This window comes from Lagopus leucura, unplaced genomic scaffold (genome assembly GCF_019238085.1).
Source record: "Lagopus leucura isolate 7727_CA_CO unplaced genomic scaffold, USGS_WTPT01 Super-Scaffold_100157, whole genome shotgun sequence".
Lineage (NCBI taxonomy): Eukaryota > Metazoa > Chordata > Aves > Galliformes > Phasianidae > Lagopus > Lagopus leucura.
Genome location: NW_024962334.1, coordinates 46,223,447 through 46,354,055, shown reverse-complemented (window position 1 = coordinate 46,354,055; position 130,609 = coordinate 46,223,447). Strand labels below are relative to the sequence as shown.

General features: G+C 45.7%; 3 protein-coding genes across 9 annotated transcripts; 1 reads left to right on the top strand and 2 right to left on the bottom strand.

The window, feature by feature from the left end:
- Positions 1–12,983: 12,983 nt before the first annotated feature.
- DLEC1 (DLEC1 cilia and flagella associated protein) lies at positions 12,984–51,118 on the top strand. 5 transcript variants are annotated; one of them, XM_042888984.1, is made up of 39 exons: positions 12,984–13,042; positions 13,125–13,265; positions 14,542–14,698; positions 15,214–15,324; positions 16,651–16,835; positions 17,510–17,730; positions 17,950–18,031; positions 18,444–18,531; positions 19,325–19,498; positions 20,246–20,382; positions 21,549–21,641; positions 22,833–22,923; positions 23,515–23,677; positions 25,696–25,888; positions 27,205–27,263; positions 27,770–27,944; positions 29,653–29,746; positions 29,983–30,113; positions 30,410–30,568; positions 32,170–32,309; positions 32,562–32,715; positions 34,128–34,238; positions 34,699–34,829; positions 36,214–36,399; positions 37,024–37,091; positions 38,211–38,362; positions 39,044–39,147; positions 39,840–39,910; positions 40,410–40,621; positions 41,613–41,747; positions 42,799–42,921; positions 43,703–43,797; positions 43,888–43,972; positions 44,465–44,665; positions 45,564–45,725; positions 46,568–46,721; positions 47,239–47,359; positions 49,276–49,422; positions 50,227–51,118. In XM_042888984.1, exons 1-38 carry the CDS (start codon positions 13,010–13,012, stop codon positions 49,391–49,393), a joined length of 5,010 nt encoding a protein of 1,669 aa, XP_042744918.1. In that variant the 5' UTR covers positions 12,984–13,009; the 3' UTR covers positions 49,394–49,422; positions 50,227–51,118. The 5 variants fall into 5 exon arrangements, 4 of the variants coding, with proteins under 4 accessions (XP_042744918.1, XP_042744917.1, XP_042744919.1 ...); XM_042888983.1 differs by having other exon boundaries at positions 50,050–51,118; XM_042888985.1 differs by lacking the exon at positions 50,227–51,118 and having other exon boundaries at positions 49,276–49,532.
- On the bottom strand, positions 50,367–58,314 carry ACAA1 (acetyl-CoA acyltransferase 1). Its single transcript, XM_042888991.1, has 12 exons — positions 58,111–58,314; positions 57,880–57,973; positions 57,575–57,632; positions 57,038–57,117; positions 56,453–56,495; positions 55,185–55,283; positions 54,955–55,035; positions 53,763–53,953; positions 53,486–53,665; positions 52,662–52,717; positions 51,742–51,887; positions 50,367–51,512 (listed from the first exon to the last, which is right to left on the bottom strand). The coding sequence occupies exons 1-12, from the start codon at positions 58,297–58,299 to the stop codon at positions 51,437–51,439; spliced, it is 1,293 nt and encodes a 430-aa protein (XP_042744925.1). The 5' UTR covers positions 58,300–58,314; the 3' UTR covers positions 50,367–51,436.
- An 809-nt stretch (positions 58,315–59,123) lies between these two features.
- On the bottom strand, positions 59,124–128,789 carry LOC122189655 (mitogen-activated protein kinase kinase kinase 3-like). 3 transcript variants are annotated; one of them, XM_042888989.1, is made up of 17 exons: positions 127,808–128,789; positions 111,389–111,468; positions 98,582–98,691; positions 89,467–89,510; positions 88,382–88,481; positions 82,317–82,430; positions 80,696–80,807; positions 74,475–74,608; positions 71,463–71,536; positions 69,428–69,495; positions 67,519–67,611; positions 66,383–66,577; positions 65,514–65,662; positions 64,799–64,930; positions 62,275–62,404; positions 61,498–61,675; positions 59,124–61,019 (listed from the first exon to the last, which is right to left on the bottom strand). In XM_042888989.1, exons 2-17 carry the CDS (start codon positions 111,390–111,392, stop codon positions 60,791–60,793), a joined length of 1,866 nt encoding a protein of 621 aa, XP_042744923.1. In that variant the 5' UTR covers positions 111,393–111,468; positions 127,808–128,789; the 3' UTR covers positions 59,124–60,790. The 3 variants fall into 3 exon arrangements, with proteins under 3 accessions (XP_042744923.1, XP_042744922.1, XP_042744924.1); XM_042888988.1 differs by lacking the exon at positions 127,808–128,789 and adding an exon at positions 127,465–127,547; XM_042888990.1 differs by lacking the exon at positions 127,808–128,789 and adding an exon at positions 127,465–127,547 and having other exon boundaries at positions 89,467–89,507.
- Between the last annotated feature and the right edge of the window lie 1,820 nt (positions 128,790–130,609).

Sequence of the window (130,609 nt, the reverse complement as noted above, 5' to 3'; positions counted from 1 at the left end):
GATCCAGGAGGCTCAGGGTGTTAAGGGGGATTGACCTTTTCCCAGTTAAACCTACATTACGGCTGAGAGGCAAGTTTAATATTGGTGATAAAATGCAAAATGTCAGTGTTCATCTGGAAGCCCTAAGAAAACAATTTGCTTTGTAACAAAATGCAAAGATAAGATAGGCGACAGCTGCATGGTCATATCTTTTGGTTTATTTTTTAAAAGCTGTCTGAATTTCTGAATGTTTCTTTCCTATTCTGAATACACCTCCTAAGCTGTGTCCACCGACCAGTTCCATGGCTCTTGATCTTTGAGACCAAACCAGGATTTGAAGGGCAGAGTTCAGTATAACTAAAATTAAACATCACCTCTCTGTGTATGTTGTCTCCACTCACAATCCTGCTGCTAAGGGCCAGAGTTGAATAAACACAATTTATTCTGAGCAGATCCATCATGGCATCTGTAAAGTGGCGCTTCAGTGCCCTTGTTAGGCATGGACCTAACAAGTTTGTCTTCTCAATCTGCTTTAAAAATTAACCTTTACAGTGAAAGTAACAATGAGACTGTAATGTATTTATTTATTGTGGTTGCATACTTTCCTTCTGCCCTATTTCTATATCTCTTCATAAAACTGCTTCCTCCAGGGTTTCACAACAGGTGAGTTAACACGCACGGATTGTTTCACAGGAGGAACGCACCTTTTTCAGCAGTGAAGACAAAACCTAACAGAAAAGCCTGTTTTTCCGAGTTCCTCAAATACATGATAGATTATGAGGGCTGGATTTATTCTCTCCGGACCCCAATGGGCACCACCCATGAGCAGTGATTTCACTGCTGAGCCCAGCTTGGTGTCTCCCAGCTTTCTGCATGCTGCAGTTATTACATTTAATGGCTCTCCAAGTCTTGGAAAGCTGCGTTATTTCTCTGTCTTTGTTGTCATGGATTTTAATCCCTAAATCGTCCTACCAGGCTGGAGAGGAATGTGAAGAATCCCCATCATTGCAGGCTTCTCCTGTCCTCCTTCTTTCTGGCCCTCCTCAGAGCTGGGATCCTGGCTGCCTGTGGCTGCCATATTCCCTTCCCTAAAAGATTAAAAAGAAAAGTGGAATACCAATAGAAATTAAAATGATAGGATAAGGGTAAGTAAATCAAGGAGAGGAGGGGCTCCTCAGCCTGGGTGCACAGAGTATGTTCTCCTTATTCACATGGGTTTGAGCTGTGGATGGGAACCGTATGCAGAATAATGCATTAAAGGGAGTATCTAGAAATCTCATGGGAGAGGGAGAGGATAAGAAAGGACCCAAAGCCTACATTGCACAATTTTATCATCAGTGCAGAAAGAAACCTAGACACAGCAATGACTCAGGAAATAAGAAACCAGCTATTTTTTGTTCCCTACTCCATTTCTCCCTGCCAACAGAAACACTCTCTTGAGACTGTCAGCCAAGAGGGAGAGCTCAGCTTCTGCAACCTCCTCCCCTTGGCCACAGGCGAGGGCTGTCAGGACTGAAAGGAGCACAAAGCCCATTTCTTAGGTCCATCAGAGAGGGGTGCAGAGAGAATGTGTTTCTTGAGAGGGAATCTCTGAGCAGGAAGAGACCAGAGCTGCTGCGAGATCCTCAGTGGGATTTTGGAGATGAGGTTCCTAGGAGGAGGACTGTAGAGGACCCATCTCAGTACAAGCACCGTCTCCCTAGACTATCAAGAAGAGCTTCTTCTAACCCCTGAAGTTCAAAGACTTGCACCGCTGACAATGCTGGTATCCCACAGCTCCTGATTGCAGGAGGCACAAAGGCTTTATGAAGCCCATTTTCCTCCACAGCACCTCTAATTTGATTCTACCACAGCCCAGACAGGCTGAAGGTCCAGAAAAGACAGCTGAACTGTGCCACGCTCAGCTCTCAGCTGAGGATGTTTAAGGCAGGCATTTCTTCACACTCCTCTTCCAGCCAAAAAGACTTAACGCCAAAGCGAAGAGCAACAGACAAAAGCAATTCCATCTCAAATGAATAGGAAAACCATCTGTGAGTACCCTGCTCTCCTTGTCCATCATTTGCTGAACTCACCAAGAGGCAGTCAGGGCTTTTCAAGGCCTTTCCCAAAGTAGAACTGCCAGTTTTTAAGGAGAGCGAAGTTGAGGCCGTAATATTTTTAATGAGGGCCAAGTCCTAAACCCAGGGCACACCTTTATGTAACCACTTGATCTGTTGTTGTGAGTGTGGAAGAGTTCAATGTCAGCAGGAATGTGAGCTGGAGGAATGGGCCTCCATGTCCAACCCACCTCCAATGCGTTCACACACAGCTGTGCTAAAATGGCCAACCGAAGTGGGGCTCTGCACGGCCAAAGAGAGCTCCTTTCCTCGCACACACCTACACCCTTTTTACTCTTTGTGCACACAGCCCAGTCCAGGCAGCTAAGAGCATCTGCAGAGTTCGAAGCCAAAAATGTTCACGAGGTTTGATTCAACAGTGAACTGTAAACTACAGCAAACCCAAAACAAGGCAGAACTTCACCTGACTCCGCTCTGAAAGCATGACTCAAGTGTTTGCTGTACACAGTGGAAAGAGTAGTTCATAATCTCAGAGGAATGCTCACCACCCGGTCACCAAGTATTTCCTACAGAGAAGATACCTCCTGGCTCCCTCTGCCTTGCAGATCTCACACACACCCTTCACATCTCAGAAATGTTCCCAGCTGCCTCTCCCAAAGATAAAAGCTTTGTTTGCTTTGCAAGAAGGATTCCAGATTTCTGCCACCACAAGAAGTCAGGACTGTAAGAACCACTTGGGGTCGTATGTCCAGCAGTGAGCTTCGGGTGCAAGGTGGGGTTTTTCTGTCACTAGAATTACTGACACCAGCACAAAAGAAAATGTCATATTAGACAGAGGTCATGTTAACGCCAAAGTGGGACCTGGATTTCTCAGACACTTCCGTTACGGTCTGGTGTTCATTGAACTGTTTGTTGCCATCTCTTCCTGATCTGCTTACTGGTTGAGGCCATCACTGAAGCTTATATGGCGTGTCATACCAACCTCTCTGCATCCAACCATCATGTCACATGTCAAGACAATAACAGATGAACAGAAAAATGTAAAATTTTCAAATGCCTTTTACATTGCAAGAGCTGCTCAGGGCTCTTATTACATAGTCTATGTGTCAATTAGGGTGGCCAACCCCAGTCACTCTGATGACTCACATTTTGTCATGGTATTCTTTTGTTATCACTACTGTTTTTCTTTTGGTGTTACATGCTGATAATATGTCGCATTCCCTGCCTGTGCAGGATTCTGGGATTCAAAAGACTGGTCCTGCTGCTCCATTGGCTCCACCAAACATTTACTCTTAGGCCTTCTCTCAACACTGCCAGATCTCTGGCAACTGCTGGTCTTTCTCCTTGTGAGAAGCACACTGCAGTGTGGGGAAGAACAGCCACACATCTCCACAGGAGCTGGCAGAGCTCAGCCCCTTTGGAAATCAGCTTCCTGTAGGAGATGAACTGGAAAAAAATCAGAAATGGGATTTATGACACTGAAAGAACAGTGAGATTATTGGGTTTGTGAAGGACTTACTGGACAAAGTAAACCACTGCAATTTATAAATAAGACTGAAACGTAATTAACACAATGCAGTATCATGAAGTTCAGAGAATGGGTAGGGCAGCCAGGTTCCTTGTTTATCACCACAAGCAGCAGTGCCAAAATAGCTTCAGACTGAAGGAGGTTGATGCATTTGAACCATTTATTGCAGCAGAATAGTACATGGCCACAAGAAAATGAAGCTACAGATGCTGGGATGTGTCAAGTTGAATCTGCTCTGGCATAATTCCATACAAGTCCCATTAAAATTAATGAGGTACTTCTGCTTGAGCAGAAGTTTTACTTTCTAAGCCAGAAACATGTCTATCAAACTGCATATCTTAAGTGTTTGGTAGGTTTCCAACACCCTTTGCCCATTTCGTACAAGTTATCAGAACCAGCTCTAACCACCAAATAAAGCAATGAATGAAATAATGAAAGGATTTGTCTATTAATCTGTTGGTCACAGTTAAAGACTTTTAAGAGTTACCGAGAGTTACGACGTCTTACACTGATTTCAGACTGGAAAATGATATGAAAATGGAGGACTAAATAAAAATGTATATGAAATTTGGGGATTACAACTTGGGTTTCTCTCTGGTTACTCCAGAATAGATTTGTGAATGTCGGAGGGTCACTACTCTGCATTTCTATGCTTTAACACATTTAGGTTTAAGTGAGCCCCCTAATCTTGAATTCTCTTAAACTTCAAATATTTTTATTCTATAATCACAGAATCATAAAGATTGGAAAGACCACTAAGATCCCCAAGTCCAACCCCCAACCCACTCCCACCATGCCCACTGACCGTGTCCCTGAGTGCCACATCTTTATGGTTCTTGAACACCTTTGGAGATGGTGACCCTACCATTCCCTAGACAGCCTGTGCCACTGCATCAACACTCTTCCTGAGAAGAAATTGTTCCTAGTATCTAACCTGAACCTCCCTTGGCCCAACTTAAGGCCATCACCTCCCGTCCTATTGCTGTTACCTGGAAGAAGAGGCCAATCCCCACCTTGCCACCTTTCAGGCAGTTGTGGATGTAATGAAGTTGTAGTTATAATGAAAACATCTTTATTGCAGAGCTGTACAGAGAAGCAAATTTAGTCCTAACCCTTTTTTAGTGAGATTTCTTTTTTAAAACCTCATTTATGAACCATGAATGAGATGCTCAAAGAAAATGTCGTGTATACATTTCATCAGCTTCTCAGTTCAGTGCATCAGTAAACAGCACAGATCACACAATGCTTGAGTTATAGTGTACCTGTCTGAATCATTTAGTGAGTCTGACCATTCACATGAAGCTAACGTTGCATGAGTGAGGAACAATAACATAACTGGAGAACCTGGTAACGTACTGGTTGTACTGGTATGAAAATGTTACTTGGCATGACGATCACTGCTAGAAAAAGAACAGTGGGGTGCTGTTCCCAGGGTCCTGCCACTTTCATCCATTAATGGCCCCCTCAAACACATCCCAGATTACAACAGGGCTTCAGAGCCACTAACATCCAGGTCACAAAGTACATTTCTACATTTAAATACCACAGTCATTAGGCCAAGTCACATGCTGCCAGGAATGCTTGACGCAAGTCTTTTCTTCCTTGCACCGTTGCCTCTTCTCAACCAATAGCATCAGGGTATGCAAGTTAGGTACAGAGGAGGGTTGATGATTACTGTCATAATGATCCCTTTTAATGCAGTTCAGCCATCAGCTTAATCCTCTGTATCTGAGATAATCACAATAACTAGATGCAATTGTTCGCATCATTAACTAATTACTGATCTTGTCAGTGTAGCCAGGTCATATGAATTTCAACTGCATGGAAAATATGGAAAGTCTGAGTTACACCTACAGTTCAGAAAATCTCATTGTGTAAAAGATTTCCCCACAGGTTTAAATCTCACACGAGGACCTTGTGATTCCAAAGTGTGTAACACAGATAACTGGTGGTGTTACGAGTAAGGCGCTTTGATCCTCATCCCAAAGAGTTAAAGCTGCAGTTCATGCAGGCTCAGTGACATCAGATTTCCCCCCACCTCCGTCTGAAACATTCGTACAGAGTTTGAAAACGTTCTTGAATATGAATCGCTAATATCTCTAGAGCAGATGTTTATACAGAAGGTATAAAAGGAATTCCGGTGTCTCTTGGGGTCCTAATGAATAGCCAACATTGCTGCTGCTAATTTATAGTCAGCTTTGTTTTTTTCCAAAAGCCAGACATGAGATGAAGAGAAAGACACATTCTGGAATCTCTGGGGGGAGAGGATGGGGGGAGTAGATCAGCCTAAGTGACAATTTATTTCTAGATTAATTTTCATATTAACTTACCTCCCAAACAAACAAAAGGATGAACTTGTAAAACCTTACTGAGTTAATTCAGAAAGAGCATTCACAACTTCTCATTTAGCTACTTTTAATCTCTCGTTTCAGTAAGATGAAAGCGAGGAGCACAGTTCAATAAACTGTTAGGGAAGAGAGAGAAGAGCCTTTGAAAAGGATGAAGAGGAGCAAATTAAGATGCTGGAGTATCTCAAAACAGGTGGGGTAAATACCCATCAGGGACATAGTGTTGTAAGCCTAAGATCACATGCTGTGTCTTTATTGCAACAGGAATAACGAACCTTTGCTTTATGTGCCACCTCAAGTTTATACATAAAGGTGCAGCTGCTGTTTCCAAAATCATGTATTTACATCCCTGACAGAATCAAATGCAGCCAAGTTCCTCTGGCTGGTGGTGTTATTTGGATTTTTGAGGAGCAAACACCAAGAGGGCACACGAAGAACTATAAAAGCTGCCCTCTGAGGAAGTATTTTATTGGGTTTTTGGTGCCTCCTCATCAGTTCTGCAAGCCTGGTGCAGCCAAAGCAGAGCCTGAATGACTCATTTCCTTCCTGCTCCTGCTGTAGGGCACCCAAAGCAGAAAAGCCTTTTGCAGACACGTGTTCCCTCCAACTGCAGGAGACCTGGTTTGTGCAAATGCACGCAGACATGCCTGTGGCAACAATACACGGAAGTCAGAACACGGAGCTATCAGATTGCTATTAATACTCACACTAGTGAGATCCAAGCTAAGAGTTCATGGTCCACATTAAATCTGGAGAAGAAAAACCTGAAGCTCACTCTGGACTTTGCTTTTAGGTGAAGTCTCCAAAATATAAGCGTTAGGAAATTGAGTGCTTTCAGATCAAAATTAGCACTTTAATTCCACACGAAGACATAGAGCCAGCCCGTATTTTGGTTGGTAACAGTTTGCTGGGTATTCTAATGGTGTTTCTGGGGGGAAAATCGGTGCTTCTTGAAACATACAATTTTAAAAGCACTATTTGGCTGCCTAAAAACTGAAGACTCAGTGTCATTTCAGGTCCAGTGGGATTTCCATTTTGCTTCTGCTCCAGCAATTTGTCAGTTCCAGTGGATCCTGTGTCAGTGTCTGCCAGTCCCTGGCAGATGGATCATGTATCATTGGGCATCTTACGTGGGAGGCACTTAAACCAGTCCTGCTAGCCTGGGCAGAAAAGAAGGTACTGAATTTGTAGGCAGGTAACAGTTCTTCTGGCTGCTGGAGCCAGCTGCCTCCTCATTTTCTTTGATCCACTGCAGGGCTCACATATGGAAAAGCATATGCAAGCCTGCTGGTTTGGCTGGGCTGGTCCTATCTTCCCCTACAAGGAAAAATGAGATAATATGCCGAGAAAGTAAGGTGATAACACAGCTGTACATTCTTCTGATGATGGGCTCTTCGTGCCTTTGGGACACCACCACCTCTCACACTTTCCTGTCCCACTGAGACTGATTTTCTGGCTTTGATCATGCGTTCCCCTGACTGTACTCTAACAGACTCTATTTCCAGTGAGATTCCTCCCAGTCTGCAGGAGTCAAGGCACAGTCTGAAGCTAACTTGGGAAGCAAGAACAGAAAATGAGGCCAGAAATCCAAGCCACTTCCCTTGTATTTCTGCTGCCAGGGCTGGCCTGCAGCAGCCATGAGCCCTCAGGCTGTTTCTCCAGAGGACAGTGGCCAGACTTCCTTTGAAGAGCTTAGCCTATGTCCTCTGCTTGCACTCCAGCTCGTTGAAGCAGTAGCCTTTGTGTTGCCCATCTTCAGTTCACTTGCACCCCATCCAGCCCTTGGAGATAGCTTTAGTGCTTCTGTACTCATACTGTCCCAAAGTGAATGTCTTCTTGACAAGATCTTCTGGGACGCAGGCAAGATGTTCCTGCTCAGCTACACAGCCCAAACTCAGCTGGCCTTCTGGGCCATTTGTGTATGTCTGAGTTCCAAAGGATAAATGGATAGAAATATATTTAAGCCCACTTCATTCACCACCCTGAAGCACCGCAGCCAGGAGAGACTGTTTGGGGTTTGGTCTAAATTAATAGTCTTCTGGGAGATTAAAATAACTCATAATAAGATGATATTTTAAAAGTTTCACCTTAGAAATTTCCCTCTCACTTGGCCTGACATCTCCATAAGCTGTTTCTAGCCCCCAGTGTGTCTACTAAGAGGGAAAACTGCATTCATCGGTTTACACTATACGTGTTTGAATGGGCCTGTCTGGATTAGCATCTGCTTCAAACACAAGTTCACTTACACTACTATTACAGAACCAAGAGCTGAGGACAAATTCAGACGAAAAATTCTTAAAGTAGGGCTGTTTGGGCTTCTTCTCTTTCTAAATCAGGCAGCAGTTCCTCATTGTACCTTAACATACTGGAGGTGTATGGTGGGTCTTTTTCATCTTCTGCCCCAAAAGATTCAGACCTCATTCCATCTCGACCAGGGTGAAGTTCCAAGATCCTAGGACACCAAGAGACAGGCCTAAGCCGTGGCTTTCTGACAACCAATGCAGTCCCAGAATCTGCAGTGTAATGTGGGGTACAGACAGAGTGATGCCCCTGAAGGGTGGAAGAACACAATGAAGCATCAGTTATATCTTGTTGTTACTGCAAAGTCTTTAAGATCTGGAGGGAGAAACTCTGGTCCGTCAACTTGTAGATGCTGTGCCAAGAAATGGATTTATTTACCAAAACTGGCACTGTGAAACTGGGCAAAGTGTTTGAGGTTAAATGTAAAAACTTGTGACAAAAGGGAGTAATCCTGTAGTCGATAATCCACTCAGATCCCAGAAGCATGAGAATGTGTTGGTGAACATGGAGTACGAGCCCCTTGTTCTGGGTCCAGTGCCAGAGCAGCCCTGCACACTCCAGCTTAATTACACAGTGACGTGGCTGCCCAGACACTGTCAGAAAGGAATGACTCCTTTGTGGATGCATTTTCCACATGCTTCTCCTACATGCTGGGTGTGTCTGTTTGTAGGATCCCGTGTGGCTTGAGTGAAATTACAGCTTAAGCATTGCAGCAGAAGTACAGCAGTACTTCACCAACGTGTTTTAGTGAAGGACAGACGTGTAGATACAGGAGAGAAGTGTGGGAAACAGAGTGAGGCTTAAAGTCAAGGAAGGTGTAAACAGGAAACGAGTGAAAGGGCTGACTCACATCGGGAGACAGCCACAAAATAACAGCACACAAGATGTTCTGGGAGAAAATGGTGGATAGAACATCCAGGTGGAACTGCCAGTCACAGGTTAATTTTAACTGCCTGACAGAGAATTGGAGATGACCTCAGTAATGGTAAGCAAGGCAAGATCAGTAAGAAATGAAACTTTAAACTAACTAGAACATTGGAAGAAAAAGAAAAAAAAAAAAAGCCAAAAGCAAAACCAGAACTTTGGCAGGACAAGAAATGCAATGGAAGAAAGTGAGCTGTTCAGCATTTTTCACCTGGGAGGTTAGCTTCCCATCTTCCACATCTCCAACTTGACTGTTCAAGGCAGGCTGTTGGTTCTAGTTTCAGTTCCAGATGTGCACTGTAGCATCCAATGGAGACCTGCATTCCAGTGATGCCTCTTTGATTGCATCTGGTTCCGCAGTAATTATGGGATAAAGCATAGTTTTGCCAGTGTGGAGAACACACACACCTTACCCAATGTACAGATAAGAGAATATGTCAGACTGAGATGACAGAAGTATTTTTGCCTGCTCCTTGCTCTGATCAGGACAAAGATTTAGTACAACGTTTTTGAAAGCTTTCCTGGATATGTAGAAGCCTTAACGAGACCGCTGGAGGGCAGCAATGTCAAAGGAAATAATTCATCAAAGAGATGGTTGGAATTTTTTTTGTGAAGACCCAAACCCCAAAATGAGGCTTAATGACAAAGTAGAAATAATTGGAAATAGTTTTTTGCTACCTGGGTGATAAATGTGCAAAACAGGGCAGTCCTTCCTGTGCAGAAGATATCATTCCACTGTTATTAGTCCAGCAATATTTAGATATTTAATGAATACCTGTCGGCAACGAGTTAAGATTATAGTTGGTCAAGCACTGCTGCTCATTGCTTTAAAGCAGACAAAAAATATACTGGCTGATATACAGGCTTGGGTCATAACATCTGTTATATTGATAAAAATATGAGCAAGGCAAATAAAACTGTTGGAACTTGTTAAAAGAAGTGTGAGATAGAGTTCCACTCTGCAGTATGGGTATGTACACATCATCACTTATTAAGTACTTGAGCTGCTTGATTGCATTCAAGTCACATTCAGCTATTATATAGACAGATATGCTTTCTTACTCTCAGTCTTGCAAAGCTTACAAGCAGAAAGAACAAGCTTTGCTTGTCTTGTCCATAGTGTGACCTGGACACCTGACCAAATCACCACAAGTCTGTGAGGTGATTCTGTTAGGTCACATCAGGAAGGAGCCTTTGACAACACATTACTACCAGAAGATAGCATGGACAACAGCTGATCATCTAAAGGTTCTGGTGGGATGGACCTTGATATCCCACCAGGAGAGTCTGAAAAAAAAAAACAAATATAGGAAGGTAATATGAACGTGGCAAGATATGGAAAGAGTGGGAAAATCCAGACTTCAGCAGTACTTCAGTTCCTCCAATTGAAATGTTGGGCAGAAGTCATGCATTGCAGTTAGAGAAAGGTCTCTATTTGGACAGATTACACGTGTAAATGCAAAGTTTCTGTTTGGGGTTTTACCATTTCTTACACACACAAGACCCTCTTCAGACTTTTGAAGTAATGGTTGTAAAGTGGGTGATGTATATGCAAATTGTTCTTTATTTTTATAGTATTCATATGGTCTAGTATCAGATGTGGAGGTTGGCAGCCCAGCCTGTGGCAGGGGGCTTGGACCTTGATGATTCTTGAGGTCCCTTCTAACCAAAGCCATTCTATGACTCTGTGATTCTATGATATGGAAAAGCGAATATATAAGTGAATTAAATAGCTTTACAAAGGAACAGTGGCATGTAATTTTAAATTTTATATGAATAAGAGATGACAGCATAAAAGCAGAGATCTAACCAAAAGTAAACCAGTGTCATATGGGAAATGACTGTACAGTCCTTAACAGATCTTGAGGATCTCCCAAGCATTTGACAGAAGGACCTCATCTCCATTTCCAGATTCAATGGTGGGTTTCTGGATTGCAATTGGAAAAAAAGGCATCCAGCTTCAAAACTGAGATGATTTGCTTGGCAGTTTTACTGAAAGACAGTGAAGGTGAAAGTACAGAAAGCTTTTGCCGTAGTCAGATTTCATGTCCATCTATATACTATTTAAACCAAAAACATCTGCCGCTGCTCTGTGGCTTTCTGAAAAGCTGGGAATTAGTTCTTTAAAAAATGCTGGATTTTATTAACAGCTAGCAAACAGATGTTGCGATTAATTATAACAGCACGTGATGAGAAAAGTTGGAATTCTGATATGGAAACAAGTCAAAATAGGGATGTTCCAACCTACTTAGGAAGTCAAGGTTATACCTACGAGCCAGAAATAAACAGTGAAGCTTTCCCATTTGAAAACACATGAACATGGCCCTATCATTGTCAGATGACAGCAATTGCTCTGACTTGCTGTAACCTTTGGAACAGGACATTGCAGACTTGCTGAGCTTTCCCTTGGGAAAGTTTCAGTTTTCGCAGGGAACTGAAAACACAGCATTCCTCAGAGTCAAATCTGGTGTTGTATTTGAATGGTGAAACACAGCTTTTGTTGCACTGAGGAACTAAGGTTTGCGATAAGGTGCAGGCACAAAGCCACGTGTGACATGCCTGCAAACACCATTCTGGGGCTTGCACCCGAGGCCTCATGCAGATCTGTTCTTGGATGAACAAATGCTGGCAAATTGTTTTCGTGATGGCCACTTGCAGGTTAAGGCCATCAGAGGGCAATAGCACACCAGCACACTGCCTATCACACTGCCACCATTAAAACTCTGCAAATTCCCTTTGCAGGAATCAGAGTCCTAGAATCATTAAGGTTGAAGAAGACCACTGAGACCACCAAGTCCAACTGTCAACCCACCCCAATGCCCACTGACCATGTCCCTCAGTGCCACATCTGCATGATTCTTGAATACCTCTGGAAACGGTGGTCACCACCTCCCTGGGCAGCTGTGCCAATGCATTACTGGTCTTTCAGACAAGAAAATGTTCCTAATATCCAACCTGAACCTCCCCTGGTGCAACTTCAGGCCATCACCTCTTGTCATATCACTGTTACCTGGGGGCAGAGGCCGACCCCCACCCAGCACAGTCTCCTCTCAGTTGTAAACAGCACTGAGGTCTCCCTGAGCCTCTTCTCCACACTGAACAACCCCGGCTCCCTCAGCCGCTCCCATCACACTTGTGCTCCAGATCCCTCACAGCTCCTGCTGTCACAACCAGGATGCCGCTGACTTTCTCGGCCACCTGGGCACACTGCTGGCTCAGCTAACACCCACAGGTCTTCCACCTCCACGCAGCTTTCTGCCTCTCTGCCCCAAGCTTGCAGCGATGCACGGGGTTGTTATGACCAAAATGCAGGACCTGGCATTTAGCTGTGCTGAACCTCACATGGCTGCCCCCAGCCCAGCAATCCAGCGCATCCAACTCCCAGCTGCTCTGTCAGCGAGGAAGAAGCCCCAGCAATATTGGCCTCTTTCACTCCCAGCACGACGCTGGGAAGGAAAAACAACAACAGAGAGAGGAGGCAGGGCAAACGCGAGGCTGCAAGGCCGGTTTCTAAGGAAATATCAACCACTCAAGTGGCTGTTGTTAGCAACCAGCGTACACAGCCATGACGTTAGCACGGGCTGAGGGGAAGAGTGATGATATTTCAGGTTGATAATGAAGGAGGCAGAAACAACCCGGAGGGCAGAAAGGCTGTATGAGCGTCTCATGGAGGCTATGATGCTAGATCAACCGCTCTGCTTAAAGTGACAGTTGATAACAACGGAGCTGCTGCAGTGGTGAGAAGGGCATTGGGTGAGCAGTGAGGAACAGCTGGGGGGTTCACCCCTTGTATCTCATTCTGGGCCAGCTCTCGCCGCCCGTGCGGTCGCTCAGCAACGGGCACCAGTGGTCTCTGGGCAGCGGAGGCCGCCATGGAGCAGCGCAGCCCCTCCACCCGCTCACAGGTAACGTCTGGCGGGCACACGGAGCTCTTCTTCCATACACATAGGGGCTTTAAACATTCATCTCCTCACGTTCTCTCCTCAGGACATCTCCCACTTGCTGAGCAGCACCTTTAAGGACCTGTACACTGGAGATGTTATAGGGGCGGACATAGAGGCGAACTGGCTCAAGTCCCGAGGAGGAGATGATGCTTATCATGAGGCCTTTACAGAGGAGCTGCAGAAGGTACAAGGCAACATCCAGGCAGAGTTTGGAGCTCTGTTCGGGTTACTTTTTGTTACTCTATGCTGGCTTCAGCCTCACCTATATTAAAATAGGGGCAATACAGTGCAATGATGACACGCAAATTCATGATGGATTAATGGGCTGAGGGCAGTTGTATGAGGTTCAACAAGACCGAGTGCCAGGTCCTGCACTATAGAACAAGCCCATGCATGGCTACAGGCTTGCAGCAGAGTGGCTGGAAGGCTGCATGGAGGCAAAGGATCTGGGGGTGTTAGCTAACAGCCAGCTGGACATGAGCCAGCAGTGTGCTCAGGTGGCCAGGATGTCCTTAAGTTGTGCCAGGGAAGGTTCAGGTTGGATACGAGGAAGAATTTCTCAGAAGGACTGGTAACACTTTGGCACAGGCTGCCCAGGGAGGTGGTGGGTCACCATCCCTGGAGGTGTCCAAGGAACATGGAGATGTGGCACTGAGGGATGTGGTCAGTGGGCATGGTGGGGCTGGGGTGATGGTTGGACTTGGTGATTGTAGATGACTTTTCCTTAACCCTAATGATTCTGAGACTCTGTTATTAATTTTAAGGTCTTTTATAAAAATGAGAGAGCAAATCTGAATGCATCAATAAATGAATGCATGAGTGCTCACAGCGTGTTTTCAGTAATAGATGTGAATACTGATTTCTGATGCTGTGTGCCTGACCAAGATTTATTTCAGCTGACAGTACATGTCTCCCACTCCTGTGTGAGAGCTGAACCTGTCACCCAAGGCTCACTTATGTTGTCAGAAAATAAAAAAAAATAGGGCCCTTATGGGGCACAGTCTGTCTGATCCATTGGATTCATTGACAGTGGAGGGAACTCACAGTAAGCAGGACAGGAAGAAGCATGCAATTTTAGCTGAACGGATCCTGCTCTATTAAAAATAAGTAAATCACAGTCAAATGGTTAAATCTTCTGACATAAAAGCTCAGTGGAAAACTCAAATAGGCTACAAGTGCTCTGACACCAACTGAGGTAAATGACAGACATTTCTCCTCATCTTTCACGTATTCTTGTTGATACATGGGCAGTTGGATACTGCTGCTTAAACCAGCTCGAGCTAAATAAAAGTAATGAAGGTGTTTTAGCATGACAATTTGTTCTTGTGAATTAATGATATTTTACCAAGCTCTGTCTACCACTCAGACAAATAGAAAACATTTCTCTGTAAGGACATATTTAATATTTGTGACGGGTTAAATTACAGTTATTTCTCTGTGCTGACCCTTGCCTATGACAGCTTGTAGCAGAGTATAACCGCCGACTGACAGAAGCTGATATAGTAGAAGAGAACATCATTCAAGCACAGGCTCGAGCAAAAGCTGAAGAAGAAAGGGCCCTAAATGTGCTTAAGGGAGATGCTGGGAAAGACTTCCACAAAATGGGATTACCACCAGGTGAGGATTCTGGAAATGCTGTCTCTCCCCATTATATGTGCCTGTAGTACCAGGAGATGAACACAACATTGGTCTGAAATCAGTGGTGGGATTGTCACGAGGCTCATGTGCTTCTAGTTTAGCTTTACATCAACAGAGCAACTTTGATTTTGTGCAGATATTCAAGGAAGGTAACATCTGCTTAACACTGTTAGAAATTAAGTGACCAGGTTGTTTTCAGGGTATTAAACTTGCTGTCAATGGCTTACCCACTTAACTCACAACAAACATACACACCTTGCTATATATCAACAAGTAACAAAAATCATATGTTTCCCTGTTGGCTGAACAGCTGAGTTTGAACTGAATTTAAAGTTGTGGAGATGCATGTCCATATCCTGGGATTAAAATAATAGATTGTTTATCTATCCAAAGATATTGCCTGATAGTGAGTTAAAAAGAGAGCAGAATTTCGGGTTGACTTTCAGAGGCTAAGCTTCAGTGCTTATCTTTGTTTTCATCTTTTGCTGTTGCAGTGGCATCTTCTTTTAGGTGGATTGTGGATAATGAACTTCTCAGAAAAAACCATTTAACCTGTCCTGATGATTACATCACTGATAAATTACCTGTTACTAGAGCACCAAAAGGTAACTTTTACAGAAGAGAATAATTGGGACTTTTTAGCACAACCTGCAAGAACTGAAGCATTGGAGGACACAGAAGATCTGAGTATATTTTTATAGAGCAATATATTCCAATATAAAAATTCCTTCTGCTTTAAAAGAGTGTAAAACAGCCTAAGGGGTATTAAAGGGACAGTGTCAAAACAGAATTGGAAAATTAAAATTATTGTCCTCTGGAATTAATGGGTTTATGAGTTTAAATTTAATGGTGGTCACACATTTGCTTGCAGTTCGGTATTAATTGTAACTTCTCTGCCTCTATTCAATTTCATTTGCATATTGATGTAACTGCATGTTGAATATGAAGTAGAGAAGTGGTTATACCAAGGCAAAAAACATTTTCAACGAGATAAAACCGTATTCTGTAGGTTGAGATTAAAATTTTCTGATTAGTCAATATTTCAGTTTAATTTTCAAGTTAAGACTGTATAATCAATGCATATCAAGATGTTACAATCACAATATAATCAAGAGAGTTAGGCAAAGTGGACAATGATAACAAAAGAGAATAACATGGAAGGCTTACCATTCGGCTGGGCTCACCACAAAACACCAGAAGGAGGGATCTCCAGACGAGATCCTTCCCCACTGGTAGCCAGCTCTTAAATAGGTCTAGGAGGGGTGCAGCCAGGCTCCAGCCCTTCCGGCAGCACAGGTGAATTGCCTTCAGCTGTGCTCCTCTGGCTGACTCATGGCTCGCCTCAGGTGATCAATCAGAGGTTCAGGCCGTGACTCAGCAGCTCCCATACATAAGACTATTATGGAAATCTTTGGAACAATGTCAAGACTTCTTCATAGACCTTTCAAACTAAACTGTAGAATCAGAAATTCCAAGATTTGGGTTGTTTACCCACTGTAATTCAAAACAAAGTCAATAATCTAAACAGGTAGCCTCAATTTCACTGTTGAAGAATAAGAGCATGGATTGAAACGATCCATCTTGTTTATGTCAATTTTCTGACTATCATTCAATCATCATATAGAATTTACTGTAAACCCAAGAGGATGCTCCTTTAAGTCCCACTTGTAAGATTAAAACAGCTTTCTGACAGTAATAGAGCTTTCTTTCTATGTAGCTTGTTTATCTGATACTTATAAAAGTTTTGTTATTAAATTACTTTGTTTCATTTGTGCAAAATAAGCAATAAAAACAAATGAAATTTGAGAGGATTCGCTGGGTATCATTTTACCATTGACAAGACCAAAATAAATTCCTATGCCTGTGCTTAGAATAAATGCTTATCATTCATGTTCTTCTCTTTCAAAACTACATTTTCCTGTGAATTACAGGAAAACCAGAACCTGGCTATGTCAAGGAGACATTCAGTTTTAAGCAGCGCATTTCCTCACATTCATGTGAACGGATGTCTGCGCACCTCCAGAAAATAACTGGTCATCTACCAAGTGTTTCTTTATCCACATTAACTCTACCTTCAACTCCAGACTCTTACCACCAGACCAAAAAGACCAGTAAGGTACATTTAATTAACTTTAATTGGTTTTAGTCTGTCAGAATTGTAGGGACTATTGCTAATCCTGGAACAAAAAGTGAATGTCTTGCATTACTGATTTGGCTCCAGAATTTTTTCTCTTTGGTCTGCTAAGAACTGGTCTGGAGCACCTCTCCTATGAAGAAAGGTTGAGGGAACTGGACTTGTTCAGTTTGGAGAAGAGAAGGCTCTGGGAAGACCTCATTGTGGCCTTCCAATACTCAAAGGGAGCATATAAACAGGAGGGCTGTTTACGAGGGTGGATGGTGATAGGACAAGGGGGAATGGTTTTAAACTGAAACAGGGGAGGTTTAGGTTGGATATTAGGAGGAAGTTTTTCACCCAGAGGGTGGTGAGGCACTGGAACAGATTGCCCAAGGAGGCTGTGGATGCCCCATCCCTGCAGGCATTCAAGGCCAGGCTGGATGTGGCTCTGGGCAGCCTGGTCTGCTGGTTGGTGACCTGCACACAGCAGGGGGTTGGAACTGGATGAGCATCGTGGTCCTCTTCAACCCAGGCCATTCCATAATTCTATGAAAAGATAAATATATTTTTCTTTCAAGTTTTGATGCTTTCATAAGCCATGTACAGTTATCTTTTCCATTATCCTCAGAGTTTCGGTGTTAAATTTTGCATCACGATCTCTTTGTTTTTTGAAGAAATGCAGTGCCTGGCAGAAGGCAGACTGGAAAGGCAGTCAGTGCAAAGCAGAGAGAGAAGAAGAGCGTGCTTACCTTGCCAAGCTTGAGAAAAGACAGAATTTTCTGAAGAATCCCCGCTTTTTCCCACCGAATGCTCTTCATGGAGGCAAATCTCTTGTCATGTCTCAAGGACAGGTGGAACAGATCATAAGCAGCAGAGAAGCAGAATGTAACACAGGGTAAGCAGTGTATACATTTTATTGCTTCTGAACAGGAACTCACGGAGTTCCATATAGAATTACTTGGGATTTACACATGTGTTTTTTAAGCTAAAATATCTGGCCTCTTACATTTTTTTTTTCTAAAGTATACACTTTGAAAATGTTCATTTTGTCAATGTTCAAAGAACCAGCAGTAAAATAATGTCATTTTCTTTCTTTCTTTTTTTCCTTTTTCAGTGATACCTCATTTGTTCCTGTGTTTCTTGCCAATCCACCCACTGTTTTGTTCTCTGATTATAAAGTTGGCCAGGTTTATGAGGTAAGAACTTCTTTGTAGGGAATTTGTTTGGTCACTGGGAAGCATTTTGCCCTGCCACGATCTACGTATTTCACCCAATCTTTTGGCATCCCTCAGTTCAACAGAAATCTGAGCTTCTTCTTTATATTGATTTAATGAGCCTTTATCTTCTTCAAGATATCCCTTCACACATGCAACTAACACTAACTAAAGAGAATCTTTTCCAATCTCTACTTGGTTTTGGTAGTGTTTGATAGAGACTTCATTGAATAAATTGAGAAAAATGATCCGTTTCAGCTTTTGCAGTATTCCTGATTTCAAGGCCTGTCCTGATGATAAATGAGGTACTACTTGCAAAGCAATAGGGATTTGCAACCCTTATAATGAGTGACAATAAACACAATGTAGTATTGTATTTTCTTTTTAAATGAAGATAACTGTAGAGCTGCAGAACATCACTTCAACATGTCACCGTGTAAGAGTCATTCCTCCCTCTACTTCAGTGTTTGCCATTGGGCCAGGTGAGTGTTCTTTTTACTGCCTTTAAGATCATAAAACTTACTTAAAAGATCTAATGTATCTGCTTCAACAAAGGGTTTTCAGAGACTGTGTTTTTGTACTGCTCTGGATAGTACAGTGATCTGCTCAGCTCTTTAGAAACTTAATGTTGTTTTGCATTTCTGGGACCATTCACATGCAACTCAAAAGCAGATTCAAAAGGCCTAATGAATTATTTGAGAAGATTAACATTAAAATCTTTGAAATCAGATGCATCTGATGGAATATCTAGACTGAAGCTTAGCCAAAACTCATCTAGGAACAGACTCAGCGTCCATTGAAATTAGTGTGAAGAAAGGTCAAGAAACAGCATAAATTGCAGCAAGAAAGATTCGGTTGAGGAAGAGCAATTAAAATATCCTTCCTACATGAGAGGCATGAGATTAGACTATCTAAGGGGATTGTGCTATCGTGGTCAAAGCATTGTAGGAATGTTTGAAAGTTAAATGCACACCTGTAAATTTTGTTTTGTGGCAGAGGGAAACTGGGTAATAACATGTCCGTGCTTCTCCCCATTTTATTTCTGTACTTATGAGAAGCATATTTCAGACCAAAAAAAATTCTTCTGAGTTCAGTGGAAGATTGACATATGCACAGATTGCACTGGCAGTCCTTTTGTGGTTTTCATCAGCTTGACCTAGGCAATACATGGGGAGAGCTTACAGGCACCTTTCCAGAGAGACTCGTGATCAGGAAAACCTGCGCCAACTTTGGGAGGTTGTGATTTTTTACTTCTTTGCATTTTTTTTTTCCAAGGAAAATTTCCAGGAAAGGGAGGAATGATTGCTCCTGGGATGACCTGCCAGTATACAGTCCAATTTGTTCCTGACAGTCTAGCAGATTATGAAGATCATATATTAGTGGAGACTCAAGTAGCGGAACCTCTCCTGATCCCAGTTCAAGCTAAAAGACCACCTCCAGTGCTAACACGTCAGTAATGTCCAATTCTTAAGTTTCTCTTATTTTAAATGGATTTTTTTATTATTATTTGACTGTTTCCATTTTATGTTGCAAAACAAATGTGGATAAATGTGGCAATGCTTTTTCTACGTTTTGCCATCCATCTCATTTTCACTCCGAATAGATTTCTTCGCTATTAAAATGCAATCCTGTCAATTTTTTCATCAATTATTTGTACGTGCCACGTGGAGCTCATTTCTTTCACTGTACTAGAGAAAGGAACTCTTCTGTGATCATATCGTGTCAATCCTAAACTTCTAACTGTAAGCACTAAGGAATTACTTTTTAGTTATAAATATTTACTGTTATTCATTAATATTCACTCTGTGTTGCATTCAGTATATATTGATATGGCAGACCTGTTGAATTCGTCTCCCAAATATTTAACCTCAGCTGCAACAACCAAGGCAACTGTTCCACAACACTGCTTTTGTTTAAATACAGCCATCCTGTTACACTGATCTTTTTGAAAGATCACCTTACTGCCATCATGCAATGGAGTTTTTTAGTACGGAGCACCATTCAAATGTAAGGTGAATGCAGAAATACACAACTCATACCATTTAACTTTCAAATGGAAAGAGCGTAAGACTTTTTAGGATGACATGCTCATATGTAGCAGCATTGTCTTTAAAAAGTTGTTTAAGAACTAACTGGCTTTGCCATCTGCTACCTTTCACTATCTGTATAAATGATTTTCTGTGTTCCTCATTGCAGTGCCTCGTATTATAGACTGTGGTTTCTGCCTTGTTGGAGGAATAAAAGCAATAATGTTTGCATGCAAAAATGAGGGATTTAGCACTGGGAAGTTCTGCATAATGCCACAGGAAGCCTGGCCACCTCCTAATTTCAGGGTGAGTGATGAGAAGGAAAATCAAAGAATCATAGAATTGCTCAGGTTGGAAAAGACCTTAAAGATCATCAAGTCTAACCACAACCTAAGCATACTACTGTAACTCTAACAACCCTCTGCTAAATCATGTCCCTGAGCACCATATCCAAACAGTTTTTCAACACATGCATGGATGGTGACTCAACCACCTCCCTGGGGAGCCTATTCCTCAACAACCCCTTCTGTAAAGAAGTTTTTCCCTGATGTCCAACCTAAATCTCCCGTGGCGCAACTTGAGGCCATTGTCCCTGGACATGGTATGGCATTGGTGCCCTGCTGTGAAGGCTTTTGAGATAATGATGGTATACTAGCACCAAAGACTTGAGGCCTTGCTGGATACATCTGTAATGTCGCATTCCTTCAGGGATTCACATTTATTCTCCAGCCTAGTCTCCCTGTCTGTCCTCCTGCTTGCGCTCTGACTCACGTCTGGGAGGAGTGGTCAGTTTGTTACTCATAAAGGGAACAGAAATGCAGTCAGTTCTAGCATTGCTTGAGCTGTTTCCCTGCCCATCAAAAATATCACTTACTGACCTGGCTGCACCTCCAGGCCCTAGCAGTCCTCTCCAGTACTGGTTTTTGTTTAGCTTGCCATCACAAAGCAGCGTCTAATGGTGTGGACAAAGATAAAATGTGACCGGTGAATTGGCTTTTCATGTGTTGGAAGTAAATGCTGTTGGAATACCTGATGTGCCAGGCTATCCCTCCTGAAATACTGCAGATCCAGCTCACAGTCATATGCACACAGAAACAGATACAGCTCCTGTGCTCAGGTATAATTGTTCCATAGAATGGCTTAGGGTGGAAGGGATCTTAAAGATCATCAAGCTCCACTCTCCAAAGCTATAGGTTTCTTCTGTGATGAAGTGTGTTAGAGCTCCTGACGTGAACATTTGTCTCTGGAGACAGCACCTTTCTTCCTTTTGCTTTCATCAAGGTAATTAGAAAACATGGAGTGTTTATTCTAGCTAAGTCCTATACTTAAGCCACATACTTTAGAGATGTGTGAAATGGGAAGGGGTAGAACAGTGATGTATACCTCCTATTTTAGGTAACCCTTTATTGTGAATACAACAAGCTGATTTAATTTTATCTTTTTTCTTATTTTTCTCCCCCTGAAACTCTTAGGCTGTTGCCACTCTTGGTTCTGTGATACAGGATCCATTTGGGATCTATCCTGCTGTTTTTGAGCTAGCTCCAGGTCAGAGTACAATAGTGAAGGTTAGTATATACTGCGATGGAAAGTATTTGTACTTTATAATATGTTAGGAAAACAGCATAATTTTATGAGGTCTGGACCCTGCAAATTTGAGTTTGTACGAACAAAAAGTGTTTAAGACCTTTTGTGGAATTCTTCTGGAAGAATTGCAGCTGTGAGCCCTACAGAAGGGTCTTTCATGATAGCTTCTAAGTCTTACCTATGCAGAGATCAGCCAGGTTTTCCCCATCCAAAGAATCCCGTTAGAGAAAACAGGTATCAAAGAACACAGGAGTCCTTATTTTACTCCAGCTGGAACATTAAGTTGAAGAAACTTTTCCTTTTGAGAGTTTTCTTGGAAAGATATTTTGGAAAATAAATTATTTCAGCATAGCAGCAGGTACAAGTCTTTCATTTCTGCTCTGCTGTTTACTGAAAAAGATCCTGCAGCAGTTGTGCAGGCTGCCACATCTGCTTTCACCAACAGCCACGTTTCATCATTGCATCACTGTAGGGAGAGGATGAATGGTACAGGGAGCACAGCCAGCCTCCAGCCCTGCCTTTCTCCAGTCCTAGCTGCTGCTAAAAGCATTGTGTCATGCAGGTGTGGGTAAAGGAGATGAGCTATTTCCTCTTCTCACTTCCCAGCTGCATTGCTTCAGGAGGGCCACACATGTGGAAGAGGAGGTGGATTTAACACAACAGACTTGTAGGCAGTAATGGATAACAGAAGAAGACATGGCACGTGGTACCAGAGCCAAAGGTTGTGTAGTTTGGGACCTGAATCTTTTTTCTTAAGTGAATCTCAGGAAGAGCACACAGCAGCTGGCCCTGCTCACACTGCTGGAGCTTTACAGGCAGCATTGGCTTTGCTCAAGGAGGAAGAACTAATTGTGAGGGTGCAGTTTGTATGACTAATGTAATAAACTGCCTCCAACTACAGGGACTATGAAGGCAGCCTGTGGTGACCGACCAGATACACATATGTAGGTGTAGTTGCCCAGAAGGCAACTATTTCTTTTGGGCCTGTGTTAAGGGAACTTGGCTCTGTCTGCTTCTTGTAAATGTAGGATTATTTATTATTATTGCAAATGTAGGATTATGAAGTCATTAATCACAAGGACTGTCTGTTACTGAGCACTTATAAATTTAAGTTTATGACTTCCCGGAGAAAAGTCAGATATGGACGTCACTATTGCCCTTTTCTCTTTCAGGTAGTGTTTTTCCCTTCTTTGCCAGAAGTCTCACAACGAACATACACCATTGTTTGTGACAACTGCCAGGTCAATAATATTACAGTCACAGGTTTGTTCCTAATGTCCTTCTAACACTGCAGATCCTCATAATGTGAGTGGTGATCAATGGACATATGGGTGTGAAGCAAATTTGGGGCATATCTTGGGTTAAGGAGAGATGGACAGTCTTTGGTTGACAAATGAAACCAGTTTAAATTATTGCAAATGGTGAGTGCTTGTCCTCTGATGTACTTGTGAGTACTGTGACGTTAGGCTTAACTTCAGATCCATACAATCACCACAGGTATTTCATTCAGTAAACTTTAATAATGCTTTTGCTGCTTATTCTTGTTATACTGGGAGCCACATGATCAACCATTACAAATGCTGTGCTGTCTTCAATGAAACAATGCTGATGTAAATGAGCTGTGGCCATGAAATCCCAATCTGTTAAGATCATAAAGTGAGGACCTCAACTGGTAGATGGCAATAATCAAAACAACTCCAGGAAAACACTGTACTGAGCTCTGAAAGTTGAGGAAACACCATACACAATCAGGATATAACCAGTAATGGCCACTGCTGACATTTGGTGTTCATGAGTAACATAGCAAAGTTAGTAGCCGGATGGTAAACAATAATACCTATTTATTTCTTCAAGGGGTTGGACAGCTGATAGCTCTGGAGCTTCTGCATGTTACAGGCGGAGAAAGCAGCCCTGAACCTGGTGAAGTCACTGATGTAACAGCTCAGCACCTCATACGATTTGACCCCCAGAACCCACACACCACCACACAGAAGAACTTGGTTATAAGAAACTCTACGTATGTAACCACTACTAATAGCATAATGTTCTGCAGTTGGAACGTACTGGTAGGGATCTCATTTGTGATGCCATACTCTCTCAGACTGCAGAAGTCTTCATGTGCTTGTTGAACTTCGTGTGGAAGCTTTTTGCTTTGTTGTCTAGTAATTAAGGTTCAAGGATATGGTTCTAAGACAAGGATGATTGCAGAAGTATTTAAGAGGGTCGTCTAGGTTTTACCCCATCTAACTTTGCGTGCCTACAATGTGTATTTGTACAGTGGAATGAAGCACTCTGTCCCTAGAGGTGTTCAAGGCCAGGTTGGATGGAGCCCTGGGCAGCCTGGTCTGGTATTAAATGGGGAGGTTGGTGGCCCTGCCTGTGGCAGGGGGGTTGTAGATTCCTGATCCTTGAGGTCCCTTCCAACCCTGGCCATTCTGTGATACACGCCTGTCTAGCTAAGCAGCTATATACCTGTCCTTTCATAGAGCAGGGGAACAGGATGCAAATCTGGACTGAATGTAGGCACCTCCCATAGAATGAGACAGTGCATCCTGGACTGCACCAGATCTCCTGTTTAATAAAGGAACCCAGTGTGATTAGCTCAGGTTAAAATTTTCATGATCCCAACTGTTGTCTCCTAATAGATGTAAATATAAGCTCTATTTGAAGTCAAAGAATATGTCCCTCTGTAATTACATTGTACTGAGCATGGTAGAATACTGACCGTTCTAACAATAATAATGCTCTAATTTGAATGATTCTGATAACAAGAAGCTGCAAGCCAAAAGGGCAGTGAGAAGTTCAGTGCTATTTCTAGATACACTCGTGTAAATCACTACTTGCTACAGTACATTTCTGGGATTTTACCTGGCCTGGAAGCCAAACTGCATAATGCCAGAACACTGCTGTTTGGGCATAAGTATGACTTGGTGAACTAGATGCTGTATCTAAAGAAGGACGTGACTCTGTCAATTTCCATCTCCTAAAGAATTTTCTCTGCTTTAGGATCATGACAGCATGACAGCATTTGCCATGGTGTTAGATTTGTGTTAAACAAAGCTGGACAGTCTCAGACTGAATTCAGTAAAGAGAAAACTTAATGATGCTATAGAAAGTGATACAAGGAGTTGTTCAGTTTTTTGTCATTTTCATTTTGAAACTCCGCTGTCCTTTCTCCACTTTCTAAGGCTAAGTTCTTGAGGTCAAAATGAACGAGGTTTTAAAACTATGAACTCATCCCATGGGATATACTTCTGCTGAAACAACCCAGTTAAGCAACACTTTCTGGATTACTGCTGTAATCTTTGCTGGAGCCCCAGTTTGTTGACACGTTAAAAACCAGACCTTGTGTTTGGATTAAATTCAGAGTGTTATGTAGATCATTAGCAGTGATCCAATGCAAACATACTGATATCAGAAGGAATGGTCCTGTTGATTTCAAATTCTTGAAAAAAGAGTTTTAGTGTTCCTTAAAAGTTGTATTACTTGATGAATTGCATAAATCATAGAATCATAGAATCATCACAGAATGGCCAGGGTTGGAAGGGACTTCAAGGATCATGAATGTCCACCCCCTGCCACACGCAGGGCCACCAACCTCCACATTTAATACCAGGCTGCCCAGGGCCCCATCCAACCTGACGTTGAACACCTCCAGGGATGGATGGGGCATCCACAGCCTCTCCAGGCACTCTCTCTGTGAAGAACTTCCCCTTCACATCTAATCTAAACCTTCCTTCCTTCAGCTTGAAATAAGAAAGCATAAAAATCTCTTGCAAAAATATACGTGCATAACTTCCTTCAATATATTAGCATGTTCTCCTGTGGAATTTAGGTACTCTTCCTGTGCTGTCTTGTCAGCTTGGTAGCTCACAAGGACTGGTAACTGTAATCCCCTGCAATTCTAAAGAGAGGAATTATCTACATGATAAAAAATAAAAAAAAGTAACTAAAAGTTTTCTGCCAAAATTCTCTCAGCATCTAATTTTTTCTTTAATGATAGCTTTATTCTCTTGTTTGTCCATCTCTTTGTAGCCACGTAGAACTTCCTTTTTACTGGCAGATAATAAAGCCCAACCTGCACCCAGTATTGCCAGGAGAAACTGCACACTCCGTGACACTTGAGTACAGCCGAGAGACGGAGCTGGCTTTCTCCCTGAGTCCTGAGCAGGGAGTTCTGCTTCCCCACGCTGATCATGACTTTACCCTCACTTACACTCCACAGGAGGTATGGTTTGTGATTCCTTCCTATCTACAAACTCCAGCTGTGTGTTTTTATGCAAGTCATAAAACCCTTGCTGTGCAGCTTTGTGAATTAAATGCAATTAGCTGGTACTATGCTCTAATAAACAGTATTCAGAACTAAAAGAAAACATATTTTGACTGCTAAGTATGAGGCAGCTTCTGATCTCATGTGATTTTTGGTACTGATTGGACAGCATTAACTTTAGATGAGACTGTGGACACATCCTCTTAGCTGCAGCTGTGCTGGCTGGTAAAGCTGCCATTGGTAGCACTGCCATCCCCTGACCTGATACTTTGGGTCTGCTTTGGGGATCTGCCCTCAACCTACTGCAGCCCAAACTGACTTGGGTAGCAAACTGGTGATCTCAACTCATTCCAGCCACAGGAATTTGGGCTGAGAAGGGTCCAGAGAACAGCTCTGTGGTGAAGTTCTAGCAGTAGCCTTTGTCAGAGGAGTGATGATATGCAGGTAGAGGGTGCAGTGATGTTCGAGTGCAGCTGAACTGATGGATGTCTGTCTTCACGTCTGTTCTCTCATCCTCGTAAATGAGGAGTATGAGCTCACTGCATTTAAAGAAACATGAGCCAAACTAAACCCATGAGTACAAATATCCCATGTTGTGATGATGGACAGACATAGGAATGCCTCAAGTAAGTGTGGAAGAGAAATTAGCTTGTAAGAAAACACTTGAGTGAGTCAATATGAAAATATATTAATGATATTTTCAAGATTTTAGTTTATTAACACAAATATTTGATGTTTACATCTACACTTAGATAAATATCTCTTGGTAAACAAACAAATCCCCTGCAAAGCCCTTCAGATTTAAGGCCTGCCTCTGTGGTTGTGTTTCATTTTGAATACAGGAGGTTTCTTCTTTATCCCATATGGCAAAAACAGTTTTTTTAGTTCAAAATTAAATTGACGGCCAAGTAAGTTGAATGTCCTAAAGTGGCTAAAGCAAATTCTGTTAGCACAGCAATACTAATCTTCATTTGCAGAGTATTTACAGATGTTTGTGTGTAGTATGCAATATACCAGGGAGATAATAACTAGCATGTCAAAAATGAATGTTTTTCTTGGAACCATACGCTATGAGATCAGAATCTTGGCTGAATGTTTTGCAGTCAAACGTGTTTTCTTTTAGTATTTCTAGATTTTGAATATAGTTTATCAGAGTTTAGGATCTCAGCGATGATTGTTCATTATTTAAATGTAAACTCAGTTTTCATCTCAGTTTTTTGAATTCTCAACGTAGCCAATGACTTGAGAGTAACATCCCCTCTTTACCTGTACAGCTGAAGATTTACCACAGTGTGATACAGCTGGTTCTGAGGGACATCCCAGAATCACCTGGGTAAGCTGAGAGTCAGTGCTTTCCAGCCACATTTTAGCTATGCTATTGCATTACACCACTGGGGTTCTCTATTTTTCTACTTACGGTGGACTGGCAGTTATAAAGGATTTTGTAGGCACAGCCAACAGTGGCACAAATAGCTCATCTCAGCCTGTCCTCGTGTCTGAACACGTGCCTTAGCCCTAGCTGAGGCTGCCCCTCTCTTGGAAAGATACTGTCATTTGTCTGTTTGTTTCCTATGCTTTGTGCTGAGCTTTCCATCACCTTTTGTTATTGCTGTTTGTCACAGCAGTCTATGACTTACATATTTAATCCATGAATGTTCTGGACAGAGTATGTTAAAAGACTACTGGAAGTCTTCCTATTGATTACTGCTCCAACCTGGGTTTACTGCACTCCAGCAGTGTGTAGTGGAGAAGCTTTTGCTAATTTGCACTTCTGATCTGGCAATTAAAAGATGGAGCCAAGTTGAACAGTTAATAATTCTGCCACATTTCCTTCTGAAGTTTTGTAAAGGAGAGAATGCTCCAAAACATCCCAGAATACCTAGCAGAGGATGTAATAGTGCTGGATATAGAAGTGAAAGGATCCACGGAGCCATTTCAGCTTCTTCTGGAACCATACGCCATTATCATCCCCGGAGAAAGCTTTCTTGGTGTAAATGTCAGAAGGACATTTAAGGTTTGTTTGCTCTTTACTTCATTTATATCAGTTGCTTTGTGACTCTGGCTGCCATAGGTGCTGTTAGAAGACATCAGATGATCCGTGTGATTTTAATTTTTCTTAAATATTTCTAAAGGAGGCCATGCTGAAATGCCCTCGCAGGCCTCCTCAGCCCTGTGCTCAAGCAGAAGGCTTTGCTCTGTTTTCATCTCTGAGGTTTGATATTGCAGAGTATTACGCTTGTAAATGCTTTTCTGGGTCACAAACCAGTGCTGATCCATCTGCCAGCGCTGCAGTGCAGGATTTTTCCAGCTGGGAGGAATTAACCCATGGATGATTAAATTACTTTGTAACAGAGACACTGTTTGTTTAAAGGACTACAGCAGGAAAGCTACAGAAATCCCTTCTGCTGAAGCTTCTTAGACCTATTTCTGTGGCTGCAGATTCTGTTGATTTCTGCTTGAATATTATGGGATAAGATTCTGCTGCAATCCATTCACTCAGTGTTCATTTCACTATAGGCTAGGATCATTTTGATTCTAGTTATAGCTGGGAAAAATAGGTCTATTAGCAATAGCCAGGCAAGAAGACACTTCCTAGTTAATGATCTTCATATTTTTTCTTAGAGAGGTTCAAATGCAATGATTTTCTGGGGAAGGAAAGGAAACCTGGGTTCAGATTTCCTAAAATACCAAATCCCAGTGCAAAGGTAGCCACTGAATTCATCTGGTTAAATATGGTGCCTTGGGCATAGATCTCCACCTCCGAGCTACCTGCTGTAACTTTCCTTATAGTGCTTGGCCATCCAAGGGGTGTCTCCTAACATCTCCCAGGCTAAAATAATGTGGAGGTATTGCTGCTAGCACTGTCTAATTGGCAATACTGACTACAAAGAGAGCCCTAGAAGATGAGATCAGACAGGCAGCTCCCAGCCACTTTGAAGACATCTGAAATCCAGTCAGGCGAATTCTACTTCTTGACTTGGTTTTACATGACAGAGGGAAGGTGACAGGATGTGGTGAAAATAGAGCACAGCACTGGATTGGTAGTGTTCAAGTCAGAGGTTAGGGGTTCCATGCCTTTCCACTCTGTGTTTGTTCAGTTTGTGTCAAGATTCAGGAGAAGATACAGTATGCTAGAGCTGGATTCAAACTATTTTAGAAGGCACTAACATTTAGAGAGGAGCAGGCTGCAGGGAGACCTCATTGTGGCCTTCCAATACTTGAAGAGAGCATATGAACAGGAGGGGGAATGGCTGTTTATGAGGGTGGATAGTGATAGGATGAGGGGGAATGGTTTTAAACTGAGATAGGGGAGGTTTAGGTTGGATATTAGGAGGAAGTTTTTCACTCAGAGGGTGGTGAGGCACTGGAACAGGTTGCCCAAGGAGGCTGTGGATGCCCCATCCCTGCAGGCATTCAAGGCCAGGCTGGATGTGGCTCTGGGCAGCCTGGTCTGCTGGCTGGTGCCCCTGCACATAGCAGGGGGTTGGAGCTGGATGAGCATTGAGGTCCTTTACAACCCAGGCCATTCTATGATCCTGCAATTCTATGATTCTATGATTTACTGGGGATCAGGACATCATTAAAGTTTGCAATAAAGTTTGTAAGTATGTGATGTGTGACTTGCAATACCTAGTTTGCAGTGCATCACTGCTCTCAGCATATGGACTTGTTGCTGTGCAAGCTTCTGGTATGTTAATTAACTTTAATTTTAATTGTTTCAGATGTGGAATAACAGCAAGTCATTGATCAGGTATACATGGGAGAACATCACAGACTGTGCCATTATGGAAGTTGAACCTCTTACTGGTGTCATAGGTAAAGTTTCTGTGACTTACGAGTATCAGTTAATGATAGAAATATTTAAATTGGTACAAGTGAATGAGAAAAGCTGTAGAACTTTATATTGCAAAGTGTCAGACAGGGCTGATCCGCAGCCTGCTGGACCCAACAGGAGGCTTCATTTGGTTCCAAGAGCTTCAGTTCCAGCCTTACAGCAGCTTATTTCTGTTCAAGAAAGAGAGACTTTGATTCTATATTTTTTTCTTTTCTAGATATGAATAAATGCTGTGAATTTGAACTGATGATTACTGGAATCAGACCTGGGTGTGTCAGCCATAACCTGCGGTGTCAAATTGAACATTCTGCAGAGCCAGTTGTGCTGCACATTGAGGCTGCTTTTAAGGTAAGAGCCAGCCTGGTGTTGCAGGGCCAGGCTGTTGGCTCTCTAAAGCTTTTTGCTACTTGAATGCCTGACAGATCTAGGGCAGTTACAAATACAAAGCATTTTTTGCTGTCTAGTAACAATTGTGTAAATGCTGATATTCCCACAACAGTAAGATGTTTCTCTATTACACAGAAGGCATTTGCTTTCTGCTTTTCTCTGTGAAGTAGAACAATAATCTTAGCCTAGTGTATGCTTTTTAATTAAGGAGTTCTGGCAGAAAAGTCCATTTTGCCATCTGTTTTCTGGTGTTCTAGGGTCCTCGTCTTCATATTGCTGTTCCCTCACTCCGCTTAGGTTTGATTAAGCCAGGTGAGAGTGTGGTAGGAACCTTGGAGATTCAAAATCTGTGCCAGCTGCCAGCACGGTGGAGAATGCAAGAAAGCCAGGTTTGTCTAGCTGAAAGGAATGAAGAGGTAAGTAACTGCTGCAGCTTGCCATGCTTTTTCTTCAGCTATTACTTCCTCAGGCTTAGCAGCTGTGCTGTTCATTCCAGATACGAAAAGTTTTGATTTCTGCAGTTCATTATGCAGCTGGTTCTGCAGTTACTTAAGGCCAGTTTGGATGGAGCTGTGAGCAACCTGATCTAGAGGGAGATGGCCCTGTCTACAGCAGGGTGTTGGAACTGCATGATCTTAAAGGTTCCTTCCAACCCAAACCAATCTATGATTCTACGAAGTGCACAAGTTTTTTTAGAAAATAAATGTATATGAGTTTTTTTTTTTAAAACATTTGTTAATTTCAGCATGATTGAAAGAGCCATGGAGTATTTCCTCTATGTCAGGGATTTGGGCTACTGCTAATGTATGTAAGGGAGTAAGACCTTCTCATTCTGAGGCTGCTCAGCACTCTTCCCACACCACTGACATCAAAAGGAAGTGAGGATATCTGGACTTTAGGATGAGTGCTTTCTCTAGTAATAAAACCCAAACTATGCTTGCTTGTACTCTTTACATCATTCATTCAGGGATTCATCATGACCATTCAGGGAATTGTTTGCTTTTACTGTGGCAAAAATGGTATAAACAGTGCTTGGATATTTTGTTTTCCTGGACAGCTTGTGTCAGTTCTGCACTGAAAGAGGAGTTTTCTGGTGGTTATCTCAGGAGATGGAAGGCTGTGTGAGGCTGCTCTCTAATTTTATGACTCCTTCACCTTTGGATTATTTATTTTTTTTTCTTACACATGATGCAGATGTGTCACCAACTCTGGTTGAAATTTGATGGAAAAAGAGAAGGATTTATGAGGGGTGGCTATGGCAGCCTTGCAAAACAGCTGTGTGTGTGCTTGTCTACCCCTATTTACCAAAACAACTATAATCAGAAGTGCCTGAATCAGGATATGCTCCTCACAGTCCTCAAACCCTTCTTTCTCACATTTGTTATTCCTTTGTTTCCTGCATTCTCAACACTTCCTAGGACCTCAGAGATTGTAGAGACTTAATCTGTTGAATTTATCACCCCAGAGCCCATTTGTATTGCAGTGGAGATGACAGATCAATTTCTTGCTTCCTGCATAAAAGCTGCCACTTTCCTTTTCCTTAATCTCTCCAGCCCCTGTCCCACACTGGTGCTTTTTCAACTTATTTCTGGTCTTCCAACCTTCCTTTTTTGACTCTCTGTCCAAGAATCTCCCCTTGGCATCTTGCATAGCTGCTGTTCAACCTCTTTGGAAGTAGCCACTGCTACTAGTGCTGACTGCTTTGCAGCCCCCCTCGCCACACGCACAGGCATCTCTTTTAAGCCTTTGGCTTTGACAGCCCTTCTCTGAACTCATGGCTGTTTCACTAGCTGTCCCCACAGATGCCAAGTTCCTTCTCCTTGTTTAGCCAGGTTTTCACAAAGCTATCACTGCAGGTAGTAAAATCTACCCAGATGGGACTCCAGGGGCAGAAAAACATGACACGTGTGAGGAGAAATTGGACACACATGAATCTCAATGGGAGCGTATAGGTACAGCATTTTACACTTCCTTAATGGGCATCAAAAGCATTTCTATTCCCTCTCTTCTCTCCCAGGTGTCTCCCTTTACCATTCAGCCATCTGCTGAAGAATTGCCTCCTTTGGGCACATGCAGTGTGTCTGTTCAGTACACATCATTGCTGTGCCAGCGTCTCCATACAGTCTTAGAACTAGAAGTAGAAGATGGAGAAAAGAGGTAAGGGGAAAAAGCCACATTGTGCTTTATTTTTTCCTGACATTCACGTGTGATTTTCAGTATGGGTAGGTTTGTCTCCTAAAACAAAAATACATAGCAAAAACTCAGAATGGGCTCGTGTAGCCTATCAAAGAGCTAGCTAATCACTAATATTGCTAAGTAAACATCATCAGCATTCTTTCCAGCGTGCTGTTGTATGTCTAGCACATCTCATTAACGATAACAATAGGCCATCTGTGTGTTTACTTCCAGTTACCTTCCTGTTTCTGTTGAAGTTCAGACCCCCCAGGCATGCCTGTTATCTAGTCATCTAGTGCTCACTGAAATGTATACTGGAATTCCTGTCAAAGCAACAAGCAAACTTTTCAACCAGACACAGCTGCCAGCAAAATACTCATGGGGAAATGTAAGTGCGTTTCTAATGGATGAAGAATAAAGCAGGGCTGGAATTTGCATCAGAATACAAATAATAATTGAAAGCTTTTCTGATGTGTCCTTTGGCTAGTGATTCCTGTCTTCTGGCTTGTGAGCAGGACTTTGGCTTGAGACCAGACTTTATGAAGAGATTATCTACCCGTTGATGTTAATGTGTAGTTACTGACTATTGATCACTCCTTGGAGGGCGGTGTGGGCAAAGTGGGAGAGGAAAACAGGATGAAAGCTGCACTAAACAAAGTATCGTAGATATTCAGGTTTCTACATTTAGTTCAGTAGAACAAAGCAGCAGCATTGCTTTTGAATTGTGCCTAAACTTGAATTCTATATTCCAGGTGGGTTTGAGCTCACAGATTAGGACTCCTAAATTTAATGTCAGTAGGTGGGCTATTGTCTGAACTTTCTTTTCAGTGATAGAAAGTCTGGGCAGGAGGTCAGTTACTAGAATATAGCTGTTTAGTGTCGCTCTGAGTGCTGCAGAATGTTCTTTGTGACCTCCATTTCACTTAGGAAATGTGGTCTCTTGTAAGTCCTGCTATGCTGGACTGCTCTATGGACCTGTGTTTAGGCAACTGAATCCTAATGTGTTCATATTGTCAGTGGAACCCAGAGAACTATTCAGCTCACTCTGAAATTGACACCTGCTTTAGTATGCAGAATGACCTCTAGAATGTACTGAATGTTGGCTATAGTGGTAGTTTTGACACCCACTACATAGATGCTTAACCTGTAAGCCCTATTATCAGCGCCTTGGTCATTCAGATCCACTCTGACATTTGAGACTTAGCTCAGTAGCCTATGTAAAAGCATTCGGTGCCATCTGAGATGTCCTCACATGCCTGAGGAACTCTACCAGTGCATGCAGATGGTGCAGGACCCACAGGAAAACCCTTTGGAGTAGCTGGAGCCTGGAAGGATACCCAGGCACTGTGCACAGCACCTGGTGTTTGTGTTTGAGCAACTGAGGTGAACCTCTGAGTTCATGTCAGTCAGTCGCACAGGCAAAATTGTCTCTATAGGCCTTCTCTGTAGTTAGCTGGAGAGACCTGAGGCACCTTGAGGAGTTTGTTACAATATCAGGTAAGCTGACCTGGGAAGGCTTGTGACTGGGAAAGGGCCTACAGCAACTCTGCCCCCAGTACAGTTTGCTCAGATGAGCACCTGAAGTCACTTGAAATGATTCTAGGTAAGAGAATCTTAGCAGCCATAGAAGAATTGCAAAGCAAGCCTCATCTCAGCAAGCTCTGTGTATTGCTAAGGAAAAGTGTTCTGAACCTTAGAATAACTGTTTTTATAGCATCTGTAACATCAGAAGAGGAAAATCTGAAAGACTCAAGAGTTACTGAAACAACAGATTAACTGTTTGTCCCATCTGCTCGGCAGCTCATTGGAACTCAGGCAGCTTTCTGCTCTGCCACCATCACTCCAGCCAGTGGCATTTTAACCCCAAATGAAGAAAAAGAATTCTGCATAGAGCTGACAGCTAACATCACAGTAAGTTTGAAAACTGGTGCTTATCAAAAGAGTGGTGCTGTCATCCTCACCTCAACTCCATCTGACAAGGGAAACGTTTTCCATATACTCAATATGATGCTCTTTTTTGCATACAATATATCTGAAATTCCTTTGCTGTAGAGGTAACTATGCTTAGAGCTTCAAAATTTCCAATACAGGAAGCATGTCAGAAATCACTAATGGAGCAGTGTTAGGCTTACAGACTGATATGGATGTAAAGAGATGAAACAGCCATAAAATGGTACCTTGTTTCTTCCTTCTTAGCAAATCTGTTTGCAGGTAGTACTTTAAAGCAATTCAGTAACACTTTGCAGTATTCTATTGTAGATCTGTTCCAGTGAGGTTTAAATGCATTCCCTAATTGGATTTCTTAATGAAGCTGCCTGTCCTCTGTGATCTCTACTCCATTCACAAGCAAATTTGATTCTTCTCCTATCAGGGTGAGCTGAAAGGCCTTGCCCTTTCCTGTAGCATAGAAGACATGACTGAACCCCTCCTTCTGAGCATTTCTGGAGAAGTAAAAGGATTGCATGTCACCTACTCAGTACCCTGTGAAGGTGGAGATGCCAGGTAAATCAAGGCATTATTAAAATCATGGAAGATGAACCATTCTGTGATTCTATTTCTTTTTGTGGAACAATTCTAATAGATACAAAAAGCTAGTCTATTTGTATATTTGTATATACTCTAGTCTATTTCTAGAATACTCAAGTATACCAAAGTGTGTGATGGCATTAAAAACATCTATAGAATGTCATGAGAAGTGCAAAGCTTGATACATTTACCTCTGCAGTTTTACTGTAGCCAGATATAATGTAGTTCAGCTTATACCACCAAAAACAACAGTCATTAAGAGTAGATTGTAGATGTTAAATTCTATAATTTACATACCTCTTGGCAGGGTGCTGTCTTCTCAGAAACTGGATGACATCTCCATAGCACCAAGCCTTAAGGCAGGTCACAGTGACACAGACAAACTCAATTTCCAAATGAAACGTTCCAGCTTGCAAGTGCAGTACGTGGTTTTGCAGTCCCACTCTATAAGACTTAACATCTTTTTATATCTTGGGCTTCCAGATTAACTGGAAAAAAAAAACCAGATAGAACTGCAGAATGGCCCAGACTGGGAGGCACCTCAAGGATCATAAAGCTTCAACCCTCCCACCACAGGCAGGGCTACCAACTTCCACATTCAATATCAGACCAGGCTGCCCAGGACGCCATCCAACCTGGCCTTGAACAATGAGCTGAAACAAATTAAATAACAACTTTGAATGAATGGATGAATAGTGAATTGGTGTGAAATGAACCGCATGCAAGTAAAAGTCACGGTCGTGTTTTGGCTGGTCTCACTTGTGCTCCTGGATCTTGCAGTCTTCCTGTTGTCCTGACTCTTTTGCTGTGTGAAGAGCAGGAAAACTACCTTTGTCACTACTAACCAAAGCATGGGGGCCTGCAGCTCATAATATGTGAGGAACAACTGTGTTCTGTGATGCCAAAAACGTGCACGTTCAGTTCCTACTGAATTACCAAGATCCAGTATGTTGGGCCATTCCATTTTCTTCCTGCACCATTAAACACAGTATCAAAGAAAGGACAGTAGACCTCTCTTTGACTTCGTATATCTGAGTAATTTATTTTTTATATGTTGCATGATTACTCTCTTTTGGAATATGCTCATCTTTATAGGTTTTAATATAAGTAAAAATGGCTTTAATTTGGTAGATTTACACATCATACACAATCAACTTTCTACCCTGAATAAATCCTTACAAGGTTAGAAGTGGAAAAAATGTAAAGCAGTAAGTGCTGATGACAAAAGCTCAACTGCTTGGTCTTTTTACACTGGTTTTTACAACCACGTTGTAGATTGTACATTTTAAATCTCTTGAAGTCATCTGTGGCATAAGAAAACTGGGCTGATGCTGTAATACTTACCTTTTTTTTCTGACAGTGATAAAAGAAAAGTGTTACAAAGCCCACGTGACCTTCTTTTGGACTTTGGATCTGAAGTTGCATTGAAAGACACAGTGAAACGTCAGCTGATCCTTACCAATCACACTGCAATCAGTGCACTGTTCAGACTAGAAGCTGTGTATTTTACTGGCTCTTCACCTACTCCAGAGCAATCTATCTCCCTGTAAGTCTTGCCTTTCTGCCCAGTGCCTCAAATACTAATGGAGATCTTTATTAAAACTGAAATCAGGACAGCGTGCTGTTTCCTCTGCCACAAGATGCACTTTCTGCAATGTTATGGCATTTGGGTTTTTTTGGTTCTTGTTTTTAAGCTCTTTGATTGTGGTGATGAAATTTGCGGAAAAGATTTCCTGCAGAAACTGATAGCTTGGAAAGCAAACACAGAAGTTGGAGAAACGTTTAGATGTGGTACTGAGGGACGTGGTTTAGTGGGAACTATTGCTGATAGATGGACAGTTGGACTGGATCGTCTTGGAGACCTTTTCCAATCTTGGTGATTCTCTCACTTAGGCAGTGCAAGTGGCAGAACTCCACTGTTGTCACTACTGTTGTGGATATAGGCTGGTTTACACCTGCCAAGGCTCTGTTGTGTTGGGTTGTACACAGATCCTTGCAGCTCTGCAGTTAATTCACTCTTAAGGATGTTGCTTTCCAAAAATACTGAGTAGGTAGTCTTTCTTTAAGCTCTAATGGCCACTAATGTAGGAGTCAGCTAGAGATGTTATGTTAACAGAGACATGCTCATTTCGCAGAAGCGTTACGATGTTTTGATGTTTTTCTTTTCAAGCTCATCAGGCTACCTGGTGAAAAGGAGAGGGCCCACCACGAAACATGCAGCCAAAAGAGCACAGTCAGGTACAAGGATAATCCCCGCCCCGTGGAGAGAAGGCAAAAATCAACTGACTTCCATGTGCAGCACTGAAAGTGCCAGTCAGGAACATGATTTTGTTGTTGGAATACTTGGCTACATCGACACCATTAAATAATGTAGCTCCTCACTTCATTCTTGAGTGCAAAACTCCACATTGCATAAGCATTAGGTCACTCTTCTTTCTTTTTTTCACCCCAAAAGATGGGTGGTTCTGCTCGTAGTTCATTCCCAGCACAGAGTATGGATGTGTAACATTTGGCTGTTTCATTCCTGGTCAGTCTTCTCATACCATTGTAACAGGCTTTCTTCCTTCAAACCTCTTAACATATTATTTCCCCAGTGTAGAAAAACTATCCCCCAGCACATCCATCATTTCTGATGCTTTGTAGTGAAAGCAATGATACTGAGAGCCACAAGGGACCCAGGGAAGGGGGGGAAGTGAGAACAAAATGCCATGAAATGTGGATGTGTCTTGTGTATCCAAAATAAAACTTGGATACATTGGTAGCTTGCCATAGTGTTTAGCATCTGTTAGAAAAACAAAGCTTTTCAGCTGTTGAATTAGTCCTTAAGGTTGGGAAAATGCTGTTCTGACAGATTCCATGGAAGCCTATTGATTTGGAAGGCAGGATAATTCAGAATGTGGAAAGCCTCTCTGCTCTTTATAATTCACATTCTTTGTCCTGAACAGCACACAGATGTAAACGGGCAGCTGCCAATAGAATGATAACCAGTTAGGAGAAATTCCAGCTTATTTTTCTAAAGTTGAGGGTGTGTTTTCATTTAACCAATCACTGCCTTGCACATCTCAAAGTGTCCTGGGTCAGGTTGTCTGAAGGCGGTCCATCTATGAAATAATCTCTGCGAGAACTGACTCATAAAAACAAAAGGAAAAAAAAAACCCAAGAGATTAAAACCCACTGCAAAAGGGAACTGAAGTGTTATAAACATGGGCTGTGTAAATGATCCCAGTTTTTCTGAAGCCATTGAAGTTATCCTGATTGACACTAGCTAATAATCTGCTCCTGTGTTTTCTCTGAAGGACTAACGTTGTTCCATTTCCTCAGAGCTTATCAAATGCTTCTTTGCTGTGCTCCTTTTAGAGTTTGCAGCAGCGATGCTGTCTCATGGGAAGGGAGTAGCTTTCCATATACAACCTTCCTCAGGAACTCTGCAAGCCTTCCAGCGGCTAATCATAGAAATAACAGCCTACAACAACATGTGGGGAGAGTACAGTGATGATCTTGTCTGTAAGGTAGGTGGGGCTTGGTTTCAAGTGAAATACCGCTATGGCAGATTTGACACCAATTGTATTTCAGATTCCTTTCCGTGAAAAGCACATTTTCCATTGAGTATTTAGAATTTCTGTAAGAATTCAGGGCAGATGCTGCCAGCTCCGACAGCATGCAAGGAGGAACAGCTTGCTGTTGCAGTGCTTGGTTTGGTTTTGGGGTAACATGTCTATCCTTGGGAGTTTTCCATAGAACCATAAAATGGCCTGGGTTTAAAAGGTCCACAATGCTCATCCAGTTTCAACACCTCTGCCTTGGGCAGCATCACCAACCAGCAGCCCAGGCTGCCCAGAGCCACATCCAGCCTGGCCTTGAATGCCTGCAGGGATGGGGCATCCACAACCTCCACGTGTCTTTGAAGTGACTGGAGCAGTCTGATGTATAAAATCTGCTTGGTAACTGATCAGTGTGCTACTCTGCTCTACCAATACAGTACATTATGTTGTATGGAAGTTAACTAACACGTGAGCTATTGCACTTTCCTGCTGAGAAAAGCTGTTGTTTAGAATGTGAATTAGGTGCTTTCAAAAGATATCATTCAAAACATATGAAAATCAGAAACAGTTTTCAAAATGTAATTTTGAAACCCAGATACTAGTTACATCTTGATTCTAATGGCAAAAAACAATAATCACTTTTAATAGGTGGGAGACCTACAACCTACATTAATTCCTATGCAAATGACAGTGAAGGGCTGCCCGATCTTCCTGCAGATGGCAGGACCACAAACGCAGCGCCCCATAATCAGGTACAGCCCAAACTACTGACACAGAAGTCGGACCATTAAATAGCACTGGACCATAGCCAACATTTACTCCTGTTCCCATCTTCACCGAATCACAGAATTGTAGGGGTTGGAACTTCCTTCTTGTGGTGTAATGAGGAAGTCAGCACAGTGACTGTCAAAGGACAGTATCTGCTTCTGTAACACCAATGCATTTGTCTCTGCCAGAATAATTAGAAAAGAATCTGCATCCAGGCTTACCATCAATCACTGTTCTGGACTTCCAGTCATGAAAGTTTATTCGTGCCAGCATTATTGATTCAGTGGGGATGGAAATTGGTACCCAGTGGCACTTTTCCTAATTGTCCACTGTACATTTCTCCCTGTCCATTTGTCCATGGACAAATGCAGCCTCAGTTAAATGAGGGCAAAGTAGGGTTGAAACCCTTGCTGCTGCTAGCAACGTTTTTCACAAAAGCTGACTTCACGTGTTCACCCTGAAATGTCTGAGACAACTAAGAACACTGGAAGAAAGAGACTGATTAAAGAATATAACATTGCATTTGGCAGTTTTCAGCCACACCTCACCCAATAGCCACTCTTAACAGGCTGCCACCACAGCTGTATACTTCCCACTTACAGATGAATCTTTAATTAAAGTTTTTTCAGACATTCACTTGTTTTCTGCACGTTCTAACAGTGGGTTTCTCCCTCAGGTTTGGCACTCATGTCTCTGGAGGGTGTCCTGTCTTTCGCAGTGTCCGACTCAACAATCCAACTCCCTTTGGTAATAATAATTTTGGTACAGCAAGCACCAATGCTTGCATTGCACTCCTTGTAGCAATAAGAATAAAACAACCAGTGTTCTGGTTGTTAAGTGTTACCTGGCCTTCTTATTTCCTCATTAAACTCTTCAGAGCAGTGGTCATTCATCTTCATTTTTTTTTCTATTTTTTCCTGAATGCCACAAAGACATTTACTTAACAAAATGCCCATCATTAATTTTAATGTTAATGGAAGTATTGTTTGGGACCTAGAGAAGTACTTTATTACCCATATGCATGGCATACATGCATGCACGTTTTCCATTTAGTTGGTTTATAGCAAACATGACAAAGCTCAAGATGAGCTCTAATACAAATCCAGTTGCAAGACAACAAATTCTTTACTTGATGTGGTCCTCCAAGACCACAAGTCTTGGTCTCCAAGACCAATTTTCTCCAAGAATTAAGCTGTGAGTCCTCTGAATGAGCAGCAGTAACTGCCCTTTCTGCTTTTCCATTCAGATATTCGTCTGGACTGGGAAATTTACAACCAAGAGGAAGATGATAAAAAGCTGGTGGACCTGCTGATGTTCTTTGGAGACCCTTTTCCTCCTAAGGACATGGCAAAAAACGAGCCTGCATCAACTGGTAGCAACTCAGAGATCGTGTTAGGATTGGATCAGCCCCCCATTCCCTGTGGAAGCGTTCATCCAGCTTTGCAAACCACAGATGAGGTCAGCTGTTAGTCTGTTTTTTATACTGCTGCTGAGATACATGATGGGTTTCTTGGCACGAAAGGTTGAAAACAATAACAGACAACATTTAACTAAGAGCTGCATTATGATATGTCAGCTTCTCTCAGAGTCAAAAAGCAATACATCAGTAGGTGGCTGAAGGTATCAGCAATTGGTTTCCAGAATGAGCTATAAGCAAACAGGACTTCAGCTTCTCTTAAAGTTGTTAGAGAAGTTGGTCAGATACTTTTTAAAGGCTGTCACTGATAAATAACATTTTGTTTTGTTAGCATAGAATTGTTAAGATAGCCAAAACTCTTGAATTTAGTCTACTTTTCTCATGGGTGCTTTATGTGCTGTAGTCAGGGAGCAGAATATAACTTGAGAAGTTCAAATGACAGCTGTTGTTTGGAGGTATTTGTCCTAGTGCCAGACTAGCTCTGGTACTGTCAGGTGTCACCATGTTATAACAGATCATTACATGTCAAATTTGGTTATAATATGGAGACTTAATGCCTCAAAGGACTGGGAGTGATGGGGAAGGTGGTATGCAGGATCCAGCAAAAGCTTTACAGAAAACACATGAAAAGCATCTTTTCTCTTTTTCAGCTCAGAAAACATAGTTGTTTTGAATACACCTCCTATCTTCCACATGCAACAAGGGAGAGTTGTTGTCCTAAAGTGCTGGTTTATGTAATGGACCCAAGATGTTGTGGTTGAGTGTTTCTCTTTGCTGAACAGGACCCAAGCATGCATGTTTTCCCAGCAGTCTGGGGACAGATTTAGGAGGGCAAACCTATGCATGAAAAAATTTGTGTCCAGGACACATCCATGTGGTCAGTTTTCATGCCAGAAAGAATGAAACTAAGCTGGCCATACTTATGGACAGTTAGTTCTCTGTACACATCACTTACATTCCTGTACACATCGCTTACATTCCTCCTTTGCAACGTAATGGTTTTAACTATTCCCCACCCTTTTGTCCCTGCAGTCTTCAAACACAGAGTGTGAAGAGGAAGGAATAATCACTCAAGAACCCACAATGCAGAAAATCGTCTCTGTGCTTCTACGGCCTCATGAAGGGGTTCCTGCTGACAACCCCTACTCCATCACTCCAAGACAGATAGTAAGCCATACATTTTCTTTGTGCTTAGACTTAGTTTGTTTCTTGGTGGATAGGAGGGGCAAAGGAGAAGGAGGATGCTTTGCTCTTCTGGATAAACAGCTGCAATACACCATACATCAGAAGTAACCACCACAAATAGGGGCCACTCTTCCTCAGAAATAAGATAAAGCTGTGGAGGGATACTCTCCCCCTTTCCACTGTTGCTCCAGGAAGGCCTGTTAGCTCAGGTGCTGAGCAGTGCAGGTGCCCAAGCCTGGCTCAGGTCCATGTCAGACCACATCTGACCGCTGTGCACAGACCTGCAGTGCTGTGAGATGTGGCAGAAATACCAGTTCCAGCTTTGCTCTGTCTCTGCTGGAACTCAGGCAAAACTTTCTTCTGCTCCTCAGTGCTCTGAGCAGGCAAATGCAGTCAGCTCAGCAATCCTTGTGCTGTTTCTTTAGAATCCAGGTCCAGCAGGGCCAAACATGAAATAAGTGCTTTTGCACAGCACTTAAAACAGATTTTAGTTATTACCTGCCTAATGCACCTAAAGGAAGCAGAACCTCTGCAACCGGTATATCACTAAAAATCTACTGTAGGTGGTTAATGCATTTGCTTACATTCTGTGCTGCTATGTGAAGGAAAAAATGGTCAGGAGGGAGCAAACAGCACTGTAAAATACTAAGCCCAGCTTGTAAACATTCAGAACAGGTGTGTGAATGCCTTCAGCTATGTGAGAGTCAGCTCAGTTAGCCATGGGGTGAGAGTGGGAAGAACTGGGCAGAAGTGTTTCCAAAAACAGGTGTGTATCCACATCTGCGTGCTTAGGGGAGATGTTCTCTGGCTGTACTTTAACTCTGTTGATGTTAAAGAGTGCCTGCACTGATACTTGCAGCTGAAATAACTAAACCTATTTTGTTGCCACATGCTGACATCTCAGTGCGTGCCCTGAGCATCCCCAGGAGATTTCCAGCTGCTCGTACAACTCAGCTGGAGCAGAGGAGCACTGGGATGCTTGTGAAATCCCAGGCAGCTGCCTGCACTGCAAAACAGGCAGCTCTCGTTGCAGGTGGTTCCGGGAGGTGGCAGCAGCTCCGTTTGCATCTCCTTCACCCCTCATGTCCTCCCGGAGCCCGTGGCTGAAGTGCGGTGTGAAGGGTTTGTGCTGGGATTCATGAGCCTGGATGACAAGGTAAGCCGAGTAGCTGCAGCAAGGCTAAAGATGACTCCAAAGTAATCGTTTCCCTTCCTGTAATTTTGGGTCCAGGCTGTGTATACCTGGTCACAGTGTAAAACAGTCCTCCACCTGCAGCCCCATGCATCCTTCCTTAATTAGGGTTCGTTTGCTGCATTTGCCTTTTAGTTTGGAAGCGTTCTGGGGTGGGAATGTCACTGTCTTCTTACACTGGCTGCTGCAGCAGCTCCCAGACAAAAGCCCAGGATCTGAATTGCTATCACAGCATCAGGTTTTATTGATTACAAAAGTGAACAGTGGGACTGAGACTCAGGGCTGTAGGGTTCCATTCCTGGCTCTGTGTCTTCATTCCTGCGTGAATCCAGACAGCACAGCTCTCCTCTGGGAAACTTCCTCTTTGCAAACATGCAAGTGCAGCTTGCAGGCTGATGTCAGGCTTGAACAGTGCTTTATGAATTGCCCTCAGATTCTCTGACACGAATCACTGCAACAGTGCAAGGTATGATGAATGAATTGTATCTGAATATTTAATAAAAACATCCCTAGCATTCCTTTCTCCTGGAGATAGTATTGCCTGTATGTGTATTAAGTGCAGTCATTGTGTCCAATTATTGCTGCATTTTTGCTGTTCCTTGCATGTTGCTGGCATGTCTTACAAACAGACAATGCCTTACCAAGCAGAATCCCATTTTGGGTAACGCCTCCTTAGGCTGAAAGTAGGCTTTCATATTTTAGTGCTGTCATTTATACATCATTTCTGTTTCCATTGTGTTGTCAGCTTGCAAAGACAGTTCCTGGCAGAGTCCATCGCAGACATGGTTACGATGCTGCACCGTTACGGATCGACGTGCGAGCTTCTGTAAGGCAAGCTCTGTAAGTGCCATCACACTGACAGCAGGAGCACTCACAGAATAAACCAGCCTGGAGGGAAGGGCTCTGACCAGCTCCATTCTTTTCGCTCAGGTTAAAAGTAGACATGGATCATGACGGAGGAATGGTGTTTTTTTCTATGGCGAGCGACCTCATACCTGACCCACCTCTGTTAGGAGTAAGTACGTCGTGCACAGATGTGTTCAGCTGCTTTGTACTGCTGGGAATATGCACAGCTATACCCACATGCTTTTTAAAATGCATCTTTATCACCATTATTCGCATGCTGCAGTCTTCAGTGCTGCACATATGTAAACCAAAAGGAGTATGAGTACTTACCAGCCAGGAATAAGCAAAGCTGAGCTCAGGCAATTCCTATCTCCTGTCCTTCTCTCTTTTTCCCTTTTTAATTTTATTTTTATTTTTTTTTTTATTTTTAAGACTTAAAGATCTGATAGGAGAATGAAACTTAGAGCAGCGTGGTCAGTTCCTGCACCCTTTGTCATCTGTAGACTTTCACCTTATGAAGTTATTTGTATTTGGGATACTTCCTCAATTTTGAAAACATTGGGCTTCTTTGGGGCAGAGTCCTTCAGATTCCTGGTGCTGCTGAAAGCACAGAGCTCTCAAGGGAACTGAAACTAACCCGTCTGAATCATGTCTCTACCAGGTTTTGACAGCTTCAGTACTGACTCAGAGTCTGAAGCTCACCAATTGCACTAAGGTTCCTCTGTACTTCAGGCTCCTGCTGTCTGCTCCCTTCAGCCTGACCAGCACAGATCTCAAGAAGGGCACCAAAACATCCCACAGCGAGAAGGAAGAAACAGAACAGCAACCACAACTTGTGCTTTACCCACAGCAAAACATGCTGGTAGGCTCAAAAATAATAAACCCCTGCCAGAATAGATAGCTTAGTAATTGGTGTGTTAGCGTAGCCCAGATGAACCGCAAGAAAAACAACCAGTCTAGAAATCTTTCAGTGTCAGGGGAAATAGTGGTGTTAGCAAATGCTAATTATGGCAATTTAGCCTGCTATATTGCAGGTACACAATATTTTTCCACTGTGGCCTTGCTGTGCTTTTCTCATCAATTCTGACCCTGTTGTGTTGCAGAAAACCCTGCGTGGTTTCTGAACCTCACCTAAATCAATAGCCAAATGCATGCTGAACTAATTAAAATACTTCCAAACCTACATTCTCTCATTTCCTTAAATTAGATGCAGACAGTGCAAAGAGAAGGAAAAAAAAAAAAAAGATTAGCTCAGGGTGTACATGGTGACATTAACGGAAGCAAAGTCCTGGATTCAAGAATTACCTACGGTGCAAGGAATGAACCCTCAGCTGCATTTGGAAGCATGGTTCTCATTTCCAGAGCTCACCCTGACTTAGAGGCACACCGGTCTTAATTCTGCATATGTCAGAAGAAAGAAGATGTAGCATTTTTAAGACATCTTTGGGAATGTGGTATTTGTAAGCTCAGGAATTGAACACCTTTGTCTTGCTAGAGAATGTTTCTCCATCATGATTCAACAATTAGCTGTTCAACTTCTAGCTTTACACTCTGTACTGTTTTCATAGGAAATAGCTGTGTTTCTTTTTTCTATAATGTCCACTAAAATACTTTATTCCTGTGGGAGTTTGGTTGCTGGCATGACACCTTTGTGTACCCATGGGAAAACGTGCATTCAGGCCTTTGGGCGCTGTTTACTTTGGATTTCCTGCACGTGGTGCTGTCTTATATGACAGCCATCTGAATTCCTCTTCCCACAGGTGAAAGTGTCATTCCACACGACCCCAGAGTTGCTGACGTATCAGCATTTGCCAGACACCCAAGTATTTCCTGGATTTGAAGTGCTCCAGTTTGAGAGTGGAGAGAGAAAGCTGAAGTTCAGTCAGAATCTGATCATCGAATACAGTAACCACAGCACCCAGGTAAGCACCCTGCAGCCAGGCCAAGGCCAGGCTGGATGTGGCTCTGGGCAGCCTGGTCTGGTGGTTGGCTACCCTGCACGCAGCAGGGGAGTTGAAACTAGATGAGCATTGTGGTCCTTTTCAACCCAGGCCATTCTGTGATTCTGTGATGAGGCTGACTGCTGTGGACCTTCAGAAGGGGCTGTGTTTCATCAGCATCTTTGAGTCACCAAGAGCTGCCTCCTGCAGCACCCTAGTCCTTGAAAATCCCATCTGTCCAGCTCATGCGGTGCAGTCACAGCCCACCTGTGTTTAAAGACTGATCTCTTCTAGATGCAAAGCCATAAAGCCCCCAAAACCATCATCTGCAGGCACTGTTTTTCACACCACGTACTTCTGAGGACTGAGCTGTAAGACCTAAGCACCATATCTAAGATACAGTCAACTTAATATTCTTGGGCAGTGTGTACAAACTGAATGATTCACAGTGGGCTGTATACAGTCCTCAGGGATGACAAGATGTTGTCATGTCTGCATCTCCACAGCAAAACCTAAAAAACAAATCACAATGTTCACTCTGTGTTACTTCGTTAAGACCACAGCATCTAGTTTGAAAACCTGCCCCAGAATAGTAAAACCAGCAACAACTTAATTCACTCAAAGCTGCAGAATGGGGAATAGACTCAGTTGCAAAAGAGCACAGAAGGTAAGTACTGCTGATGTAGTGCTTGAAGTAAAACAACCCAGCTGTAGTAAATACACAACGATCATTAGGGATCCCTTCCAACTTGGGATATTCTATGATTCTATGATACAAAAATAAGGTGTCCTGTTGTTTTCTTTCCCTTTTCTCTCTTTTGTAGCTAGTCCCAGTGACTGCATACCTTACTGTTCCAGTTCTGGAGCTGTCTTGCAACATGGTTGATTTCAAGACCTGCTTTGTTGCACAGACCAAGACTAAACATGTCTTCCTGTGTAACAGGAGTGGCTGTAGAATTTACTGGACTGCTTTGCTAGGTATTGCATATATTTGTGTTTTGCAATATCAATAGCTGATATGAGATGACCGTGTTCACTTCTGTTCTCCCGTATGTGGGACTGTTGTTGTTTTTACACGAGCATATCCCCGCTGATTTCAGCCTTTACTCCAGATTTAACCAATAGATCAAATCACAGCCCTCACTTTCAGTGGGACACGTTCATTTATAAAACAATCCTGGGAGGCAACAAGGAGCAGCAGCTCCTCATGAGAGCTGTTTGAATTTGTGCCTAATGGGATTAACAACAGATGGACTTCAGAGGAGAGAAGAGCAGGGCCTGATTAGTCAGACACAGAGGATGTTGATCACTGCCCTTGATTAAAGGATGAAAATTGAAACTGGCCACTTGCGTAGAAAACCTGTGACAGTGCAAGAAGTTATGTATTGATTAGTTGGCAGGCCAGGAGGTATATTGTTTTTAGTGCTATGTGCTCTACAAACCTACATAAGAGCTTTTGTGTTGCACTGTTTGCTACTTGCCTTTGTCATTGCAGATCAACAAGAAAGGCACAATGACCTGGAAGTATTTTCTGTCTCCCCTGCTAACGGCATCCTGGAGGCACGTGAAGCGGAGCAACCTACCAAAGACATGTTGCAGATCACCTTTACTGCAAGGTACAGTTAGCAAAACTGAAACCCTGCCCTTACTCCCTGAGAAGCCCATTCTTATGCTGTGAGAAGTCACTGAGAGCAGAGAGGAGTGCTGCTCTGTGCTTGTGTTACCAGCTTCTGATGCTAATCCTGTGCTTCCAGCTGGTGCTTTATCCATATAACCCCATTCCCTGTGCTGCTTCCGCATACAGGATTTCTTTTAGACTTCTCACCCCAAATTTCAGACATGCTGTGACAACAGTTGGTATAACATACTGTATGACTGGATTAAATCCCTACCTGTAGGGTAATATCTTCAACGGAGAGCAAATCTCAGGCCCGCAGTTCAGTGCAGAGGCTGATGCAACAGTTAACTCCTGTATGCATCCAGCCCCTTGCAAGGACAAAGGGAGAAATGTGTCCAGTAACATACCTCCTTGTTTTGCTTGAAGGAGTAAAGTCTTGCAGCCACTCTCAAGGATACTTCATTTCAGTTTAGGCACTCTAAAAGTAACTTTTTCAATTCCTGCACTTCCAAATAGCTCCTAATGAGCAAACAGCTCAAAATGCAAATTCTCCTAGAAAGATACAGTTCATTTTAGTCTTGTTTAGCCTGGTGCAATGCTTGGGCTGAATAGACCAAATCACGTTGATATTTGGTGGAAAAGATGTATCAATGCAATGCCGTTGTCTGTAGTGCAAAGGTTTTCCTTACAACAAAGATAACGTGGAGCTGCAGGCAGATAACAGCAAAGGGCAGAAGAGAGTAGATGCAAATAACTCTCCTGTAAACATCTGATATTGTTCTAATTACATTTGTGGACATCTTATTGGAATGTTGTCGGTGAACTCTGAATGCTGCTGACAGTGATGTTAGACAAAGCAAATTACAGGTGAGTTATTTTTGTAAGCAGGTGCCCTGGGTTGTGCTCTGAGCCCTACACTGCTGGAGCTATTGGAATCTCTGGGATGAGGAGTGGAGCGGCTGCTGTTAAGCTGTCCTTGCTCTGAGCATGTCTTGGACCAGAGACTTCATCAGATTCTCTACTACTTAAATTGTTTGGCAGTTCCTTTTGTCTGCCTGAAGCACTTAATTTTGCCTGCCAACAGATTATTTCAGGCATTCTGCTGCACCTACCAGAGAGCACAGACCTTACTGTATAGCAGCCAGCCCACCTGCTTGGCCCTGGACCATAATAACCAGCACAGAAGAGCTCAGAATTAGCATGACATCAGGAAATAATTACATGTGAGGAGATTATAACGAGTGGTCTTCCTGCAGGGGAATTTTGTACTGGCAGGACAGAGGCAGGCCTTTACTATATATATATATATATCTCTCTTAGAAGACAAGAACTACTTCAGATGGATTATCTCTGTGTGGTTGGTTAACACTAGCCTTAAGTAGACTATACTGCAAGATTTCTACTTGGCACAAGTGCTAAAAGTACACTTGCTGGGAGCTTTTTGATGTTCATTTACAACCTGGACTTGGTAGACTGTCAACTGCAGTAAGACGAGGGATAAACTTACCAACTTATCAAACTTGTCTGTCACAGGAAGGCATCATCACATCAAAGCAGTGCATGCATTTGCTCCCCAACAATTTGCTCCCTCAGGAGAGCTTCGTATTATTTCTTTAACTCAAATTGACTTCCACAGCTAGGAATGCAATCAAGTTCCTCTTTCACTGATGAAAGCAATAACCCACAGTCTTTGTGAGGTAGAGACTAGCATTGTTTAAAACACTCCCTGTGTAGCCAGAGGACATGAACCTGAAGCCAGGTCCCTATCCCACACTGTTGTTGGAAAGTGTTAGTGATGAGGAACAGCTCATTCCTTAGTCTCTCCTTTTCCTTCTGTAAGGAAGCTGATCTCATCCTGAAACACAGAGATGGGTCCAGCTGTAGCAGTTTATGTCTTCCCTCTCTCCATTTTAGGAGTGACACTGAATATGAAACAATCCTGACAGTTACTGGGATCCTGGGAGAGAAGCCTTGCAAGCTACAGATCAGGGGACAAGGAACATACGATGGGAAGTATGAAGACATGTATTGACTGAAGCAAGATGAGGGACAAATGCCAAGGTAAAAAATCAGCTGCAAAAACAGTGTAAGCTGAGCCTGTACTTTCATTCATTTCAGCTGCTACACATGGACTGAAATTTTAGCAGAATAAAAAGTTATGAGGAGAAAAATACCCACTCATGGTACTTTGAAAAGTCGTAATCCTATCCTGTGCTGACTTGTATTGCTGTGATAAGCTTATCATTACCAGCAGAGCCAGGCTCTGCAAAATGATGTTTTAAATTGCAAGCCAGCCATGGTAACTGTTAGGCCAAAGCAGTGTTGCCCAGCAAAATATGCTGCAAATTACAGTTGAAACTACTGCTTTAGAAAAGTTATTGTTTTGCCCTTTTTTGGGGGGAGGGAACATTGTTTGACAAGAATTAGGAAACAGGACAGCATTCCTGGGCTGTTTTCTCAGCACCTTCCATGAATATGAGCAAAGCCACAGAGCCAACTTAACTTCCCACAGCCTCCTGTATGTTTCATCATGCTTGGGTACCGAGAAGAGCCCCTTCAGCTATTGGAAAAAGAAACCCTTCTGCCTTTTAATTCCTTCCTCCCCTATGGTTCCCATTTACTTAGACATCTCTTCAGATGTTTTTGGTATTACTTCAGCTAAAGGTCACTGAAACTCCCACTTCTCAGGTTGTTTTCTACTCCCATTGAGTGAGGGGAGGAAGGGGCTGCAATCTACACTGGAAGAGAACAGAAGATATAATCTCCCTTCTGCCTGCTTTAAAGCAGAACTTACTTTGTACGTAGGAAGTAACCTTAGTGTGCACAAAAGACCCTGAAGCTACTACTGCCTCTCTACCCCCCCAGATAATTCCATCTTTGAGCTGTGAATACACATGAAGCTGTTGGGTAAGACTGGATGCAGGAACGGGATGTAAGAACATCAGATGGCTCTAGCTAGTCCTGACCTTCAAATAACAATCAAAATAAAAAGAATGCAAACATAGTGCAGGAGAGCAATTGTATTATTAAGTGCAAAGACAAGATCCAGGACAAAGAACCTCAGTCTGTTACAAATTTAAACTTTCTAATGTGTCAAAGGTGATTACAGCATTTCTTTTTCAGTCTATTAGCTGAGAATTTCACTGATCTTTTTGTTCCCAAGAAGGAGAACAGATAATTTAAGATTTTACAAGACGAAATCAGTATTAGCACTGATGTACTGAGATGTTGCCAAAGTTCATGTAGTGCTGAAATCTGCTTCATATAAAGAATAACTCATTAGGCCTAAACTTGTCTTCTAAGTTAGTCATAGAAGCTCACAGAAATACGTTGTACAAGCTGGAATGGCCACTTTCAAACTCCTGGTTTCTATTCAATTCTTCAACACCTTTGTATTCAGGCACCCTAACAGCTTGTTTGTACCTTGCTCCTGGGTAAATGACTTTCTGCCCTTTCCATTTTGCCCCACTGGAAGTCTGAGAGCAGCATGGTTTAAGAGAAAAATATACAAAGTGCATCTTGCAGCATATGGAGGCTTTAAGACATTAGCCAAGTTATGACACAGTGGGCAGGTGCACTTAGGTTATCAAGGAAACGTGAAGTCTTTCAAAACAAGCCTTGCCAGACCTCCTGCAAGATGGTGAATTCTTCAAGAAAACGCTAGGAAGGCCATTTCCTCTGCAATGACATTTTCATTTTGGGAAGCAGTTTTAGATTTGTCGTACAAGGAAAGGGTACAATGAACTACACTGATAATATTCACAGAATAAAGAGATGAATTAGATTAGAGGTATTCGATAGTAATCATCACTGTAGGGCCTATATTTGAACTTCAGCTGAACTCATTCCTTTTCTCATATTAGGTTGCTTTTCAGCTCTGAAGCAGGTGCTGGTTTTCATTCTCCCACCTGCACATCAGCCCTGTATGATTCATTCTACTTCACACTTTGTGCCTGAAATTTGTAGATCTAGCAACAAAAACCCGAATCCACTTGATTTCAGAGTGCAAATCATTTGCTAGTACTGTAGAAGGCAGAGAAGGAGCTGCTGTGTTGGGCTGTCAGTATGCTGGAGTTCAGTTCCCTGGATACTCAAATACTGCTGCAGCTCCCATGCCGGTTCCAATGCACATTGATACAACACCATATGCTCTGAAATGAAAGAATACAGAGAATTGGGATAAACATCAGGCTTGTACTACCTGGCAAGAAAAGAAATCCAATAACTTCCAGCTATCCACCGCTCTCCAGTGTCACCATAAAATTCTAACTCCATGTTCAAAGCTATCAAAGGAATGGGAGAAGGGCAAAATCCAAACCAATGCCATGCCTAAATTACCTCTGGATACACTGAAGGCCAGTATTGTTGTTTGGTGCTCACCTTTTCCCTCTACGCTTCAATTCATTGAGCAAAGTGACAACTTGACGAGCGCCAGTGCAGCCCAGTGGGTGCCCCAGTGCTATTGCTCCTCCCAGGGGGTTGACCTTCTCCAGGGGAATGCCCAGCTTCTCAACGCAGTACACAGCCTGTAAAGACAGGGGATTGTTTCATAGAGATGCTCTCGCCTGTTAGTTCTCAGCTCTCCTGCAGCAGAGAGCTCAGAGGGCTGCAGAGCAGACTGGTGATCTCCTCCATACACAAAGAGCTGGGCTGACAGTCCTAGGCAGGTCTAGGTGCTTCCAAAGATCTGTGCTCAAAATGAACTTAGCTCGATTATGTTTTCTTTGACATAAAACCCACACTGTTGTGTCAGCTGCTTTGAAAGGATTTTAGTATTAAGCAGTTAGGTTTTAGCAGCCTGGCATCAGCTAGACCCTGGAAAGCAGGGAACTACGTTACAAAGCCAAAACACATGAAGCAAGCTAAACCTATCAACCTTCATCTCAAATGAGCCCACAGACTTTCAACAGGCAAGGCACATATTTGTGGAAGACACAAGCAAAGTTTCTTCATTTCATTAAGGATGCTGAAATTGCAACATGCTGACATCACCCAGTTACAAATCACAGCCCTTGTGAAACAGCAACTTCCCAAGTTGGTGTTAGGATACCACCGTAAGGTTCACATTCTCTATACTTGGTGGAGAGTCGTCTGATTATTTTTTTTAATCAATCCTAAGCTACGTAGACAATGCCCTGCTTATTTCTACTTAAAGAAAATGAAAGTAACCTGTACGTGTTCTTAACATTTGGCCAGAGAAATGTAATCCATGGAACAAGTTCAAATCTTAATTTTGAGACCACAGTGAAAGATAACGTTTCAAAACAACATAATGGCTCAAAGTGATGATGATCACTCACCTGGCTTGCAAAGGCTTCATTAATTTCGTATATATCAATGTCATTCAGAGTCAGACCTACAGTTCAGAAAAGTAAAGATTTAGAAGATATTTTTGCCTTATCACTTGCATCAAAGGGAATAACTCAAAGTCTTCATTTATGAATTCTACTTCTACTCCACTAGCAGCAAAAGGAGAGGACCCTGGCTCCCCATGACGTGTCTACATTCACATGCATGTTTATGTATAACAGTATCTAAAGACTGCAAAACATCACAGCCCTTGGTATCCTATCACTGAGTTTGAAAATACATCAATTAAATTTGATTTCTTTGCACAGAGGTTAAGGATTGAAGAGTATTTTGAGACAGAAACATGACAGTACAGCCAAGCCTATGACCACAGTGATGACAGGGAGATACAAGAATAATCATGAGCTATTTAACCCTGTGAGTATGGTAAAAACCTGAGGAAAGCCTGTTCCATGGGTCAGATGCCAAAACTATAAAGAAAACCAGAACCCAAACAAGCAAACCACACACACACACACTGTAGGTATGCTAAGTGAAAAAAGCACTAAGTGAAAATAGCACTATGTGAACACTAAGTCACGTGCCACATGTTAACAGTTCATTGTGAGTGTGCAGGGCTTTAATCCTGAGTTTCTCAAAGGTGAGCAAATGACAATAACTCAGAAGTTAATAGTATTAGAATGATCCTAGGACCTCTTTCAAGGTACTGAATGTAAGCTGTTTCTCTGGCTGCTAGCAAAATCCCCTCAGATTTCAGTCAGAGTGTGGCTCAGCCCCGTGCTGAACACTGTGCGAGTGATGGCCTGTTCCTTACCCGCCTTCTGCACAGCAACAGGGATGGCGTAGGCTGGCCCTATGCCCATCACATCTGGGGGGACTCCAACCACAGCAAAGGACCTGAGCACTCCCAGGATGGGCAGCCCCAGCTGCGTGGCTCTGGAGCGCTTTGCCAGCAGGACGGCAGCCGCTCCATCGCTGACCTGGCTGGCGTTACCTGTTGGAAGAAATCTATGAGCACCTCCTCTACCTGCACGCTGTATGGGAAGGCAGGCAAGCCAGGGGAATGACAGCAATGTAACAACAGAGTAGACCTGCTGTAGTGCTGCCATCCTCCTTGAAGGCAGGCTTCAGCTTTGCTAAACCTTCCAGGGTCGTGGAGGGCCTGACCCCTTCATCTTGGTGCACAGTGATTGTCTTTTGGTTGCCCTCGTTATCTACAACAGTGGTCTTCAGTGGGACAATCTCAGCTTTAAACAGTCCCATCTGCTGAGCTTTTGCTGCTCTGTTAAAAGAAAAGCACAGAAGGTTAAAATAACTTCTGAGCGAGATCCCCTTTCAATTTGAATTCATAAAATGTAAATATTTAATATTTCCAAATAAGGTGGAGTAAGAGCTGAAGGACAGCTCAGTAAGCCCACAGACATCCTGAGCCAAAGGCCAGAAAATTGCTCCTTCCTCAGGTGAGAGGTGAGGATCATGTTCACATACCCTTTTGTGCTATCAGTTCAATGTCAATGAGAACACCTGGCATGCCAAGTTCCTTAGAAGCACAGCCAGAATTTAAAGGTTAACTGGCCTGAGCAGTGGTTTCCTGTATTAGATAAATAATTGGACCGGGGCGATGCTCAAACAGGATTCTGAAAGTCAGATTAACTCTTTGATGCCACTAGCTTTATGTCTCACCCACCATCACAAGCCCCAGGGACTCCAGGAGTCTGCTTACTTTGGCAATGGTTTAACCTAAGAGAAAGGTTACTGGAGGCAGAATTGGGCTCACTTGTAGCCAAACACCTGCAGCACAGTGAAGCCACTCATATCAGCTCAGCAGTTCTCTACAAACAGCTGCTTTCAAATATTTCCTCTTAGGAAAGATTCCTTCTGCTGCAGCACTCATGTTCAGTTTAAAATGACACTGAGCCAAAGCCACTATGAAAATACTATGAAACCCCATGACAGCTGTATCCTTTCAATTCTAATAAATACAGGTGCACTCAGTGCTCAAACTTGTATGTCTAGTGATGTGTCTGCAAGAATACACACCTCCCAGTGCAGCTTTGGCTTCCTTAGCACACCACCCTGGACACGATGGTTGGACCTGATGATCTCAGTGGTCTTTCCCAACCCTAATGACTCCATGGCATCAAGTTTTGAAAGCCAAGATGAAGTCTATACATAACTGCTTATGGGAGGAGCAATGTTTTGTTGTTGTTGGGTTTTTTTAATCTGTTTTACTATCTCTGTTCCTTAACCAAAAGTTAAAAAGATAAAATAGAAGGCACTTACTTTTGTTGGGAAGCCAAGGCAAAGGCATCCTGCTTCTTTCGGGAAATTCCAAACTTCTCTGCCACATTTTCTGAGGTTATTCTGGGGAAAACAACATCAGCAAAAAGAATCCAATGACACAACCAGTGATGCTGCAGTTGGCTTCTGCCAGAACAACCCAAGCTACAGGCAGTGGCTTCAATCTTGAAGCTAGCTGCAGACTTCTCAACATGGAACTGCTTGGCACCTACCCCATGGGAATAAGGCAATCACGAGCTTTGCTGTTTTCCATCATGCTGGAGCCGATATCACCAGGATTATTTCCACTTCTGAGGGACATTGTTTCCACACTAAACACAGGAAAGAGCTGAAGTTACTACTGCTGCTTCCATTTCTAATGTTTGTCCATTTCTGACCCATCAAAACTCAGTTACTCAACAGCATTCTTCCCTATCTCCCTACAGAAACACAACCAGTATGTAAAAACTGCCCAAGGCAGAAGCTCTTCAAGCATCAATATACAATTAGCACAAAACTAAAACAGACTAAATTGGTCTTTGTTTTGCTATAAAATACCACAATGTCAACAGTTAATTTCTCACGTTCTATACCAAGGAAGGAATTGCTGACCATCCTTGCACTTGTCTTCAGATGTGATGAGAAACCCAAGGTTCTATAACTGCCTGAAAGGAGACTGTGGTGAGGTAAGGGTTGGCCTCTTCTCCCACATAACAGCAATAGGATGAGAAGGAACGGCCCTAAGATATGCCAGGTGAGGTTTAGGTTGGGTGTTAGGAAAATCTCACCCAAAGGAGTGGACAGGCACTGGCACAGGCTGCCCAGGGAGGTGCCTGAGTCACCACCCCCAGAGGTGTTCAAGAAACATGGAAACGTGGGACTTCAGACATGGTTTAGTGGGCAATATTGGTAGTTGGTAGATGGATGGTTGGTCTAGATTACTTTAGAGGTCTTTTCCAATTTTAGTGAGTCAGTGATTCTGTGATAGCCAGGTACAGCTTAAAAACCCACTGGCAGCATAACAACGTAAGTATTAAGCAAGCCATGACAAAGAGACATGAACGAGTTGTGCCATTTGCATTTCGCAACACAAAGAATTTCAGATATGGATCCCATGGTCTTTGACCTACAAGAGCAGATTGAAAACACCCAATATTACCATCTAAATATAAAGCCACTGCTTAGACTAGTGAGCTCGTGTACAGTCAACCCAGATCATGAAGCCTAAGATGGGAAGAGAGTTTGAATTCTACTCTGTGCCACATAAATACATTAATAAAGAGCAAGCTGTGAAGAAAATATCCCTGGAAAATGCAAGATATCCTTGAGCAGAGGTTGGACTAGGTGACTTTCAGAGATCCATTCTCTGAATGATAGCATCTCTTTCCTGGGAGGAACATAGATCTGCTTGGAAGGGATCTCTAACTCCTCATACACAAGCAGAAGGACATAGCACTACTTTCAGGAAGCCTAAGCAAGTGCCATAAAAAGATATGCTTACCCACAAGCCATGCCAATGTCATATGACCCATTTCGGATGCCACCTGTAACAGAAGTGCACAAACACTCTTATTATCATCAAGAGCGAAAGCACTTTGAGTTTGGCTGTGGATCTGGAAAAGCTGACATCCCCTGCACCTGAATGGGGCATTCCCTCCATGTTCCTGGCTGCCATGTCAAGAGGTGGTATGGCTGAAGACCAACTACAGCCTGGCCTGCATCTAGCTGTAGATGTCCCTGATGGAGCTGCAGAAGTCTCTGTTCATTGCAGGGGAGCTACACTAGATGGTCTTTAAAGGTCCCTTCACTGCTTCTACGATACTGTGGTGAGGCCAGGACTGACCCTTCTAGATGTGGAATGTATGGCAGATCTCATCTTCAGGAGACCAAGTCACATCTGGAAGGGTAAACTTAGCTTTGCAGGGATATAAAAGCATTCCATCAACAATCCATTGATAACTCCTAACAGCAGAAGACATTATGGCTGTTTTTACTGCTTGGAGAGATTGGAGGACAAATCAACGGGATACACAAGCACTTGGGGTGGGACTCTAGCCTGAGGGCCCATAATACTCCATGCACTTACCAGCTATATTGATAATGGCCTGTAACCCAGAGGAGCACTGCCGGTTCACACTCGAGCAAGGCACCGTCTCTGGGATACCACTAGAACACAAGATAAAGACTCAGCACCGAGAAGCCACACAACAAAGCAAACCCCTCAAGAGAACATTAAGCCACCTGATTAAACTTTAACCCTCATGCTCAAGACAGATCCCATTATGCATTTGTTGACCTATTTGGTCCTGCACCAAGAGAAAGCAAAGTTCATCGATGATTTCCAAACTTGATTTGCAAGCAGCTCTGTGTCAATGCCCCCAGGTCTACCTTCACAAAGCGCTCTGTAAGCAGGTCCTGCTCCCCATACCACCTCAGTCACTGCTGCTCCTGATAGGTTATCAATGTATACATGCAAGGGAATGCCTCTTTGCACAGTGCTCTCCAAACACTCGATAAAAGTCTGATTTGTGGGCAAAAGGTGATTTGCCTCATCGCAGCCTGTGACCCAGTGCTGCTCTGTAGCCAAGACCCGACAAGGAACCTCGACGAGGTGAGAGTTTACCTTAGGAACTGTGCAACTCTCGCAATCACAGCTCCAGCTCCCGGCTGCAGCACGTTTCCTGGGTGCAAAGACATGGGCCCGGTCAGTGGTTGCACTGCCCTGCCACCCGGTGGGATGCTGAAGGGATGTTAACATCACCAAGCTGGTGGTCGGGGCCACGGGGCAGCAGGACGGAGCCCAACCCCTCGATGGGACAGACAGATGTCCTGATTTTGTAACGCTACACGTTCACCCCTTCGTGCCCCCAAGTACCCAGCAGGCAGCGGCATCCCAAAAGCCATCCCCACACAGCACCCATCGCTCACCAACGCAGATATCTCCCAGCGTCTCAGGCCGCAGACTGACGTCCTGCAGGACAGCTGTCATGACGGCAGACAGCAGCTCGTCGGGCGTGGTGTCCTACAAGCACACGGGATTAACAGCACGCAGCGAGCGCTGATAACCGCCCCGCCATCGCTTCTCCTCCTCGACCCACGGGGTCGCAGCGTGAGGTGACCCCGAACGCCGCCCCTCGAGCTGGGGGATCCCTGCCGTACCTTGAAGACTCCTCGCTTGGCCCGGCCGATGGCCGTCCTCCGTCCGTGCACCACCACCACATCTTCGGGACCGGATGCCGCGGCGCGGCTCCCACACGGGACGGCCCTCACGTCGCCCGTGCCCGACAGGTGCCCCAGCACCGCTCGCATTCGCCTCAACGCCCCGCCGCCCGGCTGCACCGCCGCCATCTTGTTCGCCTGCACTGCCCCGCTCCGCCGCGATCCCGCCCCGCGCTCCCGCCCTCGTCCTCCCCCAGTGACGGGCTGCGCTGCGCTGCGCTGCGCAGAGGGGGGGCGGGCGCCGTGCTGACAACAAAGTCCGAGGGTCGGGGCCGCTACAGAGGGGTCGGTGCTGGGCTGCGGGCTGCTGTATGTGGCTCGGCACGGCTAAGTGCCGGGTCCTGCACGCCGGTCACAACAGCCCCATGCATCGCTGCGGGCTTGGCGCAGAGTGAAGGACCTGTGGGTGTTAGCTGAGCCAGCGGTGTGCCCAGGTGGCCGAGAAAGTCAGCGGCATCCTGGTTGTGACAGCAGGAGCTGTGAGGGATCTGGAGCACAAGTGTGATGGGAGCGGTTGAGGGAGCTGGGGTTGTTCAGTGTGGAGAAGAGGCTCAGGGTGACCTCAGTGCTGTTTACAACTGAGAGGAGACTGTGCTGAGGGGGCTGACCTCTGCTCCCAGGTAACAGTGATAAAATCAGATGTGATGGCATTAAGTTGTGCCAGTGTAGGTTCAGGTTGGATATTAAGCACAATTTCTTCTCAGAAATAGTGGTAATGCGGTGGCACAGGCTGCCCAGGGAGGCGGTGGAGGTGTCCCTGGAGGTGTACCAGAGCCATGGAGATGTGGCACTGAGGGGTGTGGGCATGGAGGGTTAGGCTGAGGTGACTTGGTGATCTCAGTGATCTTTTCCAACCTTAATGACTGCATGAATTTCTGCCCCCTCACCCCCTAAGGTCCCCAGGCTCCCACAAGGCACAGCCACAACACGAAGCCACACAGAGCCGAGGGATCCGAGCCGCACGGGTTCATTATTGGGGTACAGCCGCCAGCCCTGGATGCTCAGGGCGATCACTCCGGGCTCTGCAGGCCCCGTCATGCCCTGGCACAGCTCTCCCTATGTACAGTGGTTGCCTACTGATAACTGGCCCAATAAGAAGGAATTATACAGATGTATAGGCTACACGGTAAAGATGATATACAATATCACACTGGAGCCTTTTCCCGACGAAAGGAAAACGTTTCTCTACGCTACACGGTGAGACAGCGCGGAGAGCTCTCACACGCTATGGCCGAAATAAAATATATATATATAAAAGAAATTTACATGGCATAATATTACATTCTCTTTTCCTAGTTTGTACATCAGAACACTGCGAGGGTTTTAAAAAATTAAAAGGCAAAGGCACCTGAGGAGCGAGTCACACTCACGTGCATGTATACATGTACATGTGTACATACACAGACACACACACACATACATACATACATGAGCCAGGGGACCAGGCCTTCCAAAGGGGGCAGATTTTGTAGAGTTGTGGCATCATGCAATCATAGAAGGATTGGAAGGGACATTAAAGCCCATCCAGTCCCCAGCCATGAGCCTCCCCAGCACATCAGGCGGCCCAGGGCCCCATCCAACCACGCCTTGAGCATCATCAGGGATGGGGCACCCACAGCTCTCCAGGTAGCTGTGCCAGGGCCTCACCGCCCTCATCATGCAGAATTCCCCCATAATATCTAATCTAAATCTCCCCTCTTTAGTTTAAAACCATTCCCCCTTGTCCTATCAAGAACTTGAGACACTCATTGGCTTCCAGGGACCCTGTGTTTACCCCCCGAAGGTTTTCCGGCAGACTAGTGTTGGTCAAAGAGACCGGAACCCAACTGTGGTTTAAACTTTCTCCTGCAGGGCTGATGCCACTTGGAGTGATGGGCACCCAGCAGCTCCTCTCTGTCTAATTTTAGGGGTCCCTCCTGCAGCTCCACACACACACACACACACAAACATACACACACACACACACACACACACGCACATTGTCAACATGGCTGCTGCTAATTGTGCCCGACTCCATACTTTGTGCCGAGTCGAGCACAAATCACTCCTTGATTGTAACCGCTTAAGGCACAGATCAGTATTGAACGCCGCACCGCTGGAGATGCTGCTGCTTCCAGACGGGTTCCCTCCCCCTTGTGACACCTGGGTCCCCCAACTCTGCAGTCTGAGGATCATCTCCTCTAGCCTGGCAGAAGCCTGGTGTGTTTCTCTGTGGGGAGCAGTGATGCACATCTGCTTTCTGCGCTGGTCCTGCGGTTGCTGGTAGGGGGACAGATGAATCCAATGCACTTTTCCCAAGAGATAAGTGACACGGTGAGCGGGGATGCCCCGCAGCACTGCTGATGGCAGGAAGTTGCTCTCTCTGAGGCTGACACAAATGGGATGTCCAGGAAGTTTCTTGTTCTGCACTCCCAGTGGTGGCCACCGTCCCCAGCCTCTGACTGTCCCGTGCGTGGCTTCAAAATTCAACAAGGCAGCAGCCACCAAGGTGGTGACGAGCAAGAAGTGACCTGTGGGGCCACCACCAGGATGGCCCAGTGCTGAGGTCTGAATGCAGAGTGCAAAAGGGCCGTGGATCTGGCGGCCATCCCCCCTCCCATCAGTACTTTCCAGCCAGGGCTCAGAGCCCGCAGTTGACGAAGGGGTGCCTCAGCAGGTCCTCAGCCGTTGGCCTTCGCTTTTCCTCCACAAAGATCTGCTTGAGGAAGTTGCGGCAGGAGCTGGAGACGCCATCGGGGAGCTGGGGGTTGGTCGGCTGGGTGGCGATCTTAAAAATAGCTGCCATGGCTTCGAACTCTGCCCACGGAGGCTTCTCTGTTAGCATCTCCACCACGGTGCAGGCCACGCTCCTGCAACAACGACAGGCAGGGGTGAGACAGCAGACAGGGGCCTGAGGCAGCACTATGCACAGGGCTCACTGCTCCCACAGTGAGAGAAGATTCGCACGTCTCATCCTACAGCTGATAGCTGACTTTGAGAGGCTGCATCCAGCTAACTTAAAATCAGGGCAACCAAAACACAACAGCTCTTCTGACAAACTTTGTAATCAGCCTGTTTTTCAGACTGAAACAACAGCTACGGGCTGGAGCCACATATGGCCCTAACGTATCAGGCCTTCCTATCAGGCAAGCTGTGGTTTTGAGTGCTCTCCTTTGGAGACCTTCAGCTACGACTCACATCCCACAGTCAATCCTAACATTCAACTCCCATTTTCATCCTTTGCATTGCTCTGTCTTCCAAACACTTAGCTATGCCTGTTGTTCCTGCTGCAGTTTCCCAAAAGGATTGTTTAAATGGTAGTGGTGGGGTTTGTAGTGTACTCCTTACCACACATCAGCTTTCCTTCCATATCCTTCTCCACTGATAACCTCTGGGCTCATCCAGTATGGTGTTCCTGTGACAGATTTAATTCCAGTCCCAGACATGCAGATGGTCTGGATGCGTTTGCTGGCCCCAAAATCTCCAAGTTTCACATTTCCAGCAGAATCTCTCAAAATATTGGCACCTAGGGATACAAAGCAACAACAAAAACACCAAGAGATGAAGCAGCAAGCTAGCTGAGCAGCAACAGTGAGGACAGCAGGAAGGGCACAGGCAAACAGCACAAGAGAGAGCCCAAAGGGCCATGCTGGGGCTGCATTCAGTGGTACACAAAATTCCACTCTGCTAAGGCAGATGCGGTCCAGCCGGGCTGATTCTGACCGGCCCTCAGTCAGCAGATTCCCCAAAAGTGAGCAGTGAGATGATGAATTATCCTCCCCATGCCCTGACAACAGAACAGAGCCTCAGATCCCTCTGATTGCCAGGGTCTCTCAATTCTTGGGTATGTTGCACCAGATTTTTAGAAGTGTAGAGATCTGATGGCTGCACGGACAGCTGACAGTAAGAGTATTTAATGTGAGATCCCAGGCAGAAAGACAGAACAAGAATTTGGTTTCAGCTGCTTGTGCAAGATTCTCATGGTTCAAACTGTTGAAGGCAAGAGGCAAAGCTGGGGCAAAAATACCAGATCCCAGCACTGTATTTTGCACAAGAATGATGTTGGGCCGGAAGGATGCTAGGGTGAAGCAAGCATCAAGAAGCCTCCTGGCATGATCTGCTTACCTTTAATGTCCCGGTGGACAATCATATTGCTGTGTAAGTAGAAGACTCCCTGCAGGATCTGCCTGGTGTACTTCCGAGTGACGTTCTCAGTCAGAGCACCGTATGCTTTGAGCTGGTCCTTTATGGAGCCCTGCACAAGGAAAGAACACGCAGCAGCCATGAAGTCCAGCAGAGCCAGGTGCATCAAGTCACAGGGACTTTTTGAAATTGCCTCACCGCTACATTTCTCAGCTTGAAAAAAAACACTCAGCTGTAGAAACAGTAAGATAAAAATTCACGACGTGCTGAACACAGCTAAGATTTGTCCCCAGTGTCCCACATTCCAATGGAAAAAGTGGTAGGGCCTCTGATGGCCAACAGTGCTACTCTCTGCCAACACAAAGCACAGATCTTTTCCTCCCTCTAGTGGCTAGACTCCACCAATAGCTCATGGAGAAGGACAACCTCAGGGCCAAGTCTCCTGCGAAGCCTTTCTCTGGCTCCTTACAGCAAAGCTCACTGGAGCACTGCTGTAAGGAGGGCAGCCTCATGGGAAACACGATCAGACAATGTGCACCCTGCCTTGAGTTTCTGATCTAGGCATGCAGGCTCTTACTGGTTTGATTTTATTGATGAAAAAGGGAAAGAAGCACGGGTGCAGACATCCATCCTCCTCAGGAGATCGTCCCCTTGGTTTTAGCTGTATTTGCTGTCGACTTAAAATGGATATTTCTCACTGTGTCACAATTGGAGCAAATTTGGGGTTCAGTACCAGAGGTTGCACCTAAATCCACCTCCAAGCATTCAGGCTGAGCAGAAAGTGTAAAGGGAAACTCATCCTCACTTCTACCTGTCCTGCAGCACAGTTGATCCAAGGCTGCCAAAGTCTTCCTCTTGTGGGAACAGCAGGATGCTGTGCTCCACGTCACTCAGACTGTCTCGGCTCTTCAACATTCACCCATCTCTGCTGTTGCTCTGCCCAGCTACTATTCTGGCTTTCTGTGGAGGCTGGCTGCAATCCTGTGGATGGGCCTCTAATATCCCTTTCATAGCACTGCTGAAGTGATGCTGTGAAATTACCCCTTCCTGCACTCTACAGAGCACAACACAAAATACAGTCAGCTACCTAACAGCAGTGACTGTAAGAATGCCAGGTTAACAGTGCACTAAAGCTTCACCTCCTAAAGATTTTACCAAGGTAGCTGTGTATCATCAGAAACCCAGCCAGAAACAGAGCTGCTGACCTGCAAGGTTTGGGAACTCAATCTATTTCCACTACCATTGGAAAGCAAAGCCCTGAGCTGCTTTTGTGAAATAAGTTGTCACTGTGGCACTAAAGTCAATCTGTATTTGGTCAGAGCTCTGGTTTATCACAAAAAAAACAAACATTCAACTTCCAGCCTTGCTGGACAGTGCCCCAGCATCCAGTGTTGGTTTCCTGGCTGCTAACAAACACCAGCATGTTGCAGAATAAGCAGCAAGGGTACTGCTGAAGCTCTGGAGCTTTACTCTTCCGGGTCCAAGCCTCATTTTAAGGCCTGAAAGTGAGACGCCAGTCCCTAGGGAGAGACAGAGGACGACTCTTGGAAGGTGCTCAAACACATGGACATCCACGCGATCGCTCGTGTTCAAGATGTGCTAGGAGGGCTTCTAGCACATTTACAAACTACCAAAATCCTTTGTGACCAGATGACTTCATAGTTCCTTCTGACCTTACAAACAAGGCCTGTATAAACAAGGGTTTATTCTCCCACAGTCTGGAGAATGAATCCAGCTGGACAGGCAGGACTGCGGAGAGCAGATCCTCCAGCAGTGTAAACAGTAACACTGGTTTATACCAGCCAATGGCTTTGTCTGCATGGCTGATGTAACTTGCATGCTTGCAAACGGAGATGTTCAACTCATCTGCATGCATTCTAGACCCCATGCTCAGATTCCCTCAAAGATTCCTGATCTTCCATTTCCCTATGGCTGTTTAATCCAACGTCAGCAAAAACACAAATGTAATCCACTCCTGCTCAGCTGGATAATGCTACCAACACAAGGTTCTGTTCTGAACAGGAGAAGACTTGCAAGCAAATAACACTGTTTATAACACACACGTGCTGAAAGCCATAAATAATTGGTGACAGCTGTGGGTGGACAGTGTACTAATAACTTGTCCTGCAGGGATTTGTAATAAATGCTTAAGGATGGGCTCAGGCCAGTGTTTGGAACCAGATCTGGAGCACATCCCACATTCACCAAGATCAGATTCCAGACTGTGAACACACCCAGCTCCAGGACTCAAACCTAAGACCTGCCTTCGGGGCTTTAGATTTGACCCATCACAAGTTGAGGGTTTTGACCACAATGTCTGACTCGATCTACGCTTTGTCAAGTCCTAGGGATGCTGAGATGCACTGTTTTGGTTTGCTGTTTGCTTTATCAGCTATAGTAGCGCATCTCAGCCGTCAAATTTAACTCCAGATCCAAATGTCACCCAACTCAAGGCAGTCCAGATCTGTTCTCCGTAGCTCAGGACAATCTTTAGCACTGCACTCACCCCTGGCATGTATTCAACAAAGATTGATAGCTTCCTCTCCTCTGGATCCCGCAGACACCCGTAGTACTGCACTATCCTGTCATGACGGAGCGTCTTCAGCAGCTGAATCTCACACTCCAAGGCATTCACCTCCTGCAACAAAACAGACAGGCTCCATGGGGAAAGGGAACGGGTACACACACCTGTCTGCAACAGGAGCATTACCCACATGTTGCTCAGAACTCAACGCTTTTCATGGTACATATGAAGCTTCCTAATCAGGCAACAGCCATTTAAGGCTCAAAAATGAGTGTTGCTCCGAGGAACCGGCAGAGAGATGGATGGGAGACACAAGCACATGGCTCTGAGAGAGGTGGATTCATTTAACTGCTCTCAAGGAGTTTTTTGTGGGAAGGTGTGAACAAAGCTAGCAACAAAGCTAACCCAGCACCCCAGGTGGGAAGAAGGTGAGTGGAGCAAAAAGGCTGAAACAAAGCAGGCAGATCTCTGAGAGATGGCATCTGGGATAGCAAGCCAACGTGACCAAGAAACAGGGAGGCAGACAAAGTGACTGGCACCACATGCTACCAGGGATCACTCCAAAGACAGCAAACCCGACACAGTGTGCACACATTGCCTTCTGTCAGTGTCACAGACTCCTCTGCCACCTCTACCTCCATCCTCCAGCCACAATCCTGCAACATGCTACAGAACACAGTGCTGCCCTCATACTCACCTTACTTGTCTCCTGACTGTCAGGATCAAATGGCACTTGCTTCACCGACAGCTCACGACCAGTGTCAGCATCATAGCAGAGATAAACTTCCCCAAAAGCTCCTCTTCCAAGCAGTTTCCCCAGCCTCCAGTTCACAGGTGCCTGCAGGGCTAGAGCAGAGAGGAGAGGAATGAGAAAAGAGCACAGCAGGGAGACTTCAGCATCAGGGTCCATTTATCAGGTCTGCAATGTTCTCAACAGGGCAGCTGTACCATCAACTTGTCCTGGAGGACAGCAAGCCATCCATTCCCAGGGGCACTGAGACCAATCAGTTTTAATCACATTGATCCTGCAACACCAGCAGTGCCTGCAACATTTTTGGGTGCTGCGAGCAAAGGAAGACAAGGAAGGGGTGGCCTCCAGAGCCATTTGTTCCCATATCCCAAATCTCCCGGACGATTCTGCTGTACAAACACAGTCAGAATGAAATGCACAAGCAGTTTTCTGCAGCTTGGCCAGCTATGAAATCCAGCTGATCCTGCAGGCACTCTACTCCAGGCAAAGGTAAGGTACAGTGATGAAGACTTCATCTTCCCCACTGAAAAGCAAGGCAGTGCAACGTGCCTCTTGCTGAGGATGGCGTTAAGAGTGCATTCATAGAATCATAGAATCATGGAATGGCCTGGGTTGAAAAGGACCACAATGCTCATCCACTTTCAACCCCCTGCTATGTGCAGGGCTGCCAGCCAGCACACCAGGCTGCCCAGAGCCACATCCAGCCTGGTTAACCTCACACAGGGTTAGCTCAGCTGATGCCCGGTAACTCAGTAGGCCTCAATTTGTGTTGAGACTGAAATGTATTGAGACAGTAGAAGCTTTGGTTCACTTACAGTTCCGAGCTTTGGTAGGGGAGGTGCTAAAGACCTGCAGACCCTTTTCACAATTGTTCCACCATTTAGGCCTGTACTCATCGTACTGCAAAGTGCTGAGCTTGCTGTCCCCAGTAAAGCTCTTGGTCCGGCTGGAAGGGACAAGCTGGAAAAGGTTTTCCTGCGGGAAGTAACTCCTGGGGAAAGTCCTCCGGCCTGCAGGAGAAAAGGGGGAGAGTTATGACAAAAATCTTCATACCAGCATGGATCTGTCTACTGCCATCTCCTCACATTGCTGCTCATACGATGCACCTCCTCAAACTAAACAAGACCAGTTTAATGAAACTGAAGCAAAGCCCTGTGAACACTTCTAATTCAATTTAAGAGCTGTTAGCAGCAGCCAGGATTGCATATAACACAGAATGTTTCCAGAGAGGTTTGCAACAGTTTAAATACGTAAGGTTTTGTTAGTTCTTCATCACAATTAAACTCTGATTGGGCAGAGATTCATGCTTCAAATTATCCCAGGCATCCCCTAAGACCACAAGACAAATGGCCACATAAGTGGATCTTGTGATAACTGCTTGCACAAGGATAGCTTTAATGGTTTTTAATGGATTTTGGTGGGTTTTGGTGTTTTTTTTTTTTTCCATGGGAATTTGATCTGTACTCAGTTTTGTTTCCCACCACTTGCAGTCTCACACAATGAAAGGAGGGGCAGCAGAGAGGTGATGGAGTGGATCCCAAAGCTCAGAGCTCATCAGCTTCAAACAGTCACGAGCAGACACTGCTACCCTGCATTTGCCAGGAGAAACCCTATCAAAAGTAACAAAGCAGCATCCTCAAAAGCAATCAATTTAAGGGAACAGAAAGGTTGGTATCGCCAGCAACAAGAAAAGCTGTTCATCCATTAAAACACCAGGCATAAGCACAAGAGATGCTGAGCACTGACACTGTAGGCACTCAGTGCTTCCTAAGAACATACCACAAGCTCTTCACCTTTTAGAATACACAAACAAATCCTAAATTACTCTGTTCTCCTTCTCCCTCCTAAATCTCTCCACCCCCAGGCACTGGTACAAGCATCCTGCACTTCCCATCCCTACTGAGATCCTGGACTGAGCACCTCTCTCTCCAGCCCTCCATCATTTTCTTACCATCGCTGTAGTCCTTGCGACTTTGGGAGAGGTGGTACTGCCTCGGGAAGGTCCCCCCCTTCCCAAACCTCTCACAGATTGGGATGTCAAAATCTGGCAGGAGGAAAGAACAGATGTTTCTTAGATCAGCTCACACCAAATGCCCAGAGTGTTTCTTGAAGGAAAGTGTTTGGATCTTCATGCTGAATTGTGGGGATACACAAGGTAACAAAACATTTATTTGCAGAGCCAGGAGTTCCCCATGGCTCGTTGAGATCTGACCACAGTCACATAGTGTGAGTGGAAAATAAGGGCCAGACACTCCACTGCTGGTCCCCATAAAGGAACCGAGGTTAACCACTGACGTTATGGACTCTGGCCCACACTGTTCAAATACAAGGCAGGGGATTAACACAGAACATGTCTGGTTTCCAAGACAGAGTGTTAAACGTCTTATTTTGCACATGGAAAACATAAAAATGAGCATGGAAACAGAACTTCCAGACAGGGTCAGACCCAACACCAAAATCTCTGCTCTGTATCAGCTGCTTATAGAGAAATGCAGGTATCTAGCATTTGGGCAGGTATCTCTGCCTGGAATTTCTTCCCAGATGTGACTCAAAGATGGAGATCAATTTGTACCCTCCAAGCTTTCATCCTTACTGGGGCTTCAGTACACATAGAAAGTAAAACAGCATTGCAGTACAGATTAGACACGAGACCATAAGAGGTGGATAGACACACAAGATAAGAATGTATTTTTTAATTTTAATTAAATAAAAGCATCACGAGAAGCCACTGCTGGTAGCACTGAATAACTTGAGATGAAAATATCTGTCATTTCCCCCCCCATCTTTCACCTCCTGTTTTTCCTCCATCCGACTGGAATGACACAACCCGTGCTGATGGTTTGTTTGTCTTAGCCTGGGGCCAGCAGTCGCTCCTGGGAGAGCAGGCCTGGCCTCGGCCTCCTGCAGCATTATTTCCCCATGACAGCAGCACATAATGGCTGAAATATGGTCAGCAAGAAGAGCAGCAAGGACGGGTCAAGAGGTTCTCAGCGAGCCACGTGTGAGCAACAACGCCGAGTGACATCTCAAAGCACAGTGCCTCCCACACCACTGGGGTGTATTAAACTTCGGCGATGCAGACAGACTGCTTCATCTCTACAGCTCAGCCTCAAAATGCTGCCCCTAGCCAGCAGTGTGTGACCGTGCTGAGGCTGGCTGCCATTTGTTCGTTTGAAATGGTGAAAGCCATGACAATGTCACAGTTTCCATGACTTAACCAGGTGGATGTTTGCTGGGGATTAAGCAGTAATCCATGATCCTTGCAAGTTACCCAATGTAGTGTTACAGATTCTGCCTCTTATGAATCCAAGTGGAAGAGGTATGACTCCCAAGAGGGTCTGGGCCCTGGTTTGCTGTGTATTAAGTAAGTATCCTGATTTCAGAAACAAAACGTGATACCACATGGCTATTTCCAGCTCCTCAGCACCTCACAGCTGTCTCCAAAACCAAGAGCAAGACCCACCCAGCACCTTCCTCCAACACAGAGCTCATCTTTGGTCTTGCAACAGCTTTATTTCCTTACATCTACTGATTTCAGGGGCTTGAGTACACAGTTTAAACAGCTGTTGCTGTAAATTGATTATGAACGAGACCTGAAGGTCCTTCAGTGCTACCACTACTGCAGAGCCAACAAGAGCTAACGATGGCAAGGAGAACCCTGTCTGTGTCTGATGCTCTGGGTCTTCTGGGTCTTTGACAAAACGTTCATGTTTAATCACTGCTGGGTCATTTCTGAAGTGTAACCTAAGCAGAGATGATTTGCTTGATTGTTTTTAGTTACTTTCTGTGCAGTAGCATCTCTCTTTCTTAACTACTGGCTTCCAACAAACCCAAACTTCCAACCCATTTTCAATACTTACCCATGCAATCAAGACCGTCTTTGGGATGACTCTTCCTTCCAGGAACAGGGGTTTGTGTAAAGGGAGGGCTGCATGGGGAAAAAAACACATATGTTCTATTATATCAGAAAGGCTGTGAAATTAGTTAAGGAGTGATTATATGCAGAAAACCCAGACTACACAGTAAGGTGCACTGATGACTGGTCAGCCCTGCCCACCAAACTGAGTTCTCATCCTCAGTCTTCACAAGACTGAAGGCTTTTTCTAACTCCTACACACCAGATGGCACAGAAGGAAAGCTGCACGTTCCTCTTGCCTCGATGTGAACACACTCATTTGTGTGAACACTGCTTATTTGCTGTGGATGAGTGGTTATCCACAGTGTTGATTCATGCATGTCTCCTCTTTTCTGTACCATCATCTCCCAAATTCCTCATGCAAGCAAGCCTGCACCACCACTGTGCACACACATTCTCTGAGCACACCAGGAGGGAGGGAGCAGGCTCATTGATCCCAGGTAAGTTCTTCAAATATGTTAAGCAAATGATATTGGGAAAACACTGCATAAGGATGGAATGGAGAAGGCACTGGGCAACCTGATCTACTGCTTGATTTAGTGGTTGGCAACCCTGCCCGTGGTTGGAATGATTATCTTTGAGGTCCCTTCCAACCCAAGCCATTCTATGACTCTATGATATGATCATCTTGACTTCATTCCAGATTCTGTGAGGGTCAGGGAATTGACCTGGACAGGCAGCTTTTCCACTCTGCCTTCTTTCCTCTTAATAAATGGACATAGTAATAGAAACTGAAATCTATCTGTGCCAAATCTGATCGCAGCAGCTTTGCTGCAAGAAGGAGGCATTAACTGTGTTCTCTCAGCGTCAGACTGGTCTCTGTGCCTGGTGACTAGCTCTGCCCTCTGGAGGCTAATGCCATCTCACACAATTAGCAGCAAGGACTCAGCTATGCTTTTTCCAGAATCACAGAATCACAGCACATCCTGAGCTGGAAGGAACCCAAAGGGATCATCAAGCTTACCTCCTGATTCCAAACAAGGCAACGTGTGCTAAATATTCACGCTTACTCCTTTTCCTACCTTTGAAGAATACAGCCCTCTTCATGCCCTTTCCAGCTCTCCAGACCCAATGACTGAACACAGCTATGCACACATGACTCTCTTGCCAACATGCCTAATGCTCTTCTCTCAGTTCACAAAAAAAGCATTACAACCAAGCTGTGCTTCTGTTGTTCTGCAGCAAAGTCTATGCAAAAAGCAAAGCTGGGGCATAGAGACTGAGAACACAAAGAAATCAGATTCGATGTATCTGTAACAATGAGCAAATACATCAGAGGAAAATATTAAAAGCCACAAAAAGGAAATGGACCTTAATGCTGAGACACATCCAAAGTGCACAGAGTCATAAACCCAAAGCACGCCACACAATCAAATCAACACAACGCAGACCTGCTGGAACACAGCCTTGGTGCTGCATGGCAAAAGCAATGGAAAATAAAAAAAAAAAAGGAGGAAAATAAAATAAAATAAAAAGAAAACCTTTGATGTGGATTAAAAAAAATAAATGTATTGCTTCCCAAAAGGACACTGTGTCTTATATACAGCCTGCCATGCACAGCCGCAAATGTAGAGTCGCTGTGCACGTGTGAGCTTGGACCAGCCGCGCTAAGTATTGAACTGCCGCCTGCCTCAGTACAATGTGTCCCAGTTGCTTCCTGCAGAGAAGCTAAACTTAGCCACTGCTCGTCTGGTGTCCTCAGCGCCTTGACTGACATATCTGTGGCTGCTGGCAGCACCCAGGGGCTGCCAAATGTATGAGCAGTCAATGGAGAGCAGACAGCATGCCCAGAGACGGGCAGAGAGAGGATAAGGCAGTATTGACCCAGTGACTGCAGAAAGACAGAGGGGTGAAAGGGGGGTCTGGCTGAGGCACAAAGAGGCAGGCTGTCTGCAAATCCCCAGCCACTCTGTCCAGCTAAGATTACTGCAGTTTAAATCATAATGAAGCACCTGTGAGCATGGTGGTATGCAACTCACCTGTCCACAGACCTGTCTAGAGACTGGCAGCTCCCAGACATCGACCCATCGGGGCTGATGAAAGCTTCAAGCATCTGATGAGAAAGGAAAGGGAAAACCAGTAAAGTAACAGATGAGAATACAACTCTTCAAGTTCCACTACTAATAAACATCTGCTGTTTCTCCACTGAAGCCAGCTGATTTTCACCATCTGATCCTGGTCCCACAAGACAAGACATGCAGACTAACAAGCTTTCTTTGCACAAGAAGTTCATCTATGATGTTTCCCTTGGATTATTATTATCATCAATTGCATTTGACAGAATGGTAGAATCGCTTGAGTTGGAAGGGACCCTGAAAGGCCCCAAAGACCCTCCAAGTCCCCTGCAATGAACAGGGACACCTGTAGCTCCATCAGGTGCTCAGAGCCCCATCCAGCCTGACTTTGAGTGTCTCCAGGGATGGGGCACCACCACGTCTCTGGGCAACCTGTGCCAGTGCCTCACCGCCCTTATAATAAAAACCTTTTCCTTTTATCAGGCTAAATCTCCCCTCCTCTAGTTTGAAACCATTTCTCCTTGTTCTACTTGCTAGCAGGGAAGCTGAGGTAGAGCTAATAGGCACCCTGATGTTCTAAGCATGTTGAGAAATCAATGAGAGACAAAGTGCTCAAAGTATTCATAAGGAAAAAAATGAAATCAGGATACAAACAGTGTGCCCAAGGCCAAGTGGATGTTTTGCACACAGCCAAGACCGTGGCCATGGACTCCTGCCTCCCCCTGGCACACGACACCAGCCTCCACCTCCAGTGATAAGCAAAGCATCATCAGGGCTGTTGGCTGGAGGAACCGGCTTGGCTCTCACTAGCTCAGTGAGTCAAAAGCTACATTTGTGTTGCTTCCTGGATGAGACATTGTACTGGACGAGATTATTTATAGCTGGCTAATAACAATAGAGGCTTTGTGTTGAGTGGTAAACCTAAGGGCTACGAGCACTTCCACGCAGAGCCAGCCTAGGGTCCAGCTTGCTGCCGGGAAAGCAGAGCAGAGGATGGCTGAGCACCACGTGGAGTTATCCCTTCCTGGCTCCCAAATCCAGCCACTCCTCCTTCCCCACGTACAGGACAGCCTCTCCATTTCCATGTGCTGTTTCTGTGCTACACCTCCTTGAGCGGTTGTCATAACAGCTCTTATTGTTTTGGCAGTCCCAATTGGAAAGTCTGATTTTCCTCTGCTTCCCAAGATCTTACTCCAAAGCCTCATACTTCGAAGCGCAGCAGCCAAAGAGGAGCAAGGTCCCTGCTTAGCCCCCATCCCATCTCTGCCAACCACGCCAGCTCTCTCCCAGCAGAGATGCTGAGTGATGACGCAGACTCAGCATTCTTTAAAAGCCTGGCAACAGAACTAGAAATCTGAGCACAGGCTGCCTTTGGAGGTAGTGGAGTCACTGTCCCTGAAGGTGTTCCAGAACTGTGGAGATGTGGCACTGAGGGACGTGGTCAGTGGGCAAGGTGTGGTGTGTCGATGGTTGGATTAGATGATCTTTGAGGTCATTTCCAACCTTAATGACTCTGTGATTCCATGTAGACCTCAGTTACATCACCTGCAGAGAGGCACCCCCAAAAGGCAGGAAGCATCTCCTTGCAAGTGGTTTTACAGCAGGTATGTTTCAAAGCTGCACTCCGAGAACATTCTGAGGGCAATCCATAGGAAGAACTACGGCTGTTCAATGAGGAGAGAAATGAAGGAAAGAAACAAGTCCTTTTTCCTGCCTTTAATTTGTCAGTGCACACATCCATCCACCTCTCGGAAAAGACAGTGGGCCACCCATGGTGGGGGAGCATCTGGGAACCTTCATCAGGAGCAGAGCTGATGGAGCACCATTAACAATCAACGCAACTGTGCTGACTTACACCCCAGGGGGTTCGAGCAGGCCCTCCTCCTGCACATACACACTTTGTCTTAATCCTCCTAAATGTGTTTGGAAGTCATGTGGAAACAATAGAAAGCCAGCTTTTGGCTGCAAGCAGCACGAGATACATCTGCACTCCGACGCTGCCAAGGCTCACCCAGAGTGACTTCTCATTTTATTAATGGCTGTAGAATAAACTGTCGAAAACACAGCTTTGCCATGGAAACACTGGCACCACCCACACTCAAGAACAGAGCCAGTGAGTGCTCCTTGAATGCAGGAGGCACGCATTCCCCCAGGGAAGAACTTGGGAGATGTCACAGCAGCCCACTGAAGTGGGCAACCCTGCTCAGTGCCTTTCTGAAGTCCCTCCAGATCCCTCTTGCAAGTTGATGCTCTCTTTCCAAGAGCACTGCAAAACTGAACCTTGCAACCAGATAGCCCACAGAGTGCAGGATGCCACTCATCCTAAGTTCTTTGGAGCTACAGCTTGAGCAGAGATGCAAATGGAGAGGGAGGTACATGCTCTTCCTGGTCAGTGACCACTAAGTTCACCCCTTTATAGAGGGAACTGATTTGAGACAGAGGTTCTGCTCATCACTCTGCATTAGATCTAGCAACTCTTTTATTACTGAGGGATTGAGACATACAAACTGCTTAATAAGGGAAAAGACAAAAAACAAACAACAAACGGGGGGAGGAGAGAGACAAAAAAAGTACACAGAGACACTTCAGACAGAGCCAAGGACTGCAGCCAGAGCTCAGGCAGAAACAGCACATGGGAAGCAGCGAGAGCTGCTGACATCCCCAGGCTGTTGCAATCGCGGGCAATCATTTGCTTGGCACACTCCCTTGTCATCCCAGGATCCGGGAAGGCCGTGGCCATGAGGGCCTGGCAGCTGGTGTGCATGTGTGCTACCTGGAGCGTCAGAGCGTGCTGCAGTCATCGCCACAGCTAGCTTGCAGGGTTCCTAGAAATCACGTTCCTGGAGCATGTTAAGCCCAGAGGAAAAATCTGTCCTGAGGGCCACAGGCAATTTAGAAGCAAGAACGACGCTCGCGGTGCAGAATGCAGCGTGCCCACTTCAACCCACATGCATTTAACCCACGAGCCTCACTTACATTTTGATCCATGGTCTCGGGGATGAACTCGCCCTCGCTGTTGATGCTGGTGTAGGAGCCCTGGCGAGCAATCTGCTGCTGCTCCTCAGGAACACTCCCTGGGGGTGGAGAGCTCCGGCCAGTGTGCAGAGAGCCTAGGAGATGGGGAAGTCATTGATCAACAAGACAAGGACTCACTGCATTGAAGTCCTGCCAGAGACCGTGGTCACAGACTGAGCTGTAGATGTCCCCGTTCACAGCAGAGGAGCTGAAGGTCTCTTTGAACTCAAACAACTGTATTATTCTATGATCTTCCAGAGATGCTGCTGAGTTTGAACTTTTTGGAAGAGAATGGAATACTGTTCCAATACTGTTCATGAGCACCTACAAAGCTTTTGTATCCGGGACAGCTGCTTTCTGCAAAGCCACACAACACCCAGCAGACTTCAGCTTTCAGCCTACCCTGGCTCCTAAGAGCTGTGCCCTGTGTCTGGATACTTTGTCAATACCAGAAAGTAAAAAAGCTCCTAGAGCTTTGTTGTTGTGCAGTCAAGCCAAACCCCAATCCCACCTCTCATCTTTGACCTCATGACGTTTCCTCCCTGGAAATGCTGTCTCGTTCAGCAAAGTGGGAAACAAGCCTGGCTGCTCATCTTGAGAGAACTCTGTGTAACATCACTCAAACTTTTCATATAGATGGAAAACAATCTGCACCCAAATATCCATCTTCTCTCCCAAAGAGTAAGGAAAAACAGCACTCAAAGAGCCAAAGGGAGAGGAAAGACTCATGGGGTTGGCCCTCCTGCCGCACGGGTTACCTCCCCTGCCTGTAGCCCTGGAGGCTCCAAATCCACCCAAACCAATTCCTTCAGCCTTTGCAGGACAAAGGAAGTGCTGCCCTTGCTTAACCCAGATGCACAGGCTTGGCTTTGCTTGTCTTTCTGCAGTCCCCTCTCAATCTGCAATCACTTCAGTGTGAGGAATTGCTGACGGAGATCTGCACTGCTCTGTGCTGGAGCTTTAACTGGTCTGCTCTGTGCAATAGGAGCTTTCACACAAGAACTAGTTTTTCAACAGGCTTCTAAAAAGCACGTGTCCTGCCCCACAGTTCTTATCCCTCTCTGCAGCACTCCTGCAAACTTTTTGGTTCATCACCACCATTTGGTAATGAGGTGTCCATGCTGAGCTCCATACTGCAAGGGAAAGGTATGGGAAAGGGGTCTATTCTGTAATGAGAAGTCAATGCAACACTTCCACCTCTGCTGCTGCTCTTCTGCAGCACAGTTACTGTGCCAGATTGATCTCTGGCATAAATCCATCACCGTGATCAACACCACAGACCTCTCACTTAAGCCAATGCGCATCAGGAGCTGCTAACATCAACAGCATCACTCCAATATAAAAGACTATTCAATCAGGCTTGCTGGATTTACACCAAACACAGAGATATCTGTCCTACAGTACATCTCCCTCCAGGCTCCTCGCTCAAGTTTTAAAAATAAAAGCCTTTGAGATGCTTTTTTTCTCCTTCCTATTTTCTCCTTTGCAGATTTCCTGCAGGATAAGAGCACAGCGAATCAAAGTCCAACTGAAGTAAGGCCAAGATCAAGGAGGGAGAATCTCCTGAGCACTGCAATGCACATAATGAGCTGGCTTTCCACCAGCCCAAAAAAACAAAACCAGTTGGGAAGCATGGCATCCTCCCCTTGAAGATAAATAAACAAATGCTTAACCATTAAGAGTTTGGGTACACTGGAGAAATCACTGTGTTATCATCTCATTTGTGCTGCATAAAGACATCGGGGGGCTCTTGCTCCAAAAAGCCTCTCACTGGTCTGACATGGTGTTACTGCTGTGCCTTAGCTCTGCTGAGCAACTCTACTCCTGCTCCCAAGGTTGGGTCTGCTCGTGCATCCCTCCCTGCCACAACCCACCCACAGCCCAGGTCTTTGAGTCAGGGTCGACAAGGAGCTGAACACACTCTGTTTGACTTTGGACCCGGAGAGCTGAGTGACATTTATCACAAGTGTAAAGACTTGGCATGATCTCACATTAAGCTTTTGCCTGGAGTAACTGCTCCCAGTCATCAGGTCAGTTGTGTTTGACCTTCCAGTGTCACATTTCCTGCTAAAACTGCAGAGGGGACAGGACAGTAACCACTTCTCAGCAGGCAAGGAAGTTAGGCAAAATGCTCAGGCATTTGCATGCCTGGAAACTGCTGGATTGAAGCAGATCCCTTTCAGCCAAGCAGTTCAGGAAGAAAAGCTGCTCAAAGTATTTTCTGCAGTTTCACACCTCCAGGAGCACTGGTTGCTGAGCACTGGCTGCTGCTGCTGCACATCTCTGTGCATGCCTACCTGCCCAAGAGGAATGGGAGCACAGCCTCAGAGCCAAGAGCTGATTTCCCCTTTCAAAGCACATGGCAACCCTGTCTGACCCCACTAATGACACCTCAGGCATTCTCAGCAGTGCCAGTGGGGTCAGAAACAGAAAGCAGTGGCTGGGGAGAGAAGACAACTCTGATCTTTAATATGCAGGCTTAATTCATAGTAATTCAACACGATGCATACTGGATGCATTAGATATTGCTGCTTTATCCACCTAGAGACAGAGAAAGGAATGGTCAGCCAAGCTCAGATGAGCTCAACACATCACAAATGGTCTTTGCCTTGAACTGATGCTCACAAAACATCAGCGGCATCAGGCAGAGAGAAAAGACCTCCTAGACTGTCCTCCTGGAGCCTATAGGATTACATGGCAGCTACAGAGCCAGCAGGGAAGGGGTAAGCTCTGAGGCATTACTTGTAAGCCAGATGCTGGCCAGATCTTAGCAGCTCTATTCAGAATTCCTGAACTCAGAGAAACTCTGCAGATTGGCAGCAGCTGAGCATCTGACCTCAGTTACCCTTTGTAGCAAGGTGCTTTGCAGTGGGATTCCTGCTCCATGTTTCACACACTAATGTAAAGCCCTGTATTTGAGGTCAGAGCACAGCATGTCCCAGGCAGGGTGAACCAGGCCAGCATGGAGCCTTACAGTCACTGCTGGCATCTACTGTTTTTTTTTTTTTTTTCATGTTCCTTTCTGTTATTTTTATTTAAGAAGTGCCTTTCATGCTGTATGTGCAGAGTTCTTGGTGCTGCACGTACAAGCAGCTCCCCTGTGCCAGGCTTGGCTTCCTTCAGCCACCTTGTTCCCTGGCCTCACCCCTTCCCTGCCCTGGCAGATCCTTCCCAAAACTTCATCCATCACTGACCAGCATCAAGCAGTAGTCCTGATGGAGAAGAGAAGCCCCATAAAAGCAAGGGCCGGGCAGGGCTTGCTGACAGCTGCCTGTGCTCACAGCTGCAGTCACAGAGAGCCCAGCCCTGAATGATGTTGCCACAGAGCCAAATGAAGGACGTGACACCAAGATGTGTTGTTCTTCCAAGCCGTGGTGGGAACATGGGGCTCAGGACACAGTGGCACAATAAGCAGATAGAAACCTGCAGGAAATTCCTCACCAACAAGCTGTGGCTGGCATGGGGAGGTGTGAGCACATCGATCAAATCTCCCTCCACTTCTTTTTAGTGGGATGCTTCCAAGTCTTCCTCCTCTCCATGCTGACCCTTTGAGGATGAATTCCTACATCTCAGCTTAAGGCAAACTTTAGGGTACATGTAACAAATTATAGGGAACGTTTTTCTAACTCACGTCAGGTAACTGACATGCTGCCCACAGGCGCAGTCTCCTCCTCCTCTCAAAACAGGGAGGAGGTTCAACCACCATGATTTCCACCCATGCTAACCCAGCTGGTACCTGGGCACATCTGGGAGGGCAGTTCAGGGCTGGTCAACAACATCAGTTGCCAGCCAGTGCTCGTGCCCTGGCCCCATGAGTTTAATGGCACAGGTACTGCCACCATGCTCGTGTTTTTCAGTCACCCATCCAGCCCGTACACCACCAAAGCCTACTTCCCCTACGATGCCCTTGTGCTGTTTTCTGCACTGCATTCCTTGCTGAGCATGACCCAAGCCATTCTATGATTCCGTGTTCCCTGCCGTCAAATGCCCCAAAACGAAGAGAAAAAGGATGCCTTGCTCTACATCATCTCTTCCCAGAGGTCGTGGTTTGCCAGCATGGGAATAAAGAATCAAGCCTTTGGCAAATGTTTCCAATCAAGTGTTGATTCCAGAATGGAGCTCATGAATAATTGGTGGATAATGTTGTGAAAGCTGCCCTCAGATATCCAAAAATTCAGAACCCCAGTAGATTTTAAACCAAGTTTTCTGGCACTCAGCTGAACATTTTCAGATGCTGGTCACCATGAGACTGGAACATTTTCCTCTTCCAATAAAAAAAAAAACTGTGTGCGTTGGGGGCGTTTCACTGAAAATGTTGATGAAAAAAATAATATTGACTTTGCGTAAGGTTTTTTAGGGACAGGGAACGAAGATATTTTCTGTCCAGCTGAAGCAAAAATAGCCAAATATCTTCCACAGAACATCTACCCCCTTCTCATGTGCTCGTGCCAACGACATGCAGTTTTATGAGTTTTCACTGCTGCTATCATGGCAGAGGCAGCAGAAAACCACGAGCCATCTCAGAAACAGGAGAATGTGACCCTGAACCACCTTTTTCTACAACATCACTTTAAATCTCTTTTTAAACGCCGTCTTAAGAGAGAAGCTGAGATGAGTTAAGATCTTCTCTTGATAGCAGCTGCGCTGATGACAGCAGAAGCAAACACAAGGACATAGCTTGCAACTGCAAGAGAAGTTAATCCTACAGGAGCCTCGATCTTTTAGGATGCCTTTTCACTACCCACAAAGCTCAGTGAAATCCCCTGTCCATGCTCACAATGTAGGCTCATCTCTGCCTGTCTAAAGCCAGATCTTCAGCTTTACGCTCCACCTGGACAGCCACCCTCCCCCCTTTCAGCTCACTGAAGTTTCTGCCCAACTACTGGATAACCCATCTCTGATTCAAGTGGTCAAAAATGGAATCTGCAGGACTGCAAACAGCTCCTACAATGGGCTGCAGTAGCCTCATAGAGCCTGCATAGCTCCAGAGAGGTCTGGTGTGCTCCTACCATGCAGAGGGCTCGGTGCAAACCCTGCTCAAACTGACAGCAAGACATACAGTAAGAAGTAAACAGTAGGAAAAGACCAAAGTCTGCTGTATAAACCAGTGAGCCCATGCTATAGCTTCAATGATTCTATGATCCTAAGAATCAATCTTCTCACTAGCACAGCAATAAGCAGAATCAATTCTGCCCATTACGCCTGGTTCACACATCACTGACAGCTCAACATTAACAGCCAAACAAGGGCCAAAACAGAAAGAGCACCAGAGATGTTTTGCCCAAGCAGTTTCTGCGGAGTGTCTCTGCTTTGCTATATAATTGTGCCTGCATTTCATTCAGAAGATTCTGGGCAAACTCTCAAGAGCCACGAAGGGTAGAAAACAGTACAACAGAAAGCGACATCCTTGGCACATCCCAACAACAGGACCAAGGAGAACACTGGGACAGGTAGCAGCCACATCTGGCTTCAGTAGGTTGTAATGTGGAGAATGATACCCAAGAGGCTGCTTTTACCAATGCTGCATGAAGCATTGTTCTCTGTAAAATCCTATACAGTTTTCCAAACAAGGGCCAACAGGTACCTGCTCCCAGTGCCTCAAATGGAAAGGGATGTTTCTGTTCATTTGAAATGCTGCCAGTGCAAAACACTGCACGTCCTCCTGAGAAACCATAAAAGCAGCAACCACAGACTTCACCACCCAGAACAGACCACGGGCACTGAGATACACGTTTGGTCCTCAGGACGTAGCAAACCCAAGCCCAGTGTGCTACATTATTGCGCTAAGCAGTAAAAGGAGAGAGATACAGAGAAAATGTATGGCAGATGGTTAAGGGAATAAGGACACCAAGGTTTGGAATAGCCTTGTCTTTCTATAGACCTTCACTCTTCACTTTGAGGAAGATCAATTCACTGTAGGTTTTTACCATTAAATGAGAGGTTTTCCCCTCACATTACACCTTAGATCCTCTCAGCTTTCATGCGTGACACGATTCTTATCACTACAACCTGTGCAGTTCATGGTTTCCTCCTCAAGCCAAGTTATGACTGCACTAAGATACTGGTGGGTGACATCAGGATGGACACCAGACCATAATATGTCCATGACTGTGACAGGAAAGGGGATGGTGGCCCCACCTGTAACAGCACATACACCCCACAGAGCACTGCGTTTCACTTACCTGTAGAATACTTTCGTGTCCTCTCAGAGTCCTTGTACAGGGATCCCATGATATCTCCCATGGATCTGGAGATCCTCATTTCATGCTGCTTGCTGTTGTTTGGCTGGAGGAGCTGTGAATCACACAAAAGGAACCATCAGACCTTGCCAGAAGTCAGGCCCCTCGTGGACACACCGTGTGAAATCCTGCACTGGGATCCCCATGACCACACTTTCCAAGAACCATTAAAAAGCAGACATGCATTTAACTTGGAATGATCCAAAAATCGTTCACAAACAAATTACATCCGTTAGCATAATGGTCTAAAACAATAAAACCGAGTCCAAGTTAATTATGATGCAGACATACAACATAAAAGACAGTTCTGGTACTGCATTATTTCAGGATCAATACAGAGGCTGATCCTTGTCCTCAAAGTTTGCAAGCACGAATGAAAGCCTCTCCTCCATGCTCCCTATATTTCAGTGGCAGCCTAAGCACTGCAGAAGTGACTCTGTAACAGAGCAGAGTGGACAATGAGGCTTTTCTAGGGAGTACAGAAAAGAGGGAGAGCCAAGGATTGTGTATCCAGCTGGTAACTTCAATACAGCTTGAGTTACATTGGTAAGACTTGGTAGTGGCAGAGCCTTACTAACATAATGCGATATGCACTGTGATTTTGTGATTGTTTTATTTATGACCTCGAAACTGCATTTCTTTACATGCAGAAGAATATTTACATGCTTCAGGAGAAGCTGGACCAACCTCAAAGCTGTACACAAATCTACCTGGACTGCCCTGCTCTTAGTAGCTGTCTTGTAGTGCTCCAATTTTCCTGCAGCCGATAGGAACAACAGGACATAGGAAACCTCAAGCAATGGCTCAGTTTTGCCCCGACACTCTGGTCCCTGCACCTTCTGAGAACCTCCCAGAAGGAGCAGAGAAGACCCAGGAGCTGCAAGCAGCAACAGCAGCAGCGTGAAGACAAGCACTATGAGTTTCAAGACACTCAGCCTCTCCGGTACTTCTAGGAAATATAAGGAAGAAAGAGTTGCAACATCTGCAAATCCCTTGTTTTACAGCCTGTGCTTGGGGCAGAACGACATGTGCTTTGGCACGGAGCTCCGTGCAGGCGAGGTCAAGCTAACAGGCTTAACTGCAAAACCACTGAGCTCAAGAGAAAAAAAAAATAAAATAAATAAAAATAAATAAAAAGAGACAGTCCTGCACGACACTGAAGGATTCTCTAGATTGTCCTCCCTAGTCTTTAGTACTGCAGCATCACACAAAGGGAACGGTCCCCGTGCTGTCACCCAGCTTGGCAATGGTGAGCATATACAAGGAGGGGATGCAGAGGGATGGTGCAGCATCCTTATGTGGAAAGCACAGGAGGTGACCCAGGGGTTAACCTTGTTTGAGGATGGTCAGGACAGTATTTAACCCATCACAGGTTGCAGGAGGAGCAGGAAGGGCTGAGTACTGCGTCAGGCTGCTGCTGTGGGAGGATTTCAGAGCAGCTGAGCCAGAGCAGGGCAGACCCCCTGATCCTCCTGAACCATCAGGAGGCTCATTTCCACTCTCCAGCTCAACAACAAGGCAGCTAAGTCTGGACACAAAAGAGCAGAGAAGGTGAACAGCTCACATTCGCTTTCTTTGGAGCGCTCACAAGGATCCGCAGGCTCTTCAGGGAAGGGCTCAGCTCCAACTGTTCCATCGCTTTGTCCAAGTCTTCCTGGGATTTCAGTGGGATCAGGAGCTGGAAGGGATTGAACAAACACCGGAGCACAGCAGTGTCACACAACTGGCTAAACAAAGGAAGGCAGATCCTCACGGTGAGCAGCTTGGGAATCGGGGGGCGAGGGAGGAACTTGAGAAAGCGGATGGAAAACAAGAGCCCCCACACCCCCAGCTTGCTGAGCTCTGCTTGTTCTTCCAAGTTCTCATCTATTATGGAACGGACGCAAAAAATCACAACAAAAAACATCTGCGAAGAGAAAGGTTAAAGGTCACATCACAAATTCAGCTAGTGGTCAGAGGATTGGGCTGAGCTGAATCCTTAGGCTTGCTGCCTGCTATTCCGGGGCTGCTCTGACCTGGAATTTGAGGCAAGGCCTGCAGCTACCCCACGCCAGATCAGCCCCGTGTGTTCCAGGCTTTGAAGAGCCTGGGTTTCCTCCCTGGAAGACAGCCGTGCAATGGTGCTCCAGGAAAGCAGTGAGCTGTAATCATTGCATCTCTTGTAGGAGATCCCAGCAGCCTCCCTCCTGCCGCAGACTGTGAAATCAGATCATTCCCAGATCAGAGCCTCAGCTCCTCCAGTACAAAAGGTGAGTGTTGCCTTCACTGCAAGAGCCACATGGACACCCAGCGGGGCAATTTCTTGACAAAGCAAGCAGAGTAGAGAGCCAGACAGTGCCCTGTCTATACAGCAGCCAAAAGTCCTGCTGTTTGCTTGGTATGGGGCAGGCTACCACCCTCTCATCTCCAGAGGTCACACGGCCCCCTGACATTGCTGTGTGGTGTACCATGTCCTGCAGATGGACTGCAAAGCGTCCAGCACCCACCACAGCTGCACTTCAGCGGGGGTTTTGCAGCCTTCTGCTGCCTTGGGCTGAGATGAAAAACACAACTATTTGCCCTCCTTTCTGGGGCACTCTGCCTAAGATCGTAAAAACCAAGCCTCAACCTCTGTAGGTTGCCTAGGGCACTGGCACCATCTCCAGCCAGCAGAGCATGGGATACTCTTGTCTGTGCCAATGTACACAGCAGTTCTGCCTACCAAAGGGACCGAGCGGCCACAGATCCCAGTAAAGCCTCACTGGCCTGACTGGGAGCTATAGCCCCCCACTTCAAAAAGCTCTCTGGGTGATAAGAGTTCACACCACAAACACTCCTTGGATCAACTGCCCAAGAGAAAGGCACTCAAAAGCTGCCTGTGTCTCCCTTTTTGATCCCAGGGTGTCACCAGGGGTTTGGCTGTCAGCCTGTAGGTAAACACACCTCAGACTGTGTGCAATGGGGCTGTGGGGATGACCAGGTCAAGGGAAGGCCCTGGCCAAAGGAGACAAGGTTTCATCTCAGGAAACTGCTACAGTTACCTTCTCCACCCAGGGACCACAACCTGAGCCTGCCAAACTTCATTTTCGGTGTGTGTTGTGTGTGAACACCTCATGATTTAGATCAGATTTCTCCTGTGTGAAATGAACATCCTCTTTCATCTCCACGTTGCAGTTAAGGAACAGGACCACATACAAGCCCCGTGTTTTTGATGCTGAACATTAGGCTTAAGGTTGTCCTTCCACCAACAGAGCCAAGCTGCAGCAGCTGTGGACCGGAGTGGTTCCTGAGCTTAGGCACTCATCCTCAAGATGGCAAAATCCAGATCTGGAAAGGGGCTGTGGCAATGCAATACCTTAGTTTTATGTAACCTGCCAGTGCAGTTTTCGGTCCCAAATCAAATGTTCAGGAACCCTACAGCATGCACGAAAGAGTCAGATAGGCAGAAATTGGATCTAGAGTAGAAGAAGAAGCTGCCAGTTCCAATGAAATGGCAGCAATGATCATTGCTGAGGAGAGACAAGACCAGTTTCCAAAAGATATCTAAGCAACAAACTTCAGGCTGAGCCAGGAGTGCTGTTCTGGTGTAAGGTATGCAAACGTGGTTGACACATTTCTACAAAAAGTCAGAGGAGACCTTAAAGCAAAGCTCTGAGAACATTCATCCAGGGAGATGGATGATCAGGCTATGCAGCTTTTGTCTGTAAAAACCATTACGTTATTTGTCAGGAAAGGACTCTAAGAGGAACTCTTGAAAATGCTTTGGATGTAGAATGAGACTTGAGGCCTCAATCAAACCAGATGGGGCAAAGTTCAGGAAGAGAAGATGATCCTTATGTGTTGAGCAAGCAACTAGCCAACTGGGGGGCTAACAGAGAGCAAGTCTTTGTGTGGGCTGGAACGAATAAACCAGCCTGGAAACACATTGCCAGACTGGGATGTGAATGAAAGGAATTGCCCACCAGCACTGGCACCTGTTGTCCGGGGAGGCAGTGGATGCCCCAACCCTGGAGACACCCCAGGTCAGGCCAGACAGGGCTCTGAGCACCTGATGCACATTGCAGGGAGGTTGGACTAAATGGCCTTTAGGGGTCCCTTCCAACTCAAATTGAATCTATGATAGATATCAACCATTCAGCGCTTTCAGAAGGTCCACTGGATAAATGGTTAGACCATGGTACAACTTGGAGATCCTTACGAATCACTTATGGTCACAGCAGACCATAGGCAGAAATGGTACTGAATGTGCCTCCAAATTCCACACAGGTGTCCTGAGACAGCCTGTTTCCTTATGCAGCAGAACCTAAAGGATATTCTCTCAGTATTCTGCTTAATCCTCTTGAAGCTCACAAGGGTCCCATAGATGCATCAAGCAGAAAAACTTCTTTACTTGCCCAAACAGAAATTAAAATGTTGGAGACCTGCTCCCCCTCATTTTATCCACAAGCAGAATTCAGCTCTGAACTGTAAGTATAGTCCCAATTCTCACCCATCCCTTTAATGAGCTGCTCACAAGAGTTCAGAACTGCAATCCCTCAGCTGCTGCCCTGAACAAAATGTTCTGCAGGTCACTCCATCTCACTCCAGTATCACAACATTAACACATTTGCATGCCTGCTTGAGAGAAGCCAAAAGTATCAGGCAGAAAGTGCCCTCCTGGAACAGGGACTGGGGCCAGTATTTAGCTTGGCTTTACCTATTGCCCATATCTGGCAAGTAGATTTTGCTCCATTTGGCTTCCAGATTGTGGCACATATGGATAACAGGAGTAGATACCTACTAGGCATGAAACTAAATACAGATCCACACAGAACCATGGAAGCAAGAACCAGAGCAAACCTAACTGGGTTTATTCTGCCTATAGAATGAGAAGCCACAGACAGCAAAATTCACCTACACAAAATTCCTAATGCAGCTTTTAGAGTTTTTTCTTGCTTATAAACAGTTGGTTCCACTGGAACCCAATGTTACAGTACAGGGCTTGGTGGTCAATCCCTTGTAGTCTAAGAAAGTGAGTTCAAAGGGTGAATTTTCACCAACTGCAGCTGCATTGCGAGAACTCACTGCTAAGACACTGCAGAGAGCCAAAGAATAGTAGGAAATGGGGCTGGGGAAAAATCTGAGAGGTCAATTAGTTCATCTTCCTGCCCAGTGCCAGACCAACTGGCATCAACAATTCTTGACAAATGTTTGTTAAATACACTTTAAAACAATCCTACTTCCCCATAACAGAGCTTCTACCATTTCCCTAGGCTTTAACTCTCCTTAACCTCCTGAAATGATGATGTGAAATTGCCTCTGCCTCAGAAGTGACACGCAAAGGGAGGTCAGGGGGAAACTGGTGGCTCACCAAGGTTCAGTGCCCAAGGCCACTTCCCAAGCTGGTGATGGACGTGGGGCAGATGACTTAGTTACACTTGGAGCAACTGGACAGCAGTGCATGCAGATGAAATTCAGACAGAATTTGCTGTAGAAGACGCTCCTTCAAGCTACAACACAGCCAGCTTTCTGTAAGTCACTGCACCATGCTGCTCACAGGCAAGACTTTGCTGGTCTGCCCATCAGAAAGACAAGCCCAGCCTAACGCTAGCATGCAGACATGCCCCGTGCAGTACACCCACAGCCAGGCCCTGCTCTTATCTCTGCCAGCCCAAACTCGTTGATTCCGTGGTCCCACCAGGATGTGATTCATGTGTGCCCCTGCTCCACCCTTCTGGCATGCTCATCTCACCAATCTTGGCTTCCCTAGGACACTGACTGCCACTTACTGGGCTTCCGAAGGGGAGTGCTGCCTTCAGTGTAATTACACTCTGCAAGGTTCTGTGGCAGGAGAAACATTAAATGGCAATGAAGAGTTGCTGAGAAAAGAGTGAAATGTCACTGAAATATGTCTGTGATCGAGCTACCTCACAGACTTGCAGTCATGCAATTAAAATCATGGCCCAGAGCATGCTGCGAGCCAGATCCTGGGGGGCACCATGTGGACATACAGCTCATCTCCCCAAAGGTCATTTTTGTCTGTTGGTAGTTTGTACAACAACCCTAAATTGCTACTGCTCCCAAAGGTGTAGGTCCTCAAAAAGAGGAATTGTTATGTATATAAAACAACAACACTAAAGGTCTTCCTCATCCCTATGAAGGAGTACCCCAAGCTCATGGTCCTGTTATGTGCTCACCACAAACCCAAGAATAGTCTCTGACGTGGAATAAAACGCATTATTTAAGCTTCTATTTGCTATTGTTGGAAAAAAATTCCTCTTCCAATGGAAAGAAACCTGGAATGAAGTGAGTCATTCCTGAAGAATTCAATGGCAGGCTTTTCCCAGGAGGGCTGGCAGAGAATGCCCAAGATTAGAAACCAGACTACATTCAAAGCTAAAGCCCAAAGGACGCTTTGGTATCGTGAGGTATCTATTAATACAGAATAGGAACTTTCACTGGCTCTAATCTCCCAGAAAAAAAAAAAAAAAAAAAAAAAAAAAGGAAAAAGAAAAGGAAAGAAAAAGCTCTCTTCACAGCCTCCCTTGTATTTCAATGAAAGGTTCTTATGCATTTGCAATTAATTCTTCAAGAAGTGAGCTATTGAGACAGATCCAGAAGGAATGGTGCCTATCTGTCATATGAATCATAGAATGGCTCAGGTTGGAAGGAACCTCAAGGATCATGAAGCTCCAACCCCCTGCCACACGCAGGGCCACCAACCTCCACATTTCATACCAGCCCAGGCTGTCCAGGGCCCCATCCAACCTGGCCCTGAACACCTCCAGGGATGGATGGGGCATCCACAGCCTCTCTGGGCAGCTGTTCCAGCACCTCACCACTCTCTCTGTAAAGAACTTCCCCCTGACATCCAACCTACACCTTCTCTCCTTCAACTTAAAGCAGTTTTAAAGTTTTAAAGCAGATTGCAGAAGGAAGGTTTCTTGGCCACTAGTATGCAGTGACAGAACCTGCTAGAGAAACCAGCAGTGATTTCACCGCTGACCTAACCACAGAAACAAACTGCAGATAGTTCTGCCTTTTCTAGGTGAAATAAAATCAGTGCTGGATGAAAGTATGCTGGTTTAATAGTGCTGTCCCTCACACTCCAAACTTCAGCATGCTCCTTAAACTGCTCCCAGGATGAGGAGGCTTCACATCCAACCCAAACACATGGTCTAGAATCACTCTGTGTGGCTCTCATGAAAGTCATCTGGTCTCAGATGCTCTCTTCTCTGCCCCATGTGTGCTCTCACCAGCCAGAAGTGCTCTGAAAGTTGGTCTCACTGCCCAAACTGTTCGTGGAGAAACATCTCCAGCTGTGCAGCTGAATTGACAATGTCTCCATCATCTCAGTTATTTCGTTCCTCCCTGTTTTGAAGTTGGTTTTAGTTTTTTTTTCTGGAGGAAAGGACAATGTATGTAGGTCATCATTTAATAAGCCTTGACTGAAATCATTTTAAGAAAGCAAAAGCCTGGTTTGGAGTCAGAGAATACAACTGAGCTACGTCTGGGCAACAGCTCTTGTTTGCCTAGTAGTTGGAAGCCACAAAGTAAGATTACTTTTCATCACGTACTTGTGAAACACTAAATCATGGCCTTAAGAAGAAATTACTGTTCAGCTCTGCCAGGTACCCTAAAATGCTCCTGTAACCATAAAGGGAAGAGTACCTCATTGCTCATGCAGACTAAGTCCATCGTCTGTCCAAAAGCATCCGTGACTTTCTGCACCACTTCTTTGAATTTGACTGGTCTTGGAAACTGGATGATCCTGCATTTGCAGATAAACAGAACAGTAGTTTCAGTTTAGTAAAACCACAGTGGGATTCAGCACTGCACAGACAATTCAGAAATAAGGACTAGTACTCTTCTACCATGAAGCACAGAACTTGCTCCTTGCTTTTACATTCACACAAATGCTGTTCATCTGTTATGCCGAAGAATTCTATGAAAAATTCTAGTGTAACTCCTCTGTTTCTCCCCCTGTTGTGTTTGCATGTTGAAAAGAAGAAAGCCCAGCAGCTTTTCACTGAAGAATCCCCTGGGTCATGCACTAGTGGGTGATTTATCACCTTCACTTTCAGCAAGTGGTTCTGAAGAGGGAATGGGAATGGAAAAGACAGCGATGCAATTTGGCATCCTGTGAATCTGCCTCTCCTGTACCATCACAGGTACATATCAGCAGGTATAGTTTAGCCCTACACTAACACTATTTATTTTATTTCAAATACAACCTTGACCATCAGCCTATGAGTTCCCAGCTCCGTATCCTGCCCTGCCACGGTCACTAAGCATCAAGCAGAGGTGATTCCATGAAAATGTCAAGCAGGGAAGGGTGTGCAAGCTTTAACTCCCAGCTCTATTTTTATGGGACCCATGCCCAAAATCTGGTTATCGTAAGTAAGTGTCACAGGCTGCTACTAAAAGGACACAATTCTGTAGGCTTGCAGCTCAGCTCTGGTTCAGTAGGGCTCAAGAGCTGAAAAGAGAAAAGGATCCAACCATGCACCCTGTGTCCTTGGTAAGGGGCATTTAATGACTTCCAGCTTGGAACCACTTTCAGTGCATGCAAACCCCAGAGGTCCTTCTGGTGAGCAGGGTGACGAGGCAAGGCTCTTGCATATAAACTTGTAATTGATTTCAGGGCTTAATCCTGCTGTGAGCTCATCTGCAGCTGGCAGAAATCAGTAGGATGATGCTGGGTAAAAAGGGCAATTTGTCCCTGTACACAGATGGGGACAGGGCTGGGTACATACCTTTTCTCTCCTTCATATTCAAACTTGATCCTGACATTTCGCTGCTGAAAGAAAAAACAGGAAACAGTCAGGTCCCAGACACATCTAAAGCTCACAGTAATTCTCAGGGAAGTTCCCCTAACTCTGCTAGGTGCCTTGTGTATATAGGAAAACTCTATTGCTTTGCTAATAGGTGAACTTGCCCAAAAAGAAGGCCTTCTAAAAAGAAAATGACACTTTCTCATCTGTGTAACTTTAATAAACTACATTAATACAAGGGGGAAATTTCAAATGCTGTGAGCTCATTTGAGAATGAGGCACTATTATCCAAGGGATAAACAAGATAAATGTCTGATATCACAGTCTGTCCCACACTGGTGCTCCCTGAGGCTTTGTTTAGCCCAGTGCTTTCTGTTGAAAATCCAAAAGGCAAAGCTCAGGTGATATCTTACAGAACACATCAACACTTGGGACAAAGAAATGAGAACAAAGTAAAAGCAAGCAACTTTTGATGGCAGTAGAGAGACAGCCTTGGCTTTTAAAACCCAGCAGTGCTGGGGCTGATGGCTGCTATTCTTATTTTGTTAGGTCATGCAAAATGCAAAGTGTATCAGGCATCACTGCTTCCTACAAAGTGAGCGTGCACCCTGAACTGACCTACTGCTCACCCCTAGAGAAACCATTAGATTCATCCAAAGAAATTCCAAAGATCTGTGGGCAGACTGGGAACACAACCATGCAGTCACTAGCAAAAGCCACTTCTCCCATCTTCTCCGTGTATATTTACCAGCTATTCTAAGACCACAAGGAGCTTTTTCTTTCCTTCAGCTTCTCAGACTGAGCCTGGGCCAAGCATACCTTAGGATCCTCTGGCTCGTGCCATGACTTTCCAATGGCATCCAAAGCAGATAAAAAGCCCCTTCACATTCTAGACCACATTTAGTCACCTCAGTTACCCAGGTCTCTGCCCCACTAACCCACACGAGCCTCCTCAAACCGTGGCTTTCCTCCTATGGAGAAAAAAAGCACTCGCCATCTCCTTCAGAGGAGTGACCCCAAGGAGAACTGGGTCCCTCAGTGCCATGGATAATCCCTGTCTGGGTGGGTGACAGCCTTTCCTGAGCAAGGGCCTTATCACTAGCCCTGGATTTCCAGTGCATGAAGGCACACTTTCCATCTTCTCAGAGGGAAAGCAGAGCTGCAGTGAAACAGCTTTGTCTCTTATGAAGAAAATGAGCTGGCTGGGTGTTCTTAGGTTTATTTTTAAACAGCCACTGAAGTTCAGGAAGTCGAGCCTAGAGGCAACTCAGTCAATAAAGCTTAAAAACCCTGGCAGATGCAGGGTAGCCCATTGCATCACTTGAAACACATCCTTTAGAGCACTGCTTGTGGCCTTCGCTGCGTTCCCTGGCAGAGCTGGAAGAACCCATGTCACGAAATGGGACATTTCAGCAGTGCTATATGCACTTACAGCACTTCAGCACTTGCAGCCAGCTCCCCAGACCCACAATATTTGGACAAACTCCAGGTTTGCCTCTACAACCACCGGGCCCAAACCATAAAAAATACCACAGCAGGTCTAAAAGAATCCAAAATTCAAAAGAAGATAAGATCATAACAGACCGCTGCTGAAGATCCAAGTCACTACAGACTCAGATCTTTGGCTGTAGAGACAGCCAAACATGGGTGGGATTCCAATTTTGATTATCTCTTAGGAAGAGGGAAAGAAAAAGAGATAGGCTTTTCTATGCCATTTTTTATTTAATAATAAAACATTCATATATTTTATCTGAAGGACTTGGCTAATTCAGCTCTCCTGGATGCTGGAAAGCAATCAGCCAGCATGGATTCACAGCACGCAGTTCTGCAGAGTCCTTCTCTAAACGAAGAGAGAAATCAGGGCGAGGAACTTTCGAGGTTTCTCCTTACAAAAGAGCAGGATGTGCAAGGGGAAAAGCTCACGCAGCTCAAGCCTCGCTGCAGGAAACCCTTGCAAACACAGGTTTCACTTTCAGCACAGACCTGAAAGCTGCGCCGAACATCGAGGTAGTGCACACTGTGTGCTTATGCTAAGCAAAACAAATTTTGCAGACAAATAAGTTTTTTAAAAACAGCTTGTGGCTGGAAAATATCATAACACTTGTTTAAAGCTCCAGAGAGAGAAGAAAAAGGGGGAAAATAAAGAGCCACGACCCTGCTGCATCCTATTCTTCTACATCAACAACAGGGCTGATGTGTCGTGGCTCAAAGCCAACAAAGTAAGCCAGCTGCCCCACGTTGCTCTGCTCTGGGTCTGAGCCCTGCAGCAAACACACAGGCTGCACCAAGGGAATGAAAACCACTGCATTTGTTAATGGGATTACAATTCTTTGGGCTAATATAAAAACCATTAACCTCTCACCTCCCTCCAAGAAACCCAGATCTTAGGTGCGTAAATGTGGATAGGGGAGGGACAAAGACATTACACAGAGCATAAATTAATATATATGTGCATATATATATATTCTGAGAAGTTGGTTACAGTTTTATTTTGCAGTCTTTCCACGGCTTGCTCATGTTTCTGACTCATTGCTAAAGCTGAATTCATCACCACCACCAAGTACTTTTTTCCTTTAAAAAATAATAATAAAAAAAGAGGGCAGTGCCCAAAGAGCTACAGAGTCCCAAGAGGATGCAAAGCACTTCCTAAACGCTGGAGCAGGCTGTGATTTTTCACACCCATGGAAATCTGGTTCGGAGCAACTCATTTTAGATCACGCAGGGAGCGTGGAGCAGTGCCAAGTGCTGGGGCAAAACTGCATGCACATCAAATGGGGGATAAAGAGGAAGGCAGAAGTAGCATCTTTCCATAAGGATCTCAACACAACATACAAGTATTTTTGCAATTTCATAAGGAACTGGGACAACAGCAACTTGCACAACTCAAGCCACGTTGCTGGCCCAGCCTAGGCCTCTCTGCCACCCAGTGTCAAATGATGGCCTCCAGATGGCCACCCAGTGGTTAATGGTGGCCTCCATCCACCTGAGATCAAGAGGCCATCAGTTGGAGCAGTGCAGGCAGAGATGTCTGAGAAGAACCTGGGTTACTGACAGTGCTAAAGGTAAGCTTGTAATGTAAGGCAGTGGCCCTCAACACCAAGCCACAACAGAAGGTGCCAGCTATGGCTTCAGGGAGAACTTGGAAAGCTCAGAGAGATAAAGGAGCACCATGGTGAAGCACAGCAGTGCCAGACCCAACATGTAAAGCTTTGCTCTCCTGTGGGCGCCATGCTTCCGTGCGACACGTGGCACAGGGGAGCACTCAAAAGGCACCTTGAGGCCCTGCTGTGACAAACAACACCAGGGATGACCCTGAGAGGAAATACCACAGCCATTCCTTTCGTTTCTGGAATAATTTCTTCCCCGACACCCTTGTGCTGGCATTTCCTCCAGCCCGGCTAACAAATGGCTGCTGGTCTTTCACTCTTTCTTGTCATCTGCCTAGGAAAGGAAAGGAAAAGCAAAGCCACTGCAGCGGCAGCAAACACATCACCATCTTCCCAGGCTTTCCAGAAAGTATTTTTTAGCTCTTTCCTTAAAACTTTCCATTTCACAAAGAGAAAAAGCTCATAGCCCCTGAGAAGCACTGAGACCCGTGGTGATGGGGGGCATCATGGCAGCAGGGGAAAGCCTCCTGTGCACGGCCCTCATGAAGGGGTCCAGTGGGAGACATGAGATGAGAGCGGCCGCAGAACCCTCCGGGAAACCGGAGTGAGCTGGATGGGATGAAATGAGATGTCGGAAAAAGGGAGAAAGTGCTTCCAAACGAAGTGAATCATGATCCGCTGCAGAGATCCCCGAAGAGCTGACTGCTGTTTGTAATAAAAGCACACATAGCGCGGCAAAACACGCACTGAAGCCTAAAATGGAAATGGTTTTGGAGGAGCAGGCTGCGCTGAGCACCCTCAGCCCCTTCCCACCCAGACAGGAGACCACATAGGGAACATGAGTCCGAGCTGGGATGGCGTCCAATGCCATGCTGGTGGATGAGGGCATCCATCATGCAGGGCCATATGGCTGCCATTAGAAATGCTGTTCTGCTCCGACCCAACGATGAAACAAGAGAGTCATTCTAGTTTTGCTCTTTCCCGTGACACCTTGGGGCACCTACTTTGCCTCAGGGTCCCTTCTGGGTAAAATAGGGACAATAAAAAAAGACTCATTCCTGCGTGCTGGAGGGTTGGAAGAGTGGTTATTTTCCACCTATTTCGTTTTCTACTTTGCTGGCTTATTAAACAATGAGAAAACCCCACAGAGCACTGTGGCATTCGAGCATCAGAGCCCCAGTTACTCTTCAGTGAAGCCACAAAATGGTGGGTTTTCTCCTCAATTTCTGGCTTTGGTAGAGAGAAATCAGCACCACAGGGCCAGGCCAAGGGGCCCTTCTCCACCTCCCCGACACGCATGTTGTTTGGATTAGCCCTGTGCTTAACCTCGCTTTTAGCAACGGGACGTTCGTTACAAGCCAGACATCTGGACCGTGTCCCTAAACCACAATAGGAGATGACTAATTCACGTCATTAGGAATTATCCACACAGAACCCCCACGCGCTTTGGGTTATTCAGAATAATCCAACAGAAGGAGTTCTGTCTGGGATTGTCCTCCTGGTGGGTGGGAGTGACGAGATACCCTGGTCCCCCTGGATCCTTACAAGCTCTTTTCATCTGAAGAAGAAAGCGCAGTAAGTGAGCAGCTCCGTGGCCAGTGGGAAGATAGATGATGTCTAGAGGGCTCACAGCTCTCAGTTACAGACATTTTTGCTTTACACAGCAGCAAAAAAAAATCGTAGAATCACAGAAAAGGTTGGAAAAGATCTCTAAGATCATCCAGTCCAACCATCAACCCATTACCACCATGCCCACCAACCACATCCCTCAATGCCACAGATCAAGGACTTCAGGACGTTCATCTCAAACCACCTACCTGGCGCACACAGCTTTTCCCCAGTTGGATTTCCACCGGGTGTTACCTTGCGGCATGCAAGTCAGTGCCAAAACAGGCAAGGTGAAACCTCCCCCCCATCCCCAATCCTTGGGACTCTGCAGCTGTTGCCAGCCCCAGCCAAGCCTTTCTCTCCCCTCTTGGTCTCTTGCTTCTGCTCCCAAAGTGAGGAAAATCCTGCAGCTCTCCTCACAGTAACTCCCTTCTTCAAGGCAGTATTTACAGACCCTCACACTTCCTAGTGGTAAAACAGATGTGTTAAAGCCAAATTACTTTTTTTAGGCTGCACGAAGACCTACAGAGAGCCCTAGAACACGAGCTGTGTTTTATTCTCATAATGAGCAAGCCGTGCCCTGCTCCCAGCTTGCCAAAGAAAAGAGAGTACCGAGTAATTTACTAAAAGAACAACTTTTAGGTCAGTCTGACATTTGCTGCACACAGGAAAACATTCTTCACAAATATTGGACTTTATTGCCATAAGAGAACTTGCAATCAAAATTAACATGGCAGAGGAATTGCTAGCTGTCATCAGCTGTGACAGAGGCTCATGCCAATACCTTGTCATTAGACTGAACACAGCACTGACAACTATCCTCATTCTGCTAGCAGCCAAGTGCTATTTATAGAGTTAAATAGATGTGCATATAAACAGACAGATGCAAAGTAACTTAATATAATTGCTTCTTTCTCCTCCATGCTTTTGTTTGGGATCTCTAATTCTTTGTGGTTTCCCTTCTTATCCCACTCATCTATCTCATTAGTGACCATAACGCATATCTTTGTTTTGCTGTTTCCTCCTTCCCCTTTCTCTGGTGATTGGAGAACAGAGGAGCCTGCCTGGAAGGACTCTTTCCAGCCATACCAAAGAAAACAATGGGAGTAAAGAAATGACAAAAAAAAAAAAAAAATAATGGAGGAATAATAAAGCAGAGGATGAACTAAGAATAATGTCAAGGTGCTCCGTGTTCCCAGAAAGCAACTCCCTTTTAAAGACTGCGGCTCATATGCAGAAAGAAAAAGGCATCCATCACTCTCCCACAAGCCAAAAAGGCAGCGTAACATGGTGACCCACAGACCTGACCAGGTCTTGGGAGGCTCAAGCTCAGCCATCTCATCTGCTGCCAACTTCATGGGCAACCTATGCCACAAAACTCATCCACATCACGTACCAGGTATTACAGCTCTCATTTCTCCTGTTTTCTGCTATGTAGCATTAGACATTCAGAATCTCAGCCTTAGTCTGAAACTTGTTTGTAAGGAAAGCAAATTAAAAAAAAAGAAAGACTTTCATGCCATTTGCCTAAGGAAAAGTTTGTTCTATAAAACAATCTGAAACAAAACCACCGATATCTTTGGAAAGAAATAGTGCATAGCCCATAGCATCACAGACCAGGCTCTTGTGTGGCCCAGTCCTACTAGCAGCACTGTCTGGCATGCTCCAGATTTCAGATTTCATCTTCTGTCAAGAGAGCACTTCAGAACCCACCAGGAGCCGGGGATGAGGCAGCATTTTAGTTGCGTTTCTGTGCGGACCAAAAGACTGCAGCCAAGTCACAAAGGGACAGGATGGTTGGGCAACACATTCTTGTCTAAAATGTTTTTCAGCAGAAATTTGGAATGCTGACTGAAGGATTCCCATGCTTCAGTGAAGCATTTTTTCCGTAGCAAAATACTGCTTTTTTGGTTTGTTTGTTTGTTTGTTTTAATCTAAGAACTGGGTTCTTAGGTTCTTGGGTTCAAACCCAAGCATTACAATGTGAGCATACTGTTGCAGGGGCTCATGGGAGACACCTGCACTTCCAAGAGGAGAACTGAGCATCCAAGTGCCCCATGCCTCACACTCCCTCTCCAAGAAAGGACATCCTTCAGCCCAACCAGCCAACCTCATCACAGAAAAAATAACAGGAACACCAAGTACCAAATGAACAACAGCTCACAGGCATGACAACAGCATTTCTAAAGCAATGTTTCCCCTGCCCCCGCCACAATTTCTCTGCTTAGAAAGATAAAAAAGCATAAAAGAGACCCAAACAAGTTGATTAACGCTTCTGAGATTCAAACATGAACCAAATCCCCACTAATTCCACTTACTATGGCCACTCCCCTCCTCGCAGACTAGACTCCCATCGTCCCGCAAGCGAGAATTCTTCCAGCTAGTCAGATTAAATGAAGCAACAACTCAACATGCTCCAACGCCCTTCATCCTGTGGGGCCTGTTGGTCTGAGTCCTCAGCCCCGGATGCACAAGTGGATGCACAAGGATGCTGACTACTTGTGCCTCCTCCATCACAGAGCTCTGAGTAACTCTGAGTGCGTAGGTACAGCCGGTCCGCTCGTGGACAAAAAGAAAAACCAGAAAGGAAGGAAGGCTTCCCTAAGCATCAGTGTTGTAATTTGGAAGGACTGTTTGATTCCTAACACAGTAAAACAAAATGCAGGAGGCAGCTAACAATTCTAAAACTGATTGCAAAGCACAACATGACCCCACTGGCAATTTGTAAGTGAAGGTATGGAGAGGCTGGGCTGTGAATAAAAAGTTCAATTCTATAAAACTCCTGCGGTTAATGATTCAGCCAATGAAAACTATTCTTCTTATTTTGACTCAATAGCTGGTTAGCTGCATCACTGCAGTGTCTAGAGCTAGTTTTCAAGAATGACAGCAGGAATTTTCGCCTGCTGTGAGGAAACAAAAATGTCATTTAAGAGAAGTTTAAGAAGTTTTGCTGCCCCGAAAGCATCCTGAAATGGCTCGGGATGGTCCCCACCCACCAACTTGCAGAACATGCTACCCTTGGAGCCAGCCAGGGCTGTGCTGGATTGTGTCTGCTTCGCCTGCAGCTGCACAGAGCCAGCTCCGACTTTCTCCGGTCAGTTCTGCAAACATCTTGGATTTCTTTCAGCATGAGCTGAACACAACTCCAGTGATTCAACTTGGACAGCTGCTACCACCAGGGCACACTCTGAAACAGACACGCTACGTGCTCATGTGCCTTCGTCTGCACGTGTCGAGGAAGCCTGGAGGGAATCTATGATTAGGGAAGAGGACTTTTTGCCTCTCATCCCACGTTTGTTAGTAGCACAAATGCCATTAAAACACACATGACAATTTTAAATGACAATGCGGTTCCTTCCTTGCTAGGCAGTCAGTAATTATGACATTGAGTGCAAGCTTATTCTAAGTCACAGCACTAGAAATAATATTCCAAGTAGATTTACTTGCGTGCTTCTTCAGAAGTTTCCTGGTACTCCTAATTATCCCCCCCCCCTCCATTTTTTGTTTTCTCCCCTTGGTATTTTGACAAGTGAATCTTTTCTTCACACATTTAGTTTGGTAACGTATTCATTCCATACGCAACTAAGCTATTAAATTCACTTTAGCTATTATATCAGTGTCAGCAAGTAACTCCTAATATTGCTCAAGGGACAATTTTTTTGCTCACCAAAGCAACTCTGAATGTTCAACACGGCCAAAACGTTTGGTTTTGGGAGCATAAAGATAAACAATAGTAATTAGTGTTTAAACACTTTATATAAGAATGACATTATTCCTCCCAAAAGAGCCTGGGTGTCTACGGCTCAAAGTTGGCAATCCATCTTTCAAATATCTGAAGTAGAATGTGCACACGATAAATATTGTATTTCATCAACACTGTCAGTAGAAAACACTTGACTAATCCAAGCCTTAAAGCTGTAGAGCTTGTAGCAAGTTCAACTAGATTCAGTGCTAAAAGAAAGAAGTGCCTTATAGTGCTATTTGAGCTATGCAACAGTTTCAGGCTCTTTTATTACCTTTAGGAATTATTTGGGGTATCATTTTTAACCCCTGCTCCTCCATTGCCCCTCTGTGATACGGGGATCACTGCAGTTTCTTTGCAGCTCTTCAAAAAGAAGTTCTAAAGCTTGTACGTTGATAACATTTGCTCCTATGTTATGAGCCCACACAACACTTGTTGAGTTGGTCCTTAACGCTCAACTAACATCTACTCTAACACTTAACATCTAACAGAAGTTGGACTACATGATATTTGTATGTCCTTTCCAACTTGGGATACTTCACAATTCCATGATTTAAACTCTGCTTTCACAGCCTGGTGAGCACCATTCCTACCTGCCTCTTCAGCCTACTGGAGTTTGGCATTTCAAGCAATGCCTTACCTGTTTGCTGGAGTAGACACAGTTTTTATTCCTGTTGTTGTCCAGCAATCCCCCACATTTGCCCAATGCTGCCAAATCCTTCATAATAGAGTTCAGAGCTTCTTCTTCATCTGCAAAAGAAGGACAGACAACTGAAGCACAGAAGGTAACCTCACCCCTAGCAGTGCAAAGCAAAAAATACAGCATCACATATGTAATCATTCAACCCAAATGTGTTGAAAGTCATGATATCCAGCTTTGCCATTGAGAGGCATTGTAAGACTGCACACCACAGTCCCTCCCAGCCCACTGTGTATATGAAAGTCTCTTCATCAGTAGAGACAAAGATCCTCTGGAGAGCCAAGTTTTCTGCCTATGCCCTTCAGAGGTCATTTAAGGTGGGGCCTATAGGCTAGATGCAGTGTTCAGAGGGCTGAATCAGTTTGTTAGGCTGAAGATGGTGCTCTGTGCAGCAAATCTTTCAGAACCCAAAAAGCTCTTGCAGCAAGTGATGGAGCATAACCCAGCTCTTCGTGCCCTCCTTCCCTCCTCTTCATTAAAGATGCTCAAGAGACACAACTGACTTTCAAAGCCAGAGCCAGTGAGCAACCACAGGACAAGACAAGAAACTCACCAGAACAAGCAACAAATTCAACCATCCAGGATAGAAGAAAGGCTGGAAGGACATGTGATATTTCAGATTTCTGCAGTAACCAGTGCAGTAACCAGTGTTCCAGTGTTAAGCACCAGAACAGGTTGCCCAAGAAGGCTGCAGATGCCCCATCCCTGCAGGCATTCAAAGCCAGGCTGGATGTGGCTCTGGGCAGCCTGGTCTGCTGGTTGGTGACCATGCACACAGCAGGGGGCTGAAACCAGATGAGCATTGGGGTCCTCTTCAACCCAGGCCATTCTATGATTCTATGATAACCAAAGAGACTTGACAGACCCACTGGATACGAAACCAATCTCCTCCCTTTTCAACACTTCTTTGGTGCACGTGGACTCTGAAATCAGCTATCAAGCTCTGCATGCAAGGTACCCAGCACGGGCACAGAAAGATGTACCAGGAGCTAGGGCAGGGCACGTCTGCTAGGAGGCAGTGAGAACTTGGTCCAAAGGGGCAGCTATTAAAGAGTGAAGCTGTGACAAAAAGGGTTGAAGACTTGTCATGTGTGCTGTGTACCCCAGGGCCATTGCTGGGTTAAGAAATAAGGGGAAAAAAGAAAGGAAAGATGTCTAAAAACCAGCTTTTCTTTTAAAGTACAGAAAAACTTTTTCTTTTGTCAACAAGACACAGTATATGATAAGCTTAATATTATTTATTGTTCTAGTAATTATAGGTTTAATGCTTATATATAAATTTCCCCCCCCCTTCCCTACCTCCCTGACCCCTGAGAATAAGGGAGGTGGTAGGAAGCACAACCTGAACTGCTGCAATAATAATGCTGCAATTTTCCCATATTTACTTTTGTTTTTTTGGGGGAGGGGGGCTGTAAGAGGGACCTCTGGGGACAAGCCTGGTTTTCCACACGGATTTTGTAGTAGGAAAAAAACCAACACACACACACACACATAAAAAAGCCTCTTTTTTTGTGGAAGGGGAAAGGAAAGAGGGAGGGACAAGTTAAAAAAAAAAACAAAAATAAAAAAATAAAACAAATACACACAACCCCCCACATATACCACCCTGTAGGAATTTTCCACCTAAACTGTATCTCTGCAACGCTCCTCACCTCTTTCTTTTTTCCAATCAGAATGACAACCAAAGTTTCCTGAACTTGCTGAAACAGAATGCAGCCTCCAATGCCACGGGGCAACAGAGCTAAAGCAGGCAGTGGCAGAGCCAGGCTTCTGCTGGCACAACCACACTGCTCACCTCTGCAAGAAGATGCACCTCTGGTTAATCCATCAGTGCCCTGCAGAGATGTTTTAGGACTTACTCAAGTCAGCAGTGCCCGTCCTAAAGAGGAAACACAGCAGGATTTGCTAGAGATGACCATAATATCTATAATAGTGTTGATAATAATAACAGTACTCTAACACACAAGGACATAGGAACATCCAAGTGAGTGTCCCAGCTGCTCGCCTCCCAGACACCCAGCAAAGGACCTGGCAGCCCCAGGAGCTGCCCCAAACCCTGCTGGCCCACAGACCATGTCCTAAAGAGTTCCAACCGCTGGGGATTAAGAGTGCAGAAGAGAGTGACAGCATGAATTACATTTTAGAGAGGATGTCCAGGATGAATCCATGGCACCAATTAATCCATCGCAACAATGGGATCCTTAAGCAGAGGTGAACCCCATCACTCTGCAAAATGCAAATGGATTGAGCCTAAAAAAAAAACCACAAAAACATCTCCCTGGAGACATACTGAAAACGTCCGTGCTCTCACTGCTTATCCCATCACATGGGGCTGAAACAGGAAAGGCTGTTTTCCACCACCAAATCATGAAACATCTGCCTATCAGAGCACACTACTTCAGCACAATCAGAGGGATTATGGCTGAGGGCTCAAGTGCCCAAAACGAAGTGGAAAAAACCCCACGGCATGCTCAGAGCAGGACACCATTTGCACAATCAGTTGCAAAACCAACGCTTCCCAGTCCTCTTGATGTCAGCTTTGCACAGGGACTGATGCTTTCCAGACGGAGCCTCTTGCCCATCCTTGTTACTGCTCCTGGGGTCTCCCAGCTGACTCCCTGGAAGGGTGGAGAACTCTGTTCCGTGGAAACGAGCAGCCAGCTCAGCCAGTTCAGTCAAAATTCAAACCAGCACTGAAGCTCACTGGATAATTAAATCCAAATGCCACTCCCAAGCCTCTACAGCAAAAGGAGCATCACAGGCTGCTCGCTGACAGCCTGGTTTGGTTCAAGCAAGCAGAGGGTGCAGGATGGATGGCTTTCCCCGAGGAAAAATACCAGGGAAACAAAGGGAATCCCACACTGAGGGACACAAAAGATCAGGTTCTCCTGATCTAGCACCTGGCCCCATGAGAAGGCACCTTGGAGGCTACACAGCAGGCATCTTCCCAGGCTTTGCCGCTGCTCCAGAGCAAAACAACTGCAAGTTGCACAACACCAGTGAAGCATTCTGCAGGGCCCAGATGGACTTGGGGACTCAAGCCACCCCCTGAACTTGCACAGCACAAGCCTTCATCCTGAACAACCTCCCAGCCCAGTTGGCACCATTCTGTATAAACTCACTGAGCGGTGCTGCAGGCTGATGAGATGAAACCCTTGTAAAACAAATCCTTCACTCTACCCAGCACCACACGTAAACAGGAATAACAGTCTCTCTTCTTTCACCCTTCGTTCCTCATCGACTTTCAGCCATCTCCCTTAGAGTGAATTCATTGCTTTGCTCTCTGCTTCCCCATTTACACCCCAATTGTGTGCTTCTTAATCAGCTTCCTCTGATGAAGCTCAATCAATCACGTCCACCCGATCAAGGACCACAGCCAAAAGGTCTCAATGATTTCCCAAAGCTTTGGCCTGCAGGGAAGCACCAAGAGCTTAGGAGAGGTAAGAAGAGGTCAGACAGGAGCACGCTCAGGAAGCAGTAACTACAGAGCTGTGATGGACAAGGAAAGGTTGACTTTAGACTTTAATAAAAGCCATAGGGTCACAGTGCTGATCCATTTTCGCAGGTTCTTAGGTACTGGAGTACTTCTTTCTCTAATCAGCTCTGTAAGACGCTAAGACTCACAGGTCCCAGGCACTACCGATGCGAATCTAGAGTACTCAGCACTTGCAAGATCTGCTACGAAGTAAAATCAGAAAGCCACAACATGACACATCTCCTGCAGAGACGAGCTCCTGGTGCTGCTACAGCGCCTCAGTTCTGCTGTGCGTGCAGCAGAGAGGAACCTGGAGTTTCAGTCTTAGTACTGCAGCTTTACTGGTGAATAACAACAAAAATAAGCAAAGGAGAAAGAGTGAGCCTGAAGGTCAACAGGGACCACCCAAAACAATTCAGCCGTCAGGAGAGAAAGCAAATGAAGAAGGGACAAAGGAATAATTTAGCTGCGTTCAGATGGTCTAGACAGCGCTGTTATTGTTGGCTTTGCTAATAGGTCATTACTAAGAGGCAGCTTACGGTAGTTCCATGAAGCTCCTTCCATCAACAGTGAAAAGAAAAAAAAAGCACCAGCTGTATGAAGCACAGAGAACAGCCTGCAGAAAGAAGGCAGAGCCTTGTGGAACAGCACAAGTTCTGATATCGGCCTCTCGCACACCAGGCTCGAGCCTGGGAAAAGTTGGGGAAAAATCCTGGGTGTTGCAGAAGGGGAACAGAAGTGTTTTGAGTCACTCCTGAGCAAGGCTGGAGCGGTGGCTCTGGGGCTGCACGCAGCCGTGCACACTTCTGCATGGATCCAGTGTAAAACCACAGCTGTGACCATTTGTGGTCACTAAAGATCCCACTGTGCTTTACACAGCTGTGGTGGTGATGGCCCAGCCCAGCCCAGCCATCGTGCCCGTGTAAATTCCAGCCATTGCTCGAAGCCATCTCTCAGTACGGTGATACAACCACGGGGGATATCCCCAAGCAGAGAGAACAGTGCTGTGAAGGGTTACAGGGGTCCAACAGAGAATGGGAAGCCTCACAGAAGCACTGTCACACCTTCAGAAGCAGCCCTGTCAAAACACAGGCTTTGAACACATTGTGGAAAAATACTGAAGTGCCACAGAATATAGTGAAAAGAAATACCAAACTGCATGACTATACCATGAATAGTCTTCACTTTGGTCTGCAAAGGACATCAGCCTTCAGTTTTCTCTTCATTTTCTCATGTTTTTAGAAAACATTTTTTTTTTTTGGAAGGGGGGAATAATGACATTTCCCAATTACCAAAGAGAACCTTCAGCTGAAAGCCAAAACTCAGCACCTCAGCATCATTCAGTGCAGCTCCTGCCTGAACGGATGTCCAGCTGAAATGTCAAGATGGGAAGAGATAGGAGCTGCTGTCTATGCCTCGTTTTATGGACAGGACTCTGTGAGAGACAAAAGCCTTTCCAAGACTGCACAAGTCTGCAGACAGAGCTAAATACATTAATAGAAGCTTAAATTTGGTTAGCACTTAACTCGATCTGGCCTTCCTTGATGTATACAAAGACCCCAGAAATTCACTTAGCAGTCTGCTCATCAGGTCCTGACCTGGAATTAATCAGGACAGTCTTTTGCAGGAAGCTCTCCAGAAAGTCTCAGTTCAAAGAGTATTTTGGTAATTCCAAAACCTTCCGAATTTCAAGAACATAACAAATCTCAGCAAAAACACGAGAGTAGGACACACATTCAGTGGTAAAACCACACTTCCATGGCGGCCCACGCACCACAGCAGAAGTTCACACCTACTGGACCAACAGCAAGTGGGGCTGCCCATCAGAAGGTCAGAGAGCCATAGAATCATTAAGGTTGGAAAAGACCTCTAGGATCATCGAGTGCAAACATCAACACACAACCACCATGCCCACTGAACACATCCATCAGTGCACATCTGCCCTTTTCTTGAAAAGGTGAAGGCTGCATCACTCCTATCTTAACAAGGAAACAGCACAAACCTATACGAAGCAGGTATCAGAGAACCTTCTTGAAGACAAATGCTGCCTTTCCCCCAAAAGCCAGCAGGGAAATTGAGCTTGGATATGAAACTTGCTAAGCTTTCTAGCTTGCAAAGGACTCAGACCATCAGCTTTCTTCAGTGCCTACAAACACCATCAACGGATATGTCCTGCCACCAGGATTCAGGTCATGCAGAAAATACAAGCTACTGAGGAATCAAGACAGCAAAGAGCAGGAGGGATCAATTAGTAAGAAAACATCATTACAGTGACTGCTCCAGTCAAAACTAGGAAGTCTATCAGTGATCTGACCCAGAAGCACAAGCTCAGTGCCATGACTTGAAGCACAACTAAAGCCCCTAAGCAAGAAGTACAGGATGGGACACACACAGATGGCTACAAATACTATTTTGCAGCTCATCCTCCATGAATGGGATCGCTGTAAATGACCTGCAGCAAAACAGCCTGCTGCGAGCATCACCCAGTGACAGAGATGCAGATTATCTTCTATTTAAACTTAACCTGCATGCACAAACCATTCTGCTACTGTCTGGTACAGCATTTGGCATCTGATGTAGAGAAAAACTATCCAGTTACCCTCTCCCAGCCCAGATTGCTGTGCATGGCAGCAGACACCAGTGGAGCACCTTCCTTTTGCAAGTCAGCACACTCTGGCCAGCAGCTGGATCCTGCTGTCGTTCACTCTCCTGCAACCCCACCCAAAGGACAGCAAAATCACCTCGTGTTCTCCTCCAGGGCAGGGCACAGCTCAGCAGGTCGAACAGAGCAATTATACAGGAGGAAATGAGGAAAGACCCTTCTGATATGAAGGATTTCTTGGCAGGAGTTTGCTTGCTGACGTCTTCAGCTCAGGACACACTCACTCAGATTAACACTGTGAGGGCTTTCTTGAAAACACTTTTAGCACCATCATTCCTCAATTAGGATAAGCTACATAATCTGATCTATATTGACTGTTATTAACATTCTACCTGACAAACACTTATTCTTCACACAAGACATAATTGGCATAAAACGCACAATAAAACATCCGTAGGTTTACAGCACTGCCATGCTATCTCACAGATGCTCTTCTCAAGGGTAAAATCCATTTTGAGAGTTCCTGCATCCTATTTTCCCTCATGAGCTATCCCTCAGGTGACCTATATCGCACAGGCAACAGGTCACAGAACTTATTTGGGTCAAAACTTCTTTTTACATTCCCTTGCAAAAGGGGACAGCTGTTGTAGCCATTCAAGGTCAGACTGGTTGGGGCTTTGGGCACCTGATGGAGCTGTAGGTGCCTCTGTTCACTGCAGTGGAGTTGGACCAGATGGCCTTCAGGGGTCACTTCCAAGTCAATTCTATGATTCTACCTTAGCTTAGTCAGGAATGGGCTCAGAGGAAAGACAGGAATCTGTTTTAAAAAGCTACATTAGTAATCATTTTAAGAGGTCATTAATACAACTGTCTATCACGTATATCACTGATTCTAATGACCACAAAGACAGAATCCAACCAGCTCCCAAAATACTCATCAGCCCAAATAAGCAAACCCCTCTAATGCAGTGTTTAGTGTCTTGTCGATGTGTTCAGCATACTGACAAGAGCCATCAAAAAACAGCAAAAGGGAAAGAATCAGCTGATGAACATGGACATCACCATGTATTTTAGGTACACTGTGAGGTAATGAAGAACTCAACCGCCCTCTGAATTTCCTCAGGGGAAGCAAAGAACTGTAGTGATGCTACAGGGAATTCACTTCAGTCTAGGAGAGGTGAGAGCGATGCTCCTAAACACCAAGCAATCGGAGGCACAGCCACCACAGCTACCCTGAAGGACTGGAGGGGACCCCATGGTGCCATCACCACCCACTCTCTATCATCACCCAATCCCTACCCTGTCACCATCCTAAGCTAATTGCCCCCTGCTACATTTACCTCTAAGTGCCTCCCTACTTCTCCCTGGAACAGGGCCATAATGCAAACCTTCCACGTTAAGCAACTTGACACACACAGGTAGTGCAGCCAGAATGACCAAAGCCCTCACGTGGCGCTCGACTATTGAACAGCTTTGTTATCAAAGCCCATAAAGCAATCGAAAGCACGGCAAAGATTAAATAAGCCTATTGCTGTTAGCAAAGAGCAAGCATTTATCCCATCAAAGTGAAACTTAACCCAACCTTGACCGCTCCAGCTGCCGAATGCTTCCTGGCCATGAACTGGCTCCTGCACTGGGCAGCTCCCAGTTCCAGTCCTCAGGAAGACTGGAGGAAGGGACAGGAATGCAGCAGCAAGATTTAGGGCTTTCCTGTAAAGGCACAGAGCTGCTTTGAGATAAACCACGCTAAATCTCTGCCTCTTGGACAAACCGACTGACCCTCATTTGTTATCGCAGATTACTCTCACGAGGCTTCTAGGAGACATGCAAGCAAGGACTCAACAGTTACAAAACCAAAATAACCACATTTTCAGAAATTCTTTTAAGCCCACAGTTCCACTGAGAGGAAAAAAGAAAATTCGGGAGCTGTCTGGTTTTATGGTATGATGCATTTTCTCCTTTAGCATCTGCCTGCAGAACTCCTCACCACTTCAAAGGTCCTGCTTTCTCTCCCTCCATCCACAACTGCCTTTCACAGCTTTTTTTGCTAACCCACTCCCTTGGCTCCAAAGACACTACTTACCTTTTCCTGTCATGGATTAACATAATTAAACTGAACCTAGAGCAGTTTTTCCAGCCATTTTTCCAGCTTCGCTTAAATTCTGCCGCTTCTGAAGAAGGGCTTACGTACCTAAAAGCCAGCCTGTTTTTTTCCACCTCTATCAGTTTGGTCTAATAAAAGATATCACCTCTCCCCACAACCTGTACATCTCTTGAGTGCACTTGAAAGGAAGAAAACATTTATCCAGTAAGAAACATGGTTGGCAAGTTATTTCCCCTGACGGCCTCTGATACTTGTGAAGGTTATTTGCAGGCTCATAAAGACCTCTTTCTCTGTCCCAGCTCAGCTACTTCCAGTGCTCAGAGTCACAGCCCTGAACCTGTGAACTCCTCATCTGTTGCTGCTGCAGCAATGGCTGCAGCATCTCAATTACAGCAACGTGGGGGCTGAACCTCTACTCCCCAGGATCCCAAAGAGACTGGCATGACCTGAAACGGCTCCAGGGCACAACATCACTAGGAAAGGGAGAAGGATCTGAACTTGGACATCTCTAGAAAATAATGCGCCCAAACTGCTGCAATTCAACCTGATTTTCAAAAAGAAAGAAGTTGGGTAATAAGCAAAAGAAAAATACAGAGCTCTTGTAACAGGTCCAGAAAAGGGCCACTAAAATGACCAGAGGGCTGGAGCAGTCCTATGAAGCAAGGTTGAGGGAACTGGACTTTTTTAGCTTGGAGAAGACCCCAGGGAGACCTCATTGTGGCCTTCCAGTACTCAAAGGGAGCATATAAACCAGGGGAAATGGCTGTTTATGAGGGTAGATAGCGATAGGACAAGGGGGAATGGTTTTAAGTTGAAAGAGGGGAGGTTTAGGTTGGATATTAGGAGGAAGTTTTTCTCTCAGAGGGTGGTGAGGCACTGGCACAGGTTGCCCAAGGAGGCTGTGGATGCCCCATCCCTGCAGGCATTCAAGGCCAGGCTGGATGTGGCTCTGGGCAGCCTGGGCTGCTGGTTGGTGACCCTGCACACAGCAGGGGTTGGAACTGGATGAGCATTGTGGTCCTTTGTAACCCAGGCCATTCTACGATTCTGTGAATTTCTGCAATTTACCACGCTGCCATGTTTCAGCACAGCATTTCTTAACTGCCATTAGCTATGCTCCTCTCACTGCACTGCATAGCGTGGATATTTCTGGAAGTGTCATATTCACTCGTTGGTTCCCAGCCCAATTTTGATCAAACGATGAAGAGGCCATGAACCCACATGGAGGGGTGACAGATGGAAATGGAGCGTGAGCTCTGTGCCAGGAGTGAGAGGTGAGACACTGGGACACGTGTTCTGCACTCCGATTTTCTCCCATTAATGAGGTTGAGGAAATCAAAATAAGAGGCATGTGGCAACCCAACAATCACGTTAAAAACAACTTCATTATTCCTCCAACCAGCAGGAATTGCAGTATCCAAATGCAGGATACTGCACAATTTTGGAAGATCAGCACCCAGTGAGGGCGTCATCTCCATGAAGGAGTCTCTCCTGGATCTACGCTCAGTCTTTTCAAACTGCTGCATCTCTAGACCTAAGATGTGATGCACTTGGGAAGCACACATTCAGCTTCTCCACACCTATACTGTGACCATGTATCTCCCCATACAAATCACTTTCTCCTTCAAAAGCCATTTCCAGCTACAAGCTACCCTGAAGTTCTCACTGCCCTATTTTTTTGTAGAAAGAAAAAGTCGAATGCTTCAGTATAAATACAAGTTACATATTTGCCCTGGGGCAATACTGAACAGGAGCCCAAGTAATTGTTCCAACACCAAAGCATGACGAAAAATGAAAATAATTCTGCCCCAAGCTCTTAGGCTGCATTCAATTCCTCTTCCCTCAGAACATGAGCCCTGTGTCCTATCCTACACAAAGACCTCCAGGTCCTTCACAGACAGAAGGGAATAGGTATAGGTGCTCAGAGATGTGGTTATGGCCATATCTGCACAACAGAGCCCACAGTTCCAAGGACCCCTGGGCTAGCCCTAAGCTGGCACATGCAGGCATGCTGTGTTGGTCCTGCAAGAGCAAAGCAACTTGTGGGCAGCACTGAGCTCTGGTGCTGGCTGCTATGTCAGAGGTGCTGCCCACAGAGGTGCCACAAGTCCCCACTTCCCATCTTGTGGTCTCTGTGCAAGATCACACAGCTTCCCTACAACGCGTCCAGGAACGGTGCCACACTGAACTCTGAGACATTGGGCACACTAAAAATAGGATCCTGGGAAGAAAGGCAGATCTGGAAGGGACCTCTAGAGATCAGTTTGTCCAACACACCCTCTCTGTGGTTCACCAGAAGGGAATCAATGAAATGACTGCAAATTCTCTGCTTGTCCCTTGCAAACGTTTCCACATCTCAATACATGGGGGAAACAAGCACATGTACATGGGGTGGGGTGTCAGTGGTGATGAGCTCCAAGCAATGACTTTTGGGAGGGGACAGGCACAGCACCTTCTGTCCATGCACAGGAATAATCACAGAATCATAGAACGGCCAGGGTTGGAAGGGACCTCAAGGATCAGGAATCTCCAACTCCCTGCCACACGCAGGGCCACCAACCTCCACATTCAATACCAGCCCAGGCTGCCCAGGGCCCCATCCAACCTGGCCTTGAACACCTCCAGGGATGGACGGGGCATCCACAGCCTCTCTGGGCAGCTGTTCCAGCACCTCACCATTCTCTCTGTAAAGAACTTCCCCTGACATCCAACCTAAATCTTCTCTCCCTCAACTTAAAACCATTTCCCCTTGCCCTGCTGTTACCTACTGCTGTTATCTGAATAAGCAGAATTGCAAGTCTACACAAAACTCAGACTGACCTCTGTAAAGCAACTCTGGCTGTCCTGGGAGAAAGGCTTAGCTTTCCTTCTTTTTGAAATAAAATTGCATTGAATTGAAGTGGTTTTCATCTTCAAAATGAAAATTTCTCCTAGAAAGTTCTGGGGTTTTTCATCAGGGATTTTAAAGTGAAATTTGTCATTCTTTATATCCAGAACCAGGTCTGGACTTTCTCTTCCCTATCTTTTTTTTTTTTTTCTCCCTTCTTTACTTGACTTTAGATGAGTTCTTTTACCCCCAAATCTCTCTTCCAGTTAGTAGAGAGTTAAAACAAGAAAACAAACAAACAACTGAACACAGGAAGGTGAGGGCAGGATGAGGGAAAACCTCCTGTCCTCCTTTCTCCATTAGGAGGACAAACAGCTTAGCTGTGGCTTCACGTTTTCCAGTTTGTAAATTGAAATCACTACCAAACTGCGTATCATTCTCCCACCAGCTCTATAGAGACAAGGGCTAAATTCACTGGGATTGCCCCCCCTCCCTTTCTTTTCTCTTCCTCCCCACTATTTCAATACGCCCTCAAACATTTTGGACGAATGCCTATAAATTATGCAAACGTGAAAGTGAAGTGCCAACCAACATAAAGATTCCTCTGAGATCTTTGCTTTCTCCTTCTCTGAGGGCCAACAGGTCAGGAAGCCATCCAAGCTCCATGTTTTAATTACGTTCTAACAGTTACGTGAGGCAGAACCTGCTGTTATCCTTCAGCCACCATCCTTTTTTCAAAACTAAAGAAATTAAGCAGAAATCCCTACAATTGGTAGGGATTTCTACCACTTGCTGGCAAAATGGTGTACAGACCACTTTGGAAGTAGTTTTGAGGTCAATATTTATTCTGCAGAGAGCAGTGTCACACTCAAAAATGCATAAGATTCCAGCTGAATCCCAAAACTAGAAGCATACAGCTCTCAGTAAGGCATGTGTCACCAACAAAGCCATTTAAGCAGCAATTAACTCCTAGGATTGGGAAGAGTAAGAGTAACATGGTGAAGCTGGATGGCCAACAGCATAAGAAGCTGAAGGAGCTGGGGCCCTTGCCACTTATCACAGGATCACAGGGGTTGGAAAGGACCTCCAGAGATCATCAAGTCCAACCCCCCTGCCAAAGCAGGTTCCCTACACCAGGTAAGGTATCACCTGCTAGTATGGGTCAATACCTCCCATCCAATTACTCACATGCTAAAACAGGAACAGTTCAGCACTTCCCTATGTCTGTTAAAACAAACTGTCTTTGGCAACTGCAGTAAGATTTGAATCACTGTGTTTCTCCAGAGCTACAAATACTCTTCATCTAAATGAAGAAATAACTCTCCCTCAGCATCACAGGAAGGTGCAAATATCACCAGGCTCCACTTGAAAGCGAATCTCAGAATTATCAAGGTCAGAAAAGACCTCCAAGATACACAGTCCAACCATCCACCTACCACCACTATTTGAATGAAGCTTCCTTGGGTGAAGAAATACAGAGTGAAGGTGCTGTGCCTAGAATACAAGGCAGACTTGGCAAGAGGCTCCACCTAGAACACAACCCACTGACTACATTGGTGGTAAGAAGAGAATTTATCCCATTTCAGCACCACTGGAAAGCAGAAAAAAAAAAGTAAAGAAAACATTCTGTGATATTTAAGTAGGCCATCTTGGCAATGTCTCCCACTCTACTGTCAAGAGTAGACCCAAAATTAACAGGCTGCAGAGAATTAAGTGCTTCAGGGGAATCCAGTTCTTACCCATCTTTCCATCTACATCAGGCCTCCATTCCACCGGTCCCAGGCACTTGTACCTTATCCTCCACTTTCAAGCATCCACCCTGTAACAACAAACATACACAGAGTTTACAGATGGATTTTGGCACAGCAAACGGGACAGAGACTGAAGACAGCCATTCTTCACACAGCACCTCCCCATCATCCTCTGGGCTGGAGGAAGAAGGGGCAAGGAATTGAGACCTGGAGCCCATCCTCCTCTGCACAGCCCAAAGGTTATGCACTGAGGAGACTACAAACCTGCTACCCTTTCCAAAATACATACATATACATAACTAATCTTGGAGTAACGAGCTTAAACTTCTGCTACAAGTCTCCTTGTGTAAGAGGACACCAGCTCCTATTTACACCAGTGGAAAAACTCACTTCAGTCTGAATGAAGGCACAACATGCAAATAACAAATGTGAGAAGTTCACTCTGAAGGAATGGCTGCAGGCAGGGATTGAAAGGGTCTTCTGCAACCACGGTGCCTCAGTGCTGGCAAGCAGGAGGATATTTATCCAACCTATTTTGAGAGAGACAAGCAGGAAGGGAAAGCGATAAGACAGTGGTGAAGGCAGAGAAGTGAACGTCACAGAGAACATTGCTCCTTTTGCTGCTGCAGCTTCCTCTGAGACAGCACCGCTCACACTGAGCTCTACTCTGCCTATTTCCAAGACAAGGATGAGGCAAGGAAGAAAGTAATGGGCTCAGATGGGTTTAAGGTCTTATCTTGAGGAGGATAGTTCATGCCAAAGTGGACTGAGAGAACAGAAGTGCACCAAAAATCAATGTAAAAACTCCGGCTGATTGTAACAAGAACAGGAAACAGCTCAAATCCTCACTGCTTTTGCTTCCAAAATTGATGCAACACTTCCAGCAATTGAGCTGCACTCAGGGTTTGCTCTGGGGCCACGTGCAGATAGCCTGGATTTAACCCTACATTCCAAGCCAGCCCAGTTTAACTCCGCCATCAGTAGCATGGTCAGATTTTTCTAATGGCTTTTTGGAGAACTTTCAGACCTTTGCAATCCGATTCTATCACAAAAGCACACACCTACAGAAACCAGGCAAACAAACATTGGAAAGACAGATGAATTTCCCATGGGCTGAGCTGTGTGCTCTTCTTCATCATCACTGCTCCAGCGAGCGCCAGAGACCCCACTGAGCACACAGCTCACTCAGCGCAGGAAATCTCACAGATACATGAGATAAAAATGTTTTCTGTTGTCTCAGATCTCCTAAATCCTGAGGACAGCCAGCCTTCACATCGGTCTGCAAACACTGTTGATTTCCGTGGCTTTGCAAAAATGCACACCAGCAGCTTCCTGCTACAGAAGGACACATTCCTGTTTCTAGTATAAATTCTGCCTTTTTACGATCTCCTTTCGAAAACAGGGAAGCGGGAGGAAAGGAAAAATCCTTTTTCTGCTCGGAAGCACTTTGAAGCAGCATCCCACCTCTCCTCCCACCAAGATCTCTGACCTCCATGTGCTGAAAGCCGGGTCGGAGGGGCCCTGGGCAGCCTGATCTGGTAGGGGGCAACCAGCTCACAGCAGGGGGTGAAACTAGATGGTTCCTTCCAACCCAACACTATCAAGGTCCCTTCATACCCAAGCCATTCTACGATTCTGTGCTTAGCAATCAGCTCCCAGGGATGCTGGGGCAATGCAGTGCTCACATTCCAGGTACGAGCTGTGCATGCAAGAGACTCGGGCTGCTCCAATCTGCTTGGGAAACTGCCAGGGGAAACCTTCAAACAGATGCTCTCACCTAGAGGCTGTGGAATCTCTTTCTATAGGGATATTCAAGACCCATCTGGACGCCTACCTGTGTAACCTATTGTAGGGGACTTGCTTTGGTAGGGCAATGGATTCAATGGTCTCTTGAGATCCCTTACAACCCCTGCAATTCTGTGACCTGGAATAAAAGCAACTTTGATTTGATTGAGCTGAATTTGTTTCTACAGCTCAAGTGGCTCAACATCACTGCAGCTACATGGGCACAGAGTATGAGTACCCAAATGAGGCTCCCAGGGAAAGCAGTACCTACTCCCAGCCTGAGCACCACATCATGTGTTGGTTTGAAGGTGTATGGACACATCACTGTAAAACAATAATAACAAGCCACAGTTGCCCCTGAAATGCGGCTCAGCTGGAAAGCTACTCAAACTAGCATTGCTAAAATTGGGACTTTCCTTGTTTTTTTCAAGCAGCAGGGAACAACATGTTGGGCTCACAGCGTTTAACAAGCAAGAGTCAAGCGGAAAAAATCTCTCCTTTTTAAGAGTTGACCACATTAACTTTCAGCAAGTTTCCGGGAGTCCTGCCAGGGCGCTGGAGTTTTGTATACTACGGAACTGTTAAAAATATTATTGTAAATGTTATTTTCAAAAAGCTTAGAGGCCAGGGCTGGGGTAGCATTAAAAACAACAGCAAAGCAAATGAGATTGTTTTAGCTGGGAGAATACAAGCGTAGGCACGCGGATAGCTTGGTCAAACAGCCTGCAGGCTTGGCCAAGAGAGATTCAAACTCAATGAGTGGTTAAAATATCAAAGATTTCCTTGGATTATCATAGTCATAGAATGGCTTGTGTTGGAAGGGATCCCAAAGATCACGTAGCTCCAATCCCTTGCTGCATACAGGGCTGGCAACCACTAAATCAAGCACTAGAATTGTTAGATTTTGGGGACACTTGAGACATTCCCAATTCATATGGCATCTTCTGCTCATCTGAACCATGCAACACACAGGTGTAGTCAAAAAGAAGCCATTCAAGCTTACAATCCTATCTTTACAAGCATGCAACAGGGACAGGCTTTCTGCAAATGTGTATAACCAGGGCCCAGGTTTATCTCACAAATGACCTTAATGGCATGAGCCAAGAGGAGGAAAAAAAAGCTTTCCTGAGCATGCACTCATCAAGCTGCAAAGCAAGGAGTGACAAGCGTGCATGCCCACAGCTCACATAAGGAGGAGCCCAGTGCTCTGGAAGACACTGCACAAAAGCTAACAAGGAATTTGATATGAACACGTATCAACCAAGGATTTTTCTCCCCATTTTGGAACACAGCAACTTAAAACTGCTTAAGAATCTCTTGCACAACAGTACGCTGCTAGAAGAAGAGATACTCCATAGATTCCTAAGAGCCATTGTGCAAAATGGAGCATACCTTTCATCATAAGTGACAAAACCAGTGCAGCTGTGCTCAAGAAATCTCTCCTAAGCCATCCTGTTGGTTCCATCAGGTGTAGAACATGAGCTTTAAAACCTGCATGGCAGATAGCTGTTAACTTCCCCCACAGCCTTTTAAGAGTCACTACGATTTTAAGATTCCTTCCCTTATCAACTCCTCCTCTTCCTGCAAGTGAGTCTGTAAATGCAATAACCCATCCAACACGTTCCAGTAAGCTTTTCTCAGTCGGTTTCATTTTTCTGCTATCTAGTAATAATCCCTTTACCAAATTCAGTGGACTAATCAGTAATTTACACTGGTACATTAAAAAAAAAAAGTGTTGATTTTGCACAGAGATCACCAGCTGCCAGAAAACCATAAAACTAGGAAGCAATCACAAGTATTGAAAAGTACTCCTCCATCAGCAAAAAAAACCAACAACAACAACAACAAAAACCAAAAAAGCAGAGAACATCAAGTCAGGATGAATGGATCATCCTGACAGACAGCCCGCTCTGCTAATGACGATGGTTTGTTTGCATTCAGAAGAACACTGTCATGTATCATTTCCCCTTATCCAGGGTCAAATCACATCTTCAGACACATGAAACCTTGCTCCAAAGAGCTGCCAAGCCAACGTCACACAATGGAGAACCTGACCTGAGAGTCCATTGCCTGGGATGCCCAGTTCTCCCTGAGGATAACAGCAGCTTAGAACCAACCCTATCTCCACAACAGGCTCTGGAGCAGGTAGGAGGAGGCTCAGCTATCTCTCAGGTAGGCTGCCAGACCTTACAGCCTATCCTGATTTAAGCATGGAAGCTGCTCTGCCATCCCCCAAGGCAACCTACTTGCTAACAGACCCACTTTGCCTCATTCCCAGCTTCCCACTGACATCTCAGCTCTCCTACAGTCTGCCCTACCAGCCCTCATATGCCACCATTAGCCTCTACTGGCTGCGATCGATAGCCTCTCAGCTGGCTGCCCTAACAAGCTGCAGCCTCACCCCTGCAGCCCATCTGCATTTGATTGATCAAAACACAACTTTCTGATTCACAGAGAAGCTGAGGGCTCAGAATTACTGACTACTTTCTGCTCTCTCAGCAGCTACCTGGTCATTGTAGCCCGCCTGTGTCTATGAGAGCAGATAGTGATAGGACATGAGGGAATGGTCTTAAACTGAGACAGAGGAAGTTTAGGTTAGATATTAGGAGGAAGTTTTTCATGATGCACTGGAACAGGTTGCCCAAGGAGGCTGTGGATGCCCCATCCCTGCAGGCATTCAAGGCCAGGCTGGATGTGGCTCTGGGCAGCCTGGTCTGCTGGTTGGTGACCCTGCACACAGCAGGGGGTTGGAACTGGATGAGCATCGTGGTCCTTTGCAACCCAGGCCATTCTGTGATTCTATGGTTCCTATCAGCAAGAAAACCCATGGCACATGGGGAGACCAGGACCAGAGGATCAACCCATAGAGTCACCTCAAGATCCTTTCCAAGCTCCAGAAAGGTTTGGACATATCTCTCAGATACACAGTCTGATTTTTGGGTGGTCCTGTGCAAAAGCCAGGTGTTGGACTTGATGATCCTTGTGGGCTCCTTCCAACTCCCAATGTTCTATTATTCTCTGATTGTTTTCTTGCTCACGCCACTTCTGTTGCGTAATTCTGAATCTAGATGAGAGCAGGGAAAGCCAAGCTCAACAAGCACTTAGTGGCAAGGGAAGATTAAAATGCATGCTGTGTTTCTGGGTGAAAGGAATGCATTCCTGCATCGCCCCAGGACACTGCCGTCTCCAGTTTGTGCACACACTGATGGAGTGGTGATGAGATTATGAAACAGGAACACGTGGGTCAATTTTCACATAAGTTTTATTCTCCTTGTCCTCCTGACCTACAGCATCACATGAACTCAAATGTGCTTGTGTTCGTGTGTGTGACTGTCTACACATGATACAACGTGAGCCATCAACAGTGCAAGAACCAGAGCAGGTAGCACATGGCCTTATGTTTGAGCAGCATAGTATTATATAGAGAGAGATACACATTTGATATGTATATAGAGCATATACATTGGTCCCTTGTAACCCAAACTCTCCTGTGACTCTATTATTGTGGTTTCTATGCTGGCTTCCCTTCATTCCCCAAACATAAGTAGGGGTAAAAAAGATAGGAAAACTGAGGAAAAGGCAGGTCATGCCTCTAAATTTAGTTGAGGGCATTGTGCTGCTTGAAGCTGGGCATCACAGCCCACTGACATCAGAAGAGACTTGGGTTGGAAAGGACCTTAAAGAAATCTGCTTCCAACTCTGCACCACAGGCAGAGACACCTCCCAGCAGACCAGGCTGCCTACGGCCCCATCCAACTTGGCCTTGAACACTCATTGGGATGGGGCACCCACAGCTTCTCCTGTGCCAGTGCCTCTCCTATGGCTTCCAGCCTGGTGTGGTGCAAAGGAAAGTCAGGAGAAGTCAGCAGAAGGCACCTTGAAGGAAATACACCTGAAGACCTTCAGAAGAGAGGAGCCCATCAGCTGCAAGAGACCACGGACCAATCCTGGACTGTCAGGGCAGCCAAGCAACACCTTCAAATGCAAAGACTGTCAGAGCAGCAGTTGCTCAACTGCTCCAAAACCAGGTCATTTATTAGACACAGCAGGGAAACAGTCAGCTCCTCTTCCAAGAGAGCCCTGAGAAACATTGAGCAACTCAATAATGATTCCCACGGCCCAGTTTCAGACAGACAGAATTAATTTCCAGGATGGAAAGGAACATATGCCTGCATATCAAAACAAAATACAGGAGCCTTTCCAGTTCTTCAGCTGTATTTCAACGGAAACCAGAAGGCTATCCTGATGGAAAGACTTCAGTTTTCTCATTAACTCTCTCTGCTGAGTATTTAATGCTGCTAATTGATGATCAGAGGTGGTGTCCAGGCATTATGTGCAGTTGCTTTTTAAATCTTTAGACCAAGATTTCTCCAAATCAAGTAATAATAAGGCAGACTTTCTCTCTGCATGTGCTGTGCCCTGCAGTAAGTCCCCCCTCCTCAGAAGACGTCTGCTGGAGGAAGGGAGGTGAAGCACATCTCAGGGCTCATTTACAAGTGTTGGAAACTTTCCTAGAAAACGTCATCTGCGATACTGTCACTTCCATGCAACATGCCAAGAAAAAGACCATCGGTGCCAGGGACATGGTGTGTGCCATGAAACACCCAGCCCCTGCCCTCCTTGGATTTAGGGGAAAACTTCTCCTGATTCAGCAGAGAGAGTGGTGCACCAAGGGATGTCCCACAACACCTACAGAAAACTACACAAAATGCAGCATGGTGTTGGGATACTGACCATAAGGCCAACACACAGCCCCAGGGGCCCAACATGGGGCCACCTCCAGCAAAAACTTCTCATCAGTGGTGAAGCGAGCTTGGCTGCTCACCTGTATCATACAGCAGTCCTGGTTTCCAATCCCAAATGTTGATCTCACATTCCTGTTGACCAGGAGACGCTCTTGAAAGCAGCAAAGTATCTTGGATGCAAAAGCCAACACAATCCCAACACAGCAAGGCAGCACATGCCTTGATAAGAAATTTCTGCTCCAAACCCCCACCTACATTCTACATATGCTCCAAATCTCCCCTGAATTAGGTAAGGACAGAATCTGTCCCTTTCTACCCAACACTCAGTGTCTGCACTCTGTGAGTTGCTAAGTGCCCTCAGCCACAAATGAAACTGGGGTGTGTGAAATGAAAAAAAAGCAGAAGTACGTATGCATGAGGCTGTGCTATGGTTACACGTTCTGAGGAGCAATAAACGAAGCAGTGCTGATGGTCCCAAAGCTCTGGTCTGAAACTCCAGCACAGATCTGTTTGTCATAGCAATAGCATTTCCACCTTCACCTTTCTGATGTCTCCTCCGGGAGTCTTCACTCGACGCCATCACAGACCACAGCAAGTAGAGCCTGGGCCAGCTGTGCAGATGTCTAGCTGGCTGACCTCTCCTTACCAAAAAGATTCTATTTTTTTTTTTCTTATTATTATTAGTTTTCAAACCACCTGCTCCATCATAAACATCAAGCAAAATTAGCTTATCCCTAGAACATTCCAAAATAGACAGGCTGACGCCTGCAGAAACCGAGCTGCAGCAAGTCAACGGGAAGGCTCGAGAATGCAAAGAATGCTGAGTCTGATTTACTATCAAATCCTCTTGCTGCAAGCAACTCGTGCACATGCAAGTGGAGTCACATGTGCATGGAATCCCACACCTGCACGGGCTGCCCCATGGTACCTCCAGTAAATGAGTCCCATCTGCTTGACAGCCCATTCAAAAATACACCCCAGGGAGGAAACCGCGCGCCAGCAGGGAGGTGGACGATATGATCTCATAGGACCTTTTCCATCTCTTAACTTTTATGCTTAGTCACAGAATAAATATCTCCCGTGGTGTGAAGAAACGTGCTGGCTTTGCTCGCCTGCTCACGATGGGAGAGCACTGCCCTTTGAAGACATCTCCCTTCCTGCTGTTATTTCCTTCATGCTCACAAGACTTGCCCAAGGAGAATTAAGCCAAGGAGGACTCGCACGTGGTCTTTCAGCTTCAATGAGCTCCAAGGCACCCAAGTCAGTCCATTAATTTCTCTCTCAACAGCCACAAGCAGTGCAAGACCTCATTTTAGTACTACTGGAGAACCTGTGCGTCTCTGAGCACTCAAGCACAATCCTGTCCAGCACAGAGAAGAGAACAATATAAGGAACCAAAGGGTTTGGGGAACCCTACATCTCCTCTTGCAACTGGATGGGCGTCAATGGATGATGAAGCAATGCTCGCCGGTCACAACACTGAAAAGAAGGCTGAAAATAGAAGGTTCTGCTTCGGTTTCTAGTTCAGATGCTGGGCCATGGGCTGACCCCGAGCATTGCAAATTCTCACACGATTTGGTGTTTTTCATTAGTAGCCAGTTTCCTGGAATCACATGATTACATCAGAATCCACGCTTCCTTATTTTCGGTTAAAAAGAAGTACTTGCAGATGTCAAAGCTGAAGAAAGAAAGGTAAGTCATGAAGACTGGAATGTTTAAACTAAAAGGAAAAAAAACCGTAAGTTCAGTCTTTTAAACTTTATTATTTCTTTTTTGGAGGAAGGAACGGGATTTAGGACTCTTTGCCCTCTGTTATACTCTGGAAATCTTACACTGGAGGGAATGACTTAACCTGGGTGGGCTTCAACACCCCCACCTGTAATTTACAGATGAGAAAGCACAGCTTTCAGAGCAACACTTTCCCAGAAACCACAAAGCCCTCTGACGTACCTCTCCAGTCAAAAGAACCCCATGCATTGGCGGCAATCTGAAGGCACAACTGTTCAAAAAACGCAGCAGAACAGCTTGCCAAATCTTGCTTCCACCTCTTTTCTCCAGCATACAGCAGTGCAAAGCCCTGGAAGCCCAGCAGCACCAGCTCATTGCTGGCATCCTCCGCTCCCCAGAACTGCCAGCTCTACAACTGCTGCTGGGTCTTGGCCCTGCATAGTAATAACCCACCTGGTAATCACAGAGTCATAGAATGGCCTGGGTTGAAAAGGACCACAATCCTCATCTAGCTTCAGCCCCCTGCTGTGTGCAGGGTCACCAACCAGCAGACCAGGCTGCCCAGAGCCACATCCAGCCTGGCCTTGAATGCCTGCAGGGATGGGGCATCCACAGCCTCCTTGGGCAGCCTGTGCCAGTGCCTCACCACCCTCTGTGTGAAAAACTTCCTCCTAATATCCAACCTAAACCTCCCATCTTGAGGACTAGTCCTGCTGGTAAAGCCTTCTTTAGATCTTACAGAGCCTGGTGCAGCCATGCTGGGCTCAGTGCTGCCATGTTACAGGCATGTAGGCTGCAGCTAATCATGGCATGAAGTCATGAACTTTGTCCCTACATCCACATATCCGCAAACCCTGAGAACAGAAGACTGCAGATCACAGTTGTTTCCTTTTCTGCATAGAAATAAATCATTACGATCCAGAAGGCTTCCACGTACGGTGTGCTGTGAAAAGGGAGGTAAGGCAATGCTTCTGATAAAACCAGTGGTCTTTGCCCTCGATGCCCAAAGCTAGCGAGTTAAACAAAATGCACAGCAGTGGGAAGCAGGAGGAGAGCAAACTCCTCTGAGTTTCTGCTTTACCTCACCTTTGAGATTAGAGGAAGCGAGCACAAACCTGTTCAGTCACATTGTTCCCATTCAGCCTTGGCTTTCAGCCAGGCAGTTACGCTGCTGCAATTACACTGCTGCATTCCTGCTGTTCCCAGGACAGATGTGCTGCCCCTGTGCAGCCTCAGGGGGCCAATACCCTCTCTGCATGTTCCAAGGTGCTAAGGTACAGCTGCTCCCTCTGACAGGTGTGCAGAGGATGCTGCAAGCTGGGTGCAGAGGTCACCAAGCACTTGGGGACCTCCCATTATCCTACAGCTCCCATTCCCCTCCACCTGATGCTCCTCTTGCACCGCTTGGTTCTCAGGGATGCGAGTGTTGCTCCTTACAGAGCGAACAGCCCAAACCAGAAAGTGATGCAAATAATTATTTAATAAAAATAAAATAAAAAGACAGAAGGTTGACCAAACACTAAAACACAACTTGCTAACAGCCAAGGTGAGGCTGGATGGGACTCTGAGCACCTGATGGAGCTGTGTGTATCCCTGTTCACTGCAGGGCAGTTGGACTGGATGACCTTTCAGAGTCCCTTCCAACTCCAACCACTCTACGATTTGCTTTAGAAGAAAAATGCCACCCCTGTTTCTATGCCTGTTAAAGTGGAAAAATACAGCATGCAGCCCTGCAGTGTTATTGGTACCTTTCCCTTCTGTAAGGCAAAACACAACAAAACAGGACATGCCACGAAAGCCAAACAGGTGTGGAACTTACAGGTCTTTTTCTTTTTCCCCTTCTTTTCAAATGAAATAAGTACCTCATTAAGCAAGCTCAAAAATCCAACTCACCCATACAAAGAAATGAGTTTGGAAATCCCCATCCCTCCACCTCCACTGCTATTTGCTAAGGAAACCAGATCCTCGGCCCTGGCCAAAAAATGATCTCAGCCATTCTTAAGAGAACCTACAGTGCATTTTCATGAGTCATGGAAAGCAACAACTCGTTGCTTTGGTAATGCTAGGTAAGCAACTGCTCATCCATCCACAACCACACACTTCCAGCAGTAAGTCAGAGAGCAGACTGCTTCTTGATGGATTATGTCACAAACGGCCCCAAACAGAGCCTTGCAGCACGGCTGCCTTGTTTTATAGGATGTGCAGACACGTTCTGTGGTCCTCATCACAAACTACAAATGGAGGGGACAGTGCCCTCTCACAAGCCAGAGCATACAGCCAACCCGCTGCCCACCAGCCCAAAAGCCAACACTGCAGGCTTGTAAGGTGCACAGGTTGCTTCGTCCCCCCCAACAGAGCTTCGTCCCCCCCCCACAGACCCCTTACAACTAGGGACTACACAGCACATACATCTGTACAACTCAGTGCACACAGATGCATTAAAGACATCCTTCAGCTTTCCTCAGTCTCTAACCAAATGGTTTCCTCTTCTCATTTCTCAAGAACTGCAAGAACAGCCAAAACGATGCCAGCATGCAGTTAAGCGGAACACAGCTGCGTCTGCTAACACCTCAAGACTCATGCAATAGATGTACAGGCAATTTTTTCCAAGCTCTGCAAAGGGAATAGCTGTCTTTTAAATAGTTATGTACACAATTTCCCCCACTGTACTCCCTGGTTAAGGCACGATGCTGTAAGGGCACCATTCAAAGCCTTCAGCGATGCTCCTGGACGCAGACCAACACTGCAGCGAGCTGATCCCCAGATTTCATCCCAGATGAAGACAGTTACAGCACATTCTACACCAGTACCAAAGCTGATTGTTTGAGCTTGTCTTCTGTGACACAACTCACAAGTGTAAGACACCCTCTCCCCAGCCCGTCCCATCCAGAAGCCAAGCAGGCTTGCACCATGTTATTAGTCATACTGGTAATGCTGTATGTGAACACGCTGACATATTGTGATGATTTAAGTATTTTCCCTTTCTCTTGAGTCATCAGCCAGGTAGCACAGTGAATGACACACATATTGTCTTTATCTTCAATATCTCAGCACTTTGGGGAGAGCCCCAGCAAGCAAAGCATTTCATCTCCATCCCCAACACAAGCAAACATAGGGAAGGGCAGGCACTATTCCTCAAACCCTTCATGCCTACAAGGTCCTTTCAGCCAAGAGAGATGAAGCCAAGCTGGTCTGCACACAGAGGCCACCCTTACGGTATGCAGACAACAACACAGCTGCCCTTCCATCAGAGCCAGTCAGGACTCAAGGCAGCATCCAGGAGCACATCCAGAAGTGCTGGTGTCACACATGGGCATCTGCCCATGGCTAGTGGGGAAGCTTCTGAGGCACTACAAGTCAGCTCATGGGACAGACACCAAAGCAAACCCATCCAACCACGGCCACTCAGGAGATTGGGGAAGGCAGTGATGGAGAATGAGAACCCAGCATTTTAAAGAAGCACACACATGCAGCCCTTCCCCTCGCTTCTCCATCTGCCCGCCCCTTCATTAGGCACAACACAGCTCCAATGCACCCTGAAGCTGGGCTGAACCCAGACAGCAGCAATTCAGAGCTGGACCTTGAACCCTCCAATAAAACCAATGATGCAACAAACTAAGCACAGCTCAATGCAGACTCCATTTATCTCTTATTTGCCACCAGCAACATCCAAATAGAAATAACTGAAATATTTTGCATGTTTCTCTAATGACTCTGGCTACTCTGTTACACCAGCAAGGAAGGATTAAGACCAAGGAGCAGCAAAAGCATTCCATCAGTTTATTAACTGGGTGCTCAGGTTTCCCAAAAGCTGCTTGCCAAGCTGGGAGCCACGAGGACTACAATCAGGATTGGACTGTGTTTCCATGCTGAAAGGCAAACAGAAGGCATTGAGGCTTCAGTGAGCGCACCCAGTACCAGCAATGAAAGCCTTCCAGGAGCTCAACCCAGCCTGGTGCCTGTACGGAGGGATGCACATTAGGCAACCTGGTCTGGTGGGTTCCTGCCTATGGATGGAACTGGATGGTCTTTGGGTCTCCAACCCAAACCACTCTGTGATTGATCCACATCAGCAGAAGCAACCCCAAACCTCCCACCTCCAAGTACCACACAATCATCACTCACAGAGCTGCTAGACTGCTTTGCTGCACGGTCCCAGCCCACACCTCCTTCCAGCTACCCATTTCCACACTGACTGCATCATCTCTTCAGACATCAAGTTGAGCTGTCAACACACCAGCATCACCCACAGATAACATTATCAGTTGGCCTTTGCAATGACCCAGCATGCAGAAAAGGGACAGTCCCCCTGAGGGCACTCTCAGGTTAGAGGCCAATAAGGAAAAAGCACTTAAAACAGAGTTCCTGTCCACACACATATTCCAATCCATTCACCTCGACCACCAGCTACAAGACTTCACCCTGCACCTTGTCCCTAAGCTGTTTTCCCCAGCCAAGCCTCGTTATGTGCAAAACTTCCAAAGTCCTCTAGGGATCTTCAGACACTCGCAAGGCTCCAGAATCACAAAAAGCCTTTAAACAGACCAGATTAACACCAATGCTCCAGGACAGCCCTAGTAGTGCAGGAGTGGTGTTTAATCACTACCTGAGAGTTCAGGTCACCCAACGGCCTGGCCAGCACACACTGTTTGCACAGCATCCCACGCAGCGGGCAGCTCCTTCCAGGACCTGGCCCATGCACGTCGCTGCCTGGACTTTGTCCTGTGCTGCTCCTCCGGCACCAGGCCAAGCTCCAGCTCAGCTCCTCCCTGGGTTTCAGTACGGCGCTGGTTCATCTGCCCAGATCATTTTGCAGAGTGAGGAGCATAAAACCAGGGCAGTTTTTGCCAAAATTGCTGATTAAATAGTAGCCAGAATGAGTTTTAGCTTGGGAGAGGACAGTTTCTATGAGAGACCCAGAGCCACTTGGTCTCCACTAATACAGATATAAGATCTTCCATGGAAAAAGTGTTTGGGGAATGCATTTTGGAGCTGAATCGTCCTCTTTTGGTGGTACATGCACCTGCCACCTCTGACTCCTACAAGCCTCAGCAAGTCTAGATCCAATTCTCAGCCTTCCAGGGTACTCCTGGTGCTCTGGGAACACCCGGAGCCAACACCAGCAGCACACCCTGCCCCAACCACAAAGACACAAGGCTCGACCCCGAGCCCTTGCAGCCCGCCTGGCCAAATGCTTTCCCCCCAGCTGCTGCAGCACTGAGGGACCAAATTCCTTCCTATGTCACCAGTATGGGACACCACAGCTCCTGGCACGGCGGCACAGGGAAGGCTCGTCACTCTCATTCTGCTTTCCTGAGCAATCCATCTTCAGCAGGGAATCATTCCCCAGTGGCTTTGGAGCAGAAGGCATCAATTTCAGGCCGGATATAAGGAATAATTTCTTCTCAGAAAGAGTGGTGATGCAGTGGCACAGCTGCCCAGAGAGGTGGTGGAGTCACCGCCCCCAGAGGTGCTCCAGAACCATGTGGCACTGACGGACATGGTCAATGGGCATGGCAGGGGTGGGCTGATGGCTGGACTTTGAGATCTTTTCCAACCTTAGTGATTTTATGATTCTATTTTTTATTCTTCTGTTATTAAAGATGAGATGGGACAGTGATCGGGTTGGCCACCGGTTGCCATTTCAGTGACTAAGAAGAAGACTACTTGGCCAGACTGGATCAGAAGTGTGAGGACAGACTGAAAACAAACCAAAATGCCAACACAACCACGTGCATATGCGCTCACACATCCCTTCACAGATGGAACTCATCTCTCCTGCGGAAAAGCAGCATGGCAGATGCCAACCCGGTGCCCACGCATCACACAAAGGCAGCACAGTCGGGCACAAGCGAGATGACATGGAGCATCCCTGCATCCCACCTGCCAAAGGCAGAAAAAGCACCTGGAAGGAATGTGCAGAGAGCCAAGGAGGCAGCAGAGGGAGAACAGAGAGAGCCTGGCCGGAGCCACGGATGCTTTCCTGGAAGGGTTCCTGGAAAAACGTCCCATCGCCCACTTTGCCTCACAGAGCTTAAATGGGAAAATAAATACAGTCTGGGGATTCAGGGTATTCCGCCAGGTTAGGGATCAGTGGGGCCATTTAGAACTCTTCTGCAAAGACTGAGGAGCGCCTGAGGGCTCCAAGTGGGAAAAAAGAATAAAATTCCATATTCCCCTTCTTATGGCTCTATAATGCATTTTCCATCTCCCCGGTGCACAGCTGACATTCTGCACATTGCTGCACACGCTGCACTTGGCCGGGATATGTGCAGAGGGGAGTGGGAAGGACCGAACCCAGAACACGTTGCCTGCAGCTGGCAGACAGCAGCCCACGGCCCACTGCAGAAGCTGAGGGCTCTGCTGCCTCCAGGGACACGCAGCCCCTTCCTGAGCTGGACCTGGAGATACACAGAAATGCAGAGATTTGTAGAGAGAAAAACCATATTTCCTCGGAGCAGATGAGCTGTCATTGAAAGTCTTTAATTCCTTTCCCACTGCAGCTAATGACCCTCTCACCTCCCTGACTCACTTCCCTCCAGCAGCAGCTCCGCAACAGGAGGGACAGACGCGCAGCACCAAGCTCTGCCAGCACCAGTGCAATCCTTGCCACCCCCATTGGGCCCTTCCAAACAGCAAAACTCAGAAAACAAAGCAAGTCCAAGCTGCACGCTCACACCAGGATGCATCGCCAGTCCATAGCAATGTCTGGGAAGGGATGGAGGGAAGAGAAGAGTTTCCATGCTGCTCTGTCCATCAGCTTGCAGGTTCTGTTCTGTATGAAAAGCCAGACTGCATCTCTTTGCAATGAGACCGATGGGTAAAACTGCAGCACCAGAAACCATTTAGGGAAGGAAGATGCAAAAGAGCACCTATGCTCACACACCAGCAGGCTGGCAGCCCATCCAGCCCTGGCTTGCAACGGAGGAGCTTCTATGGGCCGGGAAACTCTCCTGAGGCACAGAGCTGGGGAGGAAAGCACTAAAGAGCAGGAGAAACCTCAAAGCCCTTCCATTGTAAGGGATGGGCAGCAGACCCTCAGCTAGCACAGAACTGCCGTTTGACTCCCGAAACCCTCAAACTCTGCACAAACCCCAACCTACAAAGAGTCACTGAATCACAGAACGGTTTCGGTGGGAAGGGACTTCAAAGACCCCTCTGAGGGGTCTCACAGCTCCGAGCCCCTGCTGTGGGCTGGTCGCCACCCAGCAGATCAAGTTGCCCAGGGCCCCATCCGAGCCGGCTACCCTCAGCATCCCCAGCACAGCCACAAAGGATGGAGCTCAGGGTTTGGGCTCTCTGTGTGCAGCCAAACCCGCAGCGGGTCGGTGTGCAAGAGGCTAAGAGAAGCCAACGGGAATTGGGGAGGAGGCAAAAAGCAGCCGGAGAGGGGGAATCCACTTCCCAAGCGGCATTCGGCCACGTCAGGCGAGAAAACGATCGTATGCACGGTTCTCTGGTACTGTGGCTTGCGGTGCCAAGACGGACGGTAGAGACCCAGCGCTGGGTCTGGCACGAGTCGGGAGCATCCCGACGACACGAGCGCCCGTAACGCGGCCGTCCCGCAGCGATCGGCCCCGCACGGAGCCCGAGCCGCGGAGCGGAACCCCGCAACCCGCCAGCTTTTTCAGAAGCGGGCTGACCTTCGGGGAAAGCGGATGGGGAAAGAACAACGAAGACAAGCGAAACTCCAAATCGGCACCGAGGGGAAAAAATAACATAAAAATGAAAGAGCCAAAGAAAACCGAGCCCGCAGCCCGGCTGCACGCACCCACTGCCCGCGGAAAGGCGCCCGGAGAGCCTTACCCGTCCGGAGAGCGGCTACCCGCGGGGGGCCATGCGCGGCGACTCGGCTCGGCAACGCTCGACTGGACGCGGCACGGCGGGATCCGGAGCGGCGGCGGCAGCGGGACGCGGGGCGGTGCACAAAAGCGGGAGGAAGCGATGACGCGCGGAGCCGCCGCCGCCAATGGGGAAGCGGTGAGGAGCGACGCCGAGAGCAGCGCCAGCCCGCCGGGGGGCGCCATAACGCGGGGCCCCGCTGAGGGCTTCTGTGGTGATTGGGGATCGCGTTAGCGGATGAGGGAGGGCCGGGCCCTATTGCGGCGTGGGGTTTTGGGGTGGCTCGCGGTTGTTTCTGGGATGTCACCTGTTGTCACAGAGCAGCTCAGAGCTTCCTTGGTAGCCCCTGTGGGAGGTGGAGCAGCTTCTGGGATGCGGTGACCCACAAGTGCCTGCCTTGAGCATCCTTGGTGCAGCACATCCCTTTGGATCCATCTGAGGGGAGGCCAAAGTGGCTGAAAAACAAAATTCACACCGTAAGGGCCAGCACACAACGTGGACTCCAAAGCCAGTGCAAGTGGGGCCTGAGGTCTGCACTAGGAATCCCACTGGGTAGAAAGAAAGAGAATTTTGCAGACAGCGGAGAAAGGAAGCAGGAGCACTTCTCTGATTATTTCCCTATTTCCACATTGAGAAAACGTGCTGCAGAGAAGAACAGGAAGAAAGTCAGCTTGAAATTTTGGTGGCGAGAGAGACATGCAAGCAGAAATGCAGGCAGAATCCTAGCAGCAGAGCCATTCCCCTTGAGGCTTTCAGGGCTGCCAGAAAGCTGGAGCTGCTGCCTGTGAAGGCAATAGGAGCCCCAGGCAGGGACCCCTCTGGAGAGATTCACATCTCACATCCTCGCACACAATCGCGTGACCTATTAATAAAATCCATAGAAACCGATTCTGTGTACCAAATAACAGCAGATGGCTCCAGCCCAAAGCGCTCCGGGTTCCCTCACTCCATAAATGATTTTACTAGGCCAGTCGTGAGCTTGATGTAACTGAATAGGTTTCACTCTTTTCCCTCTCCCTCCGCAGAATATTTGTGCAGCTTACGGGGAGGCATCCAGGGGGACCGAGCTGTTGCTGGAAGGAACCTCTGACTCCCGCTTGCCTCATTACTTTGGGAAGCAGCCTAAGTCTATGCTAAGCCACCTGGCCTGGGGAAGGAGGTTGCCTTTCCCTGCACCTTCCCTGTAACTCTGACAGCTTAATAACAATCCGGTAACTTGGCACATTGGAAATGTTTTGGCTCCTGCCCTTCAGGGATGTGTGCAATGAATTCTTGCGCTGCAGATGTGTTTCTGAAATAAATCACGTGTGTTTACCTTGGGAACCAGGCACACGGCTCCAGGACATGAGGTTGAAGTATATAAGGTACTCAGGGACAAGCAGCTCCTTTAATATCTCCTGGCCAGTTACTTCTGAAAACTCCTTCCAAGCAGCTTCTCTCTTCTGAATTTGTTTGATGCTCCAGGAATCCGGCTACAGTGATTTCAATTCTAGGGTGTTCCCAAACAACGTAACAACCATCATGTGTGCAAAGCCTTTTTCCGTGGAAAAGCTCTCTGCTGATGGGTGTGCTGAGGACCTGCTCCTATATTCTGCCTCCTCTTGTTGCTCCTGCAAGCACTTATGAAGCCTGGCAGGAGAACGAATGGAGGTGTGTGGCTCTGCATGCACTTCCATGTGTTCTGGTGCAAATGCAGTCTAGCAACCCTCAGCATGTTTGTGGAGAGGAGCAGGAATGTTTACCTTGGGAACCAGGCACACGGCTCCAGGACATGAGGTTGAAGTATATAAGGTAAAGAGTGCACAATGGAGAGCATCAATGAATGTGTTGCAGACAGTTGTAGTGGCTCTGTATGCAGAGATAAAAAAGACATGAAGCTATGTTGTGTCCCTAAAGATAGCAGGCGTGGTGTTCCTCATATCCATACAGCCAAATTCTCCCTTTACTTCCAGAACAGCTGTGTCCCTAATGCCATTAGGAAACAATTTTTGGTGCACGCTATCCCAAGCCATGGCAGTTGGTGAGATGAAAGCCACGCCACACAGAAGATGTATGAATGTGTGCTCTGATTCTTCGTTGCTGGTAAAAAATAGTGGGGTGATATGGAGGATATAAAGAACTATACTATCCCAAAAATATGTTCAGAGAAAAGCTCAATGCCACCAGTGGGTACTAATGAGATATCCAGAAAGTTCATCTGCAGAACAACAAGTTTGCAAATCATTGCCCAGGGCTGTTCACTTTATGTTCCTTCTTTCATGATGTAAGCATTAGTGTTTGCAGTGGGGAGAAAAAAGGGGAAGAGACTTGGCTTTTACCTAACTGCTGCTATTTTGGGCTGTGCTAAGGTTGCTGCAGGATGTGAACGCATATCCCCCAGTGCTGACCCAATTCTTGTGTGACTAAGTAAGCTCTGTCTAACCTGAAGTTCTCCCATGCTTTCTGTTTGATTTAATATCCTTTCTTGCTTCCTGCCCTAAACTGTAATATAAGGCTGGTGAGTGCTGTGAGACATCTGTCAAGCTTTCTCTCCCATAGTGATGGCTGTGTATTGAAGGTGGATGAAATCATTCCTATACTTAGTTTGCAAACTGTAAAGGAGTGATGCCGTCTCAGTGTAAAGAAAGTAATTTGCTCAGAAAATGGGTACTGCTTCACAGCAGGATGCTGGAGCCGCTCATGGACCTGCATGCAATTTCAGCACACAGATGCAAGCTGCAAGGCTGCAGCATCCCACAGTAGCTCCTCCTCATCCTCTTTTACCTCTCCTGTTATATGAAATCCCCCCTGACTGGTAGAACCATCCACTCTGCAGGGCAGGTGCTGGGATCTACAATAGGAAAGCCCTCGCAACAAGAAATCTCTGTGACTCAATGGGTTTTGACATGTTTCTCTGCCCTGGCTCAAGAGTGTTTCCAACAAAGTGCAGCCGACATCTCCTGCCCACACCATAAATTTCACCCCCTGTCCAAGCACTCCCAAAAGTTTGGGTTTATATCCCTTCAGGTTATAGAGCAGACCTTGGACTCCTTTAGAGACTTGGTGCACGGATGTTCCCAGCTTCCATCCCAGTGTAGAAGGTAGGTGATAGCAGCAGCAGCTGTACTTC

What these genes read in the sequence shown, in the direction of transcription:
- DLEC1 (XM_042888984.1), top strand. Translation starts at nt 13,010, where the DNA reads ATGGAGCAGCGCAGCCCCTCCACCCGCTCACAG. An exon ending in ACCACCTCCAGTGCTAACAC is followed by an intron (nt 19,499 to 20,245) that starts GTCAGTAATGTC and finishes TCCTCATTGCAG; the next exon opens with TGCCTCGTATTATAGACTGT. An exon ending in CAGATCACCTTTACTGCAAG is followed by an intron (nt 47,360 to 49,275) that starts GTACAGTTAGCA and finishes TCTCCATTTTAG; the next exon opens with GAGTGACACTGAATATGAAA.
- ACAA1 (XM_042888991.1), bottom strand. Translation starts at nt 58,299, where the DNA reads ATGGCGGCGGTGCAGCCGGGCGGCGGGGCGTTGAGGCGAATGCGAGCG. An exon ending in CCAAGCGAGGAGTCTTCAAG is followed by an intron (nt 57,974 to 58,110) that starts GTACGGCAGGGA and finishes GTGTGCTTGTAG; the next exon opens with GACACCACGCCCGACGAGCT. An exon ending in GACATTGGCATGGCTTGTGG is followed by an intron (nt 55,284 to 56,452) that starts GTAAGCATATCT and finishes TCCTGTGTTTAG; the next exon opens with TGTGGAAACAATGTCCCTCA.
- LOC122189655 (XM_042888989.1), bottom strand. An exon ending in GCGCTCCAAAGAAAGCGAAT is followed by an intron (nt 80,808 to 82,316) that starts GTGAGCTGTTCA and finishes TGTGATTCACAG; the next exon opens with CTCCTCCAGCCAAACAACAG. An exon ending in CCCTACCAAAGCTCGGAACT is followed by an intron (nt 65,663 to 66,382) that starts GTAAGTGAACCA and finishes TCTCTGCTCTAG; the next exon opens with CCCTGCAGGCACCTGTGAAC.